This window comes from Antennarius striatus, chromosome 3 (assembly GCF_040054535.1).
Source record: "Antennarius striatus isolate MH-2024 chromosome 3, ASM4005453v1, whole genome shotgun sequence".
Taxonomy (NCBI): domain Eukaryota; kingdom Metazoa; phylum Chordata; class Actinopteri; order Lophiiformes; family Antennariidae; genus Antennarius; species Antennarius striatus.
This window is the reverse complement of record NC_090778.1, coordinates 12893898-13038076: the sequence shown is the minus strand read 5'-3', so window position 1 is coordinate 13038076 and position 144179 is coordinate 12893898. Positions and strand designations below refer to the sequence as shown.

The following is a 144179-nucleotide window of genomic DNA, read 5'->3' as shown; positions in this document are numbered from 1 at the left end:
TAAAATATTGGCAAAAATGAATCAAAATTTGCAAATTAGGGGAATCTGTTAAGATCATGAGGTGGTGTGCATTTGACCTAGACTTTAAACCAAACAAAAATGATATCGGATTTAAAAGATGGATTTCTAAGGGTTTAACTTCATACTACTCATTTGTCCACAAAGGTGTGTTCCAGAGATTTGAGGTTTTACAAGAGCAAAATGGGTTGGGAAAAGAAGATTTCTATAGATATTTGCAAGTCAGACACCATTTCACTCACAACTTGGAAACGATTGGGGAAAAACTCACTACAGGATTCCTACAGGCATTTTTAGCATTAACTCAGTCTCAAACTTGTAAGAAAATAACTTCGGTGTCATACAATGGTATCCAACAGTCCAAAACTGAGAGTAGAGAGTACATAAAAAGAAAGTGGGAGAAAGAATTAAATATAGAGATCACTGAGGGGAGTTGGGACAAAATATGCAGTTGGCAATGGACCGCAACAGGATCAAATACTTGGCGAGACTTTTGTTGGAAGAATGTGGTGAGATTCTTTATTATACCAGCTCAGAAACGGTATCAGGGCAGTTGAGACGCCTGTTGGAGACTTTGCGGGACAAATGAAGCTAACCACTCTCATATCTTCTGGAAGTGTACCATCATACAACCTTACTGGAAAGAGATCCATAAACACATAAATAATTTATTTGGTTCAAGCATTGCTTTTAAATGTAAAAATGTATACTTGGGAAATGTCAGTCATCTGCAGATTACCACTGCTGTATCTGCCGCAGCGGATCATGGGGAGCCTGAGCCTATCCTGGCGGCATAGGGCGTGAGGCGGGGGTCACTCCGGGCATGAGGCCAGTGCACCGCGGAGCCACACACAAAGATGTACAACCATGCACACACACACTCATTCCTACGGGCAATTTGGAACGGCCAATCAACCTGAAGCGCATGCTTTTGGAGGTGGGAGGAAGCCGGAGAACCCAGAGAGAACCCACGCAGACACGGGGAGAGCATGCGAACTCCGCACAGAGCGGGACAGACTCTGTATCAACTGAGAATGTCTGTAACAACGATAAGAAGTTGCTTGGTATCTTGCTTGCAGCAAGTAAAAAAACATTATGGACGCAATATATGATATTATATTATATATGATATTTACATCATGGAAAAATTGTTATTTACTCTTAAAGTACAAATAGATAAATTTTACCTGATTCGTTCCAAATGGACAGAATATGTGAAACCTGTAAGATCTGACTTCACCTGAATGTTGTCATACACTGTAGCCTGATTAATTGCCTCGTTCAATTTGTAGGTGTGTGTGAAGGACTGCTGAAGACCCCCAAGGGAAACTCCCCCTGTTTGTGTGTTTTGTTTTGTTTTTTTTCTCCCCCTTGTGTTGTTATTTGTTAAAATTTAAAATGGAATAAAAACATGAAAATGAAAAAAAAAGGCAGTTTAAAGGAGTCCTATTATGGAAAAAGTTGGGTTTTTTGGCGGGGGAGGGAGGTGGGTCTTGCGATCCTCCCTAACCCGACCAACTTCTAGAACCTGGAAAACAACTAGGTCCTGCATTGACTGCACACCCAAAAAGACATCCAAGAGTCCAGAAAAAAACGCTTGTTTTGGATCAATGAGTGACTGACAGGAGTGACATAGTTCAACCCTGTCTGCATGAGAGCACCCCCGTCTCCTTGGACGTGGCCATATTCATCCCCAAGGTGAGGTTCGTGTCCAGCACTAAGGTTAGCTAAATGTGTCATGGTTCCAGTTTCAGTTTTCCCTTCTTCCCTTGTATCCTGATTTCACATCCACTCAATACACTCATTCCTGTCACCTTGGTGCTGCAGCCGCCTGCTTCCCATCTCTTATCAGAATCCACCCTACCTAAGCTCTGCTCAGACCTTAGTTCACTACCAAATTGCTATCAACTCATCCTACTCTTCAGCTTTCTTGGACTTCCATGTGATTTTGCTTGTTTGTCCGTTCCTTTCCTGAACTTTCTCAACCTGTTCTAGGATTTTGATAATTATAACTATGAATGTGGGCTTCTCCCCCTATGTACTGCATTTTGGTCCTTACCACAGCCTTGACAAAATAGTTCGCTCCACTTTGGTCTGTGTATGTGTAGCCTGCATATGTGTGTGTGTGTGTGTGTGTGTGTGTGTGTGTGTGTGTGTGTGTGTGTGTGTGTGTGTGTGTGTGTGTGTGTGTGTGTGTGTGTGTGTGTGTGTGTGTGTGTGTGTGTGTGTGTGTGTGTGTGTGTGTGTGTGTGTGTGTGTGTGTGTTTGTTTGTGGTCTCTCACCTGGTCTGTCAACACCGTGGCGGTGGTGAAGAAAGCTAAGCAGTGACTTCACTTCCTGTGAGTGCTCAACAAAAACAACCTGGAGGACAAGCTGCCGATGACCTTCTACAGAGCCACCGTGGAGAGTACCTGATGTACTGCATCTCTGTGTGGTACGCTGCGTGTACAGCAGCAGACAAGAGGGGTATAAAGAAGGTGATAAACTCTGCCCAAAAAGATCCCCGGCTGCCCTATGTTATCTACTCATGTGCAATACCACCTTTCCCCTATAGATGTGACATGTTATGTGTAATATCTGACATGCGTGTAAAAAAAAATCTTGTTTTACCAGCTGTTACTATTCCTGCAGATCCTATTTTGTGTATATTTCTGTTTTTTTATTTTTATTATTACTCTTCTGTAAATGCACCAAAGAAGCAGCACCCTAATTTCATTGTATTTCATACATGGTATTTGGTACAATGACAAAAAAGGCTATTGTATTGTATTGTATTGTATTCTACTGTATTGTATTCTATTGTATTGTATTCTATTTTATTCTATTCTACACTCACACACACACGCAAGCGCGCTCACACGCCATGTTTTTATCTTATTTATAGTTGCTAATGGGTGTGGTGAAGTCGAGCTAATGGAGATGAGTGTTGGAGATGTGCGTATGGAGCGGTGCTGATCGGTGTGGGTTTCTGCAGAAAGGGGAACTACCGGCAGTCTAGGATGTGAAGTGCTTTTCAAAATATGTACATATAAACATTATATCTCGGGGAACACCTGGTACATCAATCAGAATCAGAATCAGCACATTTTATTGATACAGGAGGAGGAAATTTCTTTTTGTTGTAGTTGCACTGCTCCAGAAAAAAACGCAGAGAATGTGACGATGACAAGAATTTAACAATGGAGAACTAAAAAGAAATCACAATAAATACAGAATATATAATAATATATCAGTGGTTATGTACAGTTTTAGTGTCCTAGCTTCCATCCATCCCCCTCCTCAGTGTCACTCAGGGTGAGCAGATGGAGTCCAACAGCCAACATTTCATTGTAGTTCACGAAAATGGCAAGACCATGTTTCCTCTTACCACTCCTGGCTGGAACAATCTGGAAGCCCTCAATGGAAATGTAGTTATCTGGCATTTCCATGTTTAACCAATATCTCAATACTCTAAGACTGTGGACAAGTCCATCTTGTTAGCCAGTCAATGTCCATGAAAACTTTCGGGGACATCTCCTCTCCATACTCACTTGTTGTCTCCTCCGCTGATTCCTTTTCCTATATTCTGTTATTATTGAGTCGTGGCTTGCACATGTACGGTACGTAAGTGCAGGCACATTGTGGCACATGCACACTTATGTGCACCTACATGAACACGGGCATGTACCTGGTGTTGACAGAGGAAACTGATTGGGTCTGTTTCACAAAGCCGGTTTAGTGGAAACCTGGGTAAGTTAACCCTGAAATCAGGGAAAACCAGGGCTTGCGGTGTCACAAAGGGAGGTAACTTAACCCATAGTCAGAGGAGTAAACCTAGCCTGTGTCAGAACGTAAACCTCTTGGTTTGTTACCACAGTAACAGACTCTGAAGCTAGCCTGGTCTGAAGGAGGGGCCGTGTCACAAAGTAGGTGCAGTGGAAACCCAGAGTAAGTTAACCCTGAAATCACGGTTCTCGGTTTCACAAAGGGGGGTAACTTAACCCAGAGTTAGAGCAGTAACCCTGGCTTGTTTCACGTAGCGAGGTAAAGTGAACCTCTGGGTTTGTTACCGCAGTAACAGACTCTCTGAACATAACCTGGTCGGGAGCAAGTTTTATTCCACAAACCCAGGGTTTCTTTTGACTCCGCCCCCTTTCACCGCCGCTCGCGCGGCTTCATTTTCTGGTTCTGTCGGACGGAGAGTCTGACCGAAGTAAGGTTTAATAAATAACTCCGTATTTCAGAGGTATTTTAGAGGCGAACATGTTATGTCCGTTTGACGTGGAGCCCCTTGATGGAGTTTCCGCATTCATTCACAGAGAATTAAATATGATTGTATTGCGTTCAGATGTCCAGTCATATCCAGACAGTTCTCTTTATGATCGGTACCGATCATACTGATCATACAGATCAACACACACACACACACACACACACACACACACACACACACACACACACACTCACACACACACCTGATCCATCGTCACATCTGCAGCAGCGCTGCGTGTAGCGCTCCGTTTTTTTTTTCTTTTCATTTTTTATTGGCAAACGTTAATTTTCCTATATAATGTGGGAGATGCTCAGTGCGCCTCGCCTTTAAAATTTTACCCCCGTTCTTCTATTTCCCTGGAGAGAAACCCGTCAGGAGGAGTTCCACAGGATTGCAGGTGAATGATGTAGAAATCTGATTAATTTGAAAGTCTGTTCTCTTAATGATATTGTGCTGCAATCCCAGACATTAATTTCTTTCGGATGTCCCAATGTAATTTGCTGCCATAGATGGTACCCACATTCCCATCAAGGCTCCCTCACATAATGAAGGTGATGATGTGAAGAGGATGTCCATTCACAACAAATATATGCAGGTACAAGTACACTGACTACTGTTTCTACACGTTAAAGACTGCATCATAGATAAACTAACATCTGTCCAGATCATATGTGGTGCTGCAAACTACATTTTCCACCTTTATTTATATAGCGCCTAATCACTTCAGCAGACATTTCAAAGAGCTTTAACAGACAGAAACCCAACAGAACCCTCCAGAGCAAGCATAGCATATTGATGTGGAGATGGAGCGGTCCTGACTCACAGGTGTATAATGAGTCTCACCTGAGCAACAGACTAATGCAGTAACTAAAGATTAGCACAATAATTCACTTGTCTCCATCGTTTAATCCACTCTAATGAATCTACTTTCCATCACAGGAGTCTGATGGTTGTTTTCTGGGGGACAGGGGTTACCCATGCCCAACCGAGGCTGCTGACCCCTTACTAACCCAGGTCCCCAATAGAACTTCACATGGGTTCACCGCAGGACGAGAGCCCGGGTGGAGATGACCATAGGCCTGCTGAAAGGCCATTTCCAGTGTCAATGACACCTCAGGATGATTCCTGAGAGGACCTGTGATGCAGTCCTGTTCTTCATAGTAGTATTGCCACTATCAGAGGAGAACAGCACCCTACCCCACAAACTGAACACCCCGATGATGACCCCGTCCACCTGCCAGCTATCCAGGGTGACAGAGCAGTGACTCCATCTGCCAGAATCATTTCAGAGTGTGTGTAACTCACCATCACTACAGTGGCAATAAAAACATACAACATACATTTCATTTGGTCATCTTTATTACTTATAAATACAAAGTTATTTCGTAGATCATTTTAGTGGTGAACATTCTAATATTCAACATGATTCACTTGTGAACAACACCCACCTCTAACTTTGTATTTGTATGTTCACATCTGCCCTCCTAATCTGGAGGTCCAAAGAAACCATTTTTTATCTGTTGTATGTATTTCATTGAAAGCGAATTGGATAAACTTCTGTAACAAATAGCTGGAAATACATGAGGAGGACGTCAAAACATACAGTTGCATATGAATGCCACAGAAAGAACCGCTGGTGTTGACTGAGCGTCTATCTGTACATTGGATGTGACGGACTGTCCAGCCTGCTCTGTTAAAAAAAGATGAGAAAGTGTTGATCCTTCAGTGGAGGCTAAATGTCACTCTGAATTGCACCAGAATGTTAAGCAATAGGAACAATCGGTAATAGAAAATATTTTACCACCTTTCTTTTTTTCAATTTCCTGTTAATTTCTTTTTCTTTTTATCAATTATGTATTATTTGACTAAAACACACAGATAATTAAACATGGAATGCCTATAGATGAGAGCACATTTACGTGTGTGACAGGAGCATTCTGTTGGTGATAAAACAACTGAAAAGCCTAAAGTCCACTTATTATTCACTGTACAATGTCATTATGTTATAATGAGGAAGAGGATCCCTAACGAGATGATGCAGAAGTCTGACCTGTGTGAACGATGTTTTTAAACTTTGTTCTCAGCTGTTGACAAGTGCGCTTCTCCTCCGCTGGATTGCATCTAAGAAAATAATTTAATGAACTATTATTCAAGCTGTTTACCTCCGTAATTGTACCGTGAGTCCCACGGACTACGTTTAGACATACGCAGCAGTCTCAAGTCATCTCACTCTTCTTTACAGCTGCAATGCTGTTCCTCTTTTCATAACATGTCCTCTAAGTCTTCATACATGTAGATTACAATCTGCACTTCAACTGCGTGAAGTAAGGCGGAGCGCGTCTCGTCCGTCGTCATGGTGAATCGATGAATCGGGGCTCCACTGATGATGGCTTTTTTTCAAGTTGTCGTGTCTGTTAAACTGCGGGTCAATTTACTCTGGGTTAGGAAAACTAACCCTGAACCACGTTTGTGAAACCGAAATCCCTGGTTTTTCCAAGTTCAGGGTAAAGTAACCCAGAACCACAGGTTTACCTCAGGGTAGGTTAACCCTGCCTTCGTGAAATAGGCCCATTAACACTTAATGGCCACACCTGACAAACAGCGTGTTCTCAAGAAAGCTCATTTTAGCAACTTTATGACAGTTGAAATTCAGGACCACAGATCAATTTGGGGCACTACATTTCAAATAAAGTTTAGTTAGACATCTGGCAGCTGTGTGAAATTAATTAAAGATTATAATATGGAAGCTCTAATGGACTTATTGTTACTTAGTAAAAGTAACAATAAGTTGCGCATATATTAAGCTGCTGTCTAAGGTAATTTTGTTTCAGTTAGGCCCAATGTGAATATTTGCAACATGCAATATTTTCATACAGTAGTGCCAGCATCAATCAACAAACAGAATACTTCAAAGCTGGAGTGCTTTGCTATACAGTAATTTATTTCGAGAGCAGAGGTCTTTCTTCCCTTCCCTACCCGCTTCATTCACTGTCATGAGTCACAAGAGATCTTTCTATCTTTCAAAATTCTGAGTGATTTCCATCACCCAACAGTCTGTACCAAAAATATAATTTCTTTATTCTTCAAATTTGCATGGAATGACAGAATGTACTATTTCAATCTGCTACTAAATGATCTTGTGAGATGAAATCCTCTCACAAAGCTGCCTTAGACGCATACATTTAATTTAAATGTGTAACTGCCAATGAAAAAGCATTTATCCATCACACAGTCGACACCTTTAATATTCTATTATGCTGGTTCTGGAGCCCTGAATCAACGCCCACATCTCAAGTTCCCCCCTAGCAATTCAATAAAATCACCATTCAGTCTGAATATCAGGCTACTATTTTATTGCTACCACAGCCAAAATGTCAATGGTTAATTACTAATGCTTTCCGTACTGTGGCTCCCAAGGTCTGAGTTAATTGGATGTTTAGGCCAATGGAAATGGCTCTGCCTCAAGGGCAGTCACCCCCTGATACCTGGAATAAGCAACCTGACTTACATGAACCAGAACCCAAGGAAGAATAAATGGTCAAATTTGTATGTGCCAGGTAAGCGTATACAAAGAACTAATGGATTTGAACACTCAACACAAAACATCTTCCAAGGTTAGAGTGCAAACATATGGATTCATAGTAAACAGTATAAATGGTTAATGGGGCCTGGTATTGCAAAACACTGAAAAATTAGCATTTATAAAATAAATATTATTTTCCATGCATGCAATTGGAAATATGTTGATTTCCATGTCCAAAAAAAATAGTCAGAAAACCATTAACAGCCATATAATGTTATACTACAGTAGAGGAGAGGGAAGTAAAGTCTTTCCAGGGTGATATGTGTTTTATTTTTATCAACAAACGTCCAGTAACTCAGCTTCATCTCCTAAATAAGTGCAAATAAATGTTTTCTACTGCAACCCAATGGGTGCTAAGCTGGATGTGAGCTGGTTTAGTTGTATTTTTTGCCTTGTAATAAAATAAATGGGGGCGGCAGTGGCTCAGCAGTAGAGCAGATGTCTCGTAGACGGATCGCCCCAGCCATCGGCGGATTGAGTCCCGCTCCCGCCATGATGTCACCAGGAGAGTGAGCTGACAGTGAGAGGTGTCAGCTCACCTCCCAGCCACTGCTGAGGCGCCCTTGAGCAAGGCGCCATCCCCCCTACAAGCTGCTCAAATTGGGGCGCGTTCCGAAGCCGCTGCCTGTCACTCTGCCTCCCTGATGTGTGTAGTTTGATGTGATTGTACTAACTGCATGCTTACAGGCCCCCTTGTGTGCTGTGTTCAGGGGCCCAGTATACTTGTCCACTAACCGAGTGACTTTGTAATTTCCCCGTGCGGGGATCAATAAAGTATACTACTTCTTCTTTCAAAACAAAAAACTTCTTTCATCTTCTCCTGTGAGGAGCGCGTGAGGTGAGTAGAGACATTGCTGAGTGATTTTCAGTGTTTTTTATATTGTCACATTCTGTTTTTGTGTTTGCATTCTTTTTGTATTGTTAATTGTGTTTGTCTTGCGTGTTTAACGTCGTTTATTTTCAGGTTTTGTGTCTTTTTAGCCGACGAGGCGTGTGCCGGTTGGAGGCCACTCAGATGCCATCATGGCGGGTGGTGGGTTTGATTTCACAAAGCTGACAAGGGACCACGGGATTAGAGTGGTGTCTCATTTCAGCGTGGAGGAGGTAGCACTAGCGGTGGGTGAAGTTATCGGGTATAAGGAACTGAAGTCTGCCGGCCGGATGAACAGGGCAATCGTCATGTTCGTGGTGAAGGTAGAACAGGCAAAGCTACTGGTAGAACGTGGGATAAACGTTGGCGGACTGTTTGTACCCGTTATGCCATTGTCGCAGCCAGCGACTGCGATCACACTGTCGAACGTCCCCTGTTTCATCAGTGATAACTTCCTGGTTAGAGAACTCTCTCGACACGGAAAAGTTGTGTCGCCAGTTACCAGAATCACGACGGGTTGTAAGTCCCCGCAATTGGGGTATTTCGTGTGTTACCTCCAACAGGTATCCATAATCCCGAACAACAGGATGGAAGAATTTAACTACCGTTTTGTTGTTAGAGTGGACATCTATGACTACCCGTGGTACGCCACCTCCTCTCGGATGAAATGTTTTGGCTGTGGAGAGGAGGGACACATTGTTAGCGCCTGTCCGAGACGCGTCAGCGATGCTCCGGGTCCCGGCGACACGGCGGTTCCCACCGCCGCTCCGTGGCGTCCCATTCCGGCGCCGAAGCATCGGGGATGCGGAGCAGAGAGATGCTCCGAGGGGCAAGACTGAGAGTCAGATGCAGGTAGGAGCAGTGACAACCACTAATATCGTGAGGGGGCGGAGTGAGGGTGGGACAAGTGAGGATGGTGGCAGGGTGGCTGAGAGAGCAGGTGGAATGATGGATGAGAGTGGGGCGGCGCCCAGCGAGTTGGGTGACGCGACGGCTGTGGTGGGTGAGAATGGTGGGCTGACAGGTGAACAGGGGGAGATTGGAGAGGTAGTGAGTGAAATGGGTGAGAGTATGGAGGTGGTAGGTGAACTGGGTGAGAAAAGTACACTGGGTGAGACTAAGGTGGTGACAAGTGTAGTAGGTGACAATAGGAAGGGGCTGGTGATAAAAATGAGAATGTTGAGACAGGAAACCAGACAGGTACTGAAGATATCACAGATGAGCGTGAGTCTGAATGGATTCCTGCTTCTACCAGGCGGCACGGTAAGCGGAAGAATGTTTTAACTGTTTCTGCCGGACGTAAAGCTGGTCGACTAGAGAGCACACAGAGTGTTCAAGACAGTAGTGACAGTGATGGATGTATGTCTGATTGCAGTGACCTATCTCATACTCCAGTCACTGCCAGTCAACAGCACGATTTGTACCCTGAAAAAATGTTTAAATTGTTTTTCCAACAAAATAAAGGTATGAAAGGCCTGAATCTGGAAGTTTTTTCCTGATAAATTAATTTTTTATAATTCGTCAATACAACTTATTCAAAACAGAGCCACATCAGAACTCAGTGACCAAGAGATATACCGACTCAAAAAGAAAATGAGTAAAGTCCGTAAACAACTGAGGTTTCAAGTTTGATGGAGCTGTCTATATTTAATTACTTTAAGGTTCTTTTAACTTTTTCCCTTATCATGGATTATTTTAGAGTGGGGCATTAAACATAAATGGAGCCAGAGAAGAATGGAAAAGGGCACTAGTTTGTGACACAGCAAGGAGGAAAACTATTGATATTCTGTTTTTACAAGAAACACACAGTGATGAGAACAATGAGGTGGACTGGATGAAGGAGTGGGAAGGACAGGTGGTCCTGAGCCATAACACCACACTGAGTGGTGGAGTGGGCTTCCTGTTCTCTAGAACTTTTAACCCAACATCTCTAGAAATCGAGCATGTCGTAAAGGGGAGGTGTCTTTTAGCGAAGGCACATTTTGAACACCGCACCCTGATTTTTGTGAATATTTATGCTCGAACAAATGGTGCAGAGAGGAAGAGCTTTGTAGAAAAAATACAAGCTAGACTGGATTGCTGTGGCTCGGAAGACTTTTTACTCTTGGGTGGGCATTTTAACTGTACTGAGGATGGGATGTTAGACCGTAATCATGCAGAGCCTTACCCAGCATCCCAACACACTCTGAAACGGCTAGTCTCTTCTCATGGCCTAGTGGATGTGTGGAGGAGGATGCATCCAGACTGCTGACAGTACACTTGGTCCCACCTGACAGAAGGTAGGTTGAGTCCCGCTCCCGCCATGATGTCACCAGGAGAGTGAGCTGACAGTGGGAGGAGTCAGCTCACCTCCCAGCCACTGCCGAGGCGCCCTTGAGCAAGGCACCGTCCCCACCACAAGCTGCTCATTGGGGCGCGACCTCCGAGCGCGACCCGTCACTCTTCCTCCCCTGGACTAACTGCATGATTATAGGCCCCTAGTGTGCTGTGTTCACAACACTGTGTGTGATGTGCTGAAAACTAACAGAAATGCATGTACTGAGAGTGTAAAGAGAATTTCCCCTCTGGGGATCTATTAAGTTTGTATTATTATTATTATTATTATTATTATTATTATTATTATTATTATTATTATTATTATTATTATTATTATTTTACTGTTTTAAACACCATTTCAATGTTTTTAAAGACTGTAATATAATGCCAGCTGCTTTTACTGATCATTCTCTGGTTTTATGTCTAGTTGTGATGAGAAATATTTTACCTAGGAGTGCATACTGGCATTTTAATTCAACTTTAGCTTTAGACAGAGGCTTTAGAGAGATCTTCAGTTAGTTTTGGAGCACTTTTAGGCTTAGAAAAGCTGATTTTACCTCTCTTAGCCAGTGGTGGGACTATGGCAAAACAGAGATAAAACTCCTGTGCCAACAGTATACTCTGAACGTCACACGTGACACCTGCTGGTCTATGAAAGACCTGGAGGCTGAGATCGTGGAGTTAGAGACAAGCGCTTCCACAGGAAATCAGAGGTGTACTGAAATCCTCAAGTCCAAAATAATGGCTTTAGCTGACCTGTTGGATACTAAAGTACAGGGTGCACTGGTTCGATCCAGGGTGCAAAACGTCACCGAGATGAATGCTCCCTCTAGCTTCTTCTTTGGCCTGGAAAGGAAGCATGGACAGACCAACGTGATCCACTCCCTGCTGTCTGACACAGGACAGGAGCTGACAGAGCCCGGACAGATCAAAAGGCAAGCTGTGAGTATTATTCGTCTTTGTATGACAGTGAATACCGAGAAAACCAGCCACTGTTAGAGGAGTTCTGTGCAGAGCTACCTCAGGTCTCCACGGAGACAAATTCACAACTCGACCGGCCACTGGAGTTAGAGGAACTCCACACTGCCCTGCAGGACATGTACGGGCGACAATCTCCGGGTATCGATGGTCTGACGGTCGAATTTTATCAAGCCTTCTGGGACATTCTAGCACGTGATATGCTAGAAGTGTTTAACGATAGTCTGGCCTTAGGTTCCTTGCCACTGTCCTGCCAGAGGGCGGTCGTTGCCCTCCTGCCTAAAAACGGCAATCTGCAGGACATCAAGAACTGGCGCCCTGTGTCACTGCTCTGCACCGATTACAAGATTATGTCCAAGGCTTTGGCTACCAGGCTGAGGGAAGCTATGGAACAGGTCATCCACCGGGATCAAACCTACTATGTGCCCGGCAGGTCCATGGCAGACAATGTCTACCTAATTCAAGATGTTTTGGAGGTTTCCAGATCATTGGGTATAAATGCTGGTCTCGTTTCCTTAGATCAGGAAAAGGCATTTGACCGTGTTGAGCACAGCTTCCTCTGGACAACTATGGAGAAGTTTGGGTTGAGCACCGAGTTTATTGCCAAGATACAGATGTTGTACAGTGACGTTGACAGTATACTGAAGTTTAACGGCAGTTTGTGTGCGCCCTTCAGGGTGCATCAGGGCATCCGGCAGGGCTGTGCTCTGTCTGGGATGCTCTATGCGCTGTCTCTGGAACCCCTCCTCTGTAAAATCCGCAAAAGCATCGACGGTTTGATTTTACCTGGTGTTAGAGAGAGCATTCTTTTATCTCCCTTTGCTGATGATGTTGTTGTTCTTATCAAAAACCAAAGGGATGTTGATGTTTTGGTGGGTTTGAAAAACTCATTCAATGTTTTAACTGCTGCAAAAGTAAACTGGAACAAAAGTGAAGCCCTTGCTGTTGGTGAGTGGCATGGCAACCTCCCGGTTCTTCCTCAAAACTTGTGTTGGAAGACTGATGGTCTCAAATATCTCAGTGTGTACCTGGGAAATGTGACAACAACCAGCAAGAACTGGGAGGGCGTCATTGAAAAAATAGAAGGGAAACTTAAGAAATGGAAATGGTTGCTCCCCAGAATGTCGTACAGAGGTCGAGTTTTAGTGATAAACTAAAGGGGACAGGGCCTCATCCACCTGGCTAGTAGAACAGCCACGTTCAGATTACAGTTCATCCAGCGGTTTCTGACCAGACCAGCAGATCTGACGTGGATAGAGGTGGCCAGCTGCATATTCAAACGTGTGAGTAACTTGGACCTGGATGCAGCACTGTTTTTAGTGGACTCTAAGTTTCTAAATTTAAATGGTTTGCCTCCGTTTTATCATGGTGTTTTTAAGTAATGGGCCCTATTTATATTTATACAATTTCCTCCGGGAATACAATTTCCTCCGGGATTAATAAAGTAAGTATCTATCTATCTATCTATCTATCTATCTATCTATCTATCTATCTATCTATCTATCTATCTATCTATCTATCTATCTATCTATCTATCTATCTATCTATCTATCTATCTATCTATCTATCTATCTATCTATCTATCTATCTATCTATCTATTTTAAAGCAGCCCAGGAAAAAGCTCTGACTCTCTGTTCTGGTTACTGAAGGAACCACTAGTGCATGGAGCCAGGCTGGATGTCTGCAGTGGAGCCACACCTGGGCTGTCTGCAGCGCTTTGCAGAACCAGGACCATGACCCTCCAGCAGCTGGTGGACAACGTCGGGCCAGCGTTAGCGGATGCCCAGGCTGTGAGCTTCCTGCTGAACATCCAGTCCACCAGGGTGGCTCAGAGGGTGCTACAACTGTGGAAGCAAAGACTCTCCGGGAAGGAGAGAAGCCTCCTCCTGGACTATAGTACAGGGACTGTGCCGGACAGCAAAGATCCTCTCCTTGAGGTACACATCAGTCCCCTGTTTGGAGAACTGGAGGGTCCTCTCCTCTGAGATGAACGACAAATCCGCCTGCACATGGCCAACAAAAAAATACTGTACAAACAATGTGTAAAAGTAATCAACAAGAAAAACCTGTGTAACAGAGCGCCCACTACCTGGGCCAACAGGATGACGGGAAAGGGACCTGACCCACAGTGGAGACTTTTATATAAACCTCCCCTCAAGAAAAAAACAGCCGACCTCCAGTGGATGATTTTACACGGTGCCATCGGTTCCAAAGCTTTTATCTGTTTTTAACCCTGCGGTGTCCAGCCAGTGTCCCTTCTGTCCCTTTCGTGAAACAGTCTTTCATGCTTTCAGTGAGAGTGGGAGACTTGCAGTGCTCTTCACTCTTCTAACGAATATTTTTAATTTGTTCAGTGAAAATTTTAGTATCAGGAAATTCATCTACGGTGCTGGGTACAATAAATCGAATCAGAGAAAGTGGCAGCTTTTAAATTTTATTTCTGGAGAGGCAAAACTCGCAATTTATGTGACCAGGAAGAGGAGAATTGAAAACAATACTGTTCAAGATGCAGCTACTGTTTTTTGCTGTAACATCAGATGTCGCTTAAAACTAGAATTTGGTTTCTATAAAATGACAAAACACCTAAATAACTTTAGGAACATCTGGTGTCACAAAAATGTCCTATGCACTTTAGTTGATGATCAACTCACTTTTGCAAACTTCCTGATATAACGCACTAATTTTTAAATTGTATTTCCTTTCATTTATTGGTTTTTACTGTTTTTGAAGCACTTTAGTTCTTTCATCTCAGGAAAAATTGTAAAATTTTCTGAATGTGATTAAAGTGTTTTTGCAAAAAAAAATAAAAAATCTTCTTTTAAATACTCTCTAATTGAACATTCTTAGCGAAACCTTATTAGCAAATATACTGTATGGAAAAGATGTTAATTGGATTTGTTTTTTAGAGTAAACTGTATGCAATAACTTCCTCATCCATCCTAAAGAATATGGATCACTATTTGACAGGAGGTGAGGCATTGGCAGACTCACTCAGCATTCAGATACGTTTAAAGGAGTTTCTGAGGTAAACCTCAAACTGAATTATACATGCATATACTGTATATATATGCTACTTAAGTGACCAGATCAATATCCCAGAAGTTTGACTGATAGGTTGCAACACTCTGATTAAAAATTGTTCCTCTAATTTTTTTGAGCAGTTTGTGTGTGTGTGTGTGTGTGTGTGTGTGTGTGTGTGTGTGTGTGTGTGTGTGTGTGTGTGTGTGTGTGTGTGTGTGTGTGTGTGTGTGTGTGTGTGTGTGTGTGTGTGTGTGTGTGTGTGTGTGTGTCTAAATATATCTCCCCACCTATATATTTGAAAAAGCCCACTTGAAAACTTAACTCTGTCACGCTTCTGGCGTCTACCCGGATATTTGGGCCACTAGCAGAGTTAGCTCCGATCTTCACATTTATCCATGTCTCTCACTTACCGAGCCGTGTTGGCGTTATCAAACATAGCGGTTTATATTCTTTGATTGTGACGGACCTCACATTGTCGTGTGGTGAACCCCGATGCGTTATTCACTAGGACCAAACTTACAATGCCAGCGTCTACCCAGATGGCCCGACCGTAACGCCGAAGCAGCCTTCGTCTTGGCGTTCGTCCGTCCTACACGCGCAAAGCCGTTATGGCTTCGTGGGACACAGCGGTTTGTTTTCTTGTGACGGCGAAGAAAAAAAAGGAAACAAAGTCTGATATTATTGTTTTATTGTGGAATTTCCACGGGTTTTAGTATATCTCCCCACCTCTATATTTGAATAAGCTCACTTGAAAACCTCACCCTGTCACGCTTTAACTTCACCCACTACCTGTCAATCAAGCGCCCAACCAATCATGGCGCATCTGCCAGAAGTAATCACATGAACAATATGGCTAAGGCATCGGGCAGCGCGGCTTTTTGTTGGGGTTACGCCTTCCATCCACACGACAACGCAGATATCCGTGACGAAAAAGCCGGCCAAAGAGAAGTTTTTTGAAAACGCCAGGTAAGCGTTGTCGTGTGGACACCGTAACCGAAACTGGGGCATCTCCCTGCGACAAAAACCGCTGTGACGTTAGTGTGTGTGACCCGTGTCTACATGTACACACAGAATGGATGGAGTTAAAAACGACTATTTTAGATTTATAACAGCTCCACGTTGAAGACACGTTAATAAACATGCTTGACAGTTGGGTATTTGTCTCTTTCTTTATGAGTCATAAAGTTTATATATTTATTCATTCATTCACGTTCCTTGCCGACCCCAGTTCCGGGGTCAGACTGGAATGCGCTGCCTGCTGGTGGGACAACTCTGTGAGGAACGGTATACTGTACTGGTCCCATTCTCGTTGTCGTTCTGCTTATAAACATGTTGATCAACACACTTATGCGTCTACGTGTGGACATGTCCTGATTCAAGGACACACACACACACACACACACACACACACACACACACACACACACACACATACACACACACACACACATAGTGTACTGCCATCACTAAAATATTCATGTTTTGCATACTTATTTTGCTGACAGCTTTATTCATAAGCTTTCTGCAAAATGCCACACATTTCAAACTCATGCCAACTGATATTTCAGCATCCAGTAGACGTCGTACTAGAGCAAATTAAGCCTCATGAAGTTTCAAACTGCGGTAAACTGATTGGGATGAAAAGCTTGAATTCTTCATGAGGCTTCATCTGCCCATGACTAACTATACATGGCCTTCCAAGGTACTATATATATATATATATATATATATATATATATATATATATATATATATATATATATATATATATATATATACTGTAAAAAAAAAAGTCCGTCTCACCCTTGTTGGGTGGCATCTGTGTGTCATCCTCAAGCTCGGGTCCTCTACCAGAGGCCTGGGAGTCTGAGGGTTCTGCGCAGTATCTTAGCTGTTCCTAGGACTGTGCTCTTCTGGACTGAAGCTTCAGATGTTGTTCCAGGAATCTGCTGGAGTCACTCTTCCAGTTTGGGGGTCACTGCCCCAAGTGCTCCTACTACCACGGGGACCACATTAACCTTGACCTTCCACATCTGTTCCAGCTGTTCTTTCAACCCTTGATACTTCTCAATCTTTTCGTGTTCCTTCTTCCTGATGTTGGCGTCAGCTGGAATCGCCACATCTATCACCACTGCTCTCTTCTGCTCTTTGTCCATCACCACTATGTCCGGTTTGTTAGCCAGTAGCTGTTTGTTGGTCTGGAAGCAAAATAGCAGGCCTCTCTGTGTGGATTCTAAGCCGACATCCACCAAACTCAATGCAGTTGTACAGTATGACACTCCATGCCATCATTCACTTAGTCTCAAGAAGCTTTGGTTTCACACAACTTTGGTGAAGTTGTGCCAGACAGGAACCTCTGGTGCTTCACACAACTCACTTATTTGGATTATGTCAAATTTGAACGTTATACATAATTAAGCTTGGCTGCTTACAGTGGAGCTAGCCGTCAGCTGTCTATAGCTGTCAGTATCCAGCATTCATTTGGCTCAACTCAGCTCCAACAGTCTACCTCATTTACAATTTTTAAGAGATAAGTTATGCCGGTGCTACAATTCAAAACCTATGGAGGATATTAATGTTTTATATAGTCTGTTGTTTCAACCTATTAAGACCTGCTCTGTATTTGAAGCCACTCAAGCTCTTCAAAAGTCTATTATGTGGAAGTATCTGTTCTCAAGCCATTGGTATATGCAATTACATTTTTTATAATATCAAGTAGTGTTACGGTCAAACATTATTCATGATTAAAAAAAATCAAAATTTTGCTCAACTTGTTACATAAAAGATGTGTTAAGAAGGGGGCGGCAGTGGCTCAGTGGTAGAGTGGGCGGTAAAGCGGGTCGTCCAATGCTCCAAGATTGGCGGCTCAATTCCCACTCCTGCCCAAAAACGCCGTCACCTGGAGTGTGAGCTGATAGTGGGAGGTGTCAGCTCACCTCCAGAGCACTGCCGAGGCGCCCTTGAGCAAGACACCATCTCCCTACAAGTTGCTCATGTAGGCGCCCCACAGAGGAGTTGCCCACCACTCTACCTCCCATTACATGCTTACAGGCCCCCTTGTGTGTGATTATAGGTATAACAGGGTCCTGTACACACTAATATGCATACGTTTGATTGATTGATAACTAACATGCTAAAGTATGCGTTCTTAATTTGTACGTTAGTGTTGGTGAACTTGTTACTTCAAGTAAGCTCTTCACGTACTTATTTGGGGATGATTTGGGGATGGTATTTTATATGTTTCTTTCCTTCCTCACACTCCAGTGTTGACATCTCGGAATTCATCACCAGATCTGAGGACATGAAGCACCTTTTAAATAGTACAATACACATCAGAGTGATCTGATTTTAAGCCAGACCTTTCTCAAGGTTGCTTCATCCCACAACAAGAAATTTAGTGGTTTGACTTACAAACACCCACTGGTCATGATATCTGCTTGTATTTTTACTGTCACCACTGTATAACACTAAGCAGGTGAATTTAAGGGAGGTCAGAATGAATAGGACACTCAGTGCCTGTTAGTGTCAGTTATGAATTATCTAATAGCAGCTGTGGCACACAATGAGCATCTAACCTATTACAAGCCTAATGGAAAACAGATCCCTGTCCTGTCGTATGGCTTTGGAGCCCAGTCTCATTTCCGGAGTGTCAAATACTCCTGTCATCCCTCAGCATCCCTTCCAAATGTAGAAAAGTACCCTTGTGCACCTGAATGCATTGGCTTAATGTACCTCAGATGGAAACATGTCCATGTTAATATGAAAAGCAACTGCACAATAAAAAGTATTATACAGGGCATAAGTACGAGTTGGATGAAAAGGAATGTGCTTTTCCAAATCTTCGTCCTGATTCAAGCCATTTATGGGATGCTTTAGCCCATTTATTTTGTCGCACTAGTACAGTTCCCACTGAAATACGACTGCTCCGAATTGGATGCTTCTTCAAAACGCAAACAGGCAACCTGTGTAACACTCAAATCTGACTGTGAAGGATTAACAAAATAACCAGAGCTGTTGAGAGACAGAAATAAAAGCCTCTCAAAAATTTAAATACTTAACATGAAATCAAGGTAAGAGAGTTTGAAGTTAATTGGTTATATATGTATATGTATATGTGGAGTGTAAAAAGTAAATTTCCCGTCAGCGGATTAATAAAGTGGATCTCCTTCTTCTTCTTGAAATTGAAATCAATTTGGCTTAAATAAATTACAGTAAATAATTTATTTTACCGAAAGAAGATGCTGTTCAAAATCACAGTGAACTGACCAGCAGAACAATTTAAATTCCAGATGTACGTTTGCTTGTGTGACATCACCAGAGTTGTTTTCTATATATTGTATTTGAATAAAATATTCTTACAACAAATGAAAGCAAAGTCTTCAACTTTAAGGAACAATTTAACATAATCAGTGCAACATTACAGGAAGAAAGTGACTAGCAGGCTATTAGTTCACTAGTAATAAATGAATGAAATGAATGTACTGTCTCTGAAGTCAGGTTTTGATATTATTATAAGATAGCATCTACTGATACAACAATGTAGCCACAAGAGGACACAAGCCAGTGTCTTATTGTGCCGGTCCCAAGCCCGGATAAATACAGAGGGTTGCATCAGGAAGGGCATCAGACGTAAAACTTTTGCCAAATCAAAGATGTGAATCAAAAACTATGTCTTCCATACAAGATCGGCCAAGGCCCGGGTTAACAACGACCGCTATCAGCGCTGCTGACCAACAGGGTGCCGGTGGAAATTAGACTACTGTTGGTCAAAGAAGGAGAGGAGGAAAGTGTGTTCGCACGAAGAGAGAGAAGAGGAGCGCCAAGAGTATAGGACTGAGAGTAAGGACATTGAATGTTGGAACTATGACAGGAAAAGGTAGAGAGTTGGTTGACATGATGCAGAGGAGAAAGGTAGACATGCTGTGTGTCCAGGAGATTAGGTGGAAAGGTAGCATGTCTAGATGTTTAGGAGCAGGGTTCAAGTTGTTCTATCATGGTGTAGATGGGAAGAAAAATGGAGTAAGAGTTATCTATGGTGGAGGATGGCGGCGCGTGCACACGCAGCGGCTCTTCTGTCTCCCGATACAGCGGTTTTTTCGTGTTTTTTGTGTCTTGTCTCTCCGTGTGTTTGTCCATCTTTGTCATGTCCATCTTCGTCATGTCTACTTACCCCAAGGTGCTCATATTCCCGTGAGTTTCTGCTCAACATGCGCAGAACAACTTTATTGGTCTTAGACCCAGCTGACGCGGAAGTGCTGCGCGAGTGCGGTCTGCTCCGGAGACCTGCTCAACCACCGACCCCCACTCCTGTTCTCTGGCCGCAGTGGAAGCGCCACAAGCGGAACATGCGAAAGCAGAAGCGGGGCAAACGCGGAAGCATCCGGGCTAGGCTAGCGGCTAGCTCTCACCGGCCGGCTATCCCGACTATCAAACTCGACAACGTGCGCTCGCTGGACAATAAACTGGACTACATCCGCCTGCTCCGATCATCAGCTAAGTCTGTGGATGAGTGTTGTGTCTTCGTATTTGTGGAAACATGGCTCACCTACTGCATCCCGGACTGTGCCATTCTGCTGGACTGGCAAACGTGCTACCGGGCTGAGAGAGCGCTCGTCAAGGGGGTGAAGACCCACGGCAGGGGACTCTGTGTTTACATCAGGGATGCTTGGTGCCGCGACGCTGCTGTGGTTTGCTCACACTGCTCTCCTCTGGTGGAGCTTATGATCATCAGATGCCGGCCATTCTACCTGCCCAGGGAGTTTTCTGCCATATTGCTGGTGGCAGTATACATCCCTCCCACCTCCAGCAACAACAGGAGTGAGGCACTGAATGAACTCTACCATCACATCAGTGAGCAGCAGACAGCCCACCCAGATGCCTTCCTCATTCTGGCGGGGGACTTTAACCACGCAAACCCCAAGAGTGTTTTCCAAAATTACATAGACATATCAACTTTGCCACCAGAGGAGCTAACATCCTGGACAATGTCTACACGACACATAAAGGTGCCTACAAGGCCCGCGCCCTCCCCCACCTTGGGGCGTCAGACCACACCACTGTTATGCTAACGCCCGCATACAGACCGCTCGTAAGAGTCGTTAAACCTGTGAAAAGGCAGATACGGGTGTGGCCTGATGGGTCGTCAGAGGCACTCCACGACTGCTTTTCAACCACAGACTGGAGCGTATTCAAAGACGCAGCCACCCACAACAACACCACAGACCTCCAAGAGTAAACGGAGATCATCACTGCATACATGAGGAAATGCATGGATGATGTCACGGTCACCAGAACGATCTCTGTTCGAGCCAACCAGAAGCCTTGGCTGACAGGTGAAGTCCACCGGCTCCTGAAGGCGTGGAACACGGCTTTCAGAGCTGGGGACGAGATAGGCCTAAGGACAGCTAGGGCCAACCTGTCACGAGGCATCCGACTGGCCAAGAGACAGTACTCCAGGAGGATCACCACCCACTTCAGCGACAGCAGAGACACCAGGAACCTGTGGCGAGGGATTCAGTCCATTACGGACTACAAGCCCCTTCCACAGTCCTGTGACAGCTCCACCACTCTGCTGAATCAGCTGAATGACATTTTTGTGTGCTTTGAGGCAGACAACGGCATCCCGGCACAGAAGGCTCAACCCCTTCCTGGCGACCAGGTGTTGACGCTTTCTCCGGACAGCGCGAGGCAGGTCCTCAGAAGGACCAACGCACGGAAAGCCCCAGGTCCTGACAACATTCCTGGTCGTGTCCTGAGAGACTGTGCTGATGAGCTCACAGATGTCTTCACAGACATCTTCGACATTTCCCTGAGCCAGGCTGTTGTCCCCACCTGCCTCAAAGCCACCACCATCATCCCAGTCCCAAAGAAGTCGCCCCCATCCGGCTTCAACGACTACCACCCAGTTGCACTCACTCCCACCCTCATGAAGTGCTTCGAGCGGCTAGTCATGCAGCACATCAAGTCTGCCCTCCCTTCAACCCTGGACCCCTTTCAGTTTGCTTACTGGTCCAACCGCTCGACTGATGACGCCATCTCCACTGCACTACACTCAACCCTCACCCACCTGGAGACCAAAGACTTGAACTTCAGAATGCTGTTCATCGACTTCAGCTCAGCATTCAACACAATCATCCCCCAGCAGCTCATCTATAAACTGGACCAGCTTGGACTCAACACCTCCATATGCAACTGGCTGCTGGACTTCCTGACAGGGAGACCACAGGCAGTTCAAGTTGGTAACAACACCTCCATCACCATCACGCTGAACACGGGAGCCCCCCAAAGATGTGTTCTGAGCCCCCTCCTCTTCACTCTGTTGACCCATGACTGCACACCCACTTTCAGCTCCAACCTCTTCGTCAAGTTTGCAGACAACACAACTGTAGTGAGTCTCATCAACAACAACGATGAGACAGCCTACAGGAATGAGGTGGGCCTCCTGGCTATGTGGTGCAAGGACAACAATCTCCATCTGAATGTGGAGAAGACGAAGGAGATTGTTGTGGACTTCAGGAGAACATGCACCCATCATGCTCCACTAACTATCAACAGTGCTGCAGTGGAAAGGGTCAGCAGCACCAAGTTCCTGGGTGTGCACATCTCCAAGGACCTGTCCTGGGACCGCAACACCGCATCGCTGGCCAAAAAAGCCCAACAACGCCTCTACTTCCTCCGCAAACTGAGGAGAGCAAGAGCCCCACGCCCCATCATGCTGACTTTCTACAGAGGCACCATCAAGAGCATCTTAACCAGCTGCATCACAGGGTGATACTGCGCATGCACCGTTGCCTGCTGCAAGACCCTGCAGCGCATTGTGAGAGCAGCTGAAAACATCACTGGTGTCTCTCTCCCTTCCCTTACAGACATTTATAACACCCGCCTCACCCGCAAAGCCATCAGCATCGCAGTTGATCCCATCCACCCCTCTCACAGCCTTTTCAGCCTGCTGCCATCAGGTAGGAGACTGCAGAGTCTGCGGGCCAGAACCAGCAGGCTCAAGGACAGTTTCTTTCATCAGGCGGTCAGGAAGCTCAACTCCCTCCCTACTCTGCCCCCTGCCATAGCCTTGAACTCTACCCTCATACTGCCCTGCCCTCCCCCCAGCACCTGCCTACTTATCTTTCCTTCCCCCTGTCAACTCAGGGACTGCACACATGTCACTTCCCCTATGAGATTAGAGTGTATAGAGATGTTAACCATCCCTTGTGGATTGTTTTAGGAATGTCCTGGAGGTAAAAAGAGTATAGAGTGATGAGTCTGAAGCTAGAAATAGAAGGTGTGATGTTCAATGTTGTTAGTGGGTATGCTCCACAGGTAGGATGTGAGCTGGAGGAGAAGGAGAAATTCTGGCTGGACTTCATGAAGTGATGCAGAGCATACCTAGAAGTGAGAGAGTTGTCATTGGTTCAGACTTCAGTGGACATGTTGGTGCAGGTAACAGAGGTGATGAGGAGGTGATGGGCAGGTTTGGTATCCAGGAGGGGAATGCAGAAGGACAGATGGTAGTTGACTTTGCAAGAAGGATGGAAATGGCTATAGTGAATATTTTCTTCCAGAAGAGGTAGGAACATAGGGTGACCTATAAGAGTGGTGGTAGGAGCACACAGGTAGACTACATTTTGTGTAGACGGTGTAATCTAAAGAAGATCAGTGACTGCAAAGTAGTGGTAGTCGAGAGTGTCGCCAAACAGCATAGGATGGTGGTGTGCAGGATGACTCTGGTGGTGAGGAAGATGAAGAGGGCAAAGGCAGAGCAGAAGACAAAATGATGGAAGCTAAAAAAGGAAGAGTATTGCATGAGTTTTAGGAAGGAGTTAAGACAGGCTCTGGGTGGCAAGGAGGTGCTTCCAGATGACTGGACAACTACAGCTAATGTGATCAGGGAGACAGGTAGGAGAGTACTTGGTGTGTCATTTGGAAGGAAAGTAGATAAGGAGACTTGGTGGTGGAATGAGGAGGTACAGGAGTGTATACAGAGAAAGAGGTTAGCTAAGAAGAAGTGGGACACTGAGAAGACTGAGGAGAGTAGACAGGAGTACAGGGAGATGCAGCGTAAGATGAAGGTAGAGGTAGCAAAGGCCAAACAACAAACAAGAAGCTTATAATGACTTGTATGCTAGGTTGGACAGTAAGGAGGGAGAGACTGATCTATACCGGTTGGCAAGATAGAGAGACAGAGATGGGAAGGACGTGCAACAAGTTAGGGTGATTAAGGATAGGGACGGAAGCCTATTGACAAGTGCCAGTAGTGTGATGGGAAGATGGAAAGAGTACTTTGAAGAGTTGATGACATGGAAATTGAGAGAGGAAAAAGACTAGATGAGTGACTGTTGTGGACTAGGATGTAGCAAAGATTACTCATGATAAAGTAAGGAGGGCACTGAAGAGGATGAAGAGTGGAAAGGCAGTCGGTCCTGATGATATACCTGTAGAGGTTTGGAGGTGTCTAGGAGAGGTGGCAGTAGAGTTTCTGACTGGGTTGTTCAACAGGATCTTAGATAGTGAGAAGATCCCTGAGGAATGGAGGAGAAGTGTGCTGGTGCCCATTTTTAAGAACAAGGGAGATGCGCAGAGTTGTGGCAACTACGGAAGAATAAAGCTAATGAGCCATGCAATGAAGTTATGGGAAAGAGTAGTGGAAGCTAGACTAAGGGCAGAAGTGAACATTTGTGAGCAGCAGTATGGTTTCATGCCAAAAAAGAGTACTACAGATCGGTATTTTCTTTAAGGATGTTGATAGAGAAGTACAGAGAAGGACAAACAGAGCTGCATTGTGTTTTTGTAGGTCTGGAGAAAGCTTATGACAGGGTGCCCAGAGAGGAACTGTGGTATTGTATTAGGAAGTCTGGAGTGCCAGAGAAGTATGTTAGAGCGGTGCAGGACATGTATGAGGACTGTAAGACAGTGGTGAGGTGTGCTGTTGGTGTGACAGAGGAGTTCAAGGTGGAGGTGGGACTGCATCAGGGATCAGCTCTGAGCCCCTTCTTGTTCGCTATGATGATGGACAGGCTGATAGACGAGGTTAGACAGGAATCTCCATGGACTATGATGTTTGCAGATGACATTGTGATCTGCAGTGAGAGCAGGGAAGAGGTGGAGGAGAAGCTAGAGAGGTGGAGGTTTGTCCTGGAAAGGAGAGGGATGAAGGTTAGCCGCAGTAAGACAGAGTACATGTGTGTGAATGAGAGGGACCCAAGTGGAAGTGTGAGGTTACAGGGAGAAGAGATGAAGAAGGTGGAGGATTTGAAGTACTTAGGCTCAACAGTCCAGAGCAATGGAGAGTCTGGAAAAGAGGTGAAGAAGCGTGTACATGCAGGATGGAATGGGTGGAGGAAAGTGTCAGGTGTGATGTGTGATAGAAGAGTTTCGGCTAAAATGAAAGGAAAGGTGTACAAAACTGTGGTGAGACCAGCGATGTTGTTTGGTCTAGAGACAGTGTCACTGAGGAAATGACAGGAGACAGAGCTGGAGGTAGCAGAGATGAAGATGCTGAGGTTCTCTTTGGGAGTGACCAGGAAGGATAGGATCAGGAATGAGTACATCAGAGGGACAGCACATGTTAGAGGTTTTGGAGGTAAAGTCAGAGAGGCCAGACTGAGATGGTTTGGACATGTCCAGAGGAGAGACAGTGAATATATTGGTAGAAGGAGGCTGAGTTTTGAAGTGCCAGGCAGGAGGCCTAGAGGAAGACCAAAGAGGAGGTTTATGGATGTAATGAGGGAGGACATGAAGGTAGTTGGTGTGAGAGAAGAGGGTGCAAAGGACAGGGTTAGATGGAGGCAATTGATTCCCTGTGGCGACCCCTGACGGGAAAAGCCGAAGAGGTAAAGAAGAAGAAGAATGTATTGATACAAGACATATGATGCATGGTTTCATGATGGGGTTTTTCCGTTATGTTTATGAATACATATTTCCCCTCAAATTAAAAAAGTTTATAAACATTGTATGAACTGACATTAGCATAGCTACTTCAATGTACAGTATTTTTTTTAATTATACAGTGTATATAAATTTACATTTTCATATTAATAAAATAATCATATTATTTCATTTTTATTTCGGTTATGGGTTTGTAATATGACTACCAATTTATGTCATTATAAATAAATTGTTGCTCATCGATGTTTTCTCTTGTAGACAAGACCACCGTAATCATTTTTAATCATGTTTACAGCGAGGCAGGGTATGCTCCGGGTACGTCGACAGTGTATCCAGAGCCACACATAAGACAAACAACCACTCACACTTTAGACTGATCTGTTCACTCAAATTGTATGTTTGTGGAGGTAAGAGGATGCTGGAGAACCTGGAGAGAACTCACACTGGGAGAGCGTACAAGCTCTGCACAGAAAGGACTCAAACCTGTAACCTTTTCACTGTGAGGCGACAGCGCTACCCACTCCGCCACTACGTTGCCCTATTGTTACTGATGTTTGTCATTAAATTGAATTGCATTTTGTTTGCTTTGTGATTTTTTTAATGTACTTTAACCACAGGAGACACAGATACATTTAGTTGCAGCATTTAAAATGTCCAATGGCTCAGTTGGAGGGACTTGCTCTGAAAGCAGAGAAACCTCATTAAACCTAACATCCTTTTTAGTCTTGAGCACAGACCCACTGGGGTTCAACCCTGACAAACACAATCACAGTTTGGCCGAGGAGGATAACGTCAGCATGGCTCGACCCCTGTTGTGTGGATGTATTCAAAACAACATAACAGTTTGACCTGACACAGTTATAGTGAACCGTCCCAGGTCTGTGGATAAACCCTGATGGTTGGAGCTTGTATTTGTAGACAAAATATGTGTATAAAGCCCATCAATCTGTTCTATTTCAAAGTCTTCTGGATGCAGGATGCAACTATAAGAAGTTAACTCAATCAACTCAATCAGTATCACAAAATCCATTACATGTTAATTAATTGCTCTAAAAAGCCTTTTTGCAATTGCCTTCAACTTTTAGGGTGACATCACACTATCAGATCATGATTACCAGACACTTGTGTTGAAGCAGTAATTAGTCAATGCTTAATTATTTGTAACCACTGATATTAATGCTGCATTAGAGCAACTACTTGTCACACATTGGCAATAAATAAATAAAATAAAAATCTAACTCTTCAAATATTCATTTTCAACCATTTTGTCCTGTATAGAGGCTGGAGGCCATCCCAGTGGACATTGAACATGAGCCGGGATGCACCAGTTTATTACTGTGCTAAACATAGACAAATAACCAAGCACAAAACACATTCATGCCTGTGGCCAAGTTAGACACCATGAACCTGATTTTCACTCACAGGAAACTAGTTTACTTGATCTTTGACCTGGAATGGAATGCCATTTAGAATTATTTTGTATTTTTTTTCTTCTTTGTAAAGTAAAATGTTGATTGCTATAAATCTAAAACTTCAGATTCCTACTTAATCAAAACATTTAAAAATTATTTATCGAATATTTCATTTATATTTTGTCACACTTTTAGACATTAACACACACAAATGTTAATTAAATTGGTTTGTTTCCTTAGCTCAGGAAAGCCTTTACAAAATGCACATATAACAACCAGTCATTACTAACATGACTTACTACAGATGAATTAAATTATGAATCCAGTGCCTGCCCTTCTTCTATTCCAAATAGCAGCTGTATCTTTGGTCGCGTGTTATAACTCACAAAGAATTAAATTAAGATTCATTAATCCAAGTTTGGTTGGGAATATCTCTGGTTGAATTTAGACTTTCACAGTCACCTGTTCAAAATTTGTTGAGAGTTGAATCCAGTCAAACTCTTCTAACTCCACTGAAACTGATGAACGGATTTCAAACAAACTGATCATTAATGGTCATTAATGGCCATTATCATTTCAAATCAGTTAAATAACTCATGGTTTTGAATCTGATTCACAGTAAATAAATTGTGTATTGAACATGATGCACATTACAGTATTATGTTTCATTTCCACAAAATGCTTTTGGTCCTTTTTTTTTAATGGTTCATGTGGATAATTTGGTGTGAAATGATGTGCCACTGTATGAAACTCTATAGTGCATTAACACTCAATTAAGTTCTCATCATACCCCTGTCCTATTTATGGATCTGCTGTCTCCTGTAACACACTGACACATGACATGGCGCCAAAGCCTCATCAAGAAGGCAGGGAAGCCACATTTCAACTGGCTGAACAGAACCCGAGCTCTGTAATCTAATGGGGCCTTGCATGGGGAAGAGTGACAACAGATCGATGTCTGTGATTAATTAACTTCTAATGAGTTCATCTGAGCATTAAGTGACCCACAAAGTTGAACATGTCCCTTATTCTCCCATCTCTGTAGCCTCTCACCCCACAGCCTCCTCTCCTGCATTTGACCCTTTCTACTTTAGCTAAAAGATTAGTTCCCAATTGTAGGTCAGTGGCTTACACAATGCATGACCCTCATTAAATATTCTTATCATTGCACATCAATGACAAGCAGCACAATGAAGATTTAATGCTTGTGAGGTGAGTAAGTTGTGGCAAAGTCAGGTTCCTACATATGATTTCCCCTGAAGCTATTAAGAACCTTCACAGAGTAGGAGTGAAAGTTGGGATTGGAGAAGCAATGGAGATGAATGATCATGTGAATAGAGAAGTGGGTTGGGAGACCAAAGCTCTCGTTGAAGCTTGGTCTGCTGTTTTCTCTCCGCATTTCTCTCAGGGCTGAGCGCACTGTTATTTGTCTCACAGTGAAATTAGTAATTCTGCCACCATCCATCATTGGTTGACCTGCTATTGATCCCCACTGCACCTTCTCTTTTCAACTAAATTATATCAAGAAAAAGAACAGCCAATGTCTGTGATTCACATTATTGCCAGCCTCATCAAGAATCAAAGTACGAAAAACAAAACATGAATTTTTCTGTGTGTATAATTTTAGTGACAAGAGTCAAACAAGAGCTTACAGTTGTTGTTTTGAAGGTGACAAGCATGGGAAAGGTTTAAACCAATATCCAAGCTGATGCAGGGGAAATTTCAGCTACCATGGCTTATTATACAGCAGTGACAGCTCAGTGACAAATGCTGTGTGTTGCTGCCTTGCCCCTAAGAATATACAGGATTGAGCATGCTGATATAAGCATCAACTTTCAAAAATTTCAGAGGTGAAGTACATGCCCTCTGAAGTAGCGGGGTTATACACAACATTCTGTATCTAAATATAAACTTTCAATTGCAACTACAGCTATCAAAACTATACTGCAGTGCACCAAACTGAGGTCAAGAACTGTTTTTTTTTGTCTAGACTTTCCATTACACAGTCAATAACAAAGACAGGCACTGCACTCACGATTAGCTTGCTATTGATCACTTATGCCCCATGACTACCAAAAAACAGTACACAGAGGTCATTTGTCACCACATATTCAAAAGTGTCCCTCATAATAGTATGAATACAATAGGATTTGCAGTTGGGAGTTAGATTACGAGCTTAGTGGCTGCAGTCAGTGCATGATATGAATACTGACATGATATGGGGAGACTGTTAAAGGATGGCGTGTGCGGGATAAAGCGACAGGCTGCACAGAATACAGAGGGAAATGTCACTGTGACACAGAAGCACATTAGAACAGCATTAATTACAAGACAGCTTTCTAATTGCAGAAAGAGAGAGGGATTGTGGGAGCATATTGGTAATAGCTGGCCAGTGCTTCCAAAACCTGCAAAGAACCGGATTAGAGAAACTGAGATTACCATCGGGAAAGTACTGTTTATCAGGATAAGAGGTTAAAACCTAGTAGTGCATGACAGGCAGCTTATGCATTAAGTGTGTGTGTGTGTGTGTGTGTGTGTGTGTGTGTGTGTGTGTGTGTGTGTGTGTGTGTGTGTGTGTGTGTTGCACATGTGTGTGAGTTTGTGTCGTGCAAAGTGGCAGAATGGGATGGTAAGGTTCATGTGTTTAATCCCCTTAGGGGCAGATCAACACCAGGGCGAAGCGCTGAGGTACATGGCCCTTTACACAGAGACCACTGTTTCGAGTCTGACCAACAGACTTCACTCACATTTTTTCCGTTTTACAAATCCCTAATCCCTAACCCCAGAAGTGGGACACTTTAGCAGAATTCTCCACCATATAATCACAGTACAGCAAATAGTAATCCCACAGGCTCCATGTTCTCTCAAGTGTAGTGTGCATGTTGAGTAAAGATGATGCTTGTTACACAACTCATAAACCCTGATGAAAAGATGGTACATACTCACTTGGCCTCTTTTTTTCTGGCTCTCACACCCTCTGACAGTCTGCTGTCTAACATGACAACAAGAACTTTTTTCCTGATCTCCCTCTTAATCCGTCCATTCCCTCTCGCCGTTCGGATGCCATATGGATTCTTTCATGTTCATTAGAAAGCAGTGTTGTCGTAGGGCATTTTGTTTTCTCCAAATGTCTAAGCACTGTTGTAGCCTCAGGCACCAAGAAGAGACCTGAGAGGCCCGAGGTTTGCCTTTCAATCTATCACATTTCCCCCGCAGCCATGAAGAGACATACTCGCCATATCAAGCCCACCAAGGCACATCAAAAGTATTGACCCCATAAAAATACTGTGAAAAAAGTGAATTTTAGCCACAGGGAAAAATCTGATGTGACATTTATCAATAAGAGAAGTTGATCAAGATTCTGCTCCAATATATAAGTAGCTGATCACATTGGATTCACATTTCATTTCTGCAGATGGAGCCCTCTGAAACCTATGCTGGACCCTTATTTATTCACATAGTCGTTGAAAAGATATTTTTCTTATCATATTAACAAATTCCAATGACAATGTGACCTTTCAGCACTGCCTGGCAAAATGGGGCTAAATTATTGGTCTTTCAAATGTAGAAGTTCGCAGAAACCCAGGTGTCTCTGAGTATTGCTTATTAAGTGGGCACCTCTTCATTGTATTAAACTCTCTTTTTCAGGTCTCCATCATCAGATACCAACAGATGAATAAACAGGATGGCTTAAAACAGTTTGAGGATAAACAATATTATCTGCATGTGCAATTTATTAACTTCTGCTCAGGTGTAATGCAACAACTGGACAATTAAGGCTTTATGTCGCTCTGATATGACAAATATCCCCAGGGTACAACAGATGAGACTTTGCTGAATTTCCAGAGAGGATGAAATAGTTTGTCAAGCTGCACGGTCTGCACTCAAAAGATGTATGTCAATTTGTATTCAATGCCAATATTTGATATTGTTATATGAAAGTGTAATTGTCATGTGAGAAATGGATTAGGTGTAAAAGTGTCAGCTTGACATTTTGAAGTTCAATCTATCACATGCTAATCAACATAGAGCATCAAATTTATGCCTCTGTGAAGGTTGGCTCGACCTCATCTCAAAATCCCACAACTCAACACCACATTTCTGATCATTCATTCCAGAGGCAGTGCTGGGCGTTTGGACAACAACTTGCTGTAAACCTTACTAATAGGAGAATGAAGACATATTTCCTTCGTCTGGCCATGTATCCCCGATGATTGTCTGGGAGGATGAGAACATCATCAAAAACACAATGATAGAGAATGAGGAAGTGACCATGGCTGTGGCCACACAAACCACCCACTGATTTACAGTTGCTTTTCTCTCTCTCTCTCTCTCTCTCTCTCTCTCTCTCTCTCTCTCTCTCTCTCTCTCTCTCTCTCTCTCTCTCTCTCTCTCTCTCTCTCTCTCTCTCTCTCTCTCTCTCTCTCTCTCTCTCTCTCTCTCTCTCTCTCTCTCTCTCTCTCTCTCTCTCTCTCTCTCTCTTCTGAGATCCTCCTAGTTTCCACCTACCTGGGTGTGGCTGCTCCTGGCAGCAGAGCAGCACACCTGTTGCTAAACACCAATCTCCAGACCTTCATGAGGACCAGCTTCCCACCATTCATCGCCAGTTTGTTCGTACTGCTTGTCAGTATCTGCACCTTGAACTCGCACCTTAACTTTTTTGTTCTCTGTTCGCTCCATGTTCCAGTTCCGATCTGCTGCCTGTTTGACTATCACCATTCCAGCTGCCTGCTTGCCTTGACTTCTAATCTCCTGCCGATTCACTTGCTCATCCTGATTATCTGGTCCATTATCTCATCACATTCGTTGTCAAATAAATCTCTTTTTTCCTTTTACCTGACGTCTGCGCATTTGGGTCCTACAGCAAACCACGGCACTGATACCTTCAAGGGCCGTACTACAATTATATCAAATCAAAAGAATTGAAACACACACAATATTTTATTTCCAATAAAATGAGCTAAATGCTCCACCTGCCCCTGCCAATGTTAGTGTATTAATTGGGGGGGAAAGGCAGATAACAAACTTCTCTCTCCAGTTTCTAGATTCATCAACATGAGGGGAGATTGTTTCCAACTTCAAAAAAGAATGAATGTACGTTTCCCTTTTGAAGTCATTCTCCATATCAATGCTGGCAAATTACGAAGAAAGAAAGAGGCAGCAATTGAACGCTCAAACCACTAATTTCCCTGGAGGAAGTGTGCACTTGGCTTAGAGGGCCAGAGCGACCTTTCACTGACAAGACTGGAGCAGAAGAGACAGGCGTGGTGGATAAATGAGATATTAGAATAAAGCAGCAAGAGGAGATGAAGGACAATACAGACAACTTGGGACAGATATTTAATTATTGTAAGCATTGAGTTTGGTCCATACAGTCCATACACTGTGAAGAAACAGAACGTAGAAAAACAATACTTTGTGTTTCAAACATATCAGTGGTTTTCTAAATATGTTGATTTATTATTGAACAGATGTACAAATACAAAGTTTGGTCTTTGTGAATAGATAAGTCTTTGAATAAACATCAGCTACCAGGCAAATTGTTCACTCCAAAGCATTTGACTAAAAACAAAGACATCTTTGAAGAGTGTCTCTCAAGAAAAATCAAAAAACTATTCAACGCATTTCATCTTGGTGGTGCCCTGTGTCAATCATCCAACCACTGAGGGTGATAAGACTTCCTTACAGATTTAAAAAGTACCATTTAAAATAGCAGTACACTCAGTTGATGTGTGTATTGTTTTTGTTGTACACTATTTTTTATTCTTTTATTGTTGAGATCAAGGATTTGTAAAAAAAAAAAAAAAAACTCGCTTAAAATGAATCCACCAATTCTGACAGCTTGTCACTCAATTTAATGCAGATTACCTGAGTTTAAATTCTAAACTCAGAAGTCATTAACAATAGTAAAATTGTAGTTGCGTGTATTTTCTATTTATTCTATTCGATTGTTTTCTGGTAAAATATTTTATATATAAAGAAAAGTCTTTTCCTGAGAAAAGAAATTTCCAAGTTAGTTCCAGAAATAGTTATTTTTAAAGTGAGAAGCCAACTGAGATGACTGTGTGGTGCTCCCTCTGAAATCATTTGTTTTGCCACAGTCATTGGGTAACTAGAGTTCCAACAATGGGCCTTAACTAAGGTTCCTGGGTTGGTGAGAGTTGAAGTTTTGTTTATTTGCACATGCAGAAGAAGATAAGACAGATAAAAAAAACAAAAAAAAAAACAAGATTATGAATTATGCAGAGCATATAAAAAAGAACCCATGGGGGATATAAAACTCCTCACCTCAAAATAAAGACAAATGAAAAAGAGCTGGTGATTTATAAGTTTAAGAACCCAGTGATTGCATGTGATTCAAGCTGGAATGTAGATGTAAAAGGCAGTACTGTTACACAACAGAAAATCATTCTTATAAATGTTTCTCAGACCACTAGATGAGAACTACTTTTGATGGACAAGGTCACGGGGAATGTAATCTATTGCAAGCTTCATTGAGCTCCATCATAGAGGGCTCTTAAGAAAAACATAAGTATTGTTTGGTTTGAGACAACACTTACCTGTCGAGGCTCAAGCTGAGAGAAGTAATAAAGGTAGAAGGCTGACAATCATCGTGAAAGTTATAACCACCTGTGACTGTTCAGGGCTCTGCTGTTAAGTCTCTGTGGTGTGGTGGTGTGTCTCTCTAATTTCACCAGGACATTTAATTAGCTCAGTTTTTAATAAGAGTCCCATGCTTTGACAGTGAAGGGACATTATGCAATCTGGGTGTAATTCTGATTTGAGTTTTTGACACAATTCCCATACGGATAATAATAGAGCTGTCATAAGCCCGTTCATTGTTAAGATCTGTCAGCGTTGTCTAGTCATAGAATAAAAAAAAGTCTGACAGAACAAGAAGCTATACAATTACAGAGCTAAAAAAAGAAAAAACGAAAAAACTTTGGAATCACTAGTTTACTTTACATGTCTTTTTGTATATACTGTATCTCCATGTTGCGTTGAAAACATTTTTTGGTGAGTATAATGTTAATATCACATGATGATAGAATATATGATGGTCAAAATTATGAGAGCATGATTCAAACTACAATTCCATAGCATTTTCATTCAGAAACAACTGCAAGTATAGAGACTTCTGTGATGGTAATCTGTCATAGGAATGGCATCAGTTAGTGTATTTTGGGCCTAATTCCTTAAGCATACCAGTTTTAGTCTGACCTAACACTTGACCTTTGTGTTATGATATTAATAATCAGACAAGATAAAATCAGTTTACAGGGATATTTTGTATCCCCCCACACTCTCAAAATTGAATTCCAAGGAAACAGTCACCTTTACATGCTGTTAAATATGTCGTAGCTTTTGAGTATAGCCTTTACCTATCTGGTATAACAGTGTGCAAGGGACATCAAATTACAAAATTCCATTGCACAAAACATTACAAATTAACTCCAAGTGCACGGCAGAGTTTGCATGGACAAAAAAAACAGCAAAGCTTTCAGTAAGCCTGCAGTCCTGCAATAATTATAATTGTGAAGCTGTGAGGATCAGAGCAGTAATCTCATAATATACATCCCCTACCCACACAGAAAGAAAATCAACAGCAGCCCTAGCAGTGACTAATGACTAACACCCACTTGCTTAGTCTAAATTACACAGTAGCTACTTCATTTCAATCGATACGGTGCATTAATGTGCATTGCTATGTTGTGTACTGTAAATATATGAAAAGCATGTGAATTGAAGAAATAAAGAGGTACTCAGGCCAGAATGTCTCATGTTATGTAAGGAATTAATTGAAAAACCAAATATAAAGATTTTACACCCTGTGTGGGAAATTTATATATCGTAAGTGCTGCTGCCTCAGATGTACTAGACACTCATGTTTTTACCTTTGGCAGAGTTTTAAAGCCAAATCAAAGCATCTCAATACAAAGCCAGTAGGAGAATCCTGATGCTGTATATCTGGTTGGATATATAGCAATGGAATCGACAAGCCAGAGATTCAAGTCCTTTGAATAAGAAGATCCAGTCACCTTTTCCATGTAAAGCACTACTGATGGTGATCATATCACTGGTTCATTCATTTACATCATGTGACAGGATGTTTTCCTCACTGGTATGATGATTTCACCTGTTTGAATCCCAGGCCTGTGGGATGCTGCAGGGAATTGACAGCTGAAAAGCAATCCTTGCTGTTAGGTAAAAGAGTCACGTTGTTGCCATGTCATTGGTTCATTTCTGGAGAGCATTCATGGGATGAGGAGGCGTTAAATTTAATAGAGTGTAGTCTGCACAAGACATTGATCCCCTACCTACCTACCGACCGACCGACCGACCGACTGACCAACCGTCTGTCTGTCTATCTGCCCCTCCATCCATCATGATTTTATTTTAAACCAAAATATAATAAAGAAAAAAAGACTTTTTCTCTTTCTGGCCAGGGTTATTTTGAAGCCTCTTGTACTCAGGCAGTCAGCTTTGAGCCTGTAATTGGGTGTACTGTATGTATTGACCACTTGTTGTGTTCGATTCACTGAGGCTAAGGGTCAAAGACAATCCACCCTTCCCCTCACATCTTGATGCTTCTGCCGTGAGTTCATGTGTGTATGTGTCTATCATGATTAAATGTTCATAGATGATTCCAATGAGCTAACTTGGAGGTTTGGAAAGTGGATGTACAGGTGACAATGTTACATTGAAAGATAACCTGACACAGAGCATATAGCAATTTTGTTCAGCAGCAAGAGATGAGAGGTGCAAACTGAATTAAGGGTGACAAACAGCATCACATAACATTCTGTTCACCACATTCTTTCTCTGAAATCTGTCCATTTTGTGTATAAAAATCATGAATACATTTCAAGAACTGCAATTTGCCTTAGAATACATGATAGCAAAGATGAATCCTCTCACTGTTTCACAGGTATATTTAATGTACAAATGCATTTAGATCAGCAAAACGATAACAATATTATTGAAAACTAATGCCGCAAATTAATAGTAACATTTTATACACAATTTAGTTACAAGCAAAACAGTATTAAACACAATGAAGATAATGTTCATAGAACCAACATTAAAGCTTATGCAGAAGATTGACCTGTAAAAATCTTGTGTGAACACAGTTCCATCTATGTTGTCATGGGAACAGGTCACAAAGCTAAGACTGCTATTTGCAAGCCTTCCGCAACTAAATGAAAATGTATCTTTCATTTGTTCAAATTCAATGCAAACAGTCTTTCGCATAATAATTTTTAAAATTTTACATAAAACATGCACACATTGAATCAGTCTGACAGTCTGATAACTAAAATATCATACATCTGCTACGACATGACAGTTTGAGTAAAACACATGTTATATGGATGTTTTGTTTTTTACAGTCATACATTGCACTGTTTTACCATGAACTGTATGCTGTCAATGGCCACATTCCAACTTTACATTGTGTGTTCAGTTTTTGTTAACGACGCCTGAAATACCCTGTTTCATATTAAGGTCTAATTGCAGTGAAAACCATGAGATGATTAATAAAAGTATTTTCCAAACTAGCCAGAATTGCTTGTTTGTCAGTGAGAGGAGCACATCCAGTCATGACATCACACTCACATCATAACAAATTAGATGGGGTGTTTTTCCTCTAATGATGTTTATCTCTTGATGTTTCGTCATTGGGACTTAATCACATTTCCTTTACCCGGTGTGAAACTGTTTATCCTTATGCAGGCCTAACACATTTATGTTTAGTGATGCTGTAAGTGCATCATGACTGGAGAGTTATCTGTAGAGGATGTTCAATTGCATCCTGACAAGATGGGAGGTTTTTCAAACCCCACGCAAGTACTTTTCTCCTTTAAGCCAATTAAGGGTTTTGACGAAAACACTTCTTCCATTATTCATCATAAAGCATTCGGCCTTGTCAGGGAAGACTGCTCTCAGTCTAATCTAAGTGCTGTTAAACACCAACACCACAGTGAATTGCAAAACTTGTCAGAAACACAGATACTGGCTCTGTGATCCACGAATGTCGTTCCACTAGCTTCTGCAAAGGATTTAGAGCTGTGAAATTGTCCTGCCTGACAGTAATTAAACTCCACATTTCTATTGATCTCCTTCATCTCTTCCTACAACCTTCCTGCTTATCCCCTCTTCCCCAATCTTGTCCTGAGGAGGGATACTGAATAAATAATGCAGGTTTCCAAGTGCAGGCATGTTAATTGGTGTTTCTTTACGAGCCCATAGGGTTCTTGCTGACCTTTTGTGCAGATAGCCAGTAGCCCAAGGCCAGATGCCTGCAGCGAGACAAAGACAGAGCTGTAAGCCATTATGTGGAGACAGCTTCCAAGAACATGGCCCTGCTCTTTCAGCATGACTGAAGTCAAGCCTTCTATTCATTTTGTCATTTTTACCACCAATTCCCTTGGGATTTTCCCATTAAAAATTAGGATCACTCTTAAATTAAGTAACACTGTTAATATTGCTCCATTTAAAATACTGAAGCATGTGACCCACCAGTACTCATCATTTTTCATTCTCTTCGATAATTCCAGCAAATGAACAGTCCTGTCATTCTGCAACAGTAACGTCTTTAAACATAAAGGCCTGCACCCATCCACTTTCCTAAAATTTGATCATTTCATGGTTTTGTTATGTGACATCTTAATCTATTTAATTTCTCTATTAGTGAATAATATTTGTTCTGTCCACTGACTGAAGGTGCTATAAAAGATGCCAACTATTGGTCCATCCTGCTTTGGTACAATACACAGCAGATGGCGGATTGAACAGTCAACTATGTAACTGCAGGATGTGTGAAACATATCGCAGGTTGACAGACTAGCCATCAATCACTTCTTTATTTTTTGAAAAATACGATTGTTCTTTTCTACTGTATATTTAAGTGGTACGATCCAGAGTCTGTACATGCAAGCGCCCCTGAAGCCTGTTATGAGTAATGTAATGGATTTCAATCTATTGTTCATTAATTCTTCACTAAGAACCCTGCTCCGAAGTGGCTCATGTTGAGATAAAAGAACATCATGTTCTCTTTGAAAGCTCATGCTTGCATTCATGGGAGTCATTATTTCACTATGAGTCAGTGGGTTAACAGAGGGCATGTGAAGGGGGTGCCATCCCCTATGTTAATAAAATGATCAAAATGCATCCTCTTTATTAACCTGCCTTCCACCCCTCTGCATCTCCCAGTTGCAGAGAGCATGCAGGGGCTGAGGGCTTGTTAAATTGAATATGGTGTCTACATGAGTCTACATGAGACATCTATCTATCTATCTATCTATCTATCTATCTATCTATCTATCTATCTATCTATCTATCTATCTATCTATCTATCTATCTATCTATCTATCTATCTATCTATCTATCTATCTATCTATCTATCTATCTATCTATCTACATCTTATCCATCCATCCATCCATCCATATATCTTTCTCTCTATACTGGTTGTCTGAAACCTCTTGTACTGTACATGTGGACATTCCTTAAATCAAATTGAAAAAATGAACTGCTTCATTTTTATCCGGGTTGAGAACATGTCAAAAAGATAATGAAGATTTACACAGTATTTCTGGAAACAATGTATATTTATATACTGTATGTTCTGCTAAGAGGCTTGGTGGTGGTTGTAGGAGTATTTGTGTGTGTGTGTGTGTGTGTGTGTGTGTGTGTGTGTGTGTGTGCGTGCGTGCGTGCGTGCGTGCGTGCGTGCGTGCGCGTGCACGTGTGTGTGTGTGTGTGTGTGTGTGCGTGTGTGCGCGCGAGCGCAAATAGTTAAATAGTTATGAATTCAAGACTGCCAGATTTCTATATAAATAAAGTACAATTTATTCTTTTTGCAGGGGTCCCACTTTTAGCAACCTCTAGCATGCATGATATATGACGCATCTTATCACTTCTTGTAAGCTTTGAGAAAAGGATTCAATGCAAGATTGATTATATGTGTTCATAACTTTCAGTATCTCACAAGAAACCAGACCGTGCTGAAAAATTTAACCACGACTAAACTTGAACATAGATGTGTCATCAGACCATCACTTTAGGCCTATTGCTATGCAATACATGCCACATATTGTTGATGTTGTAGTATGATTCTATCTATGTATCAAAGCATAAGAAGATCTCATTATATGATTTCACAAATCGCAGACTCAGAAACTGTAGCCAGAGATTGCATTTAGATTTGAATATTGGACTCCACTAGAATAAAAGATCATCAAATGATAAAACTCTTTGAAATAACTTTGCTGCATATTATGTTGCAGTTGAAAAGGAATGACTTTAGACGATAACTGTCTTGGAGAACGCAAAAAATGTAACTGTGTTGATAAAACGCTCTGCACCATTGCACTTCTTATGATGCTTTCCCAGTGAATAATACAATGAAATAACAGGCAAAAAAATAGACTAAGCTCGTAATCCAATCAGATTCAGAGCTACAATGAGATATGGCTTCATTCAGCTTGTGAACAAGCCTCAAAATAGAATGGAATTATCTGACAAATCCTTGAGCACCTTCAAAATTTGATAGGTGGAGCTGAGGTAACTGTTTTTACTGTAGATAAAATTCTCTATCTTTGGGATGGCTATAACACACAGTGACAGTGACCTATGAAGTTTGAAATAGATTTATCTATTGTGTCTCAAACAAGGATCCTGAGCATATCCTGAACTGCTTTTCAGATCCTAAATTATATAGTCATGAAGATGATCAAGTCAAAGCAGGGATGATTGAAGTATGGATCGTAGTCAAGATTTTACTGAATGAAGTGATGCAAAGCATCTAATTCCCTTTAGATACAGTGTGAAATTGGCTCTATCTGCCGTGGTGATAGCATTAGACAACTAAATAATCTGGAATGAGAAGATGTGTGTGTGTGTGTGTGTGTGTGTGTGTGTGTGTGTGTGTGTGTGTGTGTGTGTGTGTGTGTGTGTGTGTGTGTGTGTGTGTGTGTGTGTGTGTGTGTGTGTGTGTGTGTGTGTGTGTGTGTGTGTGTGATGCTTCTCTTTCCCATATGCCCTTCCAGTATTTCTCCACCTCAGCTCTTGGTGGGTCTGGCCGGATGCTATTTCCCTGCCACTGAGAGTACACCTTTGCTGGTTGAGTGGAGAAAGTCTTGTTTATTCTCCTGGCCTCTATCTCCTTGGTGTATCTCTTCAGTCGGGTAGCCAGAGCCGTTAGTCTTTGTTTGGCAGTTTCGAGTGCTTCAGGTATGGAGAGCTTGCTGTATTCCTGGGTGCCCCTTTATTCACCATGTTCCCCTTCTGTAGCTCGGCTAGCTGGCTGACTTCTCTCCGTGTCGCCTTTATCTTGGCCTCTAACCGTCTCTTCCATGGAGGGTATTGTTTGTTATGCCCTGTGTTGATCTTATATCCCAGCATCTTGAGGATTACTGTTGCTGTACTGTGGATCAGCTTGTTGGTCTCAGTTATGTTCCCTGTGGGGATGGTTCTTATTGCAGCATTCACATCTTCTAGCAGATCTTCTGAAGGTACTTAGCTTTGGTATTTGTCGGAGGCTCCAGGTTTCCATTTGGGTCATGATCTTCCTTCTCAGATCAGCAGCTGTTGTATTGAGGCTGTCTCTTGGGGTTTGGTACCCAATCTCGGATTGTGGGGGGGTGATATTCCCCCCGCTGACCTGGCGTCCTGGCTCCCCCTTGCTGTAGCATTGTTGTTGTATTTCATCGATCTCTAGTTGTGACAGCAGTTTTCGGTTACGGATGTTGGAACACTGGGCTAACAGCTGTTTCTTTGTTAGCCTTGATTGTGGGTTTTGAAGCGTCCATTGGTCCCACATCCGCCCCATATATCCCCTCTCTCTGGGATTACTTGTGTAGTAGCATTCCAACAACTCCGTATTCTCATCCCTTGTCCATGTGTGTCTTGTTCCAGTAACCCATTTCTCATCAGATTGCCCTGGTTCCCTAGCAACTGACGCGGACCTTGTTAACCCGGGCGACGTCCGGGCCGGTATGACTCTGTCATTATTGTGTTCACTCATGTTTGAGGTAGGCTGGTATAGCATTAAGGGTCTTGCCTAAGGACCCTCACTGGATAATGTCCGGCATGTCTGGGGTTCGAAACCACGCCCTCCTGCATTCCAGACCATATATATATACAGTGTGTGTGTGTGTGTGTGTGTGTGTGTGTGTGTGTGTGTGTGTGTGTGTGTGTGTGTGTGTGTGTGTGTGTGTGTGTGTGTGTGTGTGTGTGTGTGTGTTTGTGTGTGCGTGTGCGTGCGTGTGTACAGGCCTTGAACATACAAACACACACATAGGGGGCCTGTATGCATGCAGGGGAGGTAGAGTAGCGGGCAGCTCCTGAGCCCAAATGTAAGGAGGATGGCACCTTGCTCAAGGTCCCTCGGCAGGCTCCACAGGTGAGCTTACACCTCCCATCTCCTCCTTTACTCTAACCTGCATAAAAGAGAAGTATGAGATCCTGAGGATAGCTTAGTTCAACCTGAATGCAGATTCTTAGAATCCCAAACTCCGACTAGATAATAATTAAATGTGTTGTATATGTATAAATTCATATAGTATGGGGTTATAAAACAACCCCATACTTACATACTAGGGTTAGAAAGCAAATGTAGCCACAAGAGGACACAAGCCAGTGTCTTATTGTGCCGGTCCCAAGCCCGGATAAATACAGATGGTTGCGTCAGGAAGGGCATCCGGCGTAAAACTTTTGCCAAATCAAAGATGCAAATCAACCCTATGATTTCCATACCGGATCGGTCCAGGCTCGGGTTAACAACAACTGCCATCGGCGTTGTTGACCTACAGGGTGCCGGAAATTGAATTACTGTTGGTCGCAGAAGGAGAGGAGGAAAGTTTGTTCGCATGAAGAAAGAGAAGATGAGCGCCAAGAGTATAGGACTAAGAGTACGGATGCTGAATGTTGGAACTATGACAGGAAAAGGTAGAGAGTTGGTTGACATGATGCAGAGGAGGAAGGTAGACATACTGTGTGTCCAGGAGACCAGGTGGAAAGTTAGCAAGGCTAGAAGTTTAGGAGCAGGGTTCAAGTTGTTCTATCATGGTATAGATGGGAAGAGAAATGAAGTAGGAGTTATCTTGAAGGAGGAGTTTGTTAGGAATGTCCTGGAGGTAAAATAAATAGAATAGAAAATAGAAATAAGATGTGCGATGTTCAGTGTTGTTAGTGGGTATGCTCCACAGGTCACATGTGAGCTGGAGGAGAATGAGAAATTCTGGCTGTACTTTGATGAAGTGATGCAGAGCATACCTAGAAGTGAGAGAGTTGTCATTGGTGCAGACTTCAATGGACATGTTGGTGCAGGTAACAGTGGTGATGAGGAGGTGATGGCAGGTTTGGTATCCAGGAGAGGAACGCAGAAGGACATATGGTAGTTGACTTTGCAAAAAGGATGGAAATGGCTGTAATGAATACTTTCTTCCAGAAGAGGTAGGAACATATGGTGACCTATAAGAGTGGTGGTAGGAGCACACAAGACTAGACTAAGGTAGACTACATCTTGTGTAGACGGTGTAACCTGAAGGAGCTCAGTGACTGCAAAGTAATGGTAGGCGAGAGTGTGGCAAAACAGCATAGGATGGTGGTGTGCAGGATGACTCTGGTGGTGAGGAAGATGAAGAGGGCAAAGGCAGAGCAGAAGACGAAATGGTGGAAGCTAAAAAAGGAAGAGTGTTGCATGACTTTTAGGAAGGAGTTAAGACAGACTCTGGGTGGCCAGGAGGTGCTTCCAGATGACTGGACAACTACAGCTAATGTGATCAGGGAGACAGGTAGGAGAGTACTTGGTGTGTCATCTGGAAGGAAAGTAGATAAGGAGACTTGGTGGTGGAATGAGGAGGTACCGGAATGTATACAGAGAAAGAGGTTAGCTAAGAAGAAGTGGGACACTGAGAGGACTAAGGAGAATAGACAGGAGTACAGGGAGATGCAGCGTAAGGTGAAGGTAGAGGTAGCAAAGGCCAAACAAGAAGCTTATAATGACTTGTATGCTAGGTTGGACAGTAAGGAGGGAGAGACTGATCTATACTGGTTGGCAAAACAGAGAGACAGAGATGGGAAGGACGTGCAGCAGGTTAGGGTGATTAAGGATAGGGATGGAAGTCTATTGACAAGTGCCAGTAATGTGATGGGAAGATGGAAAGAGTACTTTGAAGAGTTGATGAACGTGGAAAATGAGAGCGAACAAAGACTAGAAGAGGTGACTGTTGTGGACCAGGATGTAGCAAAGATTAGTCCGGATGAAGTGAGGAGGGCACTGAAGAGGATGAAGAGTAGAAAGGTAGTCGGTCCTGATGATATACCTGTAGAGGTTTGGAAGTGTCTAGGAGAGGTGGCAGTAGAGTTTCTGACTGGGTTGTTCAACAGGATCTTAGACAGTGAGAAGATGCCTGAGGAATAGAGGAGAAGCGTGCTGGTGCCCATTTTTAAGAACAAGGGAGATGTGCAGAGTTGTGGCAACTACAGAGGAATAAAGCTGATGAGCCATACAATGAAGTTAAGGGAAAGAGTAGTGGAAGCTAGACTAAGGGCAGAAGTGAACATTTGTGAACAGCAGTATGGTTCCATGTAAAAAAAAAAGAGTACTACAGATGCAGTATTTGCTTTGAGGATGTTGATAGAGAAGTACAGAGAAGGGCAGAGGGTGCTGCATTGTGTTTTTGTAGGTCTGGAGAAAGCTTATGACAGGGTGCCCAGAGAGGAACTGTGGTATTGTATTAGGAAATCTGGAGTGGCAGAGAAATATATTAGAGCGGTGCAGGACATGTATGAGGACTGTAAGACAGTGGTGAGGTGTGCTGTTGGTGTGACAGAGGAGTTCAAGGTGGAGGTGGGACTGCATCAGGGATCAGCTCTGAGCCCCTTCTTGTTCGCTATGATGATGGACAGGCTGATAGACGAGGTTAGACAGGAATCTCCATGAACTATGAAGTTTGCAGATGACATTGTGATCTGCAGTGACAGTAGGGAACAGGTGGAGGAGAAGCTAGAGAGGTGGAGGTTTGACCTGGAAAGGAGAGGAATGAAGGTTAGCCGCAGTAAGACAGAATAAATGTGTGTGAATGACAAGGACCCAAGTGGAAGAGTGAGGTTACAGGGAGAAGAGATCGAGAAGGTGGAGGATTTTAAGTACTTAGGGTCAACAGTCCAGAGCAATGGAGAGTGCGGAAAAGAGGTGAAGAAGCGTGTACATGCAGGATGGAACGGGTGGAGGAAAGTGTCAGGTGTGATGTGTGATAGAAGAGTTTCGGCTAAAATGAAAGGAAAGGTGTACAAAACTGTGGTGAGACCAGCGATGTTGTTAGGTCTAGAGACAGTGTCACTGAGGAAGGACAGGAGGCTGCACTGAAGTTAACAGAAATGAAGATGCTGAGGTTGTCTTTGGGAGTGACCAGGAAGGATAGGATCAGGAATGAGTACATCAGAGGGACAGCACATGTTAGAGGCTTTGGAGATAAAGACAGAGAGGCCAGACTGAGATGGTTTGGACATGTCCAGAAGAGAGATAGTGAATATATTGGTAGAAGGACGCTGAGTTTTGAACTGCCAGGCAGGAGGCCTAGAGGGAGACCAAAGATGAGGTTTATGGATGTAGTGAAGGAGGACATGAAGGTGGATGGTCTCAGAGAGGAGGATACAAGGGACAGGTTTAGATGGAGGCAACTGATTCGCTGTGGCGACCCCTGAAGGGAAAAGCTGAAAGGTAAAGAAGAAGGAGAAGAAGAGGGGGTTAGAAAACAAAACATTGACAGACACACAATAACCATCAAATTACAACCTTGTCACTGTTAATCAAACTTCAGAGAGCGGTAGTGGAATAACATATTTTTGTAGCCCTGGGGCAAGAATAGATTAGTAAAAATGATCAGTAAAACATTCCAACTTTCAAACACCTCCGCATGAGCTCGAAAGAATGGTGCAGCCCCTGGAAGCTGCAACATCTTGGCCTTTTTAAATCTTCTGAAAATGTTAAAATGCACAAATTAAACTCATCAAACAAACTTTGTATGAAATTGATTTCACGAGCATTTGTTTGTCATTACGTGATGTCGTCCTGACTAAAAGAAATTCAGACTCTGCCATCAATGAATGATTATCCAGTGTGCTATTAGAGAGTTATAATGAAGTTAGTTTTAGTTGCTGTTTTTTTGTTTCAGTCGATATATAGTTTGGAATAGAGTTTAGCTCTGTGGAAATAAGAGATATAATTAAATGTCTTTCGCCAAAAGGCTTAATGAATGTGAAAACTTTGTCATTTTTCTACATTTTTTACGTGACATTCAAACAAATAAACTCAAACATAGGATTACATTATACAGAAAATAAGATTTCATCAAAAGCAAACTTACATTTGCCAGTCAAAAGATGTTCACTTAGAATTCTGTGAAGATATTGTATGTATAATTTCTGAAGTACAAAATTAAGGACAGTTCTTGTTATTCTCATGAAAAATTATTGATGTTTACTTGAAATGCAGAAGGAAGAAGTCATGGCCTATGAGCAGAATGTGTGGCCCTATCACCAAGTAGACAAGACAAAATCAAGTCTGAATGACACAGAGGCACAACGCCTGTGTTCATTCAAGCATCACTCTGTTTGTCTATCTCTTCTTTTTTTCCATCTCTCATTTAAAAAGAACAGAAACATCAAGGTCAGATCACCGAGCATGTGACGTAGACGGAGAATAAATTTCCACATACTTGTCCTATCTGACCCAGTGACAGTCTCACGGAATGAAGCCTTGCTCTCTCAGGTAACATTTGACCAGTGAATACACATGACATGTTTACATGGGATCCTTTATTGCCATGCACCTTCACTATCCTCAATCCTATCTCATGTCTAACATGGCACTCAAATCCATATAAGAAATCATTGGTGGGTGCTTCATTCATAATTTAAGAGCAAGTCCACTTTGCCAATGTTTGAACAGATGAGAATCTAATTAAAATGGCAAATGGAATGAGAAGAGAGCGAGTGACCGAGAGAGGGAGAAAGTAAGTGAATAAGCATAATTACAGTTTAATGCAAAAACAACTCCACATTGTCTTTATTCCAATGAGTTAATGAGGTTAGACCGTGGAAAAAACAATTCATCACAGCTATTGTCTTCTGCAGGCAACCAAGGAAAATGAGCTGTTACCCAATCTTAATAGCAACAGGGTTTTCACCCCGACTAGAATTCATATCTGACTCCCAGGTCTAATGAGCAAGAGCTGGGGGACTAGCACAAACTCTTGGTCCAGAGGGTTTGGAGGAGAAAGGAGATGCAAAATGCAAACTAAAATATGAAATGGTTGGTATAGAGACTAATGAAGTCTGTGGAGTAATGTTTCCCTGATTGGATTTTTCTTTTCAGGATACATTTAATTCTAAAAATGCAATATTAGTGTAAAGATCAGACAATTAACACTCTGTTTTTTACTCCCACAACTCCAATGCAAATGTATTAAAACAAATCTGTTAAATTTCATCAAGTTTATCACAAGTAATATCACCCTTGGCATCCAGCAACTGTACCTTTCAGAAGAAATGAAATTTTATAGCTAGAATCAGAATCAAAATGAGTTAACCCTTACTTCTGATCAGCTGGTCACAAGAGCAGTTTACATAGCTCAATGCAGAAAATATTACAATCACTTGTTGTCTTCTAAAGAACTACGGAAACATGTAACACCATTTATTTACAGTTGGCCACTTTTAATGCATCCAAAATAAAAGAGTCTATGTAACTAAATTCTGGGACATCAAGTTAGAATACCATTTAAGTATGAACGCTGAATTTCCAAAATTTTGTTATTTCTACTGAATATTATCCTCTTTGGAAAATGATGGTTTTGCTGTGAGACCTTGCTAATATTGTACTATTTCCTGTCTGAATAAGATTCATTGGGTGATTTGGTGGCTGTTGTTTGTAAAGCAACACATGGACACAGATTATACACATTGTGTTAAAGTTGCAGATGGCTATGTCATGTATACATACTTTTATGTTTTTGTTGTATACTCACAGAATTTAAAATGCATTTTGCAGATTCTGAAGCAAAATGCATTTCATTTGATCTACAGCAGGGGACACAATTTACTGTATACTGTGTAGAGATGTGAGACCAATGACTCAGAACTAGTTTTACCGATTACATTTCACAGAAACTTTCACATATTTCACATCTCAGCCAGCAGGGATTCACTGGTGGAGAAAGATTTGCATTTTCTGTGTTTTTATTTATGTATGTTTGAGATTTTACTTTTCAAATTTGGATCCAAGCATTTTTCATCTTAGACACCCCATGCAGGGTTGCAGACTTCGTCAAAAGCTCAGTTTGCACTGTCCAGACAGGCTTATCAGATGCTCGGGTTAAGTTGCAGTAAGATGCAGAGTTGTAAAAAAATGTGATGGCAATTTCAATTAATTTATGACTGAGAAATGGTCAAATGTAGCAGAGAAGAAAGTGTTGCAAAGAAAAAACGCTCCCATGAAAAATAAATATGACACAGTCATGGTTGATAGGAATATTTGATGGATAGATAATCTTTTGCAAGTAAATAACAAAACATCATCAATATAATGTTCTAGCTCCTCATTCGGTGTCAGTAAAAGATGAACATTTTTCTTGCATTCATTGGCTGTAATTAACACGATCCTCCTGTATCTCTGGTGGTAATGAGACACTACTAACTTTCCCATTACTAAAAGAAGTCATTTTTCCTCCTATTCTCCTTTTGATCACTCAGAGTTGTGATGAAAAAAATAACAGAGTGTCAGCCTAGGGATCATTTGCCTTTGAGAGGCTTGGTTCATTCATTACTATCATAAATTAAAGTTCCCCAATCTCCTTTTTTTTTTTACCCTTGCATGGCAATGATCCACATTTAGTTAATTTACAGTCACTCATTGAGGAAGGCCTCTACACTCAAACCTCCCATGACAATTTACATGTGTCCTTTTCCTTACTGGCTCGTATTGCCATTATGTACTATAATAAAGTGTGTAGAGGAGTGAGTAGGTGTTTTGCATAATGGGCTGGGGGAGGTAGAGTAATCAGTTACACTATATCTACCTAGTTCAATAAGAACTCTTGCCAATGAGTCTAATAAAGGGTTCTACACTAGGAACTTTTCATTGTGGCCAATTGATACAATCATGTGACCCAATGATGATGCAGTATTTCTCATAAATCAAATTTTCTGATCTTTTTCATGAAAACTTTATTTTCACCATGATTTATATTACATTCCACACACCGTTGTTACCAAACAGGAAGTGTATAAGGATGTCTCCATAGGTCTTTGGCTCCAGAATACAGTAAATGTATGAATGCTGGTGTGATAAATGCAGCATTTTATTGTGTATTGTGTCTGCTGCTCCAAATCCTTGTTAGTTGAGGAGATAACAGTTATTAGTTAACAATTTTTTCTCCTCCGTGAAACTCCACACAAAAATGTGGAGAAGAAATGTCACTTTGCCAGTTTCAGTAATTTCAAGAGCACACAGCATTCAAATGAATGACATGATTATAGAAACATGTTTTCCTGTTTCTGTGTACTTCAATAAAGCAGGAGGAACAGAAAGTACTGTGAAAGATCACAACATTTCCTTTTCTTGCTAGGTGACCTAGTTCCCTGGACTGTGTCTCAACTGGCCATCTGGTCCTGCTGGCTTTGACTGTGAGTAAGTTTCAGTCTAGTGGCATATTTTGACAGTGTAATTCAAACTGGTACTAGTTGTAATCTTGGGATTAGCCTTCTGCACTTCACCCCAGGACACCATTAACCTGGCCGGGGGCGTTTCATGCACTTGCTCCAAATGGCAATGTTTTAGACAAATGCACTGTTTAGAGAGTTTCCTACAAATCAGTATCATTACTAGAAGATTAAAGAAAATAATTATTTTCCTGTATTTTAGACATCCGCACAACAAAATCAATGCTGTGAAATTAACACATGCTTCCTTCCAAATGAGGGTCATTCCCAGATGAGGTGTATCTTCTGACTATCAATTTTGATGGTTGCCGGTAGGGGGCGTGTGGTACCAAAAGATGCTGCTGCCGTGAATCCGAATCCTCCCGGGCATCAGCAAATCCAACATAACTGCAGACCAGCGACTGTGAACTGGTCTTTGTTCCTATCGGCGATTCCGCTGTGAGTGTCTACGGTTATAATATACTGATAACTCAAACACCATTATATCTGCACTAATGGTGTGTTTTGCAAAGGAATGACGGATTCTTCTTCTTACCATCAAATTAAATTATCGACGGTTTTAAAAAATGTGAATACATTTTAGTGGGGCGCGATTAAAGGCGAGTGACGCGTTTCTACGAGCTTAGATCATCATTTCGGAGCGCTCCCACGTCCACTCTTGAGTTTGCTGTCCAGCCATCAGAACGGGAGCCTTGTTGTTTTCTTCTGATGGTTTTAACTACGACGTCTTCGAGGAAGTGTGGGTCCAACCAGCGAGTTTGGTTTCGATGGTCCCCCCCCCCTTTTTTTTTTTTTTGCATGAATATGTGGTCGTGTCCGATCCAAATAGATTCGCCTCACGTCACCTTCCTTCCCACCCACCCACCATCACCCCTTGCACATAAAACATTCATTAGAGAGCAGCCCTGTGCTGCAAGAAGTGACTTTCGGAATACACTATAAAGCCCAAAATTCGCTTTAAAGTCTATTAGTTAATCAAACCAACTTATTTTTTTTTAAACCGGACAATATTCCTTGAATTGGGAATTTAAACATATTGACAATATGTAGAAAATGCAGCAAACTAAACAAGACGTGTCACTTTGATTTGGATGAGACACACACCACTGTGAGATTTAAGGGGAATATTTTTTGCAGCGTGTGTTCCAATAAAACATTCATCTCCGAATACTCTCTCACCCTTTCCGCCAAACGAACCTCCCTGCCCCGCCCCCCCTCTCTCTGCCTCCCCGTGGGTAAACGCACACTGAGTGCAGCCGACGTTCGTGCGCATCCACTTCACTTTTTTTCCATGTACTTGGGAACTATATAGCCGAGCAGGTGCTCGGTCTGGATCTGTAACGCGATTTCAAAACATGGATCGGACACAATTTGTTCTCTTTTGTCGCTGATTCTGCATTTCCACTTTGCGCTCATCTCTGCGCGTCCTAATTTTTTTTTTAAGGAGGTGTCGACTGGTGTGTCGAATCTACTGAGCCCACCTTGGATGTTTATTGATGACTATTTTTGAATCCCTCGTTCCAAATGACTGAGGTCGGATCCAGGCAGAGACGTGGCTCCCCACTCGGGAAGACCCACGGCTGAAGTTTCAAGGGTGCAGCGGTACTCTCGGAAGCCCGTCTTCCCACCGCGGATTTGGATCTGCAATTGCCCATAATTTGCAATAACAAGCGGATATCCTATCTGTCTTACTGGGATTCAGTCGACTTGGATATTTACAGCATCTGGATTCCATCTTAATCATGAAGACCGTTATTATTGGTGGTGAGTGCACATTAGACAGCAGGACAAAGTTTTCACACAAAAAAAAAAAGCAGACGGAAGCTGGATTATAGCGCAATGTTAAAAATCCACATCTGATAGAGCCTTAATGCTGTGTAGATAAAACAGAACGAAACACAATCAGATGCATTAAATAGAGCTAACTCCTCCGGCTCTTCTGATGTTTGATTAAATTGGTGTGTGATTGAGCATGTGATGAACAAAACACCCAATTTCCACTGTGACACACTGTTCTTCAACATTTATAGCGGAGTAACAAATAGCCCATCAGTTCTGGGTATTGCGGCTGCAAACGACCTTGACTACGTGGTTGAAAACTGAGTGATTATTCAGAGCGAGATCTTCTGCCTTCGTTTCCATCCCCACGTATACACGTGTCAACGAGCCGACAGAAAGGCCGTGTACTATTTGTGGCAGTCAATATGCTCAGCATGATATCGCAACTTAACCCGGGCATCCGATTCCGCCTGTCTGGACACAGTGGGCTGAGTTTGCAATGAATTCTGCAGATGGTCCACATGGTGGCCCAGTAATACCGCTTTACCGTCCAGTTCCTAGGCTTTCAGATTTTATTTATTTATATATTTATATTTTTGTGGCATCATCCACCTCGAATTGTTTCCAAAAGGGCAATGAACTGGGCCTTGTGGTGTAGGTCTTCTAATGAGGACAGGAATTAGACTTGTTTTTAATCCTGCATGACTAAAAACATTAATATGGACTTGGTTTGACATGTTTCTTGTAGGTGCGTGAACTAGATTGTGTGTGCGCATGCGCGTGCAGGTGCACCTGAAGAAGCACCTGGCACACGTAAACGCGTGGGTTTGTACGAGGCGGGGTTTACACGTGTTAGTTTTATGTGGAAAATGCTTTACGTGTGACTTTTGACAAGCAGCTACACGATGAGATAAGTGCATGTATGGAACATCCAATCTGTGCCCCCCGACACACACACACACACACACACACACACACACACACACACACACACACGCACGCACGCACAGACAATACTTATGCAACATGCTGAACCTATTCCCCCCCTTCCTCTTCCTCACGTTGTTCATTACTTGGCTAAAACTGCAGGATTATGGTAAGAAAGCCGCAGATTAGTGTTGTGAGCCTACAGAGAAACTTTGCATTTCACAACTAGCAGAATCAAAGAGACATATCTACTTGTGTATTCTCTTTGATATGTCACAGGGTGATGCAAATTCAAATGTACAACCCTCCTTTGGCGAAGAATGGTTCTGCGTCCCCAAAACCCTGCGGGCAGATTTCATCATCCAACTGCTGTGATTTAGCACCCGGCTCCTGACACACCTATGTGTGGGTTTTTTTTTTCTTCTTCTGCAGTTCTAATTGGTGCCTTTCAGGTTCCTGATTTAATGCAAATATATGGGCTGTCTTTTGTTGTGTTTAAGCTGTCAGAGTAAGGAGGAACTTAAATTTACACTCTTTTTCACCCACTTGGCATATGATCAAATAGCTCTGTGGGGAAAGCTTTTGCTCGGGGGTGCTGTTTCTCCCTGTCTACTGCCAAGCAAAGCCAATGAAGCCCAAATGAATGGATAAAACCATTATGGTGGAACTAAAAGCTTTCTCTATAGGAGTTTTCAACCACAACAAAAAGAGGACATTTCTTAATGAGTTAACTTCGTCACTGTTGTAGTGGCCCCTTTCCAAAAACTCTGCCCTATCTGTAAAAACATACAGCATATAATAGCATAATTTTCCAGAGCTTATCAAGCTGTAAGAAAAAAAAGAAGCCATGTAAAAAAAAAAAAGAAAGAATAGCAATGATTAATTTGCAACCCTGTGTTAGGCGGGATCAAACATTATGCCTATATTCTGACAAAGAGACATGACATCTTTTGCATCCTGAAAGGGAATGTGAAATTGATCCATCTTTGTCTTCCTATGGGTGTGTACATGAAGGGAGGGGGTTGTGTGTGGGTGGAATATTCTGCGAGTGTATTTGGAGGTCTGAGGATGTCTCAAAAAGAAAGGGAATTCCTGTGAAGTTGAAGAGAATGAGCGTAACGTGACATATCTTACTGCTGTGTGGTTTCCTGTTTAAGTCTCTCTTCTCTTTCATGTCAATGGCAAGGATGATGCTGAAAAGGAAAAATAAATAATTAGTATCTCTGCAGTTATGTTTACCATAGAGTGTCAAAGAGGGATTTGCTTATATTTTGTGAATTCTAGTTCAGATCTCATGCTTCTGTACCAGTGACAGGCATACTGGAGGCACAATATTCTCTCTGTCTTCTTCCACAGCGTTCACATGAAGGTCGCATCTCAGGAACATCTTCATAAAATTTTGTTATGATTTGCACAAGCCTCCACCTTGACTAAAGGATAAACTGATTCCATTTTGGTATGCAAAGATCAAGATTCCTCTTCCCTGACAAGTATTTTTGTTTTGGCCCAATCACTAATTTGTTTGTTGAAACAAAATTTCATGAAGATATTGATTATAATAAATAATGAAAAAAAATTATAAAAAAAAAACCCAACAACCCTAGAATATGTCATTTACACTGTGATATCCTGTTGCTCAGAAAACCCATTTTTTTCTTCATTATGTGATGCCACATCTCTGGAACTGGGGATTGTGATTTCACAATTGGTGGAACACTGAATTGTTGTCACTAATCCTTCATGCCCACCATGAAGCTGTGATGATTGTATTGGTCTCCATCATACAGACTTGAAGAAACATCCGTTTTTAAGGATTTGTAGTGTCTTAGCAGCAGTATCCACATTTGAAACATTGTATGCAAGTATTGTGACATGGAGCTTTAGACGTATTTAGTTGGATATGGCATGTTTCTCACTGTAAATTACCCTCTAGAATTATGCACGTCAGTACAGGGTTAGCCTCACTTTATCCTTTTTACTGAAATCTTCTCTGTATAGGTTTCCATACACAGACAGACAAATAAACTGGTTGGTAAAGGAATTCAGCAGTAATTCTACTTCTTTTCTTAATTGGTCAAGGTTATTGAAGGTTCCAATGAAAGCACATTTATCTCCTTGAAGCACTTAAAGCAGAAATTGGACAGTGAAAATTCACTCTCTAGAGAGCAAAATAATCATCATATTCTGTATATGTTGCTGGAAAGGTTGCCGATTGATACATGGGAAACATTGATTACTCTGCCAGGTGCTGAGATTTCTGGGTTACATTTGGAGTTTTTCTACCATAATTTCTAGCTCTTCATAGTCTCCACGGTCCCATTAATTCCTTTCTTCCAAGTTTTGCCTCAATCAAGGCTGGTGTTATAATGAAGACCTTTCAGACATGAAGACAAATAAGAATCATTACCTATACTTTAAAACTACGGCTTCTAGGTGATAAGTTCTGTTAATGCTCTTTCAATTCCTCCTGGTAACCGGTAGAGGCGGAGAAAGGTCACACCTTTGCTTCTGCGCCCTTTGAGAAAGTTTTGAGCCAAGTTGGAGTTGATATTTCTGTACTGAGTGCTTCTTGTTGTTTGCTACCTACCCAAGACCGAGTCACATTGATAATATTAGACAGAAGGTTTGGCTTGCCTTTTCAACTGTGTTATGCTACAGAACCCATTAGTATTGTACTTTGGATTTCCACTGAAACCAGTCGCTGATGACAGTAAATAAAGGGGTAGTTTTTAAAGGTAATTGGCTCTGATGCACATATTCCAGTTTTTTTTGTTGTTGTTGCTACTGTCTCTGTCTAAACCGCACAATACAATTTGTTTTCTTTCACATAACAGAATCTCACATGCAAATAACATCCCCTTCCAATTATTTATAAACCTGTTAACCAAGATTCATAGTACCACATTTTTCACACTCCATAGCTAAATAACTATTTAATAACATTATTTTAAGGTCCATCCGTTAAAATAAAGTATGTTCATATTCTCATTATTCTCTCGCCTTACTGTGTTAAAAACATCTCTTGAAGTTTTCCATTATGCATTACAGCTATTGTCTAGCTGCACATCATATCTTACTAATTTACCAATTTTCTACTGATTGCATTATCCATTCATCCATCTTGTTGAAGATGAGACAACTGTAATTTTCTCATTTCCAGCCATTTAGGTCACAGGTCTGCTTGAGCCGTGCGAGAGGGTGGAGAGGATGAGTCACCAGTGCATTGCAAAATTTTTTGGTTGTTATTGTTTGTTATACCTGTTTTATTGATTATGAGATTATGAAGAATTTGCACTCAGCTATAACAATAATAATAATAATAATAATAATAAAAGACCTTTACTGTCCCACAGTGGGGAAATTTGTGAGTGTTTTGTAAGAGTTGTAAGAGTTTGTAAGAGTTTGTAAGAGTTGTATGTAATTGTAAGAGTTTATGTAAAAAATGGTAGTCATGCAAAAATATTTTGGATTACTGTCAATTGAAACCCTGTATTCTTATTTCTTTTTGATCGCTGAAATATGAAGATGTCAATATTTCGTGCTAAGCAGCGCTGATGGTATAATGTCTTCAGTGCAGTGACAGACTGCAGCAGATGTGCTACCGTATGTTTCCTGCATGCAGCTCCTGTATGGCTTCTTTAAATTGGCCGCACCCCTCAAGTACTACTGAATTTGTTTATGCAGTAAATGCACAAATGTACATGGATTTCAAATGTTAGACATACACACACGCACACACTCAGGTGCACACACAAGTATGCTGGCCTCAGATATCTTTGGAAATATCCAGTTGAGGTTACCCCCCGCCCCCAGATGCTTCCTGCTAAGCAGCAGGAGAGAGAATCTATGTGGGTAAACAACAAAATTGTTACTGTACAACTTTGTTGCAGAGTCTTTTCTTGCTAGTTTATCAAAATTCCCTGACGGGGGCCTAAGCATGAGAATGGAGAACAAAACCTCTAGTGTGCAAAGTTAGATTTTACCTCAGAGCGAAGTTAACTCTTGCTAGCTGGGCAGTTAAACTCAAGATCAATTTCCCGGTAATTTAAAACATTACCTCGATTAATGAATGACTCCTTTTAATTTAAAACAGCAATACTGCAGTGAAGTGAAGAAGTCTCTTGGATGGGGGGGTGAAATGTCTCCAGTCAACATAAAGTAAGCCAAGGTGATATTTTTGGTGCTCTCAGTGGGCCCATGTTAATTGCGGGATATGCGTTCAAAAAATAACCCGCATATTGGCGACATCCTCCAAGTAATCAGCTGTATATTTTTAATCATTATAGATGTTTTAACGCTATAAAACCCCCCACTACACACTTTATAAATGTTTCTCAACATTTTAAAATTCCTCTCTTGTTTAAACACACAGGACGCAGAACACAGTGCACCGTAGGAAAAAAAAACAAAAAACATGAAAAATTGAACTTAAAACCACGAGGCCGCCAAAAGTGAACTACGTTATAGCAAGAGACCCCTGTACTGCAGCTCCTAGCACACACACACACACACACACACACACACACACACACACACACACACACACACACACACACACACATAGCTGACTGATTTTTGCCCTTCTACAGTAGTGTCATCTTACAGGGTTGTGTTTCATTGTGTTTGTTCTACATCCTTAGAAGTCAACGTGCCCACTTTTTTGTATTTTTCGTAGTTGCATGGTTGCTCTAATCCCATTGTAGATCCGAAAGTGTGCACCGAGCTGGCTGATCGTTGGTGAAGGTGATTATACCACAGTGGGGAGGCTGACTGATGGCCTAGTAAATTGTTAATTAGACAGAGCAGAAGCGGCTCTTAAATTAGACGCATGAATGGAGCTGTTGTCAGCCTTATAAGTCAACCCTGTGCTGCGACTCTTCTTTCAGGCTGCCCTGCCAGTCAGGTAGAAAAAAGTGTCTGTCTGATATAAGAGGTGAGCACAAGCACACGATCATTGATCACAGTGTAAGTGGGAGTGATAGCATAGCTGATTAACATCTTTGTTTGTTTTCTCATCTGTTTTTCCCTTAATTCCTTCTGGTGTTGTTCATTCAGTTAAATGATTTCAGTTGTAGTGAATGTTGTACCTTATATGTTAGCATTATTGTTTGTCACGTAAAAACAAATTATTTCTGAGGAGTACGAATGTTTCTCATATTGAAGTCTAGAGAGGCTTTGAAACAACTTCATCAATAGAAATTTGCCAAACTGCCCATCAAACTATGATAGACAGTAAAATAATTATTTTAAGTTTAAGTCACCATTAACTCTTAGACTTTTCAAGTACTGCGTACAATATGTACATCATTAAAATCACGTTCACGTAGATCTGCAGTGGAGACCTTGGTGATTTAGAAGCAGATCCATCAGTGGGTGTCTGGTAAACACGGAGGACATTTGATATAATTAGTGAAGTTTTGCTGACAGTATCTGAAGTCGATATTGCTGCCTCGCTTTTAATAATGGTGCTGTGTTCAAATTTGTTAGGGGGATGATACCCTTAGGAAGAACTTCAGATTTCTGTTCTCCATGGTTAGATAAATAATCGCTGGCATTTTCAGCAGTGATGATTTTTATTATGACCTCTTCAGTCCTCCTTAGTTTGCAATCTCTGCAGGTTTTGACCCCATTTTTTCACGTGTTACTCAATCCCTGCCCCCATCCCCTACACACACACACACACACACACACACACACACACACACACACACACACACACACACACACACACACACACACACACCACCATTCCACCAGTCCTTAGGCCCCGTCCACATGATGACGGATTTTTTTGAAAACACAAGTTTTTAAAAACACATCGAAAATGATTTGCGTCCACACGACAGCGTTTTCAAAAAAATCACCACATGGTGAGTCAAATTTTATCCATTAGGAATCCTCCTTGTTTTGTTGTTACAACACTCGGGCCCATAAATATGACGTCACAGAGGTTTTCGTCGCAGGCAAGACGTCAGCGTTTTTAAAAAGTTGTGGATACACCGTCCACACGACAACGCAGACCTAGCGTTCTAAAAAAAAAAAATCCACCTAGACCAGTGTTTTCGAAAAGTTGGGTTTTTGTTCCGGATATCTGCGTTGTCGTGTGGACGGAAGGCGTAAACGCAACAAAAAAGTTGCGTTTTTAAAAAAAGTTCCGGCATCGTGTGGACGGGGCCTTAGTGTCTCTGCTGTTAGCTTTGTTGGATCCCATTCTTCCTGTTATTCATTTTCATGTTGAAGAATCTGTGAAGGACCATTCCTGATGGACTCTGCAGCTTGTATAAATAGCTGCAGAAATTTGTGTTTTTTTATCTGAAGGACAAATACTGTGAGCTGGGGTGGCATTTTTCAGCAAGCTTTCAAAGGATGGTGTATCCTCAAGAGGGAGAATGAAAAAAAAACCTTGAGCATATTCATACCAGGTTTTAACATGCCTCCTTGGTGCTTCTGTAACAAGTGCAAAATTCAGACCAAATCATTTTTTTGCAATGATTATCAGTGCCATGGGTGTGTAGAATCCACCAGCATAGAATCATGGCTACTTGATGGAAGGGACTTTTCCCCTCTTGTGCAGTCTCCTGACAACGTAATGCTGTCCGACGGAAGAAGTTACACAATACACACAGTGAGTACATGGTTAGACTTTGGCTTAAGTTTCACAAGAATGCTCAGATAACTGAAGTTATTCATAAAGTACCTCCCAGAAAATGTCATGAAATGTCAGAAATTGTCTGTATACAGTCAAGTATCAATAAAGCGCGCAAGTCATCTTTCATGACTTTCACATTGGAAACAGTTTGTCAGTGTTGGTAGATGTCTTCAGACACACTTGTAAGAAAGCTGTTATGGAACAAATAAGGAATGCATTAACGGTAGGACTATAACAAGGAAAAACCAATCCTAAGCATGAATAACTTTGAATTGTCTATTGCTATTTCTCTTTTTTTTATTTTTTAGTTTCATTTGGTTTTGCTCTCATGCCTCAAAATTGCATGAGTTTTCTTAAGTCAGTCTGGGTATATTGAAATTCCAAGTTGATTGGTGAAATCGCTTGAAAGTGTGTTCACAAACGGCTGTCTCTTATCCTGACAGGTAAGACAGCCCAAGCACATCATTTGCATTTCAGTAAACCAAATGGAAATCAGGCAGCATAAAATAGATATTGTCTGTTGTGACGTCCTCGTCTGGTTTTGCAAACATCAGTTGTGGGGTAGTTTAATGTCACTAATGTAGATTCATGTGCAAGTATTCACAGAAATCTGAACATTATAATCCAATGAAGCACACATTGCATTAGATAGTGTGGTGAGTCACTGGACTGCGCTCAGACCTGCCCATCTGTGATTGGATCAATCAGGTTAGATTTTAATACCTGGTCTCTGCAGAGCTCTCGAGGTGTCGGAGTTAGAATCCCACTTGTAAAAGTAGCTTATTCAGACAGGCAGACTATTAGTGGTTTCTGTGTCTTGTTATTGTTGGTGCTGCTGTCTGTCTTAATGCCTTCTGGTGCATTCCCCTAACAATTTCTACCCCCAACTCCAACCACACCTCCACCCGCAGTTTACAGCAGGTGATCAGACAGGGCCCTGCCCACCCAGTAATCAGCATTGGAGACTAAACATCAGGAGAAATGCAGATAGTGTCAGTTGGCTATTTTGGTGTGTGTGTGTGTGTGTGTGTGTGTGTATGTGTGTGTGTGTGTGTGTGTGTGTGTGTGCGCGCGCACGCGCATGTGGTCATGCTTCTGTTGCATCTTTACATTTTTACTCATTGTAAGATGTTATCAATTTGTTTCCTGTTAGTAATAATGATTACTTCTTTAAATGTATTTTCATTTATTTGCTGTTTTTTTTTTTTTTTTTAATTTGCAACTTGATTTATATTTGTTCTCTCAATATTCTAGCAATTTTTGTGCTGATAAGAATAGCACAGCTACTTTTTACTTTTCCTGTTTTTTTTAATTTTCCAATTTTTTTAATTTTTACTATTTCCAAACAGCAAGAATCTTTAAAAAAAATAATTTCCTTAAGTGAAAGCATTTACAGTCCTGGTGAGCTGTCCAAAATACACCAACAGAGCAGCAACTACATCTGTTACAGTGCAATAAAACAATTTTGTGAAAGGAGTGAGTCAATAGTAGTTTGAACCAAAATTTGATTTCCTTTGGCAGCTCTTTAATCAACAGCTTACAAAGCATTTGCTAACAAAAAAACCCATTTACTTTGTAGTTTTTGCTTCAGTCATTGCTCGTGAGTGTGACAAAGTTTTCTTTTTGTTAATGGTTCATTGTAAGTGCGTTGGCATTTCTGGGTTAGTTTTAACAATTTAGCTTTCAAAAGCAGTCAAAGAAAAGGATTGCTTTTTTTTTTATATGCTTTTTGACAAATTGACCGGGTCGAGATGCAGTGTGTGATTCTGGTCAAATAATTTCAGAGTGTCATTCATTCATCAGCGTTTGATGACTTGTGAGGGTAGATGTTTTTTGCTTAAACTATTTTGGTAAATGGATAGCCAGGTATAGATAAATTCTAAATTTTGTCAGCCATCCCAAAAACTGAGGTGGAAAAAAAGTCAGAAATTCTGCTTTTGTGCCCATTCAAGCACATTGTAATACACTGTCAACAGCAAAGTGTCTGCCTGTGAATTTGGTAGGGCACCCACCAACAATCCTTCAGAGGAAATAGTTTCAATCTTCTCAGCTTTGGGCAAAATGGGTGTATTATAAATGTGAAAAGGCATTAATGTGTGAAAAACATATAAAATTTGTGCTGCTTCTGTTGGCTTCATATCAGAATTCTATAATATTTTATGTGGCAGATATGCCTTTCTCTTTCCACAAATCAATGGCCTCAGTAGGAGGTGAGAGCAAATGGATTTTTTGTGTTGGAAATGTGTAATCCTGCATCTGCTACAGGAGAATGTGAAGAGACCAAGCAGTGAAATAAATGGAGATCTCCCTCATCTGCTACAGTTACCATGCCCTATAACCTTCACTTCGACTGCTGTTTGTCTTTATGTAATTAGACAGGGCCGCCTGTACAGAACAAAATACATTATGAAGGAAAGCTCTGGTCAGGGTCGTTCACTTGAATCAGGTTTTGTCTTCAGTTATCTCAGATGCCCAAGCAAGGTTATTCTAATTAAAATATAATGACAAGTGCTCTCAATCTGTATTTTTGTATGTGTGGACTGGGCGACAGATACATACCATCAACCACTTCTTCACAATATATACTTCATTTCTGTGTAGCCCTATGCATGATGTACTTGCCATGATTCTATCTCTAATTCTATTGCTTTCTCACCTGCACTCTTGCTCTTTCTATCTTCATTCTCAGGTGTAAATGCTGATAATCTTGAGTAGATATCAGGCCATGGCAAATTAAATGTGACCGCGACTAGCCTGCCAGGATGTCCATTATAAAGATATCTGTAATCTGCTGGGCTCAGGGGAAGCGGTGGGGAGGGGTTGAAAGAAAGTGGGATGATGATGGAAGGGGATTCAGTATGTATCCAGTGGCGGAAAGAGAGGAGAGTGGCGGAAATAGATTTTCCTCTTCTGGTGACGTTGTTTAGACAACAGCACTGTATATTATCCATGAACCTTATCGCTCTTTTAGCTCTTTTAGGAGTGAATGAAGTTATATCCCTTGAGGCATTCATTATTTTTGATGCACCTTTTGCGTGGAACACAAAAGTTAGCTATTTTAATTTTCCATAAATATTTTTCTTAATATTTTATTTCTTTTTTTTTTTGTATTTTCTACCCCTTTATATTCTTTCCCAAACAAACAGAACATAAAAAACAATAATGAAACAGAATAGAGGTGTTATAAAGAAATTAGTAACAACTGAATAGCAATAGGAAAATTAAATGTACATACAGCTAAGGAAGGGCATTTCTGGGAGATGGGTCTTTTTCAGTCTCTCCACGGTTCTACAAATTTAGTCTTTTGAAGCTTCAGTGTATATGTAATCCTTTCCATTACATTAATTTAATAAATTATACATATAAGATATACATATAAGTCATACCAATTCTGTATAGAAGGTGCACTAGGGTTAAACCAGTTTCTGTTGATTTTTTTCTGTACTGCAATACTGAAAACTTGCTGGATCTTGTCTTAATTCTAACTAATCCTGTAGCTGTACAGAATGTATCACCTTCTGTTCCCTGAGCAGTATATCCATATCTTCTGTAGATATTATGATCTGCAAATTTAAATGCTTCTATCTGCTAATATGTAATCAGTCTGTGATAAAGACTCAGAGGGGAAATTAATTCATATACAAGTATTGTGGATGATTTTATCTGGGTGCTGAGCACCATGGAAACAGCAGCATTCGAATCCTGCATTGCAGCTTTTTCAAATGGCAATGCATTACAGCAGGCAAAGGACCTGTGTAAAAAACATTCTCGTGGAATCCCTTTGACATTCAGGATTGGAGAGCACAAAGGAAATTGATCTGATTAGCATAAAGATTGTACCGGGGGATATGTCGCGAGTGCATCAGGTTGGCTGTGTTTCCAAAGTCAATCAGAAATGGTGCTTGTTTTCACATGCCTGTCTGTGAGCCCAGTAAAGCCTATCATCACAGCAATTATGCCAGTGAGGGACATGAACAGTGCCAACACTCCATCTCCAAACTGTAAACAAATTATGCTGAGGGGTCTTGATGATGTGTGAGAAATAAAATAATTTGAAACCAACTCGGATCGTCCCGCTGTGCCTTCCCAGTGTTCTCAGCCAGCAAATGTGCTGCCACAGAAAGAAAACTAGCAACAGTGTTCTATAATGTACATCTGTGATGTAAAGTGTGCCCTCGTTACTCGCGGTTAGTGTGTTCCAGGAACCACACGCAAATAATGAATTCCGCGACTAACTATGTATCTTATTTTTTATGGTAATTTAAACGTTTATGAACCCTCCCCATACTGATATTAAACCACCTTCTATCTGTATTACCTTTTCCCACATGCTTATCGACTGTTTAAAGCACTTTTGTGTCTCACGGAAGTGTGCTGAGTTCCGGGACTCATGAAACTTCCGGGTGCCGTCAGCCAATAGAATGCACATATGCTATCACGTGACTACCTACCAAAAATCCACGATGAGGGAAGTCGCAAGTGTTGATGCACGAACAGGCGAGGACACACCGTATTGCTCTTTAAAAAAAATTATAATAAAATTAAAAACTAAATAAATATATATTATATATTATATATATATATATATATATATATATATATATATATATATATATATATATATATATATATATATATATATATATATATATATATATATATATATATATACACACACTGTATGTATATTCATCAAGCATCTTTCATCATAATGTAGTTTCTGCTTTTCTAGTTTGTATAATAGGTTTTGAGAGATGCAGCCTTTTTTCTTTTTTGCATGAATAAAAGTTTGGAATTTGCACCTGGCACATTGAAGAAGTAATTGATGAGGGTAATTAAAGTATTCATGATATCATTAAAGTCAGAGGAGATTAATTTCACTGACATGGCTTTGTAATTAGTCAACAATTGGTGGCTTGTGATTGGAAACTATTGAAAGTGTAATCAATGTTTTTTCTTGTGGAAAAATTCTGCTAGTTTGCAATAAAACCTTCAGTGGTTTTGCTGTGGGTAATTGACAGGTTATGTTTTCTTCCCCCGTTGCTTCCTTTCAGGGCTTTAGCATATTGAGTTTCAAGCCTGACTGTGAAGCGATTCCCACCATGCTTTTAAATGGCATTGCATGAATAGTTGCCACATTATACAAGAGAAATATGAGACAGGAGGGAGCCCACTTCTTCCACTTCTGCTCTAAGCCTGTACACTCTTCAGTGAGAGTTTGACACACGTGCACACATACATCAGCTGTCGGAGCCCCCTACTTCTTGCTGACTCAGTCAAAATGTGTGAGAAAGTCCATGATTTTCAGGAGAGTTGAGAAATAAATGCTACTTTTCCATTTCCCACATTCAACTTCAGAGAAAGTTAACAAACAGGTGAATCTTACCCTCCAAGTGAACCCACTTGAACCTCCTCCCTTTCCTTCCATTTCTCATTTTTGTAAACTTTACTGAAAATTAGTGTTAGAAGCTCAGTAGAATTTGACATCAAGAAAAAATATGCATTCATAACTTTATAATATATTCTGTCTGAAAGCTATCAGATGAGAAGATTTGCAAATGGACAGAATGAAGAAGTCATCTCACATGTGTATCTATGAGTTATTTTAAACACCAGCCAATAACATCAGTTGCATAAATAGATTACAAAACATACAAACTCGTGTTGAAATATGTCAAGTATATTTAGATTCAGAAACATTTCCAAATTGCAATGAGAACTGAGGTATATCTGTAACTCAATTAAATAGAATATTTCTATAGAAGTCATAGAACAGAGTTCATACTATAAAACATTTCCACAGAGATTTTGTTTGAGGTCTCTTCTATCATGCTATCATTTATGATGGATGGTACTCAAAGAAATTATACATTTAAAGAGCAACCTGTCATTTTTTGATTGATTTATACTTGATGGATAATTGCCCTATGGGGAGCGACGTTTTAGAGGAGAGGAGGACTGAGAGCTTTTTTGACAGAATATTCCCATCCCATCTGTCAGCTTAATATGGAGTCATATATACATTAAGAGCGATGAGCCTTTTTTCTGCACCATATATAAACTTTGTTGTTGTGCCTGATATACTCTACTTTAAGTGGAACATTTCATGTAGTAGGGCAATTCCATTACATTGCTACGTCGAGACAAACATTTAGAAATTCTAGGAGGTCACTTGCGGTATCACTGTGTTTCCTGTCAATGGATTCCATCTGCACACATTGTCGTAATAGAGACCTGTTATTTCAAAAGCTATAGCATAATGCATTAGAAACCATAAACAGCCATTAGCTTCCTTCAGTGAGAGCACTGCACCTCACCATTGCCCCAGCAAGACATTACTCAGCAAATGGAGGGACTGCAGACTGGAAATTTTAGTGCAGAATAGCGGATGAAATGAGATACGGTTTACTCATATGGACTTTGTAGGTCTCACTTCCCAAAACTGACCTCATTTACTGAATATGCATGGTTTTCATTGCAGACACTTTTCCCCAAAAACCTGAGGGTTGTGGGCCATCTGTGGAAGCAAAGCGTCTCCAGTAATTGTCACAGACAGAAAGAAGTTGGGGGATGCAGTATAGTGACAAAGTGTGCGTGAAAAGGAAGTTTAATGGATGAGTCAAATACTTCCAGAGCCTCACCCCAGAGATTGCTGTTTGTGTCCATGTGAATCTAATCATCAAATCAAAGTTTCGATTTGTTCCACTTCTTCCCATTACTTCCTGCTCTGGCAAAATGTTAACTAATATAATTAATTATTTGTTCTGCATTTCTTTTATTCTGCATTTAATTTAATTTTAAATTGCTTTTTTTTTTTTTAACCTATTTGAAACCACAGAAATGGAGCGTAGAGGTTACACAGTGAATCCCAAAAGTTTGAAATTTTATGCACATTATGTGTGTTAATGTTGTTGGGATTTTAACTGGGGTGCAGTTTATTTGAGTCTAAACATTTTGGCACATGTTCAGTGTAAGGCAAACAGCTAAGCAAGCAGGCGTACTGTGAAATTCTGAAATACTAAATAATAAGGTGCGTGTTAAACAGACTGACAGAACATGTCAGATAGTTCAGATGGTCTGCTTGCTTTTCGTCACTGTAAACAGAACTTCTGGCCCTAATCCCATTTCCTCTAAGTGTAGCCATCTGCAGACAGGAAATGGAGTGTGAAGTGAAGGGGCGGTCATTGAGAGACACAGAGATAACGCTTTGTTTTTGATGACTGACTTGTTTTGTTTTATCTTAAAAAATGTCAACAAGAAATGTGGAATTTTAATGCATTCCATGCATTTTCTGCTTCCTTCATCTGCTGGAACAGCGCCTTGCCTGTGGTCTGGGGCCTCCTGATAAACATATTAAACACTGGTTCTCTCCAACAGCCGTAACTCTCTCTGGGAACCAGTGTCATCGTTGTCAAGCAAAACTGAGATAATAGTTTTTCTTTTGTATTGACACCTTTCCCAATTCAAAAACTGAAATAAGCTTCTACTGTAAACACATTCTGTTTCTGCGCACTCTTCCTATAAATGTGTTTATTTTATTATGACAGGAATATGTCATAATATAGTCCCCCACCCTTCACTAACAATAGGCCCTGCTGATGTTTTGTCTCCTCGTTTGGAAACTTACTCGCTTTTATGTAGTCGACATTGAAACAGATCCTCCAGAAGGATTCCTCTGTCAATACAGCAGCACTCTAATTATGTCCTCCTCATATCAGAGCAGTGAGTGAGTACTGCTTGATATGGCTCTGGAGTATTTGATACCTTCTTTATTACTGAATGGGTTTATACAGTCCGCCCTCTACCGCTGTCCCCTCTGTGCCACCTTGTCAATGAGATACAACTGGTGCTGAGCATATTGGGACAGTATTACACAATCAACTCCTTATCCACTTAGCAAGGGAATCATCTCCATTTAAGTCTAATTAAAGCCATTAATTGGGGCACATGCTAATCTATTTTGCACAGATAACAGAATCATGGGTGGCAGCAGGGCTCAATTTACCGGTAGGTCAAGATGAGAATAATTAACTGGGTATTAAAGTCATAGCATTACGTTGTCACCAGAGCTGAGACAAGACGATATGGAGGTTCTGGTGCAAAATCTATTGCAGTCTTCTCAGACTTTACCCACATTTCTCCAAAAAGATCCTATAAAAAATGTTTGTCATAAAGCAAAGATTTGAGAATAAAAATGTGTTTGCTTAATAGACAGGTAGAGCACCAAATTTGACCTTTGATAGTAGATCAATATCCAGATCAATGCATTTGTGCAGCATTTGCAATTTATTCACAAGATAGATGATGACAAAATTCAAAGCTACATGCAAACCCTGGAATGAGTTACTAGAAGAAGTAATGTAACATCAGTTTTCGAGGGTAAACAGATGCTGCTTTTGTCAAAACTTACACGTATTGCATTGTCTGCTCTGACTCTGTGGGTAATTCTAATAAGTAAAACTTGTGAAAAATTGTACATTACATAATCGGAATTAATGTAAAACTGACTGAGTTGTACAACAATGTACTGAGTTGTTTCTACTTTAAGCTTTTCCACGGCACGCAGCTCTAATGGAGGATGATGCAGACTAAATGCATTAAGGATGTGCAAAATATTTACCACCACACACAGCTGCCATTAACATGCAGCCATTATTTGAGAGACGTTTCTTGGCGACAGCCTTCAGTCTGTGAGCACTAAGTCTCTAATATTGTTTCTATATAATATGCAAACATGTAGATTAATCTATGTATACTCAGTGTTAGAAGGAGATACAATCTGGTTTCCACATACTTTTGCTTGACATTATTTATGTTTAATGCTATTTTTATTTCTACTCAACAAAGATTAGTTTCTACAATACGGTGCTTACATAACATTTCTATTCCACACATTGTTATACATTAAACTGAGTATTTAAATTAGCTGAAATTGCCATCACTACTTATGACAAAACAAACTACTTATGACAAAACAATATGCATGTTCTCTCATTAATCTGCATTGCATCTGTATCAGCCATATGTCATTATGCATTATTGCATTTGATATCTAAAGTACATTCTGAGTGAATACTGTGCTTAAAATCAAGTGAACTTTAATTCACATGCTGCTTTATATAATTTATCAGGTCTGACTACTGTTTCCAACTGTCAAAAATCCATCCAAGCAGGAACAGCCTGTGTCTCACTTCAGGGAGGGATGTATGTATAAAATGAAATTACATAGATAAATATTCAGTTTTCTAATGTAGATTAAAAAGACAAAACAAAGGCTGATTTCTGCCACAAGGAGCAAGATGAAAGCAGGGGGCTTTAAGAGTCACTCCACCTAAGGTAAGCTTTTGCTAAGCTGAGTCTGCATTTATCTCTTATCCACTGTGCTGAATACAGGAAGAGGGGAAATGGAAGGGAAAATAGGGCTAGGCATTTTGTTGCCAGATTGACTCTATCTTCAAAGAGATATTAACATAGTACCAGTCTTCCTTTTATCTTCCTTTAATTTCAAGGATGCCAACACAAATTAAAATGCAAAGCAACTGAAATGAAACTAAAATATCCTAGACACAAAGGAAGGAGAGAAGGAAGGGAAAAAAGAGGTCATTCAGGTTGGAAACATTGATTTGGAAGACAAGAAAAACACTCATTAACTGCACCATCTCAGGTCATATTTCCTCACTAATCCATTCTGATTTTGTTATGACAAAAAAAAAATGCTTATTTTTCAGTCATCTTATTATTTAAAACTAATGCACTCTTGTAGATCTTGACAGCAACAGAATAAAAGATATAAGATGCAAATTAGTTTCATGTTCAATAATTAAATGGCACAGCCTGCTAAATGAAACATTGAGTTATATGTTTGTGTACACACACACACACACACACACACACACACACACACACACACACACACACACACACACACATACATGCATACATACATATACATGTCTGTGTAGTTTCTCAGTCATCCAGGTCATGGTTATCCAAAAGCTGTTGAGTCGATCCACTGGACGTTAATAAAGTTCTTGAAGCCGTTTCATCTCTCATCCAACAAACATCCAACAAGCTTATAAACCCTGTGGGGTGTGGTCAGTGTTTTTCACATTCCAACGACCGTCGCTAAACCCGTCTGGCTCTTCAACGTTTGTTGGTGGGGGTGTCAAAGGAGGTCGTTCAGATGTGAGTTACACCTTTGTATGCTAATGAGAGTCATTAGCATGAGACCCATCACCTGGGTCAATCCGCTGAGACAATCTTTTTGGGAGTTTCGAAAGGACATGATTATAAATGGGAGAAAGGTGATATTGCAGACCACCCCCTCTATTCAGAGATGGCTTCCCCACTTTGATGTGGATGGCCTCTTTCACTCCTCTCTCAAACCATTTATCTTCCCTGTCCAGGATCTGAACATCTGTGTCCTGAAATGAGTGTCCCTCTTCCTTGAGGTGAAGGAAGACTGCCGTGTCCTGCCCTGATGTGTTGGCTCTTCTGTGTTGTGCCATGCGTCTGTGTAGTGGTTGTTTGGTTTCCCCTATGTAGACATCTGAGCATTCCTCGCTGCATTTAACTGCATACACCAGATTGCTCTTCTGACTTTGTGGTGTGGGGTCTTTTGGGTGGACCAGTCTTTGTCGGAGGGTGTTTCCCGGCTTAAAATACACAGGGACCTTGTGTTTGTTAAAGATCCTCTTCAGCTTTTCAGACACTCCAGACACATACGGGATCACTATACCATTGCGCTTGCTCTCTTCCGTCCTCACTGGGTTGTTCTCCTTTCTGGATCTTGTGTGAGCTTTCACGAAGGTCCAGTAAGCATATCCACACGTTTTTAGTGCCTCTTTCAGGTGCTGGTGTTCTTTCACCTGCCAGGTGTTCTTTCACATATCATAGGTTCATTAGATGGGCTTGTCAAACACCCCGTGTCACAGCTTTAAGGACTATTTAATGCCAAGAAAAACTCCAAACTGTTTATTGCAGTCTGGAGTTGCAGCTGTTCCCTGTTCTGCTCTCTGTTTAACAAAAACTAGATTCTGATGAGGCAATGCTGCCATTGTAAATGGGCTGTAGATTTTGGAAAGAGTTAAACCAAGTGGAACTTGTTTTTGAATACCAAAGAGCAGTTTTAAACAAAGACCATATACCATTAGGTAAGCACAGTCTTGTGGGATGTTCAGGTCACTCCACGATAAGACATGCATTTACTTTTGTGGCAACAAGATAAAATCCTGTCACCCCAGCTCCTTTTATGTTTCATCTGCCTTGAGAGTTTTTGAAAATATCTTTGCCTTCTGTATTTGTATCTCAAAACCGTAAATTGTTACCATCTCCCATCGGCAGGAGCATTACATTCTCCTCTCTTCTCTTTAGGGCCAGCTTGCAGCTTGAAGTTAGAGACTGAGTGTCACAGCTCCTTCTGAAGAAAAGATTTCTACTTTTCTTTCCCCACATGGCGTTGCTGTCACTGACATAGCATGTTTAGGATAAAACAGGGAATAGAGAATCTTGGCAGATGTTGTTGCAGGGCTGATGATGGCACAGAAGATCAGACTGCAGTAGAGATCTCTGGGAACTGAGGAAAGCAGACAAGGAGAGGGGATGCATACTAATGCTGCCCTCTGGATCTTTGTCTCTTCTTTTCTACTTTCCAGGGGTCTGCAAGTTTAGAATTCACTTTCTTGTAATGGTGCCTCCCACACAATTTTTTTTCTATGCAGTTGTGTTTTCCCAACACAGTGCTTGGAATCACTTAGCAGAGGTTGTTTCTGCTGTGAACCGCCCTCCAACTGTCTCCACCTGGGTAAACCCTGTAGATCTTACTGAACTACAGTGGAAGGGCTTTATCTCCCACAATATACAGTCGTTGTAATGAATTAAACTCCACAAAATGATGAGACGAGACGAGACTCTGTCCTTGTATTGAGGCAGCTTTCTTTACTTAATAAAAAAAAAGGGTTGTACGTCTCCCAAAATAACTGAGGCTTCTTAGCTTGCCTGCTAACAACAGCAGGCAACTGTTGTTTCTGTTTTGTTTTTTTTCTCTGCACCTCGTGCATCACTGAAATCCGACCGCCATAAACAAGTAATCAATTTCAGTTTTTATCTCCTAACTTATTCCACTTTCCTAATAAAAATACTATGAAATAAAATACATAAATATTATTTTAACTACATATTTAACATATATCAGATGAACTGTCTGGCATGAATTATTAACTTATGAATATTTATGTAGCAAATCACATCCTTCAAATAAAGTCACAACATCCTCCCCCTCAATGACCTATGTATCATCTAAATCTCCAGAGAATATAACAACTGAACTGGTCTATGTAAAACAGACCCTGAAGTAGTGCGAACTGCACATGAGCGCACAAGTCCATCACAACCTGGAAACAATTCCTCAACTCTTCCTAGTTTCCAGGACTGCCTTGGTGTGTTATCCTCCCCGATGAGAATAACACCCCCCACGTTCAGCTGGGAAGGCTGTGGCGTCTTGCAGTGATGAGCTGATTTTAAGTCTAACAGGTATTCCTTTCGCCAGCTGTTCCAGAAGCTGATCATGAGTCTTTGTCTATACCTCCATCTCCGAGTCATCTCCTCCTTGTTCACTGATGGATGGTGTGGATCCGCCGGAAATGATTTTGGAGGAAGGCTAGTGAGTCTCTGGCCCACTAGAAAGTGAGCAGGTGTCAGCGGCTGTGGTTCATTTACCTCATTGTGCTCATAGGTTATCGGCCTTGAGTTTATCACCGCTTCAGCTTCCGTCAGAATGGTGCACATTTTTTCAAAACTTAGATTAGCTCTCCCAAGTACCTTTCTTAGGATAACTTTAGCAGACTACACAAGTCTGTCCCAAAATCCTCCCCACCATGCCGCTCTGTCAGCTATGAAATGCCAGGTGATGCCCTTTTCTGACAAAAACTCTTAACAGCTGTGGATCTTTGATGCTTTCCCATAATTCTTTTAAGTCCTTGTCAGCTCTTTTGAATGTTCTTGAGTTGTCGGAGTAGATCACCTTGCATAATCCTCTCCTTGAGGTGAACCTTTTCAAGGCCAACAGGAAATTTTGTCTGTCCATAGTTGAGTTGCATTTCTGTCTATTTTCAGTAACTTCATGAGAGTGCCCCCTAGTCTGGCTCCTTTTACAGCTCCCATTAACTCCAGACGAGGGAGTGTCATCCTCTTGAGTGGGGCGACTCTGGACTTGGATGCAACTAGACTAACAGTCATTTCTCCATCCCTTGTTTCTCCCTGGATTTAAGCAACTGCACTGCAAGCCCTTTTGCTCGCATCACAGAACACATGTAGCTTTAACTTGTGGCTGTTTTGTGACTGCATATCTGTTCTGTACCACATTGGGATTGACAGTTGGTGTAGTTGAGGGAGTTCTGAACACCACTGCCGCCATTTTCTTGCTAGATCAGGTGGCAGTTCCTCATCCCATCTGAGCCCCCTCTCCCACATTTCCTGGAACATGCACTTTATCCTGATTGTGAAAGGGGTCAAAAATCCTAAAGGATCAAATATGCGAGCAGATGATTGCAAGACACTCCTCTTTGTGTTCTGCCTTTCACTTAAGGTCAAGAGCAATTTCCTGATGTCGAACACAAATTCGTCAGTTGCTGGCTGCCACACTAAGCCCAGAACCTTCAGAACTGACCCGTGCGTCTCTGGCTGTATAGCACAGTCCATGTGGCTCTCCTGCCATTTTTCCTTGAACTCAGGGGAGTTGGTCATCCATTTACAAAGGTCCATACCTGCAGCAGCCATGATGTTCTTCACTTTAATTGTCACTGAGTGTGCCTCTAACACCTCCTTTGAACTTGCAATAATCATAAGTCATAAGTCATCCACATAAAGTGAGGTTTTGAGATTCTTCACCACCTGTGGGTATTCGGACTCATATCTCATATCGCTTCAGGTGTTTCCTTATGGTGGCTGCAAGTAAGAATGGACTTGAATATGCTCCAAAAACCACTCTTGTCATCCATAACACGTGCAGATTTTCATCCTTCTCCTCAGATGGTGGGCCTGTCGTCCACAGACAACTTACTGCATCTCGGTCTTGTTCTGACAGTGATATCTGCAGAAACGCCCTTTTGATATCTGCCATGTATGCAATTTCATGCAGCCTGAATTTAATCAAGACACTCATCAAATCCGGATTCATGTTGGGACCTGTTAATAGACAGTCATTTAAAGATGGACTTCCATCTTCATGGAACGAAACATCAAACACGACTCGCAATTTTGTTGTCACCTTATCCTCTCTCAATACAGCATGGTGAGCTAGGTAGTAAGTCTCACTGCCAGGTACTGGTGTATGATCGCTCGGCACATGCTCAGCCATTCCCTGTCTTATATAGTCCTCCACCACATCATTGTATCTGCTGAAAAACGTAACATCTTTCTTAAGTTTCACCTTCAAACTTTCCAGCCTTTTCTTAGCAATGCGGTAGTTGTTCTGGAGCGGAGGATGATCGTGTCGCCATGGCAGCTCCACCTGATTACGCCCATCTTTGTAGACGGAAGTTTCTTCAAACCTCTGCAGAGGTTCTGTTTCTTCTGGGCTCTCTGTCTTTTCATTTACGATGCCCAGTGATTCCAGCTCCCAGAATGCATGTAGCTGCTCATCAATCTGCGCAGCCTCACTTAGCTGGATCTGCGTGCATGTCGTCTCTGTCATGCTGGACACTGCTACTGGGCCCTGCACTGCCCATCCAAATGTGGTCTCTAGCGCCACCAAGCTCTCTGTCAGTCTGTCTACATGTCCAGTTACTATCTTCCAATAGTAATCAGAGCCAATTAGCAGAGAAAGTTTGGGTTTTTCATCTCCAGGAAAATCAGCGAGTAGTAGACCCCTCCACTTCATCTCAGTTTGTAATGTGCTCACCAGGAACCTTCAAAACAGCCGTGCAAACTTACAGTGTTACTACTGCCTCTATCTCAATACTCTGCCGCTAATCCCAGATATTCTCCAAATTGAGTTTCACAATATTGCGCTTCACTGTAGTCGGAGCGGAGGAGCCAAAGGTGGAGGAGCCAAAGGTATGTAGGTTGAAGGTCCCCTGCCTGATGATGGGTAGCTTTAATGCTTTCACTACATTCCCGTGCACAAAGCTTCTTTGACTTCCTCCATCCAGCAAGCAACGAACAATCTTTCGACCAGTGGGACCTATCACCCGTGCCTTGGCAGTTTGTAATAATACAGTGTTCTCACAGCCAGTTTTGGTCTGTTCAACTTGGGGAATGACTGAAGAAATGACCGCGTCTGTGTTTTCTGGAGCTGCAGGTGTGCGCACTTCGTTCCCCTCACAGATGGCTACATGATGTCTGCCTCCACATGTAGCACATGGCATGCCCTTTAATCTGCAGAACCTTGCAATGTGTTTAGGTCCCAAGCAGATAAAGCATCTGCCTAGCCATTTCAGTTTGTCTTTGCGGGCAGCGACATCATGGTTTGGACATTTTTCTGGTCCGTGCTCAGTGCTTTCACAGAACAGGCGGTTTTGTGTCTTTTGGGTAGCTGTATGTAGCGCAGCTGCAGGTGCCATGCTCGGTTTCCTGAGTTTCATGTCGCTGGAGAAGTGCGATTTATTCCATGGCTTATGTGTGGGCTGGCTTTCTTTTTGATTGTATGATCTCATCATTTGCAAGGCTCTCTCTCGGCTCTGAACTTCCTTCTGCAGGAACCTTAGAACATCAGGTACCCTCCATTCATCATTTTCTCCCTTTTGACGGCTATATTCAAGAGCTATGTCCTCCGGCATCATTTGCAGTAGTATTGGGCATAGCATGCTTCCATAAGTATCTGATACTACTCCGAGTGACTCCATACTCCTGGTTTGAATTTCACTTTCATCATATAGCTGTCTCAATGCACTGACGTCAGAGGATTTTTTCACAGGAGTGAGATTCAGTAGCTTTGTCATGTGTGCATTTACAATGAGATCCTTCCTTCCAAATCTGTTTTGGAGTATATTAACTGCAGCATCATAGTTATCATCTGAGAGTGTGAGTCCTGCTACTGCCTTTGCAACTACGTTTTCAGGTAGGTAAACTTTTCTCTCTTACAAAGACCATAATTGCCGTGAATAGCAGTTTCATAGTGGCTCCAAAATTCCTGCCACAAACTTACATCTCCATTAAACTTCTCAATCATCAGCTTTGGCAACTTTACTGAGTGATTGCTGTGATGAGATCCGGCCGAGTTTGCACTTGCATCACTTAGACGAGCAGGCAGGAAGTTTGCGTTACTCACAGTTTCATGAGCCCTTAGCATCCTGTGAGCTCGTGATTTCATCCCTATGATAAGGTCCTTATATTCCTCTGTGAGTTATGTTTCTGCCTCCACGTCGTCCAGAGAAGTGAACTCCTCAATTTCCCGATCAAGCAGGCTCAAGCTGTCCTCCTTTGCTGACAACACAGCCAGCATCTCCCTTACATGATCCGTATCTAAATCATCCCTTAATAATATCCCTTAATAATTCAGCGTTCATCTGATTCAACAGCCTTGTAGTTGAACTCCGTATTGTCCGACGTTTCCGTTTAAACTTTTCAACACGTTCTCCGAAGTCCGGTCGCGTTTCAGCGTCGTCGTCTGCCATGTCTTGTAGCTTATCCCACTCCCGGGTTTCGGCACCAAAAAATGTAATGAATTAGACTCCACAAAATGATGAGACGAGACTCTGTCCTTGTACTGAGGCGGCTTTCTTTACTGGATCAACAACAAGGGTTGTACGTCTCCCAAAACAACTGAGGCTTCTTAGCTTGCCTGCTAACAATGATTCTTCTTCTACTGTTTTTTTTTTTCTCTGCACCTCGTGCGTCACTGAAGTCAGACCGCCATAAACAAGTAATCAATTTAAATTTTTAGCTCCTAACTTATTCCCCTTTTCCTAATAAAAATACTATGAAATAAAATACATAAATATTCTTTTAACTCCATGTTTAACATACATCAGATGAACTGTCTGGCATGAATTATTAACTTATGAATATTTATGTAGCAAATCACATCCTTCAAATAAAGTCACAACAGTTGTTAATAACTGATGGTAACACAAGTGACCAGACAGATGGCTAAGTATATTAAGAGAAACAAAATATTAAAACTGAAAATAAAAATTATCACTTGAAATTATTACTCACCACAGTTTATGACTACTTTGATATTTATCCCCATTTAAGAGATGAAATAGCTTTGTTTTGTTTGCTTATCTGACTTATTGGTAGACAGTAGGTACATAGTGATGATGTACAGTAAGAACCAACTTCATTTGTAGTGGACTTGGATAAAGGTATTTTCTCCCCCCAAAATTCCTTTGCAAGATAGTTGGGTTTTTTTTTTTTTTTTTTTTAACTGTCTTTGTCAGTTATGTTTTTAACAAATTGCCTTGGGTACCACTTGGAAGGGTGGATGTTGTCCAAAAAAAAGGAAGAACTAAATTTTGAAAGAGATAAAGATTAAAGGATGTTTTTTTTCTTTTTCTCTTTTATTAACAGTGTGAGAGCCCCTGAGAGCAGCCTTTGAATCATAATGTTATTGACAGATGTGCTCTCAACATTTATCAGACGTAGAGACAAAAATCGGTGTCTGTTGTCTGTTTTCCACTTTCCAAAGCTAGTGGATAGATCCAAGATCTGTTTTGTTTGAGTAAAATAATTTAAACATACTGTAGGTGTTTCATATAAACTGAAATGTAGGTTTTAGGGAATGCTAAACCTTGCACATGTTTAGTATCTCTGAACACTTTATTTTAATTTGCATGGACACATTTTTCAGAAGCATCAAGGGATTCATACATGTCTGTTTTTAAACTTTTGAATTTACATTTAAATAATATGATTTATTTTCAATCCGTAGTATCAGCTGGCAGTTCCTTTCTCTTTCAAGCTCTATAATGACAATTTTTTTAGAGCTTGAATTAATTTTGGTGAGTTAATCAGGTTTTTTTTTCTTTTATTGATTTTTTGATTCATTTCTAAAAGATCATGTTGAAGCTTATAGATCACAACACCAAGCTCGCACAGAATCCTGTTCAGCACGTACACAAAGAGCAAACGCAAATAGCAAAGTTAGTGTAGAAGCTGTATGTTTTTGTTTTGTTTTTTAATTGTAGCTACTGTATTAATATATAGTAATATTAATTTTTACAGCAAAATAAAAGTATGAAGTATAAAAACAAAAAGGCCATATTTTGCTGTATGGTTTGATGTTGGACTGAAAATGTCAATGAAATGAATGAAACTTTAAGCAATAGATCAGAGGTTTGAAGAGTGGAAACTAATCTTAATACATTTATACCAGAAAAACAACATTCTACAACAAGTTCCAGGATTCCAGAGGAACACAAAAACAGCATGCTTCAAAGTAGCTCACCAACAAGTACTTGGTTTTGGTTGACATTTGTAGTCAACAGGTACCATAGCCCAGCAGCTGCTGCTGCAGTGACTCACCTGCTCTGAAGTACCCTGGGGAGCCTGATGCCAGAGTTCATCACACATCATATTTTGCTAAGTTTGTTGTGGCAGAAATGAAATGAGAAAATGAGAGTGATAAGGGAAAGTAGAAAATGAATGGGGTGGGGATCGAACGGCATCTTTCTTTTGTATTCACAAATGTGGACATTTTATGGAAGTATGAGCAAATCACAGAGTGGAAAAGGAAAAACAGTTCCAAAAATGTTTTGTTCATAATAAAAGTAGCAATGAAACACCAAAATCTCTTGAGGGCAAAATGACATCCTCGCCTCAATGTAAAAATACAAGAGATGAAGCTGCTGTTTAGTTGGGTCCTTTGTAAGGAGTCGCCAGTTTTCGATTCCTATTTCTTCCCCACCCACAGATTAGCTATAATAGTTCACATGATTGATGTGATCTCATCTCTTAGGCTGTCAACTTTTTTTCTGATGACCAGATGCTTCACCGACTCTATTTTTGGGGAGTGTGTCCATTTTCATCTCTCACAAGATAGTATAAGCTCTTTCGGAGCAGGCTTGAACAGGTGACCTTGCCTCTGATCTTTAAAGTGATGATTTAATTGAAAGCACCTTTCAAAAAGATTTCCTGGTAGTATATGGTTTTGGAGGATGGGGCAGAAAAAATAAATAAATAAATAAATAAATAAATTATATATATATATATAAGTATATGTATATATATATATATATATATATATATATATATATATATAATGTGTATATGTACAGTGTGCTCTCACACATTCGCGTATCAAAGCTCGCAACTTCACCTCATTGCGGATTTTTGGTAGGCAGTCACGTGATACCGTACGCGCATTCTATTGGCTGATGGCATCCGGAAGTGCGCTTGATTCCGTGAGTCTCGGACTTATGTGAGACACAAAAGTGCTTTAAAGAGTCAATAACAGTGGGGGAAAAGGTAATACAGATAGAATGTGCTTCAATATTAGCATGGGGAGAGTCATAAACGTTTAAATTACCGTAAATAATAAGAGAAATAGTTCATTGCTATATATCGCAGAATTCATTAATCGCGTGTAGTTCCTGGAACGCATTAGTTGCAAAGAACAAGGGTGCACTGTGTGAGTGAGTGTGTGTGTGTGTGTGTGTGTGTGTGTGTGTGTGTGTGTGTGTGTGTGTGTGTGTGTGTGTGTGTGTGTGTGTGTGTGTGTGTGTGTGTGTGTGTGTGTGTGTGTGTGTATATCTTTTTCTCCTTTCAGCTTTTCCCTTTTTTTTTGTCTTGTCTGCATGTACTCTCATAGTTTAACCCCATAAAAGGGGGTCAACATTTTATGAGATCAATGCTTATTTTAGTCTTGCATTAAGATCTTTTATATATTTTAATGTGTGCATGTGCATCACCAGTCCTCTTTGGGAACTAAATTGTCATTCTTTATAAGAATGTCCTATTGTGAGCCAGAGAGGTAAGTGCTGCACCTCTGTGCGTTAAGGGGGGAAGCAAAAGGAGACAGGGAGAGAAAACAGAAACAAGGTAGTGGATAGACAGGAAGTTCTGCTGGAGTGAAAAAGATTTAGGCTGTTTTATCATATCTTAGAACTGATACCTTAATACCAATGTTACAAAACACCAGATTAGTGGAGGTCCTGACAGTATAGAATAGACCACCAGAGAAAACCAGTGTAGGAGGACGATAGAGGGCATAAGACTGTGATGTCTGAAGAGAGACTCATCACATTCTGACGGGACCCAATGGTTCTCAATAATTGGACTCGACAGTAGCTGGTAAGCCCTGACCCAACATGCATGTGTGATGGAAACAAACGCCCAGATAGGCTACTAGAACCCAACAGGGCCATTGTAGCTGAGTACCCCCAACTCCGTCAGCCAGGAGCACCCAGAAGCCATCACCCGAAGAGCCACTGGTGCACCGAGAATCATGTAGACCAGAGACCCAGAGGAGGCAGCAGCAGCTACCGCCAGGGCACATGGGGCAGGCCCAAGGGGCACAGGGCAATACATTCACTATCTCTCCTTTGGACATGTGCAAACCATCTCAGTCTGGCCTCTCTGATTTTATCTCCAAACCTCTAACATGTGCTCTAGTGTATATTTATATACAGCACGTGTTAGAGGTTTTACAGGTCATGGTTATCCAAAGCTGTTTAAATCAATCCACTGGACTTTAAGTTTCTTGAAGACATTTCACCTCTTATCCAAGAGGCTTCTCGAGTTTTGATGGTGGTTGGTCTTGTCAGTGCTATTCACTTCAGGGAAGGCAGATGATTTGAGAGAGGAATGAAAGAAGCCATCCATGTCAAAGTGAAGAAGCCATCTCTGAACAGTGGGTGGTGGGGTGGTCTGCGACATCACCTTTCACCCATTTACAATCAGGTCCTTTCGCAACTCCCAAAAAGAATATGTGTGCAGATTAACCCAGGTAATGTGTCTCATGCTAAGAACCTCATTAGTATACAAAGGCTCGGTGAAACTCGCATTTCAACGACACCCCCCCCCCTTGACACTCCATGGCAGCCCCATCAACTATTGTTGAGGAGCCAACTACGGTTGTTGGAATGTGAATAGCACTAACCACACCCCACAGGCTTAATAAACTGGAGGAGCCTTTCAAGAAATTTTCTGAAAGTCTAGTGGATTGATTTAAACAGCTTTGCATGATCAACTATAATAACTTCAGATGGCCAAGACAGTGCTTTGCTAGACTGGTAGCTCACCTTACTTTACCTATTCTGTTTAAGTTTGTGTGGCTTGGCAAATGGTAGTCAGTTTTGCTTTGTTTTGTTTTTCCATGGATGAAAGCAATACCATTTTAGCTAAAGTTTATAATCTGGACATTGTTAATTCATAGTTTCAAGGCAGTCCCTTGTACTTAAGTGGTCTGTTTATCGGGTTTTTGTCATTTTGCTTGCTAATATAATCACTTAATTTTTTTGCAAGTTTTTGATAATTGGAATTTTCCTTGATTAAAGCCAGTGAGACTGCTCAGTGATATTTTTAAAACGACTATTGATAAGTAGGTAGAGCAGATGACAGCAAAAGCTGCTGAAATCACTGTGTTGTGATTTGTCTTTTATAACACTGGCTATTGGGAAATGAGCTTGGGAAATCAAACTACAATACATGGTTCAAAACAAAGAGATGCTATAACATTCTTCAAAACAATGACCCCAGGGCAATATTTTTCTGCAAGAAGCCCTTTCACACAGAGACATATGTGTTTTTGGCAGCTGGAAAAGGTTACAAAAAATGGAGATGAACTCCGAAATGACAAAGCCCTGCAGACCGTTCTCTGAAGAGCTGATACTCCTAAATGCCTACATGCGTTTTGGAAGTCACTTGTTCAGTTACATATTTGTAACGCCTTATTAAGTTCTGCTTTTCATGTGCTTTGTGTTTATGATCTAGTCCTATTAAGCTCTTCATTGAGATCCACTTCCATTAAATGGTGTAAAGTCTTTTCCTTATGCCTCAAATATTGAATGGAAATACTGTACAGTGTGCCCTTGTGCATTCACGCGGGAAAGCTCGCAACTTCAGCTCATCGCAGATTTTTGGTAGGCTGTCACATGATACCGTACGCGCATTCTATTGTCTGACGGCATCCAGAAGTGCACTCGGCTTCTTGAGTCTTGGACTTACATGAGACACAAAAATGCTTTAAACAGTCAATAAGCATGCGGGAAAAGGTTGTACAGATAGAATGTGGTTTAATGTCAGTATGGGGAAGGCTCACAAATGTTTAAACCTCACCTCCGGAGCACTGCCGAGGCACCCTTGAGCAAGGTGCCGTCCCCTATACAAATTGCTAATTTGAGGCGCACCAAGAAGGAGCTGCCTGCCACTCTACCTCCCTTGCATGCCTACAGGCCCCCTTGTGTGTGGTGTGTGTATTACAGGGGCCTGTACACACTAATATGCATGCATGTGATTTGATTTGATTGACAAACAAAAACTAGAGCGTGCGTTCTTAATTTCCCTTCAGGGATTATAACAGTGTATTAAATTAAATTAAACTAAATAATAAGATAAATAGTTCATCACTCTAATGCGGAATTCATTAAGCTTATGTAGTTCCTGGAACGCAATAACCGCAAAGAAACTGGGCCTACTGTAATTCTATGTGTTGAATTTGCTCTATTTGCTTTGTGCTGGCATTTCAGTGTTGTATTTTTAAATATTATTAAATCAAGTATGCTGCTGGCAATTCAAATTGAAAAATATCCAGAGCCAAAGAAGGTCCCCTTACAGTGTCAGATTGTTTTTTCATACAATGAATCTTTCTACTAATGTAGTGCTTACTTTGATGTTGATCCACAGGCTTATGCACCCTCATTATGAAGCTTTCTACTGCTCATTCTGTATTTTGTTTGACACTTTATCAGTACCACTTTATGGTCATACTAATTTATTATTAATTTACATATTTGGAAACCTAGTTCATCTAACCAGTGCTAACCCAGTGCATCTATGAATTATTGCTCGGTAGGGAGTTTTCAGATAATTTAAATAGTTAGCTCAATAATTAGATAATAAATGTTTCTGTCTGTCTTATGAGTGCAATCATTAGTACAAGAAAATTCAAATTCTGCCTTACTATTTTTAGAAACCTGAACCTGATAATTATTCATTGAACATTGTGAAAAACATTTAAAATGGTTGCTTCAAAAAGACCCTTACAGTAAATGGTAGCATAGAATGAAACAAATAGTGATGTGAGATATTTGTACTTGTTCCAAAAGGCAAGTTTAAGCAATTTCCTAAAATGAGCATCATTATTTTGGCTACTTTGGAATGTGGAAGAAAAATCTTGAAACAATATGCAAAACAGAAGACATACTAATAAATCTTACCCAGCTGGCTGACTTTTTAAGATAAAAATGAAGCATCACTAAGGATCTATAGAGACATTTTTTTTAAAGATTGTCTTCTCTGCATTGCATTCTTCTGAAGGGACAGATGAACACTAGGGGGCAAGCGTTAGCTTTTCTCACATGTCCACACACATTTAAACAATTGGATCTTATCTTTTACCTCCCCCATCCTTTACACTTAAGATTTTCTGTGTGTGTTTGTGTATTTCTCAGTGGTATATTACAGACAGTGGATTCACTTGTGTGTTCATACTGGTGTGGTTGTGGGCTTGTGTGTGGTGACCTACCCACATTAATCTTCATCCAGATATAACATTCATTGGGTTATTTACAATTCTGATTGATGGGAGTTGTGTGGAAGTCTTGCATCAAATTAGGAATTTATTGGATCCCTAAATCTTCCTCTCTTCTTCCTTCCCTTTCTCTCTATCATTCTAAGATAAGAGAAGATACACTTTATTGATCCCCTAGGGGAAATTACATTTGTCACTCAGGTGTACATTTGTTACATTTTTTGTGTTAGTTTTTCACACACTATGTATGTACAGGCCCCTGAAACAACCACAGCACACAAGGGGGCCTGTAATCATGCAGTTAGTATACAAACACACATCAAGCTGTACATCGGGAGCCTGAGTGACGGGCAGCAGCTTCCTGGAGTGCGCCCCAATAGAGCAGCTTGTAAGGGGGACGGCGCCTTGCTCAAGGGCGCCTCGGCAGTGGCTGGGAGGTGAGCTGACGCCTCCCACCGTCAGCTCACACTCCGGAGATGTTCTGGCGGGAGCGGGAATCGATCCACCGATGGCTGGGCGATCTGTCTTCAAGACCTCTGCTCTACCGCTGAGCCACTGCCGCCCATTCTTGCTGAAAACCAAACACATTATCCAGGCTATTTATTTTAAGATATGCTAGCTGTTATATTTTTATCTGTTCTCTCCTGAGCTTGTACTCTGTTGAGTTTTTATCATTGTAGGATGGTTACATTCTCTTTTTACCTCATTCTTATTCTTCCTCTTTTGCCCCAACCTATTGTCTCCCGTTCTCCCACTGTCTCGCTACTGAGTCTCTCGTCTTCACTGCATGGTGGTTCCTTTGCTTTGTCTGCCTCAATTTGGATCATTTCTTCATTTATGGTGTCAACTCAGACCTCCTGATCAAATCCCAGCAGCTGCTGAGTGCTTTCATCCTGCAATGAGCTGCCCTGTATCTGTTTTATTGCCTCCTTTTTTCCCACAATTCTTTGCTGGTGCAAGAGTGGTGCCTCTCTCTGTCTGCGGGTCTGTCTGCTGTGTCGGTTGGTCTGTTGTTGCTGGGGATCGGTGAACAGATGGTGCGTTATGTTTCCCCCTGCAGAGAGTGAATGATGCAAACTGCAGTATCATGCAAGATGGGTTTTACTGCAGAAAGGCCGTCCACAATAGATCTTTGATATTTGTTTATTGTATAATGGCGTATGAATGATAATATATCACAATCTGTATAAATTGAAAGAATAGAATAGAATAAAAGTCTATATTTCTCAATGTAACATTAGTTTTTTGCTCTTTGAAATGTTTATTAATGCATTAATGTTTAGTTGAATATTCAATTACAGCTCAAAACATATTTGGCCAAAAGTTTTTATACCAAGCTAAAGTTGAATGATGAAAGCAGCGTCCTTGGCTGTTTTCAATGGCTTGTGGTGAATTATTAAGAGTTCGATAAGGAACCTCTTTGTGTTGCAGTACGCTGAGGCCCAAATTAGTTTGACAGCTCTTGAGTTATGTGGAGATTATAGGCTTCAGCAAAACTCCCTCGGCAATGCTGCTAGAGCTAGAAATTTGTAGGAAACTAATATCAGTTTAAGCAAATAGGCCCACATCCCTCCTCGAGAGAATTAGTGGGTTGGAAAGGACTGTAACCCCCAAGAGGCTGCTCTTGGGGGTTAAAGCCAATATTAACAAAGTGGATGAATTAATTTAAGAGTAAATGAATTTTACCACTGATATTGCCAAAGCACAGGAATGGTAGAGGTTGGTGGACTAGGATAACCACGAATAACGAATAACCACGCAGCCACTATCATGCAGTATTGAATTGTACCACTTCAAGCAGACGTGCCTTTTGAACTGCATATGAATGAGTTGTTTTTGGGCCAGTAAAGACACTCATAACACAAGATTATAATTCTGCTTTTGCTAATCATAATAAAAGTCAATGGATTAGTCATTGGAGAAATAGTCAAGGTCCTTGCCCACGCAGCTAATTGAGGTCTTATCTTAGCCAAGCCTGTAATGCATTAATCATCAATTTCATGACATGATCTTAAAAAAGGGCTGAAGCTCCATAATCTCCCGACGCGGTCTGGAAATGCAAAGTGTTGTGTTTTTAAAACCCCATGCACAGTCTTATGGATGTTCTAAGATGATCAATCTCTGAAGGTGTTAATTACGTTGGCGTAATTGTAAATAAGCAATTCAAACACACTGTGATTTGTTGCTCCTCTTTATGACCGATTTCTCTTCTGTTTGTTGTGGTACAAGGCTCTTTCTTACTTTCTGCTGGCTAGTGAAACTAATGACAATCTGTGGGACCATGATGTGTTACTCACAGCAGAGACAGAGCCTGTTCTTGTTTACTCTACTTTACCGGAGGCAGTTTACCATAGATATAGCCAACAAAAGTGAAAGAGCAAACATAATCTATTGTTAACCACTTCAGTTGATTCACAGACTTTTCTAGATGCCCTGTAGGACTGCGCCACTATATATGTGAAGCTGTATGTACTGTAACTAATGCTTGCTGCTCACCCTAAAGCTATTATTCCTGGGGGGAGCGTGTGTCTCATGATCCATTGTTTTCTTTTTACCTAAATAGATTTTCCCCTGAGGAGAGTAAAATTATCATCTTTGTCCTGTTGTTTCAAAGCATGCCAAGCAACTTTAATTGCCACTCAAAGGTGGGTTCTTCGAGAATTTCGAAATATGATTTCTCACATCAGTATGCACTGGTAATCAGCATGACAGTGGCGGATAGCTGCATTGGGAGTAAGGAGTAGGCAGTAAAGATGGGTTAGAGATTTGCATAATGGTTGAAGTCCCCACCATCAAGTGGGGGCTACTCACATGAACATTTCCATAAGCAGAATATAAATACAGCACACACATTTTTTTAGATTCAGGTGCTCCATAGATTCTCAGAGCGGAAGGAATCCCCCCCTGCAATCTGCAAAGTTATGCATTATGTGAAGAGGCACGTGTTCAAGCCATTACATACTACAAATGCATCACACTGACAGTAAACTAACAACATGCCATATACTGAACACAAATGATCAATCAGAGGATGCTAATTATAAATGTGAGCTCATGTGAAAGGTTTGATGGATTCTTACAGCACACCTCCTGGATTAGTCTCATTGAGTCAGCAATATGATTGTGGTGTTTGCATAGACATGATTATGTTTATAGTAAAAGAAAAAAAAGGAAAAATATGAGAATCAGACATTCATCTTGACATTGTTTTTTCACACACGTAACAGATAAAAGATCAGAATTTCCTCAGTTACTTTTTTATAGAACACCGGATCAAGTTCTATGAGTTTATAAATGAAACATCTTCTCCTTTCGGCTTTTCCCTTCAGGGGTCGCCACAGCGAATCAATTGCCTCCATCTAACCCTGTCTTCTGCATCCTCTTTTCTCACACCAACTACCTTCATGTCCTCTTTCACTACATCCATAAACCTCCTCTTCGGTCTTCCTCTAGGCCTCCTGCCTGGCAGTTCAAAACTCAGCATCCTTTTACCGATATATTCACTATCTCTCCTCTGGACATGTGCAAACCATCTCAGTCTGGCCTCTCTGACTTTATCTCCAAAACCTCTAACATGTGCTGTCCCTCTGATGTACTCATTCCTGGTCCTATCCATCCTGGTCACTCCTAAAGAGAATCTCAGCATCTTCATCTCTGCTACCTCCAGCTCTGTCTCCTGTCTTTTCTTCAGTGACACTGTCTCTAGATGAAACGACATCGCTAATCTCACCACAGTTTTGTACACCTTTCCATTCGTTTTAGCTGAAGCTCTTCTATCACCCGTCACACCTGACACTTTCCTCCACCCGTTCCATCCTGCCTGTACACACTTCTTCACCTCTTTTCCAGACTCTCCATTGCTCTGGACTGTTGACCCTAAGTACTTAAAATCCTCCACCTTCTTGATCTCTTCTCCCTGTAACCTCATTCTTCCACTTGGGTCCCTCTAATTCAGAAACATGTACTGTCCTTCTGATGTTTTATAAATAAAACATCTCATCAACATTTAACATAATTCATTTTTATTTGAACTGCTTCATTAAAGTGCTGTTTATATTGTTTTCCTCCTGTTTCAACTTTATCAATGATTTGTGTAGAGGGGGAAAATAGCTAGTGATGATGATGACACTCTGTGATTACTGAATGATGACTGCATGATAACAGTCATAAACATGTTGTGCCTATACATGCAAGAAGAAATCTAATAAATAAAAGAAAAAATTACAAGCAGGCTAGAGGAAAAACTAATAGCATAGTATAAAGAATTGAATTTTCAGGTCGGCTTTTTTTTTTTTTTTAATATTTAAATAAAATGGATATTTCTGTATTTAGTTTTCCTGATAAGGTATGAATGTTAATGGACAGCTATTTTTGTTAACATACTTTCTTTGATTTATAAGATCCTTTTTTTCTATCAATGTTTTTACCTGAAAATCAGATAATAGGTAGTCAATGCATTGTTTCTCATATCCTCTGACCACTGGAAACACTTAAGCGTTGTGCATCTACGAATAAGACGTAAGACCATTACGTCTTATTCGGCAATGCATGGATGAACTTAAAGTAGCCACTGAAATTGCTCTAATGCATTTGTATTATTCTGACTTATCAGGCCCATTTGCACAAGCACTAGAAATGGCATTCATATTACAAGTCACCAGGAGTTTACAAGCTGGTGCTCGAGGGAAAAAGAAACAGCTGAAAGATGCAGTTTAAAACCAGCAGATTGTTTTTTCTCCAGGGTTGGAATGACTCATTACTTATGGAGCAAAAGAAGGATTCTTGTCACATGGGTCATCCCATAGTGCAGTGACATGCAAATTGCACCATCAGTTGCACTGTTACAGTCCTTTGGGGATTGTGATAATTAGAACAATGCACACATTCAACTGTATATAAGTGTTGTGTACAGATTGTCATTATGTTTGGTTTTCTACATTTCAGTAACAGGTATTTGATAGCTGCTTCACTGGATTTAGCCCAAGGATGTGTTAGGGAGAAGAGGTGTTAGAGGGCATATTGGGGCAGGCTGTCATGGCAGTCAGCCTAGGATCATCCCTCACATGGGAGATAAAGAGCTGGAATGATGACTTCCCAGCTTGAGCTGAGCTTTGGGCAGGAGCTCGACCTTTCCAGTAAAAAGGTGACTGATCTGTGTAGGCTTGGGATGTAGAGAACTGCCCTTATCAAGCCAATGGTAAGGAGGAGGAGCAGGAGGAGGAGGGGTAGAAGGAGAAGGTGGAAGAGGAGGAGGAGGAGGAAAAGACAGCAAGCTGGATAGAATGAAGAAATTTAACTGATTCTCGGCATGACTGGTTGGTGATGCTCTCTCTCCCCTCCTTTCTTTTCTTCATCATTCCCTTCTGCTATCCCACTTATCTGAGCTTCACAATAACAACAACAACAAAAATCCATTTTCTCGCAATAGGCTGCTTTGTCTACGAAGAGCACATCGGTGCTGAGGTGGATGGTAAATAATGCACAAGTCTTCCACAATTCTTCCAAAGGAGGGAGCACTCAATATAAATCTCTGAAGAGGGCTCATTAAACCAGTGAGGCTACAGCCGTTTTTATTCCTTTTTGGGGGCAAGGTGAGGTAAAAGTGTGAATGTGCCTGAAGACAGTATCTGTAGCAGAGCCCATTATCCTACTGCCTTATCCATTGAAACTGAAAGAGGAATCCAAATGGGAGAGAGCTCATAAACTCACAGTCTGCCTTTGCTGTGGTGCACTGTAGAGATTCACCAGTTAGATTGTGCCCCACCTTTTACCGATAAGTAGGATTGAGAACTTGCTTATGGAGTCTGATTCAAAGCAGCTATTGATGAAAGCATTTGGATAGCTTGATTACGTAACACACAGAGCTGTAACTTGACATAATATTAGTGAGAATGACTCTGGATACACAGCTATTTGGGCTTTTCCTCCCTTTCTTTGAGTATCAGGACCTTTGTTTGATTTTTGTTTTCATTTGTTTGAGATGAAGTGTCTTTATTATTCTCCTCACATTTCAGTCTAATTCCATTTCACTGGTGTTTCAGTCTCAGACAAGAAGCTGTAGTAATTGTTATTCTTTTTAAAGCAAGCAATCAACAGAGATCGAGACAAGACTATGAGAAAGACTATGAGATATCCTGTGTGTGCTTGAAGGTGTCTATTCTCCCCTGTACTTTAATATACACACATTTTGATTCAACAGACATCGTTAAATACCTTTCCAAGGCTGCAGTTCTCCCACACTTTGCGTTGGATTGGAAACACAAGTAAAGAGAATCGAAGAAACATAGGAGACAAGGGATGGTCCTTTACAATCAACTTTACATCCACCTATATCCACTCCTACAGATTACTGCATTCTCCAGATATTTACATATTTTTCAAAATAATTTTCATTGCATAACAAATCCCAACATATCCTTTTTTGACAGCTTCATGTTAGTGAGTTTTCTAACAAAAAAACAAAAACAAAACAACAACACACGGTTGAATGGCAAAACTAGGCCTTTTGTTATTTGCCTTCATATATTAGCTTGCAGGATTGTTCTCAAAAGATAAAAGGAAGGAAGAGGTTTGTCTTTTTCAGGTCAACACACCTCCAGGGTTGTCTACACATCCAAAATAGATGGATCTACAAGAACACTGGCCAGATTTAGGTAGCGGTTCATTTTTTTTCTTTATTATTTTCATTTTCTGCTATTCTCAAGACATCTTCTACCTTTTGGTAATTGTTTTGCAGATCTTGTTGGCGCATTATGTCATTGTGTTCCTTCTACAATGTGTGTGATGAGTTATCAAAAGGAAACAAAAAGCATTTAAATGTTTGAGATAATGGATAACTAATTGTGGGTATATGAGGTTGAAAATTATACATGTATCATACCATTAGCTGCAGTAACTTAATAGATGCTGTAAACAAAGGTTGGGAGATTAAGGATCAAGACTTACTCGTGTGATTAATTGGACAATGTAAAATCACCAGCACAGCATGAGATCTGCCAGCCACCATACACTGAATAAACTAGTTGCCACCTGCCCATACTGTTCTAGTGGTACATATCATTTTCTTCTTCTGTTATGCATTGACTTGCTTTATTAGAAATCAGTCCAGTTGTTCTCCATCATTAAGGTGTCATTAAAACATACGACCCTGCCCATACATACCACTATATCTTTCATCCCTTTCAAATGAACACTCACCATGTCACCACACAGCTCAGCTGCTCTGTAGCTAGCATCATGAATAACAACTTGACGAGCACTTTGCTGTATGAAATGTCATCTAATAGTGAGCTTTGTTACTGTGTTTGGATTTTAGTGGACATAAAGCTGCAGTAGCAGCTTCCCCATTGCAAGAGCATTTGTTTCTACCAGAGCTTTGAACCGGTTCATGGAACAAAAACGAAAAAAAACGGAAACTTTAGATTTTTTTAATGTTCCGGAACAGAAAATAATTGTAAAACGGTTAATACCACTTTTTTCTTCGTTCTTAAGAAAAAAAAAATTGACTTCATGTTTCACTTCCTGTCATTAACGTGGTATGAGAGTGGAGGGAGGTAGCGGCTATCAGCAGCAGTTAAGAAAAGGGCAGTCTCCCAGTCACCATTTATTCATAACAGGTAAACACTGCAGTGTGTAAATCTTAAAAATGTACGATTTAGACATTAACTCATTGGCTGCAGTGATTTTCAGGGCAGTGTGTCCCCGTACTGCCAGCGCTTTGTTGCAATGTTGAGCTATGGGAGAAGCACAATGAAGATCTGTTGTCCAGCAATAAATGACATGGTGGAAGTTATTCTTGTCTTATTTTATGTAGTGTCTAAGTAGGAGGCATAAGCCTTAACTACAGTGATATAACTTGCATAAAGCAGAGGTGTAGGGCTGTGGTAGTGTTTGCTATAGGGTAGGGGCATATCTATAACTATAGTATGTAAACTAATTGCTTTAGTTGCCAATTAAATTTAAAAGTCCTCAAGTTACCGTATTTTGCGGACCATTCGGCTCATTGTATAAAGATGCAGTCTAAATAACCAAGTTTATTTCTGTACTTTAACCGGCGCACATTATTTCCCGGTGCATGGTTGCTAACGGAAGCAAAAAGCTGACTGTGGTTGGACTGTGTTGTACTACATATTTAAATTTCAAAAAATATACCAACATTATTTTTTAACTATGTTTTTATTTCATTATTTTTTGAAGCGGTGGTATGGGCGTGCATGGAGTCACAGATCAAGAGGTATGGCGAAGCATGAAAAAAGCCCCCCGGTTTCTTTACGTGAACCACAACAACCGGAACTGATCGGAACTGGTCGTAAGCGTGTCTCTTCGCTGACGCCATTGTCGGGGGTCTTTAGCCAAACAAATGTGGTTAACAGCATACCTGCAGTACAGTACCGGCATATACCCTATACCGGTACCTACTGGAGGTGTGCCGGACGTAGCCTCGCGTCATGTTCTCTAATTGGTCTATCGCTGCCAGCGTACGTAGTGACGTAATACGTCCTGTGTCGGTGGACAATCGTTGATTTGTTAGTTTGTCCGAATGTTCATAAATCGATTGTTTACGAACACTAAAAATATACAGGTAGTTAAGGACTACCTGTATCTATTTAATTAAAAAGTTTATTAAAAATTATGCCAAAAGAATATGTGCCAAAATAAGATTAGCTGAAGTACAGACATTTGTTTTATCATTTCTGTTTGTTTCCCTGTCTTCTCACCTACAACCTGGAAGTGTTAGTGTTCTAAATGGAGGAATGAATTAGCTTGGACAATCCATACCTGCAACAAAAATGATATTTGCTATATTGTCTATATGATTGTCTTTAGTTTATAGAAAATCTCCCCTCTGCCATCTGTTAAGCTGTGTCCATTGTAGTTCCAATGGTCAAGTCGGCCTTCCTAATCAGTTTGTGAATCCTATTCCTGTTGGCAGTGTATGCAGCCTCTCCCCAGCACACCATACTAAAAAACAGGACACTGGCCACAGTGATAAAAACAGCACTGCAGAGGCCTGTGAATTCTGAAGGATTACAGCCATTTAAGGACATATGAATGACTTTGACCTCTTTTACACAACACATCCATATATGCAGTTAAGTCCACTTTATGGTTCAGCTGTATCCATAGGAATCTTTGGTGGGACAGAAACTATACTTCAGGAGATGGTAGTAGGGGCTGGTCGGGACCTCCCCCGACTAAATTTACTCACAATCTCCTCAGTCAGTGATGTTCAGCTTTAGATAGATGTGGCTGCACCAGTACACAAATTATCCAATAGTGCTCCTGTACACCCTTCCACCCAAAAACAGACAAATGTTGCTGAGTCATCACAAAAATTCTGAAGAATTGTCAAGAGATATTCTGGAGGTCTGACATGTACAAAGTGAACTAGAATGAGGACAGAACGGTTCTCTGTGATACACCTGTGCTGCAGGTCACCTTTCGAGTAACACAGTTTTGCAGGCAGACAAACTGTGGAAGTGATGTCATAAGACTACCCCTGATTCCACCACCATGGCCCTTATCTTCTCCCCAAGCAACCTGCAGGCTGGATTCTGTTGAAAGCAGAGAACATAATCCTCACAGCGTCACCACAGTTGACAAGGTGTCCATGTCCCCCCTAAAACAGGTAGATGAGAGCATCAACCACTACAATCTTTGGCTGGAAAGCAAACTAGAAGGGATCCATATGCAAGTTTCGTGGGTATATTTAGTACAGGAATCTGCAAAACCAGAGTAAAGTAAAAGCCTCCTTAAATAAACGCGGCTGGGCTGCTTATTTTCCCCAATAAGCAGCAGTGGACTGACATTAACATCTGACTTTGAACCCACATAAATGCACAAAACAAGGCCTGTAGGCATAAAAAGAGGTGATGCATGGCTACACATGAAGGCTGGTTTTGTGGGTGAAACATAAAGATGAACAACAATTAACATTATGGATGTATAAACAAGATTTACATGTCAGTACTGCTGGGCAGTTAAGTCTGTATACTTCAATGTTATATCCTATCACCTTAGAACAAATTTGTAAAACAGTTGAATGGAAATGCTTCTTATCAGTGAAAACTTTCTAACACAGTGTGACTGCAGTGACTTCTGGCTATATCAAATGCACACCCCTGTTGCTTTTTGTTTGCGACATATGCCAAACAAAAAGCAACACCTTATAGCATCAGTAGATTTAATTCCTTAACAGATGTGAATGTTAAGGGTTAGATGGAGTTTGGTTAGGTTAGATGGAGGCAATTGATTCGCTGTGGCAACCCCTGAAGGGAAAAGCCGAAAGGAAAAGTTGACTGTTGTATTATAGACTGAAGATTAAGTGCTTGTTTGATGTACTTGTATGTTATTGTATTGTATTGTATTGTTGTTGTTATTTTTTGTTATTTATTGTTATTGTAACTCACACATAAACATAACAGAGTTTATCTAGAACAAGTTTTTCTCCAACGAGCAGAACAAGTGACAATCATTCACTTGTTCTGCTTGTTGGAGAGAGGGCCACCACAGGACCAGAATTTTTAGAAATGAAGTTGTCAAAAAGATGTGGCGCGTAAGATGTTTCCGCCCATTTCACTTCCTGGCCTGAAGAGCATATCAACTATTCTTTTGCCTACAGCAAAGTTGACATCAAACAAGCGTCAAACTGTGTAACCACTCATTACAGCATGTTCCGTGTTCCGACCGTCTCAATGTGTTTTCTCATCTCATCATGCCCAAATAAATGTAACTGCCTGTGGCTACTGTCACAGCTCTTTCCCACTCCAGCTGACATTTCACATGAGATGCTCGCATTATCTGAAGCTATCATTGAAAATGTAGTGGTGTCTTTATTTTTTTGTAATATGATACAACAGTGATTCAGTATCTCATATGCCTTTATGCTGGAAGAGTATCTTAGAAGGATTACAGTTCCCACAGAATTTCGAATTATTGACACAAGATCCCAAAAAGACAAATTCTGGGAGCAATCATGTTGACAGCAGCTGAAATGTAAGAACCCGATTTATATTACAATGCATCCCTTCCTCTCAAAGTTATGTAAACAGGCACATTATATAGCTTGAATCTATGGTTGAATCATGGTTGCCCATTGTGCCACACAGCTTTGAGCAATGTACCATTCCTGGGCTTGCAGTAGGAGCGAGTATGACTAAGCCACAGTGGCTCAGTGTAAAAGAATCGAGCAAGCCACAAAAACCACACTCTGTGTCCAAGACAGTGGTGCAGCGAGCGGACGACCGACGCTCGTTGCGGGGGTCCGGGGGGCCCCCCATGGGAAATTTTTTAGAAAATGGGGTTGTTTTCCTGCATTCTGGTGCATTCTGAGGGCAAAATCTTCTGTTCAGTTTACCTATAAAAATACACTAAAGTCAACAGTTCAAGCTGAACTATCTTTATTTCTGCCCTACTTTATGCAGGAATAAATGTGAGATTCAACAATTGAAAACTTGAATTCACTATGTGAAGATACAGTCATACAAAATACAGTATTACTCAATGTTTACTAGTAAATTTTACTGGTTATTCCTGCCGGTCATAGGGATCAAAAGTCTAAGACAAGTATTGATAATATCTTTCATTTACCTTCTGATCGGTCTGTCACCACTCCTCCCCCCTCTCAGCATTCACCATTTGTTTATTAATGAGGACTTTAACACAAACTCTACTATAAAACACTGGATTCTTTTGATCGATCGTCCTCGCCTTGTCTTACACCAATCTGCGGGTTCAGCTTGTAAAAAAACAAAATTTTGTTTTTCATTGGACGAGAGGAGGCGATGACCCGAGTGCATATTTAATGATCGAGAGCGTTCACTTCGGCTATTTCTGGCACCGACGGCAATAGCTACAGTATTTCTGGCGCCACTCGCTAGCGGAAGTAGCGGGGCTAGCGCCGCTCGCTAGCGGAAATAGCGAGAGCCGCTAGCGAGCGGCAGTAGTGGCGCTAGCGCTGCTCGCTAGCAGAAATAGCGAGTGCGGCTAGCGAGCGAAAAAGTTGTAAGTTTTAGCCTTTTTTCCGTAAAAATAAGAACGCCACTGTGGCTACACAGTCTAAAAACCTTCTAGCCAATCTGGAATTTACTTTGCCTATGGCGAAGTGGCGAATGGCTAGCACAAACCCAGCATTCTTGCCTCTAAGCCCATAGTTCTCCACGATCACATTTCTATGAAACCACAGCTGTGCATCTTTTAAAGCCATATTTATATACAACTTCATCAATTCTCATTCAAGCAACTAAAATGATTGATTGTGCCTCAAAAGTGACTAAAAGTTAGTTGCATGGGTTTTTTTTGTGGTTTTTTTTACTTCATTGGACATGTCACCCAATGGGTCCAGTACCCTCCATCCCTGCTGAGGTCTGAATGGTTAGATAATTACAAATGGATTTTTTTTTTGACTGACAAAAAATGCCAAAAAAACACTGACATTGTTTTTTTTTTATAAAATAAACAATGCAGCACCCTCCTCAAGTCAAAATTACTCATATTGGCTGAACTGAACTGAGCTCACCAAGAAGATGAATGCACAAATTTGTAAATAATCTCTTTCAGTCATTTTCTGGAACTGCTTATCTTGCATAGGGACTCAGACAAGGATGTAAGACCCTAAAGCTGTGAGGCAACAGCACCACCCAGGATAGCACCATGCAGCCCTTAAATCAAATGTCCTATATCAGATTGTATTGCTTTGCTTATGCTTTTACTATCCTTATAAAACACAGAGAGAGATTGGGTTCAAGCCTTTCCTGCTAGCATTTTCAACATTGTTATGAATGAGGTGAATACAAAATTTTAAAAGCCATGTAAATGTTCATTGCTTATTCTTGAATGTTTTTTGGTATAAATAATTTTAAAATGCTTATTTGACACTGTAGCTGGAGCTGAATACGGGTTTCATCTATAGCGGTTGTTTTTAACCTTGTTGGAGGTACCGAACCCTGCCGGTTTCATATGCTCACTCACCGCACCCTTCTTTAGTCAAAAAATATTTATTTTTTTCCCCAAATTTAAGACACAAGTATATTTTTACTGGTGTATTTAATGAATTGTGCATTAATGTCACCTTTTTAAAAGAACAATGAACTCACATGAAATTACCTACCTCCAAATCAGTGTGACATCTGCTGTTGTTATTGAGACCAGTTCAGATATGTGTGGTTACACCTTACTGGGTTTGCACCAGGAGCTAGTATGACTAAGCCACTGTGGCTCAGTGTAAACGAATTGAGCAAGTCACAAAAAGCCACATTCTGTGTCCAAGACAGCGGCTTGCTATAATAGCAAGTAAAACTTACAAGTAAACATTGAGTAATATTTTGTATGACTGTATCTTCACATAGTGAATGCAAGTTTTCAATTGTTGGGGGGTGTAAAACTACACTTGCCGTGTGTGTGTGTGTGTGTGGGATACCCCCCCCCCTACACACACACCCCACAACCCCATTTTTTAGAAAATGGGGTTGTTTTCCTGCATTCTGGTGCATTCTGAGGGCAAAATCTTCTGTTCAGTTTACCTAAAAAAAAACACTAAAGTCAATAGTTCAAGCCTAACTATCTTTATTTCTATCCTGCTTTATGCAGGTATAAATGTGAGATTCAACAATTGAAAACTTGCATTCACTATGTGAAGATACAGTCATACAAAATATTACTCAATGTTTACTTCTAAGTTTTACTTAGACTAGAAGACATTTTAAGTTTGACTTAGACACTTTGATTTTAATAAATTTGATCTTGGTATTACTCAATGTTTACTTTTAAAGTTTACTTGCTATTATAGCAAGCGAGGTGAATACACATTTACATACATCACTGGTTATTCCTGCCGGTCATAGGGATCAAAAGTCTAAGACTACAAAAAAGTATTGATAATATATTTCATTTACCTTCTGATCGGTCTGTCACCACTCCTACCCCCTGTCATCATTCAGCATTTGTTGTTCAATTACAGTTTTAATGGTAAAATCTACTATAAAACACTCTATTCTCATTTTCTTTCAATTGATCGTCCTCGCCTTGTCGTACACCAATATGCGGGTTTAGCTGGTAAAAATAGAATCCTTGTGTTTTCATTGGACGAGAGGAGGTCAAGACTCGAGTGCATATTTAATGATCGGGAGCGTTCGGGTCACTTCGGCTATTTCCGTCGGCATGCGCGCCGACGAAGAAGAAGAAGACGAAGAAGATGCCTAGCAAGAGAAAAAGGTTATTTTCTTATGTTATCGCTTGGGGATTTTCACGAGTCCAAAAAATTTGTAAGTTTTAGCCTTTTTTTTCCTAAAAATAGGAACACCACCGTGGCTACACAGGCTAAAAACCTTGTAGCCACTCTGGAATTTACTTCGCCTATGGCGAAGTGGCGAATGGCTAGCGCAAGCCCAGTCTTGTCAAGTGCTACTCTTATGTCATTTTCACAGCAAAATCTGTTTCTTTTGTTTGCAGCTTAAGGAAGTGTTCCTTTATTTTTTCCAGTGCGAGACTAGAGTTGCCCAACTTGACATTGCAAATCAAGCAGAATGCTGACTCCCATCACGTTCAGTTATACACTACATGTAAATTCACGTTTAACATATTTGTCAGACCACTTTCTTTTTTTGTTCAACATAGTTACTATGAATTAAAATATTAAGAAAGCAATCAGATAACGTGCCATTATGTCCGGCATAAATCGACTACTGAGTGCGCAAAATCCCATGTAGCACAGGTAGGCTAATTGATGTAGCGTGATCACCCGCAGTCAGTGATGGCTAAAGGGGGCGTGTCATCACGAATTGACACGATGTGTCAAACGTACACGGTGATTCATGTATGTTCGGCAAAAACACCCGACACATTGTGTCGAGTGTTTTGTCTTGACACCCGTCTCCGCCGAACCCCTGAGACCGACTCACTGAACCCCAAGGGTTCGATTGAACCCAGGTTAAGAACCACTGATCTAGAGCCAGAGAGAGGGAGGGTCACAAAGTCCACAATGCTCTCGTAATGCCACATTTACTCACTGATCAATAAGTTTCATCTGTAGTGATCCACTATCTGCCTAGATGTAGATCTGGTTAGCTTACTGTGGAAAGCACCGCATTTTTGACCTAATATGGGATACTGAGCTTTGTTATCTTGAAATTCCGTGTACCTGTATTCTGACACAGTACTTTGAGGGAATAGGTAGATCACTCTCACTGGGCTTTGAGTTCTCTTTTTTCCAAGTCTTTCCATCTGACATCTATAGGACATGTACAGTATATGTTGAGCATCATAATGGCATTTTATGGGTTTCATCTGCTTTTGTTGAACAGAGTCCATGCAGAAAGAATAAAAATGTACTTTTCTGTGCTCAGATAATTCTAAATATGATCCCTGTCTACATTTCTTTCTTTTTTTTATAATTCCATTTGTTTAGCTGTTGTGCCTTCACCATAGCATAATATACAAAGCAGTATGTTTATAGCTTATTGTGGCAGATTAGCATCATTATAATAAATTAGGAGTCAGGCAACTCTTCTGAGCTGTCCACGTGCCTATTCAAAGTCCCTTGATCACAACAGTTAAAAATAAGCTACCTGTATTTGTACTTTTTCACTTTGTGTCAAATGGTCCTGGCAGAATCCAGTCAGAGTATCGATTGGTGACCTTCACATGCACTATTTAGTAGTCATTTATACTACACAACCTGTTGAGGTCCTTATTTCCAGCTTGGTATAATTGTTCAGGTGTCAGCCCTTAACATAATCTTTACTCTACATTACTACCACAACTACAAATTTGTATTGGAAATCTTTCAGTAGAAACATGCTTGACAGACACAGGCATTTCCAGGCAGGAGGGGCTACTAAAGGATAGTTATCAATTTGCAGTAGGGGGATGTGGGTTCAATCAGTTGTGGAGTTTGGTAAAGTGACTAAAAGCCAAAATACCTCAGTTTCTCATTGCGGCCTCCAGTTCAAATGTGAATACTAAATGATAAGTCCATGTAATAATAGTTAAATACTTTAAAAACACTTATCAAATGAGGATCCGTCAATCTATTACTGAAAAAATGTAGAGGTAAGTAATTTAAAATGGTGTATTTTTAAGATTTACATCTAAGCGGACTAATAATAACTATTAACTATTAAAATGTATGTGTATAATACTGTACAGTTTTCTGTTGTACTTTTGTAAATTTGCATAAAATTACTTTCCACCTCTGTACAACAGTTCGCAACTGCTGAGCTCAACACAGCTTTGAGTAATACCCCACTGAGTGAGGGTGTGAGCAGCTGGCAGGTCAGTGCATCTCAAGGTTTGATGGTTAATGTGATGGCAGTGGTTAAAAGGAAAAACTATTCGCTTACACTTTACCTAGCAATTGTTCATCAGCCAAGCAGGGATTTGATCTGACAGTCTTCTGATTGCCAACTCATTCTCTCACTCTCAGACTATTGCCACATGACTACTGATCGTTACTACTGCTTTGTCAGCAGTGGTGTATAATAACCCGTTTAACTGCAGTAGTGTCAAAAAGGAAGTGATTTTTTTTCTTTTCTTTAATAAACATGTTTCTATTCATACAATGAGAAACAGGATTATTCCTTTTTTTCTTTGTTCAACACCAACACATAAATGCTTAATACTCCATTCCCCCACCCCTGGTCCCACAAATGGTTGTTGCAGAACTACAGAAGTTGGAAATAAAACACATTTTTCCTTCCTATCCTAAGCAGTAGTTTGTATGTTCTCCCCATGTCTGCATGGGTTATCTCCAGGTTCTCCGTTTTCCCTCACCTCCACTTGAAACATGCACTTCAAGTGGATTGGTCAGTTTTATTTACTGGTATCCAGTTATACTCGTCTAATGAATAAAGGAAGCAAAGAGGTAAATGAAATATAATAATTAATTCATCTTAGGTTAGCATTTCATTTGCCGTGTAATGTCTTTAATTTAGCTACGTTTTTAATCATACAGCCTCAGAAAGCCTAGAATTTTCTAGGTGTCCCTCTCAAGTTATGCTTGATTTTCTCTGGGTCTAAGTATGACATGAGGTCCTTAAGCCACAGAGAACCTTTGGGTGCGAACGGTGACTTCCATACATTCATTTTCTGCTGCTTCATCCGCCGTAGCGGGTCATGGGGAGCTGGAGCCTATCTCATCTGGCATAGGGCATGAGGCGGGGGACACTGTATGGGTTCCTCCCACCTCCAAAAGCATGCGCTTGAGGTTGATTGGACGGTCCCAAATTGCCCGTAGGAGTGAGTGTGTGTGTGTGTGCGTGGTTGTCTGTCTTTGTATATTCTATGTGCTAGTAAGGATGCAAAAGTGATACTGTCTTTACACTACTGCTTTATTGTTTGGGAATCTGATACCACTACAAAAAAGTATATTTCTGTACACGGTGACAGATTAATGTTTAATGCCTAAGCAAGATGATTGAACATAGCTGTCCAGTAATCCTGCAAACATAAACAGGACCAGAACATGTGTCATGTTTGCTGGAGTCATGTGACATCTATTTTATGTTTTTGTTATATTGAAATAGATTTGGGGGAGTTTGGAATTGTAAAAATAAATATTAGCTTAGCGCAAGATGAGCTGTTATTTACTTGAGTTAATGCAGTGTTCCAGGCAGTATCATCTATAGTTCTACCAAATTCCTCTTCACATTTTTTTCTCAAATTTGTCGAGAGGTACCTGGCTGAGATTAGAGATTAAGGTTCAGATTTTTGAGATAAGGCCTTCCTTATGTGTGGGGATGTTTAAAATTGAGTCAGATATTTAGGTAGAATATTAGAGAAAGAAAAAAAAGAAAGATTTTTTTTTTGTTGCAAAAACACTTTAATCGCATTCAAACATTTTACAATTTTTCATTAGATGAAAGTACTAAAATGCTTCAAAAACACTAAAAATCAATAAATGAAAGGAAATACAATTTAAAAATTAGTGCATTATATCAGGAAGTTTGCAAGAGTGAGTTGATCATCAACTAAAGTAAACAGGACATTTTTGTGACACCCGATATTCCTAAAGTTATTTAGGTCTTTTGTCATTTTATAAAAACCAAATTCTAGTTTTAAGCGACATCTGATGTTACAGCAAAAAACAGCAGCTGCTTCTTGAACAGTATTGTTTTCAAGTCTTCTCTTCCTGGTCACATAAATTGCGAGTTTTGCCTCTCCAGAGATAAAATTTAAAAGCTGCCACTTTCTTTGATTCGATTTATTGTACCCAGCACCGTAGATGAATTTCCTGATACTAAATTTTTCACTGACCAGATTAAAAACATTCGTTAGAAGAGTGAAGAGCACTGCAACTCTACCACACTCACTAAAAGCATGAAAGACTGTTTCACGAAGGGGACAGAAGGGACCCTGGCTGGACACTGCTGTTTTAAAAACAAAGATAAAAGCATTGGAACCGATGGCACCATGTAAAATCCGCCAGTGGAGGTCAGCTGTTTTTTTCTTGAGGGGAGGTTTGTATAAAAGTCTCCACTGTGGTCAGGTCCATTTCCCGTCATCCTGTTGGCCCAGGTAGTGGGTGCTCTGTCACACAGGCTTTTCTTGTTGATTATTTTTACACATTGTCTGTACAGTATTTTTGTGTTGGTCATGTGCAGGCTGATTTGTCATTCATCTCTGAAGAGAGAACCCTCCAGTTCTCCAAACAGGGGACTGATATCGACCTCAGGGAAAGTCCCTGTACTATAGTCCAGAAAGAGGCTTCTCTCCTTCCTGGAGAGTCTTTGCCTCCACAGTTGTAGCACCCTCTGAGCCACCCTGGTGCACTGGATGTTCAGCAAGGAGCTCACAGCCTGGGCATTCGCCAACGCGGGCCCGGCGTTGTCCACCTGCTGCTGGAGGGTCATGGTCCTGGTTCTGAAAAGCGCTGCAGACAGCCTAGGTGTGGCTCCACTGCAGACATCCAGCCTGGCTTCATGCACTAGTGGTTCCTTCAGTAACCAGAACAGAGTCAGAGCTTTTTCCTGGGCTGCTTTTAAATAGGGCCCATGACTTTAAAACACCATGATAAAATGGAAGCAAACCGTTTAACTTTAGAAACTTAGAACCCATTAAAAACAGTGCAGCATCCAGCCCCAAGTTACTCACACGTTAGAATATGCAGCTGGCCACCTCTCTCCACGTCAGATCCGCTGGTCCGGTCAGAAACCGCTGGATGAACTGTAATCTGAACGTGGCTATTCTACTAGCCAGGTGGATGAGGCCCTGTCCCCCCTCCTCTCTTGATAAAAACAACACTCCTTGAGGCACCCAATACAGCCCATCCCAGAAAAAAGTTAACAAGTTTGGTCTGGATTTGGGCTAGAAACTCTGATGGAGGGTCCATACAGGCCAAGCGGTGCCACTGCTGTGAGGCCACCAGGTTGTTTATCACTAACACTCGACTAACAAGTTTCCCTTCTATTTTGTCAATGACGCCTTCCCAGTTCTTCCTGGTTGTTGTCTCATTTCCCAGGTACACAACGAGATATTTGAGACCATCAGTCTTCCAACACAAGTTTTGAGGAAGAACCGGGAGGTTGCCATGCCACTCACCAACAGCAAGGGCTTCACTTTTGCTCCAGTTTACTTTTGCACCAGTGAAAACATTGAATGAGTTTGTTAAACCCACCAAAACATCAACATCCCTGTGGTTTTTGATAAGAACAACAACATCATCAGCATAGGCAGATAAAAGAATGCTCTCTCTCTAACACCAGGTAAAATCAAACCGTCGATGCTTTTGCGGATTTTACAGAGGGGTTCCAGAAAGAGTGCATAGAGCATCCCAAACAGAGCACAGCCCTCCCGGATGCCCCGGTGCACCCTGAAGGGAGCACACAAACTGCCGTTCAACTTCAGTATACTCTTAACGTCACTGTACAACACCCGGATCTTGACAATAAAATTGGTGCTGAACCCAAACTTCTCCATAATTTTCCAGAGGAAGCTGTGCTCAAGACGGTCAAATGCCTTTTCCTGATCTAATGAAATGAGACCAGCATTTATACCGAATGATCTGGAAACCTCCAAAACATCTCGAATTAGGTAGACATTGTCTACCATGGACCTGCCGGGCACATAGTAGGTTTGATCCCGGTGGATGACCTGCTCCATAGCTTCCCTCAGCCTGGTAGCCAAAGCCTTGGACATAATCTTGTAATCGGTGCAGAGCAGTGACACAAGGCGCCAGTTCTTGATGTCCTGCAGATTGCCGTTTTTAGGCAGGAGGGCAACGACCAGAAGGCTTTATAAAATTCGACCGTCAGACCATCATTGCCCGGAGATCGTCGTCCCTGCATGTTCTGCAGGGCAGTGTGGAGCTCCTCCAACTCCAGTGGCCGGTCGAGTTGTGAATTTGTCTCCGTGGAGATCTGAGGTAGCTCTGCACAGAACTCCTCTAAAAGTGGCTGGTTTTCTCGGTATTCACTGTCATACAAAGATGAATAAAAACCCAAAGCTCACCTTTTGATCTGTCCAGGCTCTGTCAGCTCCTGTCCTGTGTCAGACAGCAGGGAGTGGATCACGTTGGTCTGTCCATGCTTCTTCTCCAGGCCGAAGAAGAAGCTAGAGAGAGCATCTGTCTCTGTGATGTTTTGCACCCTGGATCAGACCAGTGCACCCTGTACTTTAGTATCCAACAGGTCGGCTAAAGCAATTCTTTTGGACTTGAGGATTTCAGTACACCTCTGATTTCCTGTGGAAGCGCCTGTCTCTAACTCCACGATCTCAGCCTCCAGGTCTTTCACAGACCGGCAGGTGTTACGTGTGATGTTCAGAGTATACTGTTGGCACAGGAGTTTTATCTCTGTTTTACCATAGTCCCACCACTGCCTAGGAAAGGCAAAATCAGCTTGTCTAAGCCTAAAAGTGCTCCAAAAATAACTTAAAATCTCTCTAAAGCCTCTGTCTAAAGCTAAAGTTGAATTAAAATGCCAGTATGCACTCCTAGGTAAAATATTTCTCATCAGAAAACAATAAAAACAATCCAGCCTGGCTAAAGACACCCCACCTTCTGTTAGGTGGGACCAAGTGTACTGTCGGCAGTCTGGATGCATCCTCCTCCACACATCCACCAGGCCATGAGAAGAGACCAGCCGTTTCAGAGTGTGTTGGGATGCTGGGTTAGGCTCTGCATGATTACGGACCTTAACAATGAAAATTATTAACTATTATGAACCTCCAATAATGCTGTGATGGCTGCCATGCAGCTGGCGACACTGATGTTACAAATGCCAAGATGGTTTGCTTATGGCTCCCAATCACTCACAGTCGACACAGATAACCTGTACATTCCTTCTGCAGCTCCCATCACCTGGTGACATTTGACACAAATATCCTTTGCCTTATTTTTCTTACACATTTGCTTTATTTTTCTTACACATTCTTCACTTGGCACTGCCATCTCCTCTCCATCTTCTGCTGCTCAAACCAGGGCACTCACATCATCATTTTGCTTTCATGCGTCCTGAGCAAAGTTCCTTGACGAGTCGCATCATGAGGTTCGTCTGTGATATCATTTTATTGGTGCATTTATTGAACAGGATCGAAGCATTTATGGCAGCCAGGTTGAAAATATGACGAAACACCACCAGTATTATGAAACTGTCAATATTAGGAAACACCACCAATGGCCATCTTCATGTAGCAGCTTTCACTGGGTATTTCCTCACCATTTGATCAAGTGCTACTCCAATGTTGGAGGAACAGTGTAAACGTGGCCACTTGTGATGTCAACAGCTGTGTGATTGTGAGTAGAATGGAGACATTTTTCCTTGGTTAACATTGATAAATTGTTAGGGTTGCACTGTCACATTTCAGCACCTCTTTAGTGCTGCATTTGCTCCTCTACAGATGGAGGAAGCTCTCGTTCACTCTTATTTACTGGACCAACCAGGCTGGTTTTCTGGGCTTTTAGTGCCTTGGAAAGTTCAAGAGAAGTAAAGAAGTTATCAGTGGTGGTATTTCCCCCCCTCAACACAGGTTATCTGTGTTGACTGAGTGTTTGTGAGCCATAAGCAAAACAACTTAGCATTGTAACATTAGTGTCTCCAGCTGGCTGGCAGCAGTCCCAGCATTATTGAATGTTCATAATAGTTAATTATTTTCATTGTTAAGGTTTAATAATGACACCAATCTATTTTGAACCAGGATACATTTGTTTTTGTAGTCAGTTCGAAATTGTATCAATTGCAGAGTTATGTTAAGTTATGTTGTGTCAAATGAATAAATGAAAAAAAAATAAATCATCATAGTTTTAATTTAGTGTCCTGATGTGTTTTTACCTATTCTACCAATTTATATTTTATTTTAATGATAATCCAAATTATATACAAATAATGCCCAAGCAGTCAAAATGACTGCCTATGGTAGTTCTAGTAGTTGCAGAATTGAGTGTTAATTCAGGTTCAAGGACCCAGTGGATCATTTTGTGTTCATTAGCTTCCCAGTAATGGAGTCTTAAGTCAGGTAGTGACAGTCCACCTAGAGTCATATAGCTTTGTAAAAGCTCCTTCCTCATCCCGGGACTCTTCTTTCACTAAATAAATAAATAAATAAATAAATAAATAAATAAATAAATATAAATTCATTTATTTCTAATAATTTATTCAAAATAAAAGAAAAACAGAATTGTTTAAAAAAGATTGGTAAACGTTGGAAAAGATATAGAAAGGATGAAAGCACTTCCATTTTTCCTTAATTTACCCTGGCAGCTATAGTCATATGCAGATTATTCCATCTTTCCAGCTCTACTTTAAGTTTATCAATTTAGGGTGGGGATTATTCTCATAGATATCTGATATATTACAGCTGATATGCACACTTAAATACTTAAAGCTGTTTTTAGACATTTTAGATAAGGGCCACTATTTCTGGTGTCTTCCTGGATGCTGGAATGTCAAGGAGACAACATATGTTGGAGAATGAGTGTCAATTTTTCATAAACCTAGTTTGGTCAAATGAAGTGATGTTTGGCATAATCAATTCAAGTTGCAAGGCCAGTGCTTTTGTTAGAATCTTATAATCAGCATTTAAAAGAGAAATGGGAAAGTAACAAGTAGTCATAATAGTTGTTGCCTGGGTTTAGTAATACAATTTTGATGCCTCGATGTGTGTATAAGGTAGGTCTCCCCTATCCAAAGAGTCACTGAACATGTTTAAAAGCAGAAGGCTTAATTTATCAGCATTTTTTTTAACTCCATAGGGTAGCCATTTAGACCAGGGGCTTTGACACTGCCTGAAATTAAGTGATTCTGTCATTTCATGGATATCTAACGGTCATTCTATTTCACTCCTCTTATTTTACAAGATTGGTGGGAAATCAATCTTATCTAAAAAAACATTTTTGTATCATCATTTAGTATGTGCAGTTCAACCTCCATAGGGGATGTGTTTTTTCTAAAGGTATAGATGAAAGTTTGAGCAGCAATGGATCATCGTCAGAGATCACAATTGCTGAATATTCTGTATTGCTGCCAGTAGGAAGAAAATAGTTATAAATATAAAAATAATAAATTCTTGACAATGTTTTACAGACAAGGAAAATTGTTTACCAGGGTGAAGAAAGTGCCGTGGATCTACACCTCCTAGAGGTGAAAGATGAAATTGCTTTAGCCATTTTAAATTTGGGGATCCCATCTTGTACAGGATTTATCTAACAACGGGTCTGTTGCACAGTTGAGGTCACCCCAAAAAGGAAGTTGTGGGATTGATAAGAACAACTGGAACTTCATTAAGGGACCCTGAGTTTCTAAAAATGTCTCTGGTGGTCAGCTATGATATTTGTTGGACTAAACTGTATGATGTTATGTATTAAAATTACTGTACCCGTTGTTTTACTACTAAAATTGAAGTGGAAAGTTCAGCCAACCCATGAAGCCTTCAACCTATGGTGATCGTTGGCAGTTAAGTATGTTTCCTGTAAGAAAGCAATTTCTTTTTTTAGATGCTTTAGGTGAGAAAATACTGTTAAGTCCTTGACACCTCCTTTTTCATTGTTTTAATCATATACTGTATAGTAAGTATATGACGAGATGACAGAATGCCTTGTTGAGGGAAGTAGTGTTAAGATTTAACAAAAATAATGAAAAAGAGAATCTGTAGGAGCTACCACCATGATTCCCCAAAATAAGATACCTCAAAACATATAACAAATGAGCAGACCTAAATTCTCTGAGCTTGTCCTAAGAACAAGGACTAGTAGTGGGACTCCATAAATCCTATTACCTCTGTATGACATGCATCTATGATTTAATCATTCATCAAGCAGACAGAGCTCCTGTGTCTTCATTTGTATCTACAATGTACAAAAGGCACACCATATAGACAAAAATAATAAATAGCAAAGAGTGGAAGCTCACAATTATCAGTACCTGAATTGTACTAGAATGGCATAAGTCGCCTTTGGTATTTATTTATTATCCATGTCTTCTTCTACTTTCCTTTCAGATTTTCCCTTCAGGGGTCGCCACAGCGAATCAATTGCCTCCATCTAACCCTGTCTTCTGCATCCTCTCTTCTCACACCAGCTACCTTCATGTTTCCATAAACCTCCTCTTTGGTCTTCCTCTAGGTCTCCTGCCTGGCAGTTCAAAACTCAGCATCCTTCTACTAATATATTCACTATCTCTCCTCTGGACATATCCAAACCATCTCAGTCTGGCCTCTCTGACTTTATTTCCAAAAGTCAGAGAGGAACTGTGGTATTGAATGAGAAACTCTGGAGTGGCGGAGAAGTATGTTAGAGCTGTGCAGGATATGTACGTATGAGGGCTGTAAGGACTGTATGAGGACTGCATGAGTGCTGTCCCACTGATGTAGTCATTCCTGATCCTATCCTTCCAGGTAACTCCCAAAGAGAACCTCAGCATCTTCATCTTCCAGCTCTGTCTCCTGTCTTTTCCTCTGTAACACTGTCTTTAGACCCCTAGACCAGTGCTTCTCAATTATTTTTCTGTCCCCCCCCCCCAGCAAAAGGAAAACAATTTGCGCAACCCCACTCTCTGCACCAAACTATACATAATACCAATTGTCTATAAAATTGTTAAGTACACCTCTGCATAACTATGTATCCTTATTAACATTAAAGAAAACAAAAAAGGGGGAAAAATGTAGTTCATTTGGCAAAGAATAATTTTATTTACATTATTTTTAGTCTATAACAGAAAGGTTTTAAGTGCATCAATTTGCCTGAAATTAAAAAACAAAAAACCTAGTTTATACTCTAAACATTTTTGACCAACTTGTTGCACCATTTGATACTGAAAAATAGAATTACATAAAATCAATAAATGATAAAAAATTCAAATTCAGTTCAAAAACATTAATTGAGGAGCACAATATATATATATATATATATATATATATATATATATATATATATATATATATATATATATATATATATATATATATATATTGTGTCTATAACAGAAAGGTTTTAAGTGCATCAATTTGCCTGAAATTAAAAAACAAAAAACCTAGTTTATACTCTAAACATTTTTGACCAACTTGTTGCACCATTTGATACTGAAAAATAGAATTACATAAAATCAATAAATGATAAATTCAAATTCAGTTCAAAAACATTAATTGAGGAGTACTATATATATATACATATACATATACATATATATATATATATATATATATATATATATATATATATATATATATATATATATATATATATATATATATATATATATACATATATAAAACCTTAAAAAAATGAGGACACTTTCAACTCTTCTAAAACAATTTGGGGTGATATTATTTTTTTGTTTTTTAATTTAAATGAGGAAGTTAGGATTAATGGCTACAATGACCTAGTTTAGGCAGTGCACAACGTTTTGGGCTTGAAGTATAAAACGGAGCTCTCAGATCCTGCTCAATGTTTCAGCTCTTCTGCTATGGTGTTTTGTTTTGTTTTTCTGCACTGAGCAGTTTGGTATTCCACCATATATGATGGTAACAGAGCTCTCTGGTTTACTGAAGTAGCATTCACAAAGTGGGATTATTTCTGGCAATATTCGGCACGTTTTCGCTGAAAAAACACCAGCGGCTAATTAGCGTGATTGGGGTGTAATGTCTTTAAGATCTGCCTTAATTTATTAAGGTTCATCCTGTCCGCTGCCATCATTTTTAGACACAGTAAACACACCGGTCTCTCCTCGTCTCCCACTGTAGTCATTGTGATGCCTACTAGCCCAGCGCTACAGACGCTTCTTCATAGTTCCTAGAGCTAGATAGATAGATAGATAGATAGATAGATAGATAGATAGATAGATAGATAGATAGATAGATAGATAGATAGATAGATAGATAGATAGATAGATAGATAGATAGATAGATAGATAGATAGATAGATAGATAGATAGATAGATAGATAGATAGATAGATACTTTATTAATCCCGGAGGAAATTGCATATATCCACATAATACTAATACGCTAATACTCCCTGCGAACACGTGATAATGAGAACACCACTGCTAACTACTGTAGTGGATGTGCAATTACACTTTATTCTAGAACAACAACGAAAAGCATATTCCCCAGGGTCACACACACACACACACACACACACACACACACACCCTGGCGCCCCCTAAGGGGGTGTGTCCCATTATTTGAGAAACGCTGTTCTAGACCAAACAACATCGCTGTGGTCTCACCAGTTTTGTACACTTTTGCTTTCATCTTAGCTGAAACTCTTCTATCACACATCACAGCTGACACTTTTCTCCACCAGTTCCATCCTGCCTGTACACGCTTCTTCATCTCTTTTCCACACTCTCCATTGCTCTGGACTGTTGACCCTAAGTACTTCAAATCCTCCACCTTCTTGATCTCTTCTCCCTGTAACCTCACTCTTCCACTTGGGTCCCTCTCATTCACACACATATACTCTGTCTTACTGCGGCTAACCTTCATTCCTCTCCTTTCCAGGACAAACCTCCACCTCTCTAGTTTCTCCTCCACCTGTTCCCTGCTCTCACTACAGATCACAATCTCATCTGCCAACATCATAGTCCATGGAGATTCCTGTCTAACCTCGTCTGTCAGCCTGTCCATCACCATAGCGAACAAGAAGGGGCTCAGAGCTGATCCCTGTTGCAGTCTCACCTCCACCTTGAACTCCTCTGTCACACCTACAGCAGACCTCACGACTTTCTTACAGTCCTCATACATGTCCTGCACTGTTCTAACATACTTTTCTGCCATTTAAGACTTCCTCATACATTATCACAGTTCCTCTCTGGGCACCCTGTCATGAGCTTTCTCCAGATCTACATAAACACAATGCCGCTCCCTCTGGCCTTCTATGTACTTTTCTATCAACATCATCAAAGCAAATACTGCTTCTGTAGTACTCTTTTTTGTATGAAACCATACTGTTGCTCACAAATGCATATTTCTGCGCTAAGTCCAGCTTCCACTACTCTTTCCCATAACTTCGTTGTATGGCTCATCAGCTTTATTCCCCTGTAGTTTCCACAACTCTGCACATCTCCCTTGTTCTTAAAAATGGGCACCAGCATGCACTTCTTCCATTCCTCAGGCATCTTCTCAGAAACTCTACTGCCACCTCTCCCAGACACTTCCATACCTCCACAGGTATATCATCAGGACCGAGTGCCTTTTCACTCTTCATCCTCTTCAATGCCCTCCTCAATTCATCCTGACTAATCTTTGCTACTTCCTGGTCTACAATATCCATCTCTTCTATTCTTTGTTCTCTGTCATTTACCACGTTCACCAACTCTTCAAAATACTCTTTCCATCTTCCTATCACACTACTGGCATTCGTCAATAGACTTCCATCCCTATCCTTAATCATCCTAACCTGCTGCATGTCCTTCCCATTTCTGTCTCTCTGTCTTACCGGCCTGTATAGATCAGTCTCTCTCTCCTTACTGTCCAACCTAGCCTACAAGTCGTCATAAGCCCCTTGTTTGCTACCTTTGCTACTTGTACTTTCACCTTACGCTGCATATCCCTGTACTCCTATCTATTCTCCTCATTCCTCTCAGTGTCCCACTTCTTCTTAGCTAACCTCTTTCTCTCTATACACTCCTGTACCTCCTCATTGCACCACCAAGTCTCTTTATCTACTTTCCTTCCAGATGACACACTAAGTACTCTCCTACTTATCTCCCTGATCACATTAGCTGTAGTTGTCTAGTCATCTGGAAGTACCTTCTGACCACCAGAGCCTGTCTTAACTCCTTCCTAAAAGTCATGCAACACTCTTCCTTTTTCTGCTTCCACCATTTTGTCCTCTGCTCTGCCTTTGCCCTCTTCATGTTATCCCCTCCAGAGTCATCCTACATACCACCATCCTATGCTGTTTGGCTACACTCTCACCTACCACTACTTTGCAGTCACTGATCTCCTTCAGATTACACCATCTACACAAGATGTAGTCTACCTGTGTGCTCCTACCTCCACTCTCATAGGTCACCCTATGTTCCTGCCACTTGTCTATCTTCCTCCTCTGCATCTTGTCAACCAACTCTCTACCGTTTTTTGTCATAGTTCCAACATTCAACGTCCGTACTCTCAGTCCCATGCTCTTGGCGTTCCTCTTCTCTCTCTTCTTACGAAAACACTTCCCTCCTCCTGGGCTTGCACTAGGAGGTAGTATGACTAGGCCACTGTGGCTCAGTGTAAAAGAATTGAGCAAGCCACAAAAACCCACATTCTGTGACCAACACAGTGAATGTTTTAGAAAACGGGGTTGTTTTCCTGCATTCTGGTGCATTCTGAGGACAAAATCTTCTGTTCAGTTTACCTACAAAAATACACTAAAGTCAATAGTTCAAGCTTAACATTCTTTATTTCTGTCCTGCTTTATGCAGGTATAAATGTGAGATTCAACAATTGAAAACTTGCATTCACTGTGTGAAGATACAGTCATACAAAATATCACTCAATGTTTACTTGTAAGTTTTACTTAGACTAGAAGACATTTTAACTTTGATCACCACCAACACCATTGGTATGCCATAGTTTATTTTATTTAATTCAACATGATTTTTCATTTCAATTTAAAAAGACATGAAAAATAGCAAGCGAGGTGAATACATATTTACATGTATCGCTGGTTATTCCTGCCGGTCATAGGTATCAAAAGTCTAAGACTACAAACAAATATTGATAATATCTTTCATTTACCTTCTGATCGGTCTGTCACCACTCCTACCCCCTCCCAGCATTCACCATTTGTTTATTAATGAGGACTTTAACAGAAACTCTACTATAAAACACTGGATTCTTTTGATCGATCGTCCTCGCCTTGTTGTACACAAATTTGCGGGTTCAGCTTGTAAAAAAACAATATTTTGTTTTTCATTGGACGAGAGGAGATCATGACTCAAGTGCATATTTAATGATTGGGAGCGTTCGGGTCACCTCGGCTCTTTCCGTCGGCATGTGGAAATAGAGGCACCGGCGGAAAGAGCGGCGCTCGCTAGCGGTAATAGTGGCACCAGTGCCGCTCGTTAGCGGAGATAGCAGCGCCAGCACCGCTCGCTAGCGGAAATAGCGAGAACCGGTGGTGAGCGACAAAGTTTTAAGTTTTAGCCTTTTTTCCGTAAAAATAAGAACACCACTGTGGCCACACGGTCTAAAAACCTTGCAGACAATCTGGAATTTACTTCACCTATGGCGAAGTGGCGAATGGCTAGCGCAAGCCAAGCTCCTCTCCTTCTTTGACCAATAGTAGTCCAATTTCCACTGGCACCCTGTAGGTGAACAGCACCGATAGCGGTCTTTGTTAACCCAGGCCTCGACCGATCCGGTATAGAAGTCATAGATTTGATTCACGTGTTTGATTTGGCAAAAGTTTTACATGCGATGCCCTTCCTGACACAACCCTTTTGTATTTATCCGGGTTTGGGACCAGCACAATAAGACACTGGCTTGTGACCTGCTAGAGCTACATTTGTGTAGTATCCATGTAAAATATGAAAATAACACTGATATGTTAACTTACATCATGTTAATAATAATATTTTTGCATAGCGCATGAAGTGCCACTTCACTGTCCATTCACAGAAGTCTGTACACTTAAATGCACACTTTGTTGTGATATAAAAAGTGTCCTCAGAAAAATTGCAAGCTTCCACTAACCAGTGGCTGCAGTGGCTCATTGTAGAAAACTTAGGCTGTTTATGGGGAGTCAAAATAGAAGTTCTCATTTTGGAAAGAGAACTGAGAATGGTCAGGATTTTGCAAGTGGAATTTATTCCCTCAGGTAAAGGGAGTTTTTGATGGCGTAGAATGTGGCTCACTTTTTAGCCAGGGCAGCACTGACATCATGGTACACTCTCACATCGGAGCTATGGTAGTCCAGCTTATGTTGTTTGATCCATCTGAACACTTGTTCTATCTCTTGGAAACTAAGGAATTTGCTGCTGAAAGAATCGGGTCCTATCCCCGCCATTAACAGGTCCTTCTCGCTCCCCTTGGGTGTTTTGATAATCCTTTGGTTCGAGTGCCTTGATCGAGTCTCCATTTTATCCACTCATTCCATGAGGTTCTCAGCTTGGGACTCCAAGATTGCAACTGCAACTTCCAACTCAGTTTTTACCCACCAAAACGTCAGTTTTAGTGAGTCAGTTGTTAAATGATGTCACCTGCTGGCCTCACAAAGCAACTGCTTCAGGGATTCAGTTAACTGTTGTATCAGGATAGCCATGTCAGCTTTGAAGCTATCTCGCTTTTTATTGAACGGAGCCTCCAGGTAAATCTTCGTTACTGGATTGGCTTGACATATGCTTTCAGCTCCCCTGCCATCCGATTCTGGAATGGCAGCTGCCATGCTAGCTAGCTTAGGTGAGATGCTCGCAACTCGAGTCGCTATCGGTTTTTGTTTAGATTTTGAGATTTTGAGTGCTCAAGATTTCGCAAAACTCTTTCCCACATACAGCAAATGTTCAGTTCTTCACGGCCAGAAGAGAAACACCCTAAGGTGGTAGAATTAAGAAGTAAAGGTTTAGCCGGAGCTTGCCGCTCATACATCTCCAAACTATTTTATCAAGACTGACATGAAAATGTTTTTTGAATGTACCACTGTTTTTGATTTGCTCTTTCTTAGTTTCCCTGTGTGCATATGGTTATACTGTATTTGTATTTAGGTCTGCGTAAACACCCAAACACAAGGGCACACACACACACACACGGTTCTGTTTTTCTTTCTGCCTGCTGACCTGTTCCCTCAGTTATTCATGAGCCATCTGCTTGGGCAAGTGCTGTGTCAGATGTGTGTCAAATAGGACCTCATCTGTCCCCCGTTCATCTTCTAATTGTGTCCTTGTCTGATCGCTGAAGACACCACTGATGCCTCTCGATATCTTACAGACTCCAGCTTGTCTCTGTGGTCCATCATGTCCTAAATAACCTTTTTAATCTTTACATGTGCATCTTTATTTAAAATCATGGCATCTGGTTCATCAATGTTGTAAGCACAAAGTAAAAATGTGTCTTTCTGTGCTTCGCTGTACATTTAAACTACATTTGCAGCACCATTTCAAGAAGTGGGTTGAAGATTAATTATGTCTACGTTGGGATACAGAGAGAGAGGCATTTGGTTTAATAATTATCATTAAAGCCATCTAATATTTCGTTGAAAATGATTGAATATAGGCCGGCACGGTGGCTCTGTGGGTAGCAGTGATGCCTCACAGCAAGAAGGTACCAGGTTTGATTCCTTTCTGTGTTTAATTTGTACATCCTCTCCACGTATGTGTGGGTTCTTTCCATCTTCCTTGCACATGCAGTTTAAGTGAATTGGTCTACACCATATTGTGTGTAAGTGTGAGAGTTATTATTATAGTTTGTCTTTCATGTAGACCCGCATTGAGCTGGCTTCTCATCTATGGTGTACCAGTTGTGATTATGTTGTTTACAAGAATGTGGATGGATGGATTAATGGATGGATGGATGAGTGTGCTTGCTTCAAAAATATCACATTGGGGTAGTTAACACACCATTAGAAGGCAATTTTTGACATCATTATATAAATATACTGTTAAACATTCATTCATTTCCGTAACGCTTCCTCTGCTTTTGCAAGTCACAGGGACCGCTGGAGCCTATCCCAGCAGACTTCCGAGCATGAGGCAGGGAGACACTCTGGACACATTGCTAGCACATCACGAAACCAAAGACGGACAACCACTCATGCACACACTCACACCTATGGACAATTTATAATCAACCAATCCACAGGATGTTGTTTTTTTTTCCACTGTGCCGCCTACTGTTAAAAGTGTGGAAAACTATATATATATGTATATATATATATATATATATATATATATATATATATATATATATATATATATATATATATATATATATATATATATATATATATATATATATATATATATATCGATTTAAAGGAAAGAACAATAGTGTTGAAACTGAAAAAAATAAAATAAAATTCCTTTATTCTAAATACTTGTTTAGTGATATGACAAATGTTTGTCAAGAGGAGCAAACTGTCAGTTGCACTTAGTTGAGGTTTATTGAAAACATTTCACCTCTCATCCAAGCAGCTTCTTCAATTCTGAATGTGCTAAGCCAGTGTGACCTACTGATTATCTTCTCCATATGAAGGTGTCATACCAACCAATTCCACTGCGATTCAATAATGCTCTTGAAAGGAAGGACCATATCTTCTTCATAATAGAAACATTTTCATGGGCTTATGGGGGAAAAGAGGTTCAAAGCAAATATAAATGGAATATTCTCCTGGTCTACTATGACAGTGTTACTGTAGGCTGCAATTTCTCACCTAAAAGGAGTAATTTACATGAGCTTAAAAATAAACACTCATTTGAAGCTCAAGGAAATGTTGATCAAAAGATTTTTTGAAGTAACAAGAACACGTCACTACTTTCTTCAAATCCACCATGGCATCTTTGAACTCATAAACATGACTAATAATCACATAGCTAACATTGCAAAATTTAATAATGATTAAGCATGAACAAATAGTCAACTTTACCACCAATCATGTAAACTGCCAGAGGATAGAGCAAAGAGAGGAAACCCAAATGGACAAATTCAAGTTAGATGTGAACAGCACTATAAAAATTAATATAAAAAGATGGTAACTTCAGTCACTTTTCTGTCTAACTGAAGTATAAATACCATACAATAAATTACACTTCTTAGTAAAAGAAATTAATTATATCTTTTTCTCCACTCCTAAAAACATTTTTGTGTGATTTTGAAGTCCTGTGCTCGCAATTCTCAAACTAATTAATAGTTTCCTTGGTTGTGACAAAATTGGGTCTCATGCAGCTGTCAAATTGTCAAACCAGTTTATTAATGCATGAATGGATTCACATTACATTCATAGGCTTGCACAGGAGGTTTACAACATAACTATATTAAATACAGACCTGCCTCAGAGCAACACATTAATGTATTTCAGAAAGAGACTATAAGGTTGTGCTACAGACCTACTGTGATTCATCTCTCACATATAGACGTCACTGTTGTGTTATCAGCACCCCGAGCAGAACAACCATCCTTTAAAAATATAGCCTCTGAATGTGCTGGCCTCATACACCCTCTGTGGACATTGCAGTGCCTACAGCAGAATAAGGGGTCCTTATACTTTTATCCAATAAAAATAACTATCATAAAATGCACAAACTTATGTTTGTTTTTTTTGCCTGCATGTTTTCTGATGCCACTGCTTTCATGAAGAAGTCAGATTGTATGTAAATTTATAGGGCAACTAGCGGGAACCAGTGGAAATTCAACGATAAAACAATAATATCAGACTTTATACCAAACATATGAAAACAAATGTATTGGTAATATAAACCAAGTGCACCCAACGTTGTCAAAAATCAACGTGGTGACGTAACGACTTTGTGTTGGTAAATCATGGATTGCACTGGGCGGGAATTGTAAAGTTGTAGATGAATTTTAGCAGGCTAACTGGAGAAAGAAAGCTAACTAATTAGAATAGTTAGTATGTATACTATTTAGTATAGTAGAATAGAGGCCATAGGTAGGGTATGAAGCAGAAACAGTGTTTGGGACCTTGCTTTGCAGCTGTAGATACAGAATGACTTTCAACTGCAGAAGCCTGGCAAAAGGCAATAAGAAATCATATTTTGCATAACCTTTTTTTGGATTAGCAGCCTTGATAACAAAGCAAACATTAAACTGAAAAGATTTAGAACCAAAGACAGCAAACGTGCATAATGTACTGTATAATGGGAGAGTGACACAGCAGAAGGTGAGAGGTCTACCATTGAGGTCATGCAGAGGTCGTTTGAAAAACTGTTTTCGTACAATGTCTTGAAGCTATGACTTGGGATAATATGTTTATTCTGTATGGTAATGTAATCAGTGTGGTGCAGATGTTAAGAAGCCTTTCATGAGCAAATAATTATGGGGACTGAGTTGATGACAATATGAGATTTGTGCTGTCATTCAACAGATGCTGAAACCAGACATATTATGCCAACAGCTGAGGAAATCAGACATGCAACGCGTGGGTGGAAATAGCCTGTTAATGAATAGACAGAAGAGGCAAAAAAAGAGAAGATGGCAGATGAGATACATGAAGCGTGTTGTGCGATAAAATTTTGCTGTTGTTAGGCAGTGGTGAGGGAAATGTGCTGCGATGCAGAAATGGTAGAAAGTCTTGACAGCTTTCCGGTGGTAGTCTGACGGTAGAGCAGGGAGATTGGAGAGAAAGTACAGCAGAGGGCTGCTGTCAGGCCAGACCAGAGCTCCATTTAACAAGGTCCAGAGATGAGCTGCACAACAACACATGCAGGGGAATGAGAAACGGAGAGTAGGAATGGCGTGAGGACTGAGTGAAGCTCATGCATTTTCCACAGCCCCACTACCTGTCACACCCAGAAGCCTGGGATTCCTCACAAGTGCATGGGAGCAGAGACTGGAAATACTCGCTCAGGACAGACATTGAAGAGAATTCAGGAAGTCAGAAGACCTGTCACATATGTTGATATAAGACATACCTGTGACACTTTGACACCATAATCACTACAAGAAGGAATGAGTGAGCCCTGGCATATGCACTCAGTTGTACTTACAATCGTGCATTGTCAAAGGTGATAGTTTGAATGAGGTATTCCACCCCTTTCCACTTATGATGGTAATGAGCTGCAGGTTGATTTATACTCTGATAGAGGACCAGCAGAAATAATTAATGGAAACAAATGTAAAATATGCCCATCTTTAAACATGGATCCCTCCAGGGCAAACATAGGAATATATATAAGACTCACTCTCGCTATTACTACATCTCTTGTATGTCACCTCTTTATGCTGGACTTAAAAAATTGTTTCAATCATTGCTGTCTAGTGCAGCTGTAGCAGTTCTCCATAACACTCCTGCTCCCATGGCTCCAGCCATTAGTCTTTCAGTGTTGTATGATATTTCATCTCCCAATGCAATGCTTAATACCAGTCTTAAGAATGTTGAGGCAGTGCTAGATGTGACTACCTAAATGGAGTAAGCTACTTGCACAACATCAATTCATCAAATTCTGAGTCTGCTGTCACTGTACTCTCTTAGGCCAAGTCTTAGAGGAATTTCTGTTCCATAGCAGTGTTACAAACCTCACATTTCATGAAATACCTTTCAGATGGTCATCTCTACTTATGCATAGTGAATGGTGCTCACACCAATTCATTCTCAAATATATGAAACAAATTTGTCTATATCCCTTGAGTGCTACGCCTGTAAATCATTCTTTAATTGTGTTCCTTGACTAAAAATTATGGTGTTTTTTCAACTGTTGATTTATATGAAATTCTGACCTAAATGCATATATTTTCATACATTTTTCCAATTATATTAAAAGTGTCATATTAAATATTAATGCATTATTCATTAATCCACTTTTTTATTGTCTCCTTAGGGGGGCGACTCCTCTTTCTGGTGATGTGGCTGAACCTTGTGCCTCAAACTGATAGCTGCCCTGCCAAGTGTGTGTGCTATAGTGAGCCCAGGCCTACTGTGGCTTGCCAGCAACAAGGACTGTTTTCCATTCCTACTGAGATTCCTGTGCGGAGCCAGCGGATATTTCTTCAGAGCAACAAGTTGACGGTAGTGAGGTCCACCAGCTTCAGCTTGTGCCACAATCTTACCGTTCTCTGGCTCTATTCAAACAATATCAGTTATATCGAAGCTGGAGCATTTTTTGGCTTAGAGAAACTCGAGGAACTGGACATTGGAGACAACAGCAACCTTCGCATCATCAGCCCTACAGCTTTCCGAGGCTTAACTAAGCTGCACACCCTACATCTGCACAGGTGTGGCCTGTCAGAGCTCCCTGTTGGGGTATTCCGAGAAATGTTCTCTCTACAGTACCTTTATCTGCAGGATAATAACATTCTAAGTCTGCATGATGACACTTTTCTGGACCTTGCCAACCTCACCTATCTCTACCTGCACAATAACAAAATCAAGATAGTAACAGACAACATGTTTCGAGGCTTAATCAATCTTGACCGACTGCTGCTGCACCAAAACCGAGTGATTTATGTCCAACCTAGGGCTTTTAGTGATCTTGGTAAGCTGAAATCTCTGTTCTTATTTTTCAACAATCTTACGATCTTGACAGGGGAGACCATGGACCCACTGGTGTCCCTCCAGTATTTGCGTTTAAATGGGAACCAGTGGATCTGTGACTGTCGGGCAAGGACCTTATGGGACTGGTTCAAACGTTTCAAAGGCTCTAGCTCTGAGTTAGAGTGCAATGTTCCTGACTTCTTGGCAGGAAAAGACCTGAAAAGACTGAAAAATGAGGATTTGGAAGGGTGTGTTGAAACTCCTCAAATTCAGACCAATCTCTTCAGCTCCAAGACACAGTCTGGGAAGTTACCTTCTACTGAAAATCCTCTTGGGGACACCATTCCTAGGTGTTGCCTTGGAGACAATGACAAGTCCTCCATCCTGTCTGGCAAGAGCCGTCAAATTACTAATAACCCTCTCAAGGAAAAAGAGAACATTTCTAAGACGAAATATAAGGAGCCAGAAAGAATGAAAAATGAGACGCAGAACAAGCAAAATGATGGACCTTTGGGAACCTTAACCAACACCCTGGACAAGTCTTTGGAAAACCTAAACCCTGACCTTATAGACAATCTGGAATCATCTACAGCATCAAACAAAAAGAAAAAGAAGTGCATTAAAAAGCCCAAATCAGACACCCAGTGCATCAAAGGCCAGGGTTCTGCTTTGCAAGTGCTGCACTATCTCTTCTTTCCCATGATTTGGATATCTCTAGCCATGTCTTAGAACTCCCAGTCTCACTCTGAATACAGGACTCAAGATTGTTGATGCTCATGACAATGATAACAGAAGATGCAGTGACATCTGCAATAGACAGTGACTGAAAAGCTGAAAAGCCTCATGGACCCAACACGGGACAAACAATGATGAGGATGTTAGAGTACATTTAAAAAAATGGATGCCTTTACAGAACACTACAAATCTAATGTATATAATGAATTTGTGCCCAAAATTGTTCTCTATGTACTTAACCGTACTGTGTCTAAGCTACACTTTGGAGACTTCTCCATTTTTTCCTCTCAAAAGCTTTTACTGCTTAGACAGTCCACTGGAAGAATGAAAAAGACAAAAAAAAAAAGAAATAAAATAAAATAATACAAGAAATTGGAGACAGAATGCACAAAAAGAATGTTGGGTCAGTTTAATGAAGTTAATGATCTCCTGCCATTATTTATTCAAAGTGATGCATTTGTTAGGTAATGTTATGTTTTCTTATGTTTATAAAAATAAATGTTTTACCTCCCTCAATTTCATTTCTATTTTCATGACAGAAAGGATATATGGACAGCATTTACCAAAATAATGCTGTTGAATTTGTTCATGGACATTGCAATGGTACCATAGATATGGATTTTATTTTACTTGTGTACAAGTATGAATATATTATGAATAAAAGTTCTTATTTCGTAGATTGTTTGATTGTGTGGTACTTTGCAGTATGACAGACTGCATAAACACCATCCTCTCAAATCCTTTCTCTTTCTTATGCATACAATTTGTTTGACCCAAATTGAGGCTTTAAATTGGGTTCTTGTAAATTCTTAAATACTTTCATAAGAACTTTATGAAAAAAATGTTTTTTTAAAAAGACAAAAATGACGTAATAAATATTTTTTTTTGTTGCCCACAGTGCCCGAAAGAAAAGTTGGTTTCAAAATGAATTTGATTTCATCTCAGTACCCATTGACGGCCAAACAGTATGCCTCCACCCTAACAGAACTTTGGCCCACTGTGCTTTGTTCATTGTTTTCAGATGTGTTAGAGAGAGGTGACTGACGGCTTTGTCAAATCTTCGGGCATGATTTGTTTGCTTTCTGTTCACCCTCATCAGGACGGTAATTGACATATCCCAGTGAAGACCCTCTGTGGGCTCATTTGTAGTGAAAAGAGCTTGAATTTCCCTTACAATGGTAGATGATCCATTTCTCTAGGAACATAATATACATTAAACATGCAGTTGCCTGGTGGATATAAATGGAAGCAACTTCTGTTCATCTCCTCAAAAGGCCATCTGAAAGATCAAGCAAATAAATGCTTATGCTAAGATATGCCATTTAAAACAAGATCAACATCCACCATCAGCATGTATCCATGTTATATATTACATAAATAATTAATATACAGCTGCACAGGCAGCATGATGATGATGAATGTAAAACAAATCGCCATCTTGTTTTTGCAAATGGAAGCAGTGGATATATATATATATATAGCACTGCTTTTCTAGTGAAATAATACAGTGCACCCTCGCGCATTCACGCATCAATGATTGCAACTCCACCTCATCGTAGATTTTTAGTAGGCAATCACATGACACCGTACGTGCATTCTATTGGCTGATGGCATCCGGTTCCGCTCTGTTCCGTCAGTCTCGGACTTTCGTGAGACTCAGTGTATCAGAGTGTGGGAAAAGGTAATACAGATAGAAGGTGGTTTAGTATCAGTATGGGGGGTTTCCATAAATGTTTAAATCACCGTAAATAATAAGATGACTAGATCGTGATGTCCATCGCGGATTCCTCAATCGTGTGTGGCTCCTGGAACTTATTACCCAAAAAAAGGACAAGGGCACACTGTACTATGAAACATTTACACACAAATTAGTTTAGGATTTGAAATACACAAATACTTAGTTAGTCATTAATCCATGGTGAACAAAGGTCAGTACAATATAGAGAATTACAGTGTATTCTATCCCAAATTAAGTCAAGATTTCAACAGCTCTCAGTGAAAGGATTAGAAAGCATTTTGTCTGTGAACCTGTGGAGGTTTTCATTTTGGTCGATTAACCCTGAAACTTAAGAAGGCTGAAGGAGTCTTTTGAAGATATTACTGTAATCATGAATAGGAATCAACAGGGAAAATCAACAAACCTCCATAGAGAACCTCTACTCGAGTGGCTGGTAATCTGCTCATACAATCATCTCAACGACACTCACTTTCTGAGCCCCGTTCATATGTTCAAATAACCTATTCCCATAAGGGCCTGCTACTCTTTCTTTACACCAAAGCAATAAAACATGTATAATAAGGATGATATGAATTAAAGAATGATTAAAAACAAACTGCACTGTGTTAACCAGTCTGTCACAACAGATTCATCCAACAGTTTTTCCTTCAAACCTTTGGCACGCCAACACATGAAGACAGATTACAGCCATTCCTGCCATCAAATATGTGGTTATTTTGGATGTTGATACTTTTGTCAATGAGAAGGTCATGTTAGTTGGTTTGTTAAATTATCAGCAGAATTAAACAATAACTTGTAAACAGATGTCCACAGAACTTACAAGACCTGCACGTAGTGATGGACTCCATTAAAGCTATTACTAAATCATCCTAATATCACCTGAAGAACATCTCGGGAATAAAATATATGATGTCTCAGCAAAATGTGGAAAAACTAGTCCATGTATTCATCTTCAGTCGGTTTGATTTTTGTACAGCATCTTTACTGGCCTACCTAAAAAAATCATATAGCCTCCTTGAAGCCAATACTGTAACAACAGCCGATAATGTAATACCAACTGATAACGTAATAAATTTGGCCTTTCTGAAATGTAACGGGGAACGTAATAACTAGCCAATAACCTCATATCTGGCCAATAGTATAATACGTCATGAACCGATAACGAAATAATTTTTGGCAAAGGTTTAGGGTTTGTTTGTTTTTTGGTTTTTATTTTTATCAGTCCAATTATGTAATAATTCATTAGCCAAAAATTACTACATTAGTGGTTCAGGAGTTTTATTGCTTTATTGTCCAGTTATGCTATTGGCATGTTACATTTCAAGAAAGTCAAATTTATTATACTAGCGTCTTTTATTATGTTATTGGCTCTTTTTACATTATTGGCTTGAACACTCCTGCAGATCATTTTGAACTCTGCTGCTCGCCCAGAAAAGTGGACTACTGCTAGATTTCATATAGGTGTCCAAATCTTCAGTGTCTTAAAGACCCTTTTCAATGTTTTCTCTTTGTTTTTAATTTTAAATTATGCTTTTAGTCTTTTACTTTTTAATGTATTCTTTTATTTTAATGTAAAACACTTTAATTTTTTTATACATGAAATGTGCTATACAAAAAATAACTTGCCTTGTCTTGTTTTACCAATTGATGTTCTGCTAATACAAATGGTCCACACTGCACAACTTCCAACCATCATCTCATCAACTCTTCAATTTATCAACCTTGTTTCTTCAGTCATCCATAGGCAACAATTGTGGAAAACACTTAATCTGCAGTTTTTGTTTTTTTTTCAGCGCTGCATATACGCTTAAATTGAGGGCAGTTGTCAATGACAGGAGTGAACCTTAATGGTACCATAGTCCCAGCTTGCTGCTAATGTCATGGGCCACCAATTGGCCAAATGTTTCATGATAGCATATGTCATCTGTGACTTTGACTACCCCTGTGTTCACCTGAGCCGCAAGTTTATAATCCTGCTGTGATTTCTGGCTGCCTTCCTCACCCAGCAACGTTCATTCATCCATTCATTTCCTAGCCGCTTCATCTGCTTGCGCGGGTCACAGGGACCTGGAGCCTATCCCAGCTGCCTTAGGACGTGAGGCGGGGCAAACTCCGGGCGTGATGCCAGAGTACCGCGGAGCTACACCCAGCAACTTGCTGTGTGTGTGTTTCCCAAGTGACTGCTCTGCTTACTTTGTCTCATACACTGAACACTAAGCCTGGCGTTAGCTCATCAACCCTTCTAAAGCAACTACACAAACAGCGCTTGCTAGGCTGTTTTCTGTTCTGGCCTTTTGTTCTAAAATGAAAACAATCTGGACAGTATCAGAGATAGATCATTCACAAACTCTACTTAGAGCTTGTGGTAATGGGAATATATGTTTTCATGATTTTTTCATGAAACAAATCACAATAAAATCTTTCAATTAAACATTTCAAGAACATTAAATTTCATGACATTTGTTTTACCCGACAGATTGGTGGAGAGTAGATATTCTTTTCACAAATCAATTTATCATTCAATCAATTTTTATTTGTTAAGTACTTAATCACATCAACACCAAAGGAGAGTTATGAAGGTTAGCCGCAGCAAGACAGAGTACATGTGTGTGAATGAGAAGGACCCAAGTGGAAGAGTGAGGTTACAGGGAGAAGAGATCAAGAAGGTGGAGGATTTTAAGTACTTAGGGTCAACAGTCCAGAGTAATGGAGAGTGTGGAAAAGAGGTGAAGAAGTGTGTACAGGCAGGATGGAATGGGTGGAGAAAAGAGTCAGGTGTGATGTGTGATAGAAGAGTTTCAACTAAAATGAAAGGAAAGGTGTACAAAACTGTGGTGAGACCAGCGATGTTGTTTGGTCTAGAGACAGTGTCCCTGAGGAAAAGACAGGAGACAGAGCTTGGAGGTAGCAGAGATGAAGATGCTGAGGTTCTCTCTGGGAGTGACCAGGAAGGATAGGATCAGGAATGAGTACATCAGAGGGACAGCACATGCTAGAGGTTTTGGAGATAAAGTCAGAGAGGCCAGACTGAGATGGTTTGGACATGTCCACAGGAGACATAGTGAATATATTGGTAGAAGGATGCTGAGTTTTGAACTGCCAGGCAGGAGGCCTAGAAGAAGACCAAAGAGGTTTATGGATGTAGTGACAGACAACATGAAGGTAGTTGGTGTGAGAGAAGTGGATGCAGGAGACAGGGTTAGATGGAGGCAACTGATTCGCTGTGGTGACCCCTGAAGGCAATAGCCGAAAGGAAAGGAAGAAGACTTAATCACATCAACAGACATTTCAAAGCACTTTTTTAGGAAGAGTAACCCAACAGAAATTATAGATATTAAAACTAAATATCTTTTTTTTATTGTAAAGTTTTATAAATGTCAAGGATTATTGAACAATTCAAAGTAATTGTACGCTGTTTATTGTATTTAATCAGAAATCTATCACTACATTCAGCGAGCTGCTGAAAGTCAAAAGTAACAAATATCAAATAAATACTGCGATCTTAATACACAGAAATATTTAAGAAATTAACAAATACAATATGAAAGTAGAACCAAGGCAGTCACAGACTGCAACATCCCGTGACACCTCTGAATACAAAATATTACTCTGATCTACTCACGTACAGTAGGTCAAAGATCAGAGCTACTTTAACAGATCAAAGCACTAGCTTTGATCTATAGTCTCTATCATCCTGTCCTCCCTTCTCTCTTTCTATGTTATGTGGCTCCTGAGTGTGCAAAAGTTGAAATTTGACCTTGACCATGTTTTCTCAAGGTCAAGGTCATCATCTCATTTTCATCCCCTATTGCCGCCCGAGTAATGTGCTTTCTGTTTTATCGTTCTATCTGCAACAGTTGCGAAGATATCGGGTACACAAACGGATGGACGAGCACACGCAGTGACAATTGCAATACATCACCGCTTTGAAGCGGGATTGTAAAAAAGTCAAGTAAAATGTTAATGCTTTTCTCAAACGTTATAATCGTCACTACTACAACCATTTCCCTGTCACTGTGAGAAAGCTGCAAATAATGGTATCATGTGATCTATGGAGGGGTTTAGCGATCAGACTGCCAAAATATCACTATGAAATGCACAATGTACAAGCACAAACCTTCTTAATACCAAGACAAGAAGAACTGTTGTTGATTTTTGTTCTTCTCTGGGCAGAAGCCCCGGACCTTTCCTTTGCCTGCCACACACCATGCAACATATGCAACCCTAGTTGCTATTCCAGCAGGTGATACGAAAACAGGACATTAGATCCATGTAGTTTCAGGCACTTTCATTTTCTTTTAAAAGGCAGGTTCAAACCTGCAGAACTACAACTGCTGAAAAAATATAACTTTCAATATTGTAAGATAATAAAATTAATACATTACTTCTATCACAACCACACAAGATGGAACATAAAAGACAATACAAAACATATGTTTACAATTCACGGTGATCGAAGTAAGTTGCATGTTTTTGATGGTAGGAGGAAGCCGGAGAACCAGGAGAGAACCCACACAGACATGGAGAGAACATACAAACTCTGCAGTGAAAGCAATCCAATCCTCTTACTCTGATGCAAGAGCACTGCCCACTGTGCTACCCTGCTGCCCGTAACAGCCCTTAATCATGTCTATTTGTACAATTTTCATACACATATCTAAATAACTTCTCAACACAGATCAACATGCATCATAATATCTAAAAAGGAAGGGCAGACCTATCCTGCAGAGCAGACTTATCCTCTATTCATCTTAGGCTACAGGATCATGTGATTTAACCAGGAAAAGGACATTTAATATCATTCAGGATATCATTTTTATATCATGCCGGCTGCTTTATCCATGTAAAATCCTTTCATTTAAGCAAAAAAAATCATTTTAACAAAAACGAATAGATCACTGCCTGTATCTGGATGTCTTTTGAGTTCATTGAAAATGACCCAACTTCAGCTCCTAATGCAGATTCAGACACTCCATGTCTCCTCAAGAAAAAAACGAAGCTTTGATCATAAGTAAGAAGGCATGTTTTTCCTCAGCTTCAGTGAATGTGACTGAAATACGTGAGTTCACAGCTCAAGGGGAAGGCTTATGAGAATGTTTAGGCTGCTCACTGCAGAGGAGTCCCAGACTTCGACAGAAAGACTAAGAGTGTTTGCCTTCTGTTCTGCATACTAAATGCTCTGATGCTATCATGCCCTCTTTCTATCAAACCTCACTCATATTCTCTCTCTATCTCAACGTGTCTATTTCTGTCATTCTCTACTTCTACTGCTCTTACTCTCCTATCACTCCCAAAGCACAAATACTAATTCACGCTTGAAAAGACTCTCCGACTAATATCTATACGAATCAGCCACTCAAACAAGTGTCTGGTGGGCTTTGAGGTTGTTAAACATTTGTATCATTTGTAAACACTGCATGGAAATTATGGGAAATCAGAAAAGTCAAATGTAATAATCATCTGAAGGCTTTAAGCAGGCAAAGCATTCTAAGCTAATTGAGTCATTCATTGAAAAAGAAATATGAGTAAAATTGAGGCAAATATTTAATCATGCACAACTAATGCTGTAAATTTCTTACAAATATGAATTATTAAATTTCCCCCAAAAATCATTTAATAGATTCAATGAAAAGAAAGAACTTAACTTATCCTATTGAGTTTAGGGTTTAAAATATTGCAATTCCACAAATCCTCACTAACGCCAGTGGTCTCCTGGTCAAACTCCTGAATTGTGACTGTACTAGATTAATGCCCAGAGCCCACTCATAAGGTCACATCACCAGGACCTTTATCATGATCCTCTTTTGAATGTTGATGATGATGATGACTCCCTTTTTTACATTAGTGCGATCATGACAAGAAATGCTGCTAAGGGATAAGCTTTGGATATTTAGAATTGGAGTGGACTATAAATGAAGCTTTTACTGGCCAAGGAAGCACACTATTTTTTCTCATATTAAAAGACACACTGACAGTGACGCAGAATGTTGTTTGAAAAATACATATCAAAAAGATGTAAAAAAAACAAAACATTGGATGTTAGATTATCATTACAAATGAAAACATGTTCCTGATGAGAAAATCTCTGATGTACATCAGAACTTAATCTAGAATGCTTCACCATGATAATTCTGCACATTGTGACATGATTCCTGGGCAGGAAAGTGGTGAAATGAGGGTGATAATCTCATGAACCATTTATGTGGGTTGAGCTACTCATTATTTCTCAATCATTCCTGGATTTGGGAATGGAGAGTGGCAATTTGTTTTCAATCCTAATTCAGCCAAATTAATGCGGCAGATATATTCAAATCCAAGCCGTCACTGGGGCACTCAGTCTCCACCAAAGCTGCATCTGGAAGCGGCAGAGCTTTTGCAGACGATTAGGCTGATATCCAATAGGATTTTGTCCCATACACCTCATGAAAGCACTATGTAAATGGGCCCATCTAATGATCCAACTTAATATGATTAAAAATAATTCTACCCATGTACACTTGCTCTCACTCTCTTTTTTTCCATTGGTTTGGCTCTTACACACGACAACATTGTATTACCCAGGGCTCTTCATGTTAGACAGTAGCATGCCAGTGTGCAGCGTTCTCCAAGCCAGCTGTCCACAATTTTAGAGCACAGCTTTGGATCTTTGACCTAAGCAAGTAGGTCAGGGTAAAATTTTTCAATTCACAGGTGTTGCCGGATGTTGCAGTCTGTGACTGCCTTGTTACATCCCATTTCAAAGTGGTGATGTATTGTGATTGTCAGTGTTTGTGTGTCTGTGTTTTTGTCTGTCTGTTCGTCCGTCCATTTGTCCGTCCGTTAGTTAGTCCACCATATATCTTTGCAACATCTTACACAGCACCCACCAGAGCTCTGACCGTTTAATACATTGTAATGTAACATTAGAACATCATGCAGCCAAAATGAATGTGAGACGATAAAGTGTGGAGCTAATTATTTGTATTCAATTGTCTTTTCTTTTCTTTTTTTTATTTCCTTTATGTAATATCTGGTGGTATAGGGTTGTAACCTGGATGATTTTGTTGGCGAAAAATGTTCTTTAAAAAATTAGCCTCCAAAACTGAGAAGCAAGATCACTGTGGTCTGGTGTTTTTCTAAGTGTTGTTTGTTGAATTATCCTCAGTTCTTGGAAATGGTGTTGCTTGACTTCTGTGCCTAGGACTCAAAGACTCAGCTCAATATACTCCCTTTACTTTCATGTCCAGAAAGTGAAGGTAATTCTGTCTTAAAGGAGCCAAGGCCCACATCCCCACTTACCTGATATCTTTGGTTACATTCAGTTGCACAGGTCTTATAGTGATGCTGTAAGCAATGGCTTACTCTTGACTAATGAAAATATACATTTTGAAAGACATTAACATTAAAAAATTGAAAATCAAAGCAGTCAGTTCCTCAGGACCACGATGAAATATGCACATGAGAAAGTTTGTCATTCAAATTGAGTGTGACTGACGCCAATAAATTGCTTTCACCTTGTGGGTTTATTCACTACGTACAGTATAATGGATATGTTGATTCATCCACACTTCAGATTGGACTGTCACTTCAGGCACACAGTTTGTGCAGTATATGAGTAAACAAAATACACCTTCTTGTGCTCAGAAGAAATTCTTAATGTTGATATTTGCAATTTTTTAGGAAAACAAAAATTTGCCCACAAATTTGTTTAGCCACAGTGCAGATCCAGGTCACTTTTGCTGCTGTTTATGGTAAAATAACATGTTTTTGATTTCCATGACTGTGTGTTGCAAATGCAAGAGCATTAATAAACAGGATATACATTTGGGTGAGTTGTCTCGCTGAGTACCAAACAGATGAAAAAATGAACACATGTCCTAAATAGAATGACTGAAACAAATGTTGAGTCTTTTCGTGAAGACTAGGCACCTTCCAAACCTATAAGTTATAGGTTGAAACATAGCCCAGGACAAACATGGGAGATACATGTACTAACCACTGCAAAGTCATCTTTGTGGAGAGCTATGCAAACCAACACTTCTTGATGTACTTCAGGGGTTAAGGGGACTGATGCTATTTCTGTAAACCTCTTTGCCTTCAATTTTCAATGTATAATGGAGAGAAATGTTTGAGCACTAGGGAGTTAAAGAAAGGTCTCCAGTGCCTCCAGGACTACGGGGCTTCAAAGTAAAAAAAAATTAAAAAAAATAAAAATAATCTGTTCGTCTGTTACAATGAATATATGAAAAAAGAAGAAGAAAAAAATTTTTTATAGTAATTTCACGAGATATTTACCATATAATATTCTTGATTTCTATCAATAACATCATTGATACTTAGGCCATTTTTTTTGTAGTTTGTAGACATGTAAACAAAATCAAAAAGCATTCAGTACCTTTGTACCAGGATTGTAACCAGGATTTGCTTGTAATTCTGCTCCTCTGCTGCCAATAACTTGATCATTTCTTGCCACTGGGTGAATCCTTCCTGCTGTTTACTCCTCTATATACGACTGATTCCTTTTAATCCGCATCATTGTGTAACCGTTCAACAGTGAGGTTCTTCTAAATCTCCTCATTCTGGGTTTAGACAGTGAAGAAACTGCAAAAGGATGGAGAAAAAAGGCAGAAATGGAAAGAGGCAGGTAGGAGCGAGCACTGTTCACTGGAGTGACTTCAGCCAAACCCATTAGTCTATTTGTGATTAAAAACTGCTCTGGAGCTGATACTGTATCATTAACCTGCCCACACGCCTCTACCCTCTCAATGGGACCTTACAAACTCGCAAGAAGGAATGATCTTGCACCACATATGGGCTGTAAATTTATATGCTTTATTAAGAGATTTAGATCAGATAGAATATACTGTACATGTAGAAGCCTGTGATGGAAGTGAAAGAGAACAGTCACCATCTATTAATAATCACAGTCGTATGTATAGGCTTTTACCCACTGTCACCACTTATAATCCTTTCGTTTTTTTCCCTTATCTGATTGCAGTCTCAGTCACAGGCTTCGCGGTGTGAGATTACTAACATCTGGTGTGTCATCTACTCAAGGTGTTACGATAAACTCACAGCAGAGAGGCCTTCTGGACAAATACAGGGACAAATACAGGGACATTTAGTGATGTGTATCCTATACAAACGAGCCCTAATGTAATGCTTTGTCATTGCGATGAGAGCCAAAACCTAATACCCTGCTAGTCTGGATGTGATTAAAAAGCGTAATCTGAGAGGTACATACTGGTGTGCGATATATTACTTCACAGCCAGATGTTCTCCTCACAACTGTATTTTTTAAACAGGCTATAAAGAGTTGTATGTAGACAACTTAGAAAAAAGGAAACAAGGGAGATTTAATAAAAGAGAAAGAATGACCAGTTCATAAGACTGATCCCAAATGTTAAAGGAAAGTACTGAATGTGTCATGGAAGAAAATTCTATTCTCAGCCACTGGCATCCTCAGATCAAAAAAGATGCATAATCCTATCAAAACACCACACTAGTCTGAGAGTCTGGCAAAAGATCAAACCAAAAACCAAATAGGGAACTGAAGCCTGTTAGGATGTTCGTGCAGAGCTGGGCTGTTTTAGAGATCTATTAGATTTTACACAGAAATACAAAACAAGTGGAAAAATAACAAGAAGCCTTTCCAGCAGTTGCTTTAATTGTTCATAATATTTGCATCAAAATCAGGTTACATTTTCCATCATACCTAAAGCTTGGCATATTTATCACCAATTGTTTATCATTTTGAATATAGACATAACATAAAGCAGATTTGTGAGCAGTAACTGTTGCTTAAGAAATTCATCACTTTGAGAAAACACATTTAGGAAGTGACGTCATTATAATTCAGTTCTCCATCTGCTATCATCATTCCTGAAAAAGGCCAGGTTTGAACTAGTTTGAACTAGTGTTCCTCTGTGAGAACCTGAGATACAAACTATGCATCTGTGTTCTCAGCCCACACTGATCTGTCCTCTCATAACAACTTCATAGACACTTAAAGAACAGATTTTCACTAACACCAAATGTAACTCAAGTGTGACAAGAAACTCAAACCAAGAAATGTTCAAATGAATCCTTCTGCTAAGGCAGCCTACATGGACTAGATTAAAAAAAAACTTCTCTTCTCTTATATTAACCAAGCACTTACAGCGCACCTAGAAGTTATTTTTTTTTAATTAGGAAAGAGGAGTAAGGAAAGTCAGGGCAGACTGACTAGGAAAGAGACATCAATTAAAACAAACAAAAAAATAAACAAACAAAATAAAACTTCCTCATGTCTTCCATGTATTCCTATCTGTTGTTTTTACCTCAATCTAACAGCTGGTGGCACAAAAAGTGGCACAATTTGTTACGATGTTCGTGTAGAGTTGAGGAAATAAATTGGGCAGGGATTTAGCAAATTATAATTCATTGCAAACTTTCTGATCCTGGAGATTCAAGGGGCTCTGGATAAACAAGGCTGATTGTTTCAGAGGCATGCATACATTACTCTTATTTGAGCTTGAGCTAGTATACATGGATAGCTAGGGAAAACAAATATGTTTCATAACTATTGTGCAGAAACATGTTACTGGATGAGACACTATTCTCAGCAGGTATTGATGGATGTTTCTTATAATGTGGAAAATTTTAAAAATCATATCATCATCTCTTAAATAGTCATAAATCCACAGTATACAATGACTGTAGAGGATAAAAAATGTTATTCCCTATCATGCAGGACTTCTGTGGAGGATTGACTGTACTACTGCAGAACATACAGGAGCTTGGGTTTAGCTTCCAGGCACTGACTTGAATCACTCTTTACAGATTTATTTGCAGAGGCATTAGGTAGTGATGGGCAAAACTCATGAACCCCCTTTCCAAAGCCTATATGTGGATGCATGTGTAGGGTTGCAGCAGCATTGACAAGCTGAGGGAGATGTGAGAAATTATTGCTTCTCAAATAGTAAACCAGTTGGGAGGGTGTGTTAAATGATGTCTGTGGAGACTGAGACCTTGCTTTATTCAAGTCACTCTGGTACAATAAGTAATTAGTTACTTTATTTGTTCCTGGGGGCGGCAGTGGCTCAGTGGTAGAGCAGGAAGTAGAGCGGGTCGTCCAGTGTTCCAAGATCGGCGGTTTGATTCCCACTCTTACCCAAAAACACCCGCAGTGTGAGCCGACAGTGGGAGGTGTCAGCTCACCCTAGGAGCACTGCCGAGGCACCGCTGAGCAATGCTCCGTCCCCCCATACAAGTTGCTCATTTGGGCGCACCCTAACTCCCCCTGCACGTGTACAGGCCCCTTATGTGTCTTTGTGTGTTCATGGAATGTCCACACTAATATATGCACGTTATTAACACTAGAGTGTGCCACTAATTTCCCTTTGGGGATATACAATAAATAAAATAATATTACTCATCCTGCCTGCCTCTTTTAAACCAAATCTTCTTACTTGGAAAAATTAACATTAATGAATGAATAATTATCAAAAATACAAGGAAAAACACTGTCAAACCTCAGTGGATCCGATCAATGTATGTATGTATGCAAAGATTTTTCATTGGATCTGTTTCTGCTCAGGGTATACACCAAGATGTGGTCAGAAAAATGTACTTCATGTAAATGCTTAAAATTGGATCAGAGTCTCAACGTCATTCCCCTCTGATCTGTAATTGTCCATTACAGCTTCTTCCTTCAAGCAGCTGACCTGGGAATCATGGACAGAGAGGTTGGATCCTCACAGGAGCAGCTGAGCAAAACTCTTATAGGAATCTTCCTCACAAGCTTCTCACCCGAGTTTGAACTTTGGGCAGTTAACAACTGATTAAAATACAATACCCAATGTTCATTTTGTAATACTAAATCAATCTAGGTAGTGTTAAAAACTTTTGTGTTGTATTTGTGTATTACTGTAATGTTCCATATGAATATGGTGGCTGGTGGCTGCACAGCTAGACTTTCTTTCCTGCTGTATGGGACCAATATTATAGATAAATTATCCATTTGATCATTTTGTTGTAAATTTTCACTGATATTAAATACAATTTCATGTTATTTTGATATAACGGCTGACAGAAAGGTTGACTGATGCATTTTGGAGAAAATATCCTATGTCCCATAGGAAAATAATCACATTACAGCACAATAAAAAGAAAAAAATGTTAATCAATAAGTAATGACAAATGTGTAACCATTTTAGAACAATGTTTGCAAAACTGATGATATTATGTGTTATGCTATTATGATGAGCTGCTAAGTGAATACACACATGGAGAAAGTTGTTGGTACCCCTCTGTTAATGAAAGAAAAACTCACAATTGAACACACTTTAGTGTTGTGGTTAAACATAATCATTTTCAAAAACAAATTAATGAAACAGACATGGACAAAAATATCAGTGCACCTAGAAGAGACTGAAAATAATGTGCCACAGAAATGCATTGAACTCAGGTGTATCCTCCAATTAAACTTGTAAAACCTGTATTAAACTACAACATTCTTGTAATCAGCCAGTTTGCCTAATAAAAGGGTGACAAGTATTCACCCAGATGTATGGTGACATGGCGTGTACCACATTGAGCATGGACCATGGGAAGCGAAAGACAGAGTTGTCTCCGCAGATTAAAAAGAAATTAAGATGTTAAATACAAAGGCTATAAGACCATCTCAGAGCAACCTGATGTTCCTGTAACTACAGTTGCACTTATTATTCGGAAATTTGGCCAACCTCCATGAACATCTGTTTAGGTGCTTGTCCACCGGGGTTATGATTATCCTTGAATGAATGTTTACAAGTCAAATGGATTGATAGGCCTTTGGATAGCCTCCATGGACGGGACAGCAGGAGGAATTTGTAAAAAATTGAAGAGATGGATAATTTGAATGGTAACAAAAGAGCCGAGTGCAACCTACAAAAAAAAATAATGGGTACATCAAGGTACATCAAGGTACATCATTGTCAGATCACACCATTTGTCATTGTTTGAGCCAAAGTGGACTTTGTGGGAAATGACCAAGGAGGACACCACTGTTGAAAACAAATCATTAAAAAAAAGAAGTGAGACTGGAATTTCCCACAGGACATATTGGAAATCCACAAAGCTTCTGTGAGAACAGTGTGTCTTGAATCTGTGCAAGGTTTCTCAATCTCTAGACAATCTGGAAAGAAATGGTTACCCTCGTATCAGAAGGCTTGCTATCAGTCATCAGTCATTGGTCTTTTAACATCTGATGGCAGCTAAGATTTGATTATTCTTAAGTGGCTCTCTATGAGCCCAGATCTAAATACTCGTGGAAATCTGTTGAAGGATTAGAAACATTCCGTCTGGAAAAGGTACCCTTCAAATGTGTCACAACTGGAGCAGTTTGCTCATGGGGAATGGGACAAAATACCATTTGATGAGCGCATAAGTCTCATTGATAATTAAAAAAATGATTGAAATGATTGGCTCATAAAGGTTGCGCAACAAAATACCAAGTTAAGGTTATCATTATTGTCCAGGCGTGTCTCTCACGTGTGTTTTCAAAATGATTCTTTTGAACCACAATTCTGATTTTCACTGGTGAATTTCTGAGAATTCTTATTTATTATTAAAATACTTCTGCCAGCTTCAAGTTATTTCAGTGAGCATTGTGGGGTTTTCTTTCATTAACCGAGAGGTATCAACAATTTCTGTGCATTTTTTCCAGAAACTTGATGATGGTGAAGAAGAAGAAGAAGAAGAAGAAGAAGAAGAAGAAGAAGAAGAAGAAGAAGAAGAGGAAGAACTAACATGTAAGATCAATTACATCATACATTGTGGGGTAGGTGTACAAAAACACGTCTACATAAAGTACTCAACTCTAAAGTACAGTATGTGGCACTGCAGAATATAAAATAAAAATCAAACAAATCACTGTTCTAGTGAAAGCTATTTCCTGAAGTTAAAGCCCGTTGCTTCTAGTATTTGTTTCTGTGTCAGTCAAGTTTGATGAAAGAGTCTAGCAGGATTTAATTTTCTGCAATGTCAGGGTTAAAAACCATTAGTATTAATGACTCTTACCCTAAGGCATGCTAATTATAAATGAGTGCATTTGTTTTTCGAATGTAATTGAAGAAAATTGTGCATTTAATGTGCCAACCATTTATGACATAATTTATCAATATTCATCACCCTGTTTTGTTGTATATGGTAAGTGGAAATCAGTCATTTAAATATTGGTAGTACATCCTGTTGGCTCTTTACAACCCCGTTGGTTGAATTAGACAAAGGTAAAAGATTTTTTTTTTCAAAAACACTTTAATCACATTCAAACATTTCACAATTTTACATCAGATGAAGCACTAAAGTGCTTCAGAAGAAGATTTAAAAGAAACATATAAGAAAAAAGAAAAATATTTCCCAAAGCTAAACATGCAGCTATGTCCTTTTCTTGTCCTCTGTTTTAATTTTTAGGCTCATAGCTTTAATGTCTCATTTTGCCCTATTGTGCCCACACTTGATGATAGATTAGCCTACATAGGATGAAAAATACATTGTGTTCTTGCAACACAATCAGAATAAGAATAGTTTATTGATCCCCGAGGCAAAGGCAAAATTAGCCAAAGCACTGCAATTTCAATTTGGGAAGTGCAATCTGTTACATGACTCATTAATAGGACATAATGCCGCTTCCTTCCAGACTCTCAGATATGTATATATATATATATATATATATATATATATATATATATATATATATATATATATATATATATATATATATATATATATATATATTTCAACCCTTGATGCTTTTCAATCTTTTGGATGTTCCTTCTTCCTGATGTTGGCATCAGCTGGAATCGCCACATCTATCACCACTGCTCTCTTTTGCTCTTTGTCCACCACCACTATGTCCGGTTTGTTATCTAGCATCAGTTTGTGGTCCCCGTGGTAGTAAGAGCACTTGCGGCCACATCAGATGTACCACAGGAAGAGAGAGGAGAGGATGTGTCCTATCCTGCCCCCTGGTAGGTAAACCTCTTCAGTTCTGATCATCTTGCCTCTTCTTGATACCATCCGGCCACATTTGTCTAATCCGAATAACATCCCTATGTCATCGCTGTAGATCCTGGTGGTGTGGATTAGTGAGTCAATTTCTCGCTCATTCCTGGCATACAGCTTAATGTCATCCATGCAGAGGAGATGGCTGATTGTTGTCCAACTTTGGAATCGGTATCTGTAGCCGCTCTTTGTGATAATGTGACTGAGGGGGTTCAGGCCTATGCAGAACAGCAGTGGTGATAATGCATCCCCTTGGTATATGCCGCACTTGATATTAACTTGGGCAATTGGCTTGGAGTTAATGTCAAGGGTTGTCTTCCACTTTCCCATTGAGTTCTTGATGAAGGCTCTTAGTGTGCTGTTGATCTTCTACAGTTCCAGACATTCCAGTATCCACATGTGTGGTATTGAATCGTAGGCTTTCTGGTAATCGTAGACTTTCTGGTGCACAAGTTGGCTATTAGCTGCCTATTCTTACAGTCTCTGTGTACTGCCACCAGTAGCTGGTGCTTGGCTCCCCTGGTGTTACTACCAACTCCTTTCTGTGCCCCACTCATATATTGATCAATGTTCATCTGTGCTGCTAGACGCTCATGGAGTGCTGTCAGCTTCTTTAGCCAGTATGTATGGCCACTGAGAGTGCACCTTTGCTAGTTGAGTGGAGAAGGTCTTGTTTATTCTCCTGGCCTCAATCTCCTTGGTGTATCTCTTCAGAGCCGTAGCCAGAGCCGTGAGTCTCTGTTTGGCAGTTTAGAGTGCTTCAGGTATGGAGAGATTTCCTGGGTACCCCTTTATTCACCATGTTCCTAGCTGGCTGACTTCTCCCCATGGAGGGTATTGTTTGTTATGCCCTGTGTTAATATTATATCCCAGCATCTCGAGGATTACTGTTGTTGTACTGTGGATCAGCTTGTAGGTCTTATTGCAGCATTCACATCTTCTAGCAGATCTTCTGAAGGTACTTGACAACTTAGCTTTGGTATTTGTTGGAAGCTCCAGGTTTGGGTCACGATCTTCCTTCTCAGGTCAGCAGCGCTTGTATTGAGGCCGTGTATGTCTGTTGGGGCTTGGTACCCAATCTCGGATTGTGTGTGTGTGTGGGGGGGGGTGATATCCCCCAGCTGACCTGGCGTCCTGGCTCCCCCTTGCCGTAGTATTGTTGTAGTATTTCATTGATCTCCGGTTGTGACAGCAGTTTTCGGTTACGGATGTTGGAACACCGGGCTAACAGCAGTTTCTTTGTTAGCCTTGATTGTGGGTTTCGAAGCATCCATTGGTACCACATCCGCCCCATATATCCCCACAGCCGGTCACGGGGAGCTGTTGCCTATCCCAGCTAGCTTAGGGCATGAGGCGGTGGACACTCGGTTGATTTTTGACTACGTTGAGTGCGCTTGGTTTATAATACCAATATATTTGTTTTCATGTTTGGTGTGAAGTCTGATAAAATTGTCTTATCGTGGAATTTCCACGGGCTCCTACTAGTATATATATACTGTATATACTTATATACAGTGAATCCTCACACAATCGCGACTTCAGCTCATCGTGGATTTTTGGTTGGCTGTCACGTGATATTGTACACACATTCCATTGACTGACAGCATCCCAAAATACACTACGTTCAGTGAGTCTCAGACTTCTATGAGACACAAACGTGCTTTCGATAAAAGCAAGGGAAAAGGTAATAAAGATAGAAGGTGGTTTAATATCAGTATGGGGAGGGTTCATAAATGTTCCAATTACCGTAAATAATAAGATAGTTTGTCGCTATATCACAGAATTTGTTATTCGCATATGGTTCCTGGAACACTTAAACCATGAGTAACGAGGGCTATATATATATATATATATATATATATATATATATAGCGTATATAGCAGAGTGATGTCATCAACTCATCCCATCAAGGCTGTGTTTTGAATGTACCTCATTTATTTTCTGTACTAAGAAAAATGTCACTAAAACTAGTTTATAAAATTTTGAAATATTTTGGTGAGCTGAACAATGACCATCCCTTCTCCAGAGTGGTCAAGGTGTAGCCCAGAATGAGGGCAACAATGTTAAGCAGTAGGGGTTTCTCTTGGACCCACATAGTGAACGGTATTTTTTTCGTGAAAAGAAAAAAACAAAAACAAAAAACAGAACAATAGCTTAACTTGTATTTCAGTGGGTATGGCTTTTCAATAAAACTGCTGTTGCAACACCATCGGGAGTTTTGCAGATATATTCATCAGCAGTGCTAGGTCAACCAAGAGATGCTTACACCACAAACCCTTCTGGAATAGAATATTGTTACGCCCTCCTTAGATGGACAGGCCACCAGCGTAACACAAGACAGCGCGGGTGCGAATGAAGGAGGCAGGACAACCAAAATGACTAATTAACAATGATTTACAAAAAACAAAACTTCTCCACGGGACACAGAGCACGGACACACATAGACCCCAACCCCCTGAGCTATGCACTGGTCACTAAATAAGAGTCCCAAAAGAAACTAAATCCTTACTACCAAAACAACACCTAAACTAACCCTAACAAAACAGGCACCATAGTGCCCCCAAGAATACAAGGGTTAGTGCCAGCACTCTAACTAGTGTGTATAACAGTGGATTGACTATGTGAGGTGGGAACACGATGTATACCTGCAGGTGTGTAACTAAATTCCCTACCTCTTGGCTCTGGCCCCGTCTATGGGAGAGAAGAAAATAGCAAAGTTAGAACATATCAAACAAAGGCAAACACATGGTCAAGAGCAACTATAACAAAACTGTAACAAGGCTAGGAAAACAAGATAACACAAACAACACAAGCCAAAAATGAGAGCTGCCACCTCTCTCCACAAGGCAAACAACTAAAGTTATATAGAGAACCAGGGGAGAGATGATTGGTGAGTTCTTGATTGATGATGAACTGGTTTCAGCTGTGAAGGCCTCGGTTGATCACACAGGTGAAACCTATTGAGAGGGACTGATCAGTGAACACAAATACAAACCAAGGGGAAACATAAACATAACACCACATACCTCCACCCGTAACAATATATTAAAGAACTATAAGCTTTTACCCAGCACTCATCAACTGGAATCATTTACTGATTTATCGAGAGATTGGGCAGATAAAACACAAAACATATTTGTGTAATTAGTAAAACACTGGCTTCAAGCCACCATTTGTGAATCAGACACACTTAAATGTCAGTAATTTCATGACAAGGTGAAGTGTTGCAAAGGTGTTCTGTGTTTACACTGTTATATTGCAAATTGAATATATTTACAAAAACAGAAACTACAAACAAATACCTTTTTTTCATCAAATATTCATGGTGTCAATAAATACGTATCTTTAAAGCATTTGTTTTAATATTACGTGATAAACTGTAAACAAGACAGTAGTGATCTGGTGTCTTGATGAATATACAGTATTAAGCCCTTCATAACTGTATATCTTGACCAAATGTGTTTCAATTGTTTGACTGTGTTCCTCATTTTCTGATTCTCTTGCTGAGAGATTGAATTCAGTGTAATTACTATATCAAACTTGCTAACACGCGGTGCACTGACGTAGCACTCGGAGTTTCATCCACCTCACGCCCTCAGTGAGCTGGGATAGGCTCCGGCTCAACATGACCCGCCACAGCGGATGAAATGATAGAGGTGCTGTCTCTCTCACTGGAAAATAAGTGTAGCACTTTAACAAATGGCAGCACGGTGGCCAATGGATAGCGCTGGCGCCGCACAGCAAGGCGGTTCCGGGTTCGCATTCCGCTCTGTATGGAGTTTGAATGTTCTCCCCGTGTCTGCGTGGGTTCTCTCCGGTTTCGCTGGCTTCCTCCCACCTCCAAAAACATGCTCTTCAGGTTAATTGGCCAGTCCTAAATTGACCGTAGGCATGAGTGTGTCCCTGCGTGCTTGTCTGTGTCTCTGTGTTGCTCCACAAGGCACTAGCGTTGTGCCTGGAGTGTCCGCCGCTTCACGCCCAAGCCTGCTGGGATAGGCTCCAGCTCCACGCGACAGCGGATAAAGGGGTTAGTAAAATGGATGTATGTATGTACCTTACCACATTTCCACTGCAAATATTCATGTCAATATTAAACAGTACAAGGGTTGGAGGTCAGGCTTTGACTGGTGGGACACACAAAACCCAAGAGACCAGACTTAGTCCAAGTGAAACTAATTTTATGTTAAAGCAAACCAGTTTGTTTTTGTGCCTGAACTTAACCAGTGTGTCTTTTGGACCTACCTACTTACTTACCTACCTACAGTATGACTGTCCGCCTGTCTGTCAATCCATCTGCCTGCCTGCCTATCTGTCCATTTGTCTGTCATCCATCCATCATTTTAGACAATTTTTTATATACTCACAAGGAAGCCTAAAGCCCAGTTTCTCCCTCTTTATTTTGGATGGAACAAAATGCATGTGAACACATGAGTATGAGTGGATGGATGGATGGATGGATGGATGGATGGATGGATGGATGGATGGATGGATGGATGGATGGATGGATAGATAGATAGATAGATAGATAGATAGATAGATAGATAGATAGATAGATGGATACTTTCTGGTCCTCATACAACAGAAATACTCTTGTTGTTTTGGATCATCACTCCAAGCATCATCTTTATCACCACATGTAATTTGATGAAATTTCATTTTGAATGAGAAGAGTGATCAGTATTGCAGAAATTCGTACCGGTGACAAATGAACTTGTTAACAGGGCTGCAGGTGCTGTTCCCATCAGCTTAAGAATAACTTTTTCCACATTTGATCCAGCCTCTCCTGTGTCGCGTCCATCTCTGTTGTCAGTCACCCTACTTTTGACTAGTGGCGCAGGTAGGAAGTGACGTGCCGCTGCAGCCTACGGGTCCCTCAATGGGCCAAATTTAAAATGCTTGCGCATTGACTTGCTACTCACGATTAATTGGGTTAGTGGTTAGGGTTAGGGTTATAGCGCTTTAATTTGCAGCGGGTCACATTCATAACATCACAGCGGTTTTGGTCACAGGGACACGCCCCCCGGATAAAAAAAGTTGCGGATACAGTGTCTACATGACAACGCAGACCCAGCGTTTTAAAAAAATTCCATCTTGACCAGCGTTTTCAAAAAGTTGAATTTTGTTCCGAATATCTGCATTGTCGTGTGGACGGAAGACGTAAACGCAACAAAAAAGTTTTCAAAAAGTTCCTGCCTGGCCATATGGGCATGGAGTAACGGTGTTTGTAATACATGTTAATAAGATTTAATTTTTATTATTATTATTATTATGGAAAGGCTTGAACTTTAATTTTTACCAGTCCACCCAGTCAACATGTTGATAAAGACACTTAACCTCAATATGCTCCATGTAAATCATAGGCAAAAGGAAAATATTTGACCATTTTGAAGTAACACCATCTGTGCCAAAGTAATGAAGAATTGGTTTTTCTGTGTCACATGAAAATTGCCATGTGTTAAGCAGCTAAACCAATCAATTTATTGTATACATGTAGTTATATTCAATTTGTAATTGTTAATGATAATTAAATTTACAGACTGCTCTGTCAAATGCATCATCACATCAGAGATAGAATAGTAGTTTGAAACAAGGTTCCCTTAGCAGTGTTTTAAATTGCTGCCGTTCACTTGTTATCACGTAACAGCTTTTATAATGGATTCTGTTACCTTCATGATCAACCAAACTAGAAAGTAAAGGCTCCAAATGTCATCCTGGAGGTGAATTAAGATAAAAGCTTCCAGTAGTGTTGAATGACAGGCAAAACGATAGTGAACCGTGGCATAATATAGGTAACATTTGAATGAGACAATTGTATTGGAATGTTTATTCAATATAGACAGGTGTGGTTTGTGAGGAAAAGTGACTTTCTTGTTGCAGAAGGGGAAAATCTAGTATTATGTTTAATATCAGTTGAGAAATAAATTGTGTTTTGCCAGAAATGCCATCTGGAACAAGCAGCCTACTTTGATTATGGAGGAAGCAGTGCAAGCTAGGTGCTACCATTAGTATTTGTATTCTCTTGTGAAACCTAATCTTGAACTCTCTAACTTCTCATGCCCTACTGTGTCCCTCAGCATAACAAAAAAAATTCTCAATCGACATGCATTTAGATTAAAAAACATACAATGGATTGAAAATGGTACACAAACTGGGCAAGGTGAAATTTAAAAAAAGACAAGAATTTGATTATGTGTTTCTGCTGTTTACATTCATATAATTTCGTATCTGTAGCAAGGTAGAGCTGGACTGAAATAATTAAGAGCTTTCCCAGGGCATGGAGGAAGAAACATAAGCTGTAAATATTTTTAAATAATTTTTCAAATCTGTACAAAGCATTATCGCTGAATTATTACCTGTCCTTTGAGTACTTAATGAAAAATTCCTTTCCTGCAGAGTAGAATTAAAAATAAAAGGTAAATTACAGGCTGCCAACCAAAATAAGAACCTTTCCTTCATATACAGTAGATCTACAGTGTAATCCCATACCAGTTTCTAGATGTAGTCATCAATATCCCCACCACAGGATCTTTGTTTCTGATGTGCATACTTTAAGAAAAGTGATATTTTATATGAATGAAATGTTGATGGATTGAAAAATAAAAGTATCATAATAAATGTTACTTAAGCATAGAAGCAGATAATGTTAATATGTCTTAAACCTATAATACAGCTTACATTTGAATTACAAAGATTGGTGCACCACTGTATAAATGACTTGAACATGCGTAAGCAGTGACACTCTACGGCGCTTACTGTCAGAGTGAAGAAAGTGTTCTAATTCCTGTCCTGTATTTAGGACAGCTTCTGAATTCCCTTTGTATTTATTAGACTTTCATGTGTCAGGAGATCTGCCAAGAGAGGCATTGATGCGATTTGTTTTACTGATTTATGAGAATGACCAGGCAATTTGATTTGATCCAAAATGACTGCAGTAATTAGAATGTGGTTGTGGGGTTTTCCAGAAAAAGCCACCTCTCTGATGAGGAGCAGAGACCCACTTACAAGTCGCAGACAAAATGAGCACCATTTTGTGGCCCACTAGCAAGTAGAGGATGGAAACTGAGCTGCCTTCAGGAAGTAAGCCTTTCAGGTGATTTTTTTCTGTGGTTTGGGGGTTGACCTCAGTAGAGGAAACAGGGTTAGGGATAATGATGAGGTTTTAGAGCAGTCCCTGGGCTGTAGCCTAATGCGATTCAAGGTAAATGGTTGAGATTATCAAGAACATAGCCTATGATATAGCTGATGATTGTGTTTGATTATTCTGCTGAGGTAACTGACCTTCCCTAGAGTGGAATGATTGCACTCATAGAATTTTATTAAGATGGGAGAAAATAAAATAAAGCCCTGGAAATTAGTTCAACATATTTACTGATAAAGGCACATTTTTAATGAGGAATTTTCTCAGACTCAAAAAAAAGACGGCAACGCTTGTTTCCAATGATGTCTTGCTATTTATTGTTGCTTAAGAGATGAGAGGGAGGTATGGAATCCTGTCATACAGCTGTTATGGGATAGTTGTGGGCATCACTAAAATTCTGTATTAAAAATGAAACATTGTCATCAAACATCTCAAACTCCGTTGTACACTTGCAGGTGCTCATCTCACAGAGAGCAAAAGCAAGTAATCAACTTGTCATGGTGTTTGGTTTGGTTAAATTAGTTGTTTCTATTTATTTGTTGTCTTTTTTTGGTCAGTCCATGTTTCTACTACTTGTATAAATCTAGGAATGTACAATAATGCTCATATTTTTAATGTTCATATTCTATTGTTGCTTTTTCTATTTTGTTGTGTTACAGACCAAAATTATTTTAATATTCAATATGTCAACGTGTCACTTTTCAGTCTTCCAATTATGATAAAAAACACATTTGATGCACATAGAATTAATTCAGCTTAAATTTATCAGGATACACTCTATAGAATCCATACATACATTTTGCCATGGTTTTTCAACCATAAATGTTTTATATTATTATCTTGTTATTTTCTTCTGTTGTCATTAATTTTTCATGTTGTATCTTTTAGTACATATAATTGAAGTTACATTTGTTCTGAAATACAAAACTCATTCATTCAAATTTAGCCCAGCACAGTG

General features: G+C 40.4%; 1 protein-coding gene across 1 annotated transcript; it reads left to right on the top strand.

Moving 5' to 3' along the window:
• The first annotated feature begins 50322 nt into the window (after window positions 1–50322).
• On the top strand, window positions 50323–119955 carry rtn4r (reticulon 4 receptor). The gene is made up of 2 exons (XM_068311111.1): window positions 50323–50825; window positions 117954–119955. Exons 1-2 carry the CDS (start codon window positions 50804–50806, stop codon window positions 119333–119335), a joined length of 1404 nt encoding a protein of 467 aa, XP_068167212.1. The 5' UTR covers window positions 50323–50803; the 3' UTR covers window positions 119336–119955.
• Window positions 119956–144179: the final 24224 nt, after the last annotated feature.

Coding starts and splice junctions, on each gene's coding strand:
- rtn4r (XM_068311111.1), top strand. CDS start 50,804: ATGAAGACCGTTATTATTGGTG. Junction 50,826..117,953: donor GAAGACCGTTATTATTGGTG/GTGAGTGCACAT, acceptor TTGTCTCCTTAG/GGGGGCGACTCCTCTTTCTG.